This window comes from Astatotilapia calliptera, chromosome 1 (assembly GCF_964374335.1).
Source record: "Astatotilapia calliptera chromosome 1, fAstCal68.1, whole genome shotgun sequence".
Taxonomy (NCBI): domain Eukaryota; kingdom Metazoa; phylum Chordata; class Actinopteri; order Cichliformes; family Cichlidae; genus Astatotilapia; species Astatotilapia calliptera.
The window spans coordinates 16,543,620-16,687,798 of NC_137422.1; the positions used below are offsets into that span (position 1 = coordinate 16,543,620).

The 144,179-nt window shown below is 38.7% G+C and overlaps 2 protein-coding genes and 1 long non-coding RNA gene across 3 annotated transcripts; 1 reads left to right on the forward strand and 2 right to left on the reverse strand.

Annotated features, from left to right (window-relative positions):
• Nucleotides 1–7,450: 7,450 nt before the first annotated feature.
• LOC145420946 (uncharacterized) lies at nt 7,451–16,564 on the reverse strand. The gene is made up of 2 exons (XM_080290437.1): nt 16,444–16,564; nt 7,451–13,953 (listed from the first exon to the last, which is right to left on the reverse strand). Exon 2 carries the CDS (start codon nt 11,886–11,888, stop codon nt 11,193–11,195), a length of 696 nt encoding a protein of 231 aa, XP_080146563.1. The 5' UTR covers nt 11,889–13,953; nt 16,444–16,564; the 3' UTR covers nt 7,451–11,192.
• LOC145420963 (uncharacterized) lies at nt 15,782–65,256 on the forward strand. Its single transcript, XR_013902215.1, has 4 exons — nt 15,782–17,146; nt 59,932–60,092; nt 60,199–60,370; nt 63,407–65,256. It is a non-coding gene; the product is annotated as an uncharacterized LOC145420963 (long non-coding RNA).
• LOC145429841 (uncharacterized) lies at nt 42,403–49,479 on the reverse strand. The gene is made up of 3 exons (XM_080303999.1): nt 49,075–49,479; nt 47,181–48,828; nt 42,403–42,491 (listed from the first exon to the last, which is right to left on the reverse strand). Exons 1-3 carry the CDS (start codon nt 49,477–49,479, stop codon nt 42,403–42,405), a joined length of 2,142 nt encoding a protein of 713 aa, XP_080160125.1.
• Nucleotides 65,257–144,179: the final 78,923 nt, after the last annotated feature.

Here is a 144,179-nt window from a genome sequence, read left to right on the forward strand (position 1 = left end):
ACTGAGTCACATTTTGGTTATATTATAATTGGCGTTTTAATGCGGGGTTATGGAGCTCAAGTGATTTTTTTTCCTCCTATGTGAAGATGGATTTATGTAAATCTGTATAACCTGTGAAAGGTGCTCGTTATGCAGAACCCATTCAGATAAGATGGATCAGTCATTCTGCAGCTTTGAAACTCTTTACTTCCTTTGTTGCTCTCCCTATACGGCGTCTCAGAACTCTTTAAGACTGAGTTTTAAAACTCTTGCCAACCCCTGCAGCCAAAGGCAGCCATTTTCAGAAAATAGCTCAAGACAAATCAAGTGTACTCAAACTGCCCAGGTTGTCAGAAAACTGAAATAAATCCTCAGACAAGGACCCAGATATTTTCTCTCATAACTTCATGGCCCAAGCCAGAGTGTAGAAAATTGATATAATATTAGAAAAAAAGAAATCCTAAAATGAAGACATATCAGGGCTGTGGATGTGCTGCTTAGAGTTTCTTTGGATTTTTTTATTTTTAAAAAAAAATATTATTTGTTTTTTTGCACTCTGGTGACAGGTTCAGTGCAACTTGCATATTTATTTGGTTTGTGCAATGTTAACACCCCATGTGGGCAAATTCAGATGGAAGGCACGAGTCAATTCAAAAGCTGTATTTTATTTACACAAAATGAAAATGAAAACAACACCGACTCCGTCCCACCTCAAGAAATAATTCGGCTTCAAGATTCAATAAGAGAAATAAACACAGCCCACGGTCTCGCAGCAAACTGCCACATCCTCCCTGACTTCACACCAGTGTCTGCTGTCTTACGTGTCAACCTTTGCTGCCCTGGAATCCCACCATCTGCTTAAATAAGCACAGAGTGGAAGTAAACAGGTCCAAGTAAGAGACTAGCAATCAGATTATTGCCAAACATCTTCATTTAGCTGTGAACACGCTTGCAAACAGAAATGAGCACAGCAAACGCAACAGCGTGTCAGCTACTCTAACGTCTAATAGTTTTGCCCGCCGGCGACTTGGGAGCTTGTTTGTGAGCTTCCAAACTAGACTGTTGTTAATTTATCTGGACTGTAGCTGATTATTTAAAGCAGAAAAAAAGTGATGTGAAAATATGTTTCCTGACAGTATTTTCTAAAATTAAAGGGGAAGGAGCAGCCTTTTCAAAGTCTCCATGCGGATAAGGTCTGTTTGTCACAACACTGCAAAGATGAATGTAGCTTTCAGTGCGCGAGCCTCATTGGTAGTCCATTCGCTAAGTGATTTCCTGTCTTGTATTGATAACAAAGCAGGTACTTTATCTCCCGCACGTCCTCCTGTTTTAAAATGGCTTAGATTATTAAACAACTATATCAGACAAACCCAGAGGTCTTGTGGGAGCCTCCGAAGCCAGTTGGCATTCCTGGGAACACGCAAACTGTCTGCATTCGCAGCCTCATATCGATAGGGACTCCTGAGTGCTACTGGCACTGAGCGCAGACGGCTGAAAATGAGTTTCCAGCTGTTTCACCTTTTTTTCCTACACCACATCCTCTGTTTAAAATCTTTCTTGAACCTTCAAAAAACCCCAAAACAGCAGGGGGTGTAAAATTGCTTATTGGTAGGAAAAAAATTACAGGTAATTATTTTGTCTCATTAATAGCTATTACACATGAAAAGGCTTACACCCAGCCCAATCAAACACCACAATGGAGTCTACCACACACACACACACACACACACACACACACACACACACACACACACACACACACACACACACGTAGCCCACGCAGGGCTACATTTCTTTACATCTTAGCGCTATTGATCTGTCATGAAGGGCCCATTAACCACTTTGTTACACACACATATATTTCTAATTGTTCAAAAGTTTCTGAATGGTTCCCTGGCAACACAGCTGTGGTTTTTTTTTTTTTGATTTCTCCTTCAAAATCATGTTAGAATTATAGCTACACGGACATTATCATCCCCAAGGTCTGGGGCGTAAAACTGTTAGTGGGCATAAATAAAATACGAGTGCAATAATGGCATGTGTATCGCATGAGAGGGCATAGGATCTCTGAGTGCTTGTGTTTCCATCAGCAGAGCTGCAGCCTTGATTGATGAGGTGATTGCGGTTGGGGAGTTCGCTACAAATCAGCAGTGCTGTTATGTGGCTGGCTGCTAGCCTGCTATGCTCGGATCCCGACAATGTCTCTACTGCCCTGCCTCAGGACAGAGTTTTCACAGCGGCGCCTGACCTCTGCGGTCAAAGGACAGCCGAGAGATGTTTTTATTCTGATCACTCAGCTAGCTTGGTTAGTAACAAAGGCACCATACCATTTGCACACACATGCGGATGCGCACACACCCAGATTTATGACCCTTACCAGCAGTGCATCACCTTTTTCAGCCAAACCTCTTCCAAGTCATGCATTTCAAGCACACAGATGCACACCTCTACTCACCCACAACCCGAGTCTTCCTGCTGCCAATAAAAATATGAAGAATGAAGACAGTGAGATTGAGCTTCCTGCCATGGCACAGGGGGAGTTTGGGTAATATTCAGACAGCTTTGCCTCGAGCAATGAAATCAAACAGAAACTCCCTGCAGAGTTAGATGTCTGTTATTAAAGGCTGTTCTTTTGCTGTCAGGGTCAGCACAGACCCTGTTATACCCATTCCCACAAAAAAAGAAAAGGAAGAACAACTGGTAGATGCAGAAAAAAACAACAACAAAAAACCCCCCAGCAGCTCAGGTGTGTGTGCTTCAAACACACAGCCCACTTTCAGCGGTGCCCTGTGCACCCTGCCCTTGAACAAGGTGAAATGTATACATTTTAATATTTTATCACATTTTTGACTCCCTGAGTTATATACTGTGGGTTTAAAAGAAAAACTTGGCACACCTGTCAAGATATGTTACATAAAGCAGTACTTATACGTTACAGAAAAAGAAGACAGAGTAACTGAATTCTAACAAATTTAATATTGTAAATGTTATATTTTCCTTGGTCACACTGAGGAGATGATATCTTTTGCATTGTTATGTGAGGGGCACTCTCAGTAACAATGTAAACGTTAAATGCAATATCTAACACATATTGTAAAAAAAATGTGTTTCCTTTAAAGGTGCAGTCAGGTAAAAAAATCACATTTTTTAAATTGGCCTTGATGATTTTAAGGTTTTGTGATTTTTAGAGGCCTTTACTTACATGGATCAAATGATGTTTTTCCTTATGTGCTGTCCTTCTTTGTTCTGATGTGCTAATGGGGGTGGGGATGAATTGAGGCCTAGATTGAGAAAGTTTTTGAGTCTTTACTAATCTTACTGTAATACATGAAATCGCTGCCTGTCTCTCTGCATACTCCTATACGATACTCACAATACGATCAGGAGATGAGCAACCAAATGCAGCACACAGGTACATCTTAGGCTCCTGAAGGCTCTTATCTGCATCACATATTATAACATCATTATGTTGCCTAGCAACCACGTTCCAACAGGCGAAAGGTGACGCATGTGTAGAGTTTATGCACCTATGACACCTTGCAAATGTGTCATGTTAACTTCACAACAATGCCATTTAATTAATATTGCCAAAACTTGAAATATGCATGATATTGTATAACGACACCATGTTGTTTAACAACCACCTGACAATGGACTAAACCAACGTGACAATAATGTGGCATGGACATATGGGCATGTACTGGTGATTGAGAATGATATCTAGTGGCATTGTACTATGATTTTAACAACACATGATCAATTGGTAGAAAAATTAAAGGCAATGCCAACATAAAGTGAACATCTGCATTGCATCTACAAGCCTCTTGAGCTCTGCTTGAGGTACTGACATCCTACTGACATTTCCATGTTTGATATATTGATCACAATGACGATCACACAAAAGTCTTTCTATGGCATAGGAACCAGATAACTCATTTACTTCTCAAACAATTTCACCCCCATCAGAATAAAGATACTTCTTTATACGATAAAGGTGTTTGCTCAAAAGAAATCTTTGTAATGAGCTGCAGTGACCCATCCCTTTAGGGGGACAGGTAGACACCAACTATGCAAACCGCCCCACTCAACAAATTTACTTTTAATTATTTAATTGATATTTTTCTTAAAAAACAAACAAACACTGCTGCTCAATAATGGTATTACGGATTTTGTCACCATTTAAGTACAACAGAGCATGCTTATTGATATAATTGTTTTAAGTGATAAAGGACATAAAATGTATGTGCTTGCAGCAATATCTTAACTAAATATTATATACAGTATCATAACATATTCACCTGCATTAAAATATATTCACTTCAACATGACTCATTGAAGATTTGTCTCTACTGCGTCTCACTTCAACCACTAAATGATCAATCCATGAACACTTTTGAAGGAGATGTAAATTCGTCTTTTTCTGGTCTTTCAAACTTCCTCCAAAGAGCTTCATCGGGCTTATAATGTATTTTAAGACTACTGTTCAGTCTAGTGCATATTTTAAAGCCATCCCCAAGAGCATTACAGACAAATGTGGCAATACTACTGAAATACCTGTGTGTCACCGTCTATAGTTGACAATATAGACAAATATTTCCAAGCTTTGGTAGCGATGTTTAGCATTTATGTAATTTGTCAAAGACGGGGTTAGTTGTACTGGGCACATAGTTGTACCAGTGCTAATTAAAAATAAGACTATTCAAGTCACAGTCACTTTCATCTTTTGTACCTCCTTTGTGGGCATAGCTCATTCTGCATTCACGTTAGAATAACTGGAACAGCCTCGTATCTGCTTTAACGGCAGCTCAAATTCAAGTATTTGTTTTCTTTCAGTTCCATATAAAATGGAAATTTTTGTGTGTGACTAAACAAAACCAGTTTTATTTACCATTACCATAAAATGATAGTAAAATACAATGTGATGCACTCCTTGTGCACCTCTGGGTCATGCCACCTACAGAAATACTCTGATACTTCTGCCGAGGTTGGCTGTATCAGTGATGGGCAGGAGGAGCACAGAGCACTAGTGGAATGTGAATAAGACCAGGGAGATGGTGATCGACTTCAGAAGGAATAGCACAGCTACACTGCCCTTGTCTATCCTGGGACAGGATGTTGATGTGGTGGAGGGGCAGACATACCTGGGTGTTCAAAAAAGCTGAACTGGAAGACCAATGCAGAGGCTGTGTACAAAAAGGGAACCAACTGACTCTATTTCCCAAGGAAGCTGAGATCCTTCAGTGTGTGCAGGAAAGCAGTGGGGATTTTCTATCACTCAGTTGCAGTAAGTGCAGTGTACTTTGCTGTGGTCTACTGAGGCAGCAGGTCACACCAACTGAATAGACTCATCAGGAAAGCTGGCTCTGTGATTGGCTGCAAAATGGACACACATGCAGCTGTGGTGGAGAGGAGGTTACTGAACAAACTGTTATCCATCATGAATAATCCTCTCACTCTGAATTAATTATACACACCAGAAGACACATCCCTCTATCTGTACATGTAGATGCCACATACTCAGGTCACGCTCTTGGTGGGAGTTATAAACTACAAGCCTGATCCTTTCTCCCATAACGTTTGTGGCTCTGCACTGGGTTCCCATGGGAGCTTTGTTTAAATGTCACCCCCTATTCAAGCGTACCTAGAACTGTTCCAAAGGATGCACCAAATTTAGACCCAGTTTGTACAAATCACATAGAAAAAAAGTTCTTTATCTAGTAGTCTTTTGTTGTTGAACTTGCAACTGTGTTGCATGAAATGTTTGACAGAAATGGGGGCTGCTCAGTCAGCATCAAACCTGACAATAAATACAGAAAGAAAGTGGAATCTCGTAAAGGTTAGGTGATGATGTGAGCTTCATGAAGAGGTCAAAACTGTTGTGTGTGTAGTTTAGAAAAAAATGAAAGAGGTTTAAGGCATATAAGGATAGCATTTAATACATCTTTTTATGTCCCCTTGGTAAAGCTAGTTTTAAAATCTGAAAGTGTTTATCTGATAATGGCTATTAAACACTCAGCACGTTCAGGATGCCAGTGGAGCAGTTTGAGCTCTTGTTGGCAGAGTTTGGACCACATCTGAGGAGGCAGAGAAGTAATTTCCAAGACCTGGCTGACCCGGAGCGGCATCTAGCTGTGTGTCTGAGGTAAACAGTATTATTTAACTATATGTGTATCATTGTATATTCAGTGGAGATGCTCATTTTGAGCTTTGAGTGCATTGATGCCAAATCCAGTGATTTGATTGGTCAGATCTGTTTATTCAGATCTGAAAAATTAAACTTGGTCTAAAAAAAAATAAATGCTGCAAATTTATCCAGTGAAATTACATGGTCTGTATGAAGGGCTGCATTAAGAATAGGTGAGTCCAAAAAATATTTTTAATGCATTAAATATTCGCAGGGATTTTACATGTCTGGTATGTAAAGGCCTTATCACCTGTTTTGCCTTATTAATTAGGCATAACATTATGACCAGTGACAGGTGAAGTGAATAACACTAATTATCTCTTAATCATGGCACCTGCGAGTTGATGGGATATATTGGGGAGCAAGTGAAAAGTTTTTGCCTTAAAGTTATTGTGATGTGCAAAATGATCAAGCATAAGAGTTTGAGCGAGTTTAACAAGAGCCACATTATGGTGGCTAGATTCCTGGGTGAGAGCATCTGCAAAATTGCAGTATTTTGGGGGTTTTCTTGGTCTGCAGTGGTCAGTATCTATAAAAAGTGATCCAAGCAAGAAAGAGCGGTAAAGCAGTGACAGGATGACATGGGCAGCCACGGCTCGCTAATACACATGGGGAGTGCAGACTGGCCAGATCCAACACACGACAACTGTAGTTTAAATTGCTGAGGAAGTTAATGCTGGTTCTGATAGAAAGGTGTCAGAATACACAGTGGACTTTACTGTATAAAGAGCTAACATCTCCAAAATGTCAGGAGTAGTTAGTCATTGCAAGAAGTGTTTGTGAACTAAAAATCAAGAATGTGGGATACTGTTTGTCCGTGATTTGAAGAGCCCAGCGCTGCTTCCGACGAAGGGGAAACCAATTCTGCAGGGGAGACCTACCTCGGCACTTGTGCAGGTGAAGCCAAAGGGAAGATATGCTTCACCATATTTTCTAGTCTTTGGCTTGGAAGGAAGTTGGTTTGGAAACATATTCAGCGATGCTTCATCTCCTGCTTTGCGTTTGTGTGGGCGCCCCGTGCTAGCAGTGTCAAAGCGTTTTTTTTCCCCTGTTCATACTGCCCCCCCCCCCAGGGGGTAGGCCCCACACTTTGGGAAGCTCTGCACTATGGGAAGAAAGCAACCTGGCAGAAGCAGTGTGACGCTTTGGGCAAAGCTCTGCTGGGAAATCTCATTCCCCGCCATTTATGTTACGTTGACATGTACCACCTACCTCTGTCAGCAGGCGACCTACCAGAAAGCAAAAATGGTTGATTGATTGATTGAATCTTTATTTTGAACATGTTGAAAAAGTATAAAAAAAAAATAGAATTAAAAGAGACAAATGAACAAAGCAAACAAAAGGAAAACGAGCAACCACAACTCCAAATAACGTCCATGTTCAAAAAGGAGCAGGAAGAAGCATAAGCTTATTTAATCCCACCCCTTTTCCACTATCTAGTATCAATAGACTACAGAAATACCTCCTTGTAATTACATTATATGTTATGTGTAATTTTTATTTTTTATTTTTATTTTTTTAATATATACACATATATGTTTCTATCTATCCATACCTACGTATATACACACATACGCACATATACACATTTTCAATAACCCCATTAACACCTGAAGGATACACAACCTACAATTTTATATATATTTAATATATATATATACACACATACATACACACACATACACATATATATATATACATATATATATACATATATATATACATATATACATATACACATATATATATATATACATACATACATACATACACACACATATATATATACATACATACATATACATACATATACACATACATATATACCCATACCAACAAACCCGTGCATGCGCACACACATGAAAATATTAGACAAGAACACCCTATCAAATCTCTACCTTTTCCCTGTACCCTGTAAAAACCATATCCTTAAACCGCTTTTTAAACTGCGCCATGCTTGGACATTGCTTCATATCTTTACTTAGTCTGTTCCACAGCTTCACTCCACACACAGAGATGCAAAAACTTTTTAATGTTGTACGGATACGAGGATGTTTTAAATTTAATTCCCCCCTCAAATTGTATCCCCGTTCCCTTTTAGAAAACATTTTTAGAATATTGTCAGGAAGCAGGTTATTTATTGCTTTATATATAATTTGTGCTGTGAGAAAATGAACCAGATCTGTGAATTTTAGAATTTTTGATTTTAAGAATAGTGGATTTGTATGATCTCTGTAACCAGTTTTATGGATTATCCTTATGGCCCTTTTTTGTAATATAAAGATTGATGATAGCGAACATTTGTAAGTATTGCCCCAAACCTCTGCACAGTAATTCAAATACGGTGCAATCAGGGAACAATAGAGAATGTGGAGTGATTTGTGGTCCAGAATGTGTTTTACTTTACTCAAGATTGAGACACTTCTTGAAATTTTGTTATGTATATGATTTATATGAGACTTCCAGTTTAATTTATCATCTATAATCACACCAAGAAACTTATGTTCAAGTACTCTTTCAATTTCCACACCATCTACATGAATCTGCACTTGTGCATTTCTAAGGGAATTCCCAAATAAGATAATTTTAGTTTTACTTAGATTTAGCGATAGTTTGTTCCTGTTAAACCATTTTTTAATTTTGCACATTTCTGAAGTAATTGTATCCAGCAGCTCCTTTAGATTCCCCCCAGAACAAAAAATATTTGTGTCATCTGCAAATAATACTAATTTTAATATACCAGATGCCTTACAAATATCATTTATATAAATAATAAATAATTTTGGACCCAGTACAGAGCCTTGTGGAACACCACAAGCAATGTCCAAGCATGATGAGGAATGGACACCCAGCTTCACAAATTGTTTCCGGTCACTTAAATAATTTTTCACCCATTGCAGTACAACCCCCCTAATCCCATACCGTTCCAGTTTATTAATTAATATGTCATGATTGATTGTGTCGAATGCTTTCTTGAGATCCAGAAATACTCCAGCTGCATACTGTTTCTGATCTATAGCATTCGTAATCTCCTCAATTGATTCGATTAATGCCAGAGATGTTGATCTTTTTGATCTGAATCCATATTGACTGTCAGAGAGTAATTTATATTTATCTAAGAATTTGTCTAATCGTTTATTAAATAGGTTTTCTAGGATTTTGGAGAATTGTGGTAGTAAAGAAACAGGCCTGTAATTTGTGAAGTGGCGTCTATCCCCGGTTTTATACAGCGGCACAACTTTAGCTATTTTCATTTTGTTTGGCACTTTTCCCGTCTGAAATGATAAGTTGCAAATATATGTTAGAGGTCCTACAATTCCTTCAATGACCTTCTTGACGATTTTCATGTCAATATCATTACAATCAGTGGATGTTTTATATTTACACATGTGTACAATGTCAATTATTTCTTTTTCCTCCACTGATGTGAGGAACATTGAGTTAGGGTTCCTATCAATCAGGTTTTCACTACATTCTACTGATGGCAGTGACTCAGGAATTTGTTCTGCCAGTTTTGGTCCAATATTTACAAAATAATGATTAAAGCTGTTGACCTTATCAGCAGTGTTTTCCATAATATTGCCATTATCGATAAAGTATTGTGGATAACTTTGTTGTCCAGAATTATTTTTAATGATACCGTTTAAAACATCCCATATTCCTTTCATATTATGTTTATTGTTGTTCAATATTTTACTATAATACTCCTTTCTACATACACGTATAATATTGGTCAACTTATTTTTGTATTTTTTATATTTATTTTCAGCTTCTTTTGTTCTTTGTTTTAGGTATTCCCTATAGAGTGTATTTTTCTTTTTACATGCATTTTGTAAACCCTTAGTGAGCCATGGTCTATCTGAATATTTGTGCTTTCTGTTGTATTTTATTGTTGGACAGTTTTTATCGTACAACTCCATGAATATTCTTAAAAATATGCCATATGCAATATCAATATCAGCTTCTTTGTACACCTTGTCCCAGTCCTGATTTAATAGATCGTTCTTAAATGCAGTCATAGTTTCTTCTGTCCTTACACGTCTGTATCTCAGTTGTTCTTCATGCTGATTTTTCTTATAATTAGTGTCATAAACTGCAAAAACTGGTAGGTGATCACTGATGTCATTAATTAATATTCCGCTCACAATGTTGTTTTCCATATTGTTAGTGAAAATATTGTCAAGTAAGGTGGCACAATGTGGTGTAATTCTGCTAGGCCCGGTTATTTTAGGATGTAAACTCAAACTGTACATAGTGTTTAGGAATTCGTCGGTCATTTTATGCTTTTTTGGATTCAACAGGTCAATATTAAAATCACCACAGATAAACATAACTTTTTGATTTGTTTTAGAGAATATTTCCTCTATGAAGTCATTAAATACTTGAATACTAGAGCCAGGTGTTCTATATATACAGCTAATTATTACATTTTTTTCTTTTTCCTTATAAATTTCAATTGTTATACATTCTAGTAAATTATCAATTACAGTTGTCATACTTTCTACCACCTTGTAGTTTAGGTTTTTATCCACATACACAGCTACTCCCCCTCCACTCTTGTTCCTTCTATTTACAAAATTCACTTCATATCCCTCCAGTCCAAAGTCCATTCCTTTCTCCGCATTGATCCATGTTTCAGAAATGGCAATAATTCCAAATGGATTTGTCAACTCATTTAGATATTCCTTTATATTGTTGAAGTTGGCATACAGACTTCTGCTATTAAAATGGATTATTGATAATTTATTTTCTGTGTTGATGGTGTGCTTAAACTGTTCATCAGTGAAGTAGCAGCAGTTACAGCTGATGTTGTAGAAGAAATTATTTTCCGGGTCTATATCCTTTTCTAAGTCTAGAACATTATGGTCTGTGTATCGAAATGTTCTCAGTTCCAGATTATCATAAAGAGAATTCCAATGAGTCATGTTGATATTGTTGCCGGATGCAGATGAAGTTCTTTTGGACTGTGCCATGTGTTGTGTTGTGTGTCACGTCACATGTGTATTCATACCTCCAGAGTAAGTTGACCTCAGTATTTGTCCAGCTCTTCCATATTTCTGATGACCAACACTTTGGCTTGTTCCGGTGTTCCATTGAGTTTAATGAATACTTTGCAGTTGGTGGTCCATGTATTTTGAATTTTTCCCTGTTTCTTCAAGTAACGTGCTTTCCTGGCAATGTCCGCATTTCTTTTTATCAGATGTTCGTTCATGAAGACATCAGATCCTTTCAGTTTCCTTCCTTGTTTTAACAGTGCTGTTTTCTGTTTTCTGTTTGCAAATCTCACAATGATGGCTGGTTTGTTACTGTCATTTTTTCGGGGTAGAGGGTGGCAAGCCTCAATGTTGTTATAATCCACTTCCACACCTTTGGACCGTAGAAAGGTAACCACTTGATGCTCCGTGGAGTTGACATCTTCCTCTCCTGGCCCTCCTACATTGTCAGTGGCGACCGCCCGGGCGTATGACCGGGGTTTGATGCGAAGCCCCGTGATGATAACATCGTTCATCCGGGTGTACTGCTCCAAATCCGCCACTCTGTTCTCCAGGTACGCCAGCCGCCGATCCTTCTCGGCGTTCTGGATGCGGAGAGCCTTAACTTCCTCGACCAGGTCCAGGATGGCTTTCTGCTGCAGTTTGACAGTAGAAATCTCCTCTGTCATAAACTCCAGCGACTTCTTAATATCGTCTCCTTCCTCGGCTGACAGAACTTTTTTCGGGCCCATGCTGAGAGACGCTCTCGTAGCTTTGCCGTGACGACCGGCTAGCTACTTCCCAGAATCCTTTGCGGTATTTCAGTCTAAAAATAAGATTTTATCAAATGGTTCAGGAATAATTTGAGGAGAAAAGCAGTGAATTTGAGGTGTTGAGTTGGCCTCCATATTCCCCAGATCTCAATCCAACCAGGCATCTGTGGGATGTGCTGGACAAACAAGCATGATCCATGGAGACCTACATGCCAGATAATACAGCACACCTTCATTTATATACATAGTACCAATAATATAAATGGGTTATGGATTTTACCCTTAAAAAGGTGAATTTTCTTTGTTTGAGGCCAATTATAAATGTTCTATTGGAAAGCAGAAGCTTTATCTTAAGGGTATCCTGCTTTGCTTACTCAGCGATTTACATTAGCCATACTGATGAACCGACATGTTAACCCGTGGTTTAAGTGGGATTTGGAAGGTCGAAAAAACGCTAAAATCTGGTTTAGCAGTGCAGAAAAAAAAAGAAAACACGCTTCCTCAAAAAAGGTCTCAAATTGATTTGTACTACGAGCTCCAGTGGACTTGTTTTCTTTGCGGACAGGCTATGTGTTCAGCTGACCTGAAACTTACAAAACCCAGAGTCCACACCAAAGGGGAATTACTCTACCCACGGAAAAGACCTGAACTGTCTGAACTGCCCTGTTGGCTAACAAGTACTTTCTCCCCCTTATGAATCTGCATCACCACTTTACAAATTTGCATGAGGCCGGCATAATCACTAGTCTGGCATGCCCTCAAATAAACAATGAGAAGCTGCCTTGCTAAAGCCACTTCGGCTTACTGAAAATGTGTCAGTGCGCTGTTGGCTGCAGGAGCAAACGCAAGAAGATTTGTGCACTGCCTAACTCTGATGAACTTTTGATGACAATGTCTTCTTAACAGCAGGAAAATCTTTAGTGACAGCACATCATGCAGTTAATGTGCCTAACACGATTAAGTTAAAATAGTGAGGGAGAATCAAAAATCAAAGAAACTTAGGCCAGTTTGACACCACTAAACAAGGACTGGCTGTGAGTTTTTGTGTTTGGATGTCGTCTTTTGGATGATGAGTGTGTGCAAAACTCGCTTATCGCCAGCATTCACTCAGCTTGAACAGTAATTCTAGAAATGGTGCTAAATGGTATGGAATGGTAAAGATATATTTTTTATGTGTCCATAAAAAAACAATTTTTAATCATTTTGCTGTTGCAAGTTTGCCAGTTTCTTGATTGAAGCAAACAAACAAATAAACAAACAAAAGAAAAACGAATAAACTGTTGATTATTAGCTCATATAAATAGAAAAAAACAGAGGAAGGAAAAACAATAAGTGTGAATGTGTTGTGTTGCATCTCTGCAGGAAGCTCTGATGAATAAAACTGAAATCTGATGTGCCAAGACCACCATAGATCTGCAGCCCTCACTTCTGACTCTGTGGAAACACTTTCAGGGGAATTGTATACGTGTGAAACAACTATTTCAATATTTGCATGTGAAATTGACGCAACACTAAGGTAGCAGGAAGAATCTTCTCAGTTCCTGTTAAAGTGGAAATAGTCATAAGGAATCAGCTCAGCCTGAACATCCTGTCATATACTGCCAAGCCTAGTACTGCACCGGGACTCTGCCTTAGTCTAACCATTTCATGCACTGCATGGATGCAGAAGGTGAAGTTCAATAAATACTACTGACTAAAACCGCAAAGGTTCTGTGAGACTGAATATTTTTGGGGGTTCAGCTTGTGATCTTTGTCAGAGAAGACAATGCATTTCTTTTTCAGTACTTTCTTTTCTTTTGTTATTTTCCTGAATTCCAAGGAAAAGGGTACCAGAAAAATTGTCAAACAATATGTTTAAGGTAGGTAAAGACAAACAGATTTATAAGAAATTGTAAAAAATAAACACAACGCAGCTTTGAATAGATTTAATTTATACCCACCTCTTACCAAAGCTATAATTTTGTTTTTGGCCACTAGTCAAAGATAACAGCTGTGCACTTTGAAGGTTCAGTGAACTCTTCCAACCCCTGGCAGCCAGTTAGCCCTGTGGGAGAAGATCGTAATTAGAGATGTTATGGGTCATCGTGAGAAAAGAGCCTGCATTTGTAATGAATCAATGAATTAAGGTAGTGAGATGAGAAGAGAGGATAAAAGAAAGAAAGAAAGAAAGAAAGAAAGAAAGACTGATTAGTATAAACTGTCCTATTTCAGATACTTTTGTTATAGTAGCTCCATATAAAACATTATGTGTATTATGTGTTTAGAAGTGTAACGCATGCTGTTTGATAGGGCGGTACTGCCTGAACTCAAACATGGTAAATTATGTTCTTATTTTGAATGATTATAATAACACTTGGCTGTGTTTACCACATTATTTGCAGTTCTTGAACATTTGCCTTGGACCAAAGATTTATTTTCTACATGTAATACCAAATTATGCCACGACGTTAGTGCTTGACAAAGTCTGCCTCTTTAACTTTGTAGCCAAGACAGGGGCCATTGAGTGCAAATAGTCGACACAAACTAGTGTTAGTATGCCATATGGGCAGGGATAGCTCAGTAGGTAAAGTGGTCGCCCCATGATCGGAAGGTCGGCGGTTCGAATCCACTTAACGGCTACCCTGAGGTACCCCTGAGCAAGGTACCGTCCCTACACACTGCTCCCCGGGCGCCTGCTTAGTGGGCTGCCCACTGCTTCACTGAGTGAATGGGTCAAATGCAGAGAAAAACAAGTAATTTCCCCATGGGGATCAATAAAGTATCCATTATATGGCAGGAAGTACTGCAGACAGCGGTACTTCTGAATGCACCTAAACTTTTGCTTTCTTCACATACTTCTGCTCTTACATTTGCTATTTTGAGTGTGTGACCTGATAGTCGACTAAAGATGAAACCTCAGTTGTTATGTACAAATGCCTCCGGTTCTTAAACAGAGATAAGCCCAGAAGATTCAACACCACACTACCCTAAAGGAATGTATTCTTTACGCAGAAAGATAATTTGATAAATGTAAAGGCATGCAGGCATCACTTTTTACCATGTCATTGTCCTCATGAAGAACTGTGACTTGCAGCCTTAGGCCATGAGGACAGTAAGGCTATAACAATAAGTGTCACTCTTTTGCTCTCGTTTTCTCCTCCTGTCATTTTCGTGGTATTTTCAACATGGCCCCAGGTGATGTAATGGAGTGACCCATTATAAACTCACTTTATTCACTGAAGTAACACCATAACTTGCATCAGTAACTGCTAACGCCTGAGGCAGGTGCCACTGGTCTGCATCTTCAAGAGCGAGATACATGGGAGGGAATTCTGATAGGCCGGTGCTGTATCAATTTTAACAATTATAGTTGTTGTGCACTCTTTTTCACTGTCAAGAAGGGTGTGATATGAATTGGAAATGCAGACAAAACTACAACCATCACAAAACACTCACACACACAAGCACACAGACAAACAGAGCAAACCGGGAGTCATTAGCCCCGACCTAGGTGTGTTGAATTTAGCTCGACTCCCCTCACTGAGAAGCCTTTATTTCTAACCTATTTCAGCTCATTGTTTTTGTTTGTTTATTGCCTGCAGCTTGGTTGCTACACCAATCTTTTAAAGAGATCTCAGTGTTGTATTTACAGCTTGTTGCTACTATTCTACCACTTGCTTTAAGGTCTTACCCTCAAGAACGTGGGATATCTTGAGTCACTAGAGTGGCTTAGAATATTTGAGGTATATTGAGGCATTAAAGCCATATTTGTTTTACTTGTTTTTACTAAAAACCATGCCAAAAAGGTATTAGAATTTATCAGTACAATCAATTATAAATACCACAGAATATATATGTGAGTGTTTTTGCTGCAATCTGCAGTGTACTCTATGGTGTGACAAAATAAAATACTGTTCATCAGCACTTAAAAATTATTGACTTTGAGCATTTTACTGCCTTGTTTCTGACCCAGAAAAAAAGCAGCATTTACAGGAGAAGCTGAAAACACTGAGGCAATCAAATAAAAGGTTAACCCGGAGTTCTTGAGGAGGAAGCGTCCTTGTCTCAGGGAGGTCAGATCTGACAGATCATTATTCATAAATTTAAGTGTAATTCCAGTAAAAAGTACAGACTTTGTCTCCTGTTTATTGTCAAGAGAAACAAAGACATCATTTTTTCTGGAAATAAATGTTAGAGTTTACTTTTGTCATTTTTTTAATAGAACTAAATTAACCTCCACGGTTAAACAGCCAGATACCACGCTGCCCACTCACCAAGAGTTTATGTTTCTGTCAGTTTTCTTTCATTTGATATTAAATATTTATCTTTATTCAGTCATCGCATATTATCCAGACAGTGTAAAACAGTTCATATAAAATCCACAAACTATATTAGAAATAGTGAGTGAACAGGTTCAGGCTGAAGGCATGCGGTGTTGGGTGTAACGCATAACAAAGAATGTTACTGTAATCGCATTACTGTACATTTTTCATAACGCCATAAAGTAACGTGTTACTGTACTAATTCGGTAAGTTACAATAATGTTGTTACTTGCATTGCAAAGGTTCCTCAGTTATCCACACACCAGGCTTGTCTACAATCAGCTGTACCTGAATTCAGTTTGTGAACGGGAGAAGCAAAATGGTGTACAGGTGTTGAAAGATTTTGAGTTTTGCGTTATGTTTATTTGTAGCTTTATTTAAAGGAAGAAGAGCTTATGAGTTGTACAACTGCTGAATATAACCGTTAAACGCCTTTTTACTGTTTCAACAGATAAGCTCCTGTTTCAACAGATAAGCTAACGGTCTCTCCTTTTAAGGAGTTGTTGTTGAGTTCTGTACATGCCACACCTACCAGTTGTGAAAGTGTTTGAGTATAAATAAAGGATGTACGGACAGCCCCGCGCGATTCCTCTGTGTCACATCTGTTGTGCACACGGTGCAGAACAGATCGGACCGTGACGGGGCATCGTCCATGTACATGTAAAATCTTTGAGTCTGTGTTTCTTTGCCTCCTAATAATTTTCTCTTCACAACAGGGATACAGCTTTTATTTGTACTAATATAAGAGTGTGATGGTAAAGTGGAAATTGCATCCAGGACTGAAACCATCGCTTTATGCTGCTGGCAGAAATTTGGCTGTTTGCAAGCACCTGCACAGACAGCATGCTAACGTTAAGCTAGCTGAGAACCCAGAGTCACATTCAAGCTGAGTGAATGCTGACCGCTGCCCAGCAGGCAGACCCTGAACTTCAACAGGTAACATGTGTCTAAAATAGAGTCATCATGGCGATCACTTTGAAGTCTGTTTGAGCTTGTTTTTGTTTTTGCTTTATGTTGTCAGCTTTATGTTCAGACCTAAATTAAAGCTCCTTATTAGGATAGGTATTTGTGTTGGCATGTAGGACTGTAGCCTTTATGTTGTTAACTGGTAATTATAACACCATGCATTTCAGGTAATTTCAAAGGGCAACGAGTAATAAGTAGTTTAAAGATTTACTTTTTCTGGTGAGCAATTAAGTCATGCACTACATTATTTTTAAGGAAAATTACAAGTAATGTGTAATACATTACTTTTCTTCAATAACATTCTCAACATTCTTTATATATGCCTTGTATATGTTACCATTAAAGCTACTCAATGTTTCCAATAGAAGAAAAAGAACACAACAACAACAAACAAATATGCAACAACATTTTCACATATAACCCTCAAAATATAAATGTGGAATATTTAAATGACTGAAAAGTCCCAACAAACAATAATGCAATATACCAGACCAGCACATTATTATTATTGCTTTTAAATTATTATTAAATTTACTACACCCATCAAGTGTAGTGAACATTTACACAGTTGATACATTTCACACATGGGAGGTGCACAATGACTCCTCAGTGCCACCTAGAAATTTTTAGTCAGGTACACCTGAGATATTGTTTGAGTTAGTGAATTTTGCTCCACTTGTAAATAGTAATATGTCCAAAAAAGTTCAGGGGACCTTTTACCCAAGCCCACTGGGAAGTCATCGATTTTGAATTAAGATAAAATTTGGGTGGTTTTTTTTCGTCATATGAAATTTTGAATGTGGGTTCCACAGATTAGCAGGTGTTTTTAATATCACCTAGTGAGCACAGGAAGTGAAAGGTAACTTTTTTTGTGAAACACAATGATATTCCCAAATGCAAGATGACTGCAGGAAACCAAAAGCTTTTCTGCAAGTTGGTAATGCTGAGCTACTCAGTACTGCTGAGGCAACTCTGACAGGACGCTTTTTGTATATCAGGCCTGACCCCAGTTTGCAGCCTGCAGGCAACATGGCGTGGGTGTGAATGACTCTGATTACTGTCTATTGGCGAATAACAGTGAAACTGCCTGGCTAAAACTTGGCTCATTACTGCCCTGGAAAAAATAAAGCAAGAAAAAAAACACTTGTTTGACTGGTGGATCTGTTGTTTTGTCATCAACCTGAGCCAGAAAAATACAGGCCGAGGTAATGAAAATACTAATATTAATAATAAGTTATTTATTTAGTTACTTTTGCATATTAAAATACTGCTGTTACACTAGATGTCGAATATGTTCATGTTGCTATGCTTTATGCTTTAACTAGCGGCCTAGTAAGTAGGTTTTAAAGTGTCCAGCCACTGTCTAGAACAAACAGAAGAAAGCCTGCAGCTGGGCCTGGGGCATTAGAAGAGCTTTGAAATGCTTTTTTCCCCACCTCTAAGTCATATGGGTTGGTGGCATTTGGTCTGAATAAAGTCCAGTGCACAGATGTGTGTGATGTGTAGCCTTGTACTTTGGATCCGCTTCCAGTCTTGCCTGAAGTATGGCAGAAAGGTCGGCGATCTTCTCTCTGTGAACAAATGGGGTGGCACCCAGGCACCTTCTCAAAGGTGCTGTCCTCGTCATCGGACATCACATGATTTCATGTTCAGCTAAAAGAACAGCTTTAAACTATCACTTTTATTGTGTTCCATGCTTTGTTACGTGCTTGTACCCGGTACCAAAATAATAAAATATTACTCTTCCTTTTGACCACAGGTTGATTGTGGTAAAGTTAAGATGTAGAGAGTAAAATGCAACCAGGCTTTCCCTTTGCTACAGAGCAGTGGTTTAAACAGAAAATTGTCTGACTAGATCTTTTGCTTGTCCCTATGGTAACAAGAAGCAGGGCAAAGGTCTCTGTGTGTAATTATTATGTGTTACTCTATTGATCCCCTTATGGAAATTCTCTTTTTGCTTACCCTTGTGCAAAGGCAAATCAGACTGCTGGGTAAGCTTGAGAAGTGCACTCTTGAGCCTGGTATAGATTCATTGCTTTGCTCAAGGACACTTCAGTGAGATGAATACTTGTCATCACTGAGGCTTAAACCTGAACCCTTCATCTAAAGAAAGTGCTCCGTCCCTGCTTTGCGCCCTACCTTGTTTGCACATGTGTATACATATGTATGTGGTTTATTGTGAATGTATTGTTTCTCTGATTTTTGTTGTATATGTTGATGCTCTAAAGCCTTATAAAGCAGTTTACAATAACTGGCAAGAGCCTACATAAAAAGTTAAATTGAGTGGTTCATATATTGCGATCTAATGCTGTAATAGGCAATCAAATATGCAGTTCAAGGGCGCAGTTTGAGCATAATAGCCTATACTGTCTCCTAGTGTACTACTGAGCTACCACTTAAATTTCTCAAAGGTTTTCTTGTATGTCCTTTTGCAAATTTAGGTTCAACATCAGATTGGACATTTTGATATGTGATATGGTTTATGAAACAGGTAGCTGAGAGAGTTTGCCTCAGTATTGATTCTCCTCATTTATCCCAACAGCACTTCAGTCTGCACTTGAAGGAATCTCCAAAGTCAGCGTGACCATCTGTAGTAATTTTATACAGCAATGCGATATTATAATTTAAGTCCCACTCTCTACTCATAGTACAGTCAACAAGTATCCTACTCACCATATGTACACTCTGGAAATTTGGATGGCTCTTTCTATTCCTTTCTCTAACGCATAGGCACAAAATAGGTTGTTTGCCACTGATGGTTTTCGCTCATTTACAGATAATGCTGTGGAAGTGGGGTGTGTTTTTTGTATCTGTCTGGGTAAGAGACATCAGCGGCGGCACAGTGCTGCAGTCACAGCTGCAGGTAAATTGGTAATTAGTAATCTTGTCTATTTATCTCTCCTGCAGTGAGGCTAGAGTCTCTCTCCTGGTGATTGTGTACACCAGTGGCATGCTCTCTGAGCCTCAAGTTTTGAGCTGTTTTCTAGCAGCATGACTAGCACCTTGACTGTGTTGTTTATATTTCATAAAATCACAGCTATATGGTGGCTATTATCCTGTGGGCGCATGCTTCTGGAACACATATCGTAGGTACTACTTACTACAAGTACATCTCATTTTAAGTCCACTGTCCTTCTGTGACCTGTGCTGGTTGCTTGGGTCCAGCATCGTAAATGACATCTCAATACACTTAATTCTGCACAGAGGAGCAAGAGCACAGACACTTGAGGACTGAAAATGAATCCGTTTAGGTAATTCAGGTGGAAACATACCTTCATTGGAAATGTGCTAATGAGTGGACTGAGTGGTCTGATATTGCAGACTGCACTAAAGCCATGACATCACTGTTTAACATACAGGTTAGAAAGAAAACAAAGGCATCTTTCAAGTTAAACCTATTAGATGTAGAAAATACCCCACTGAACGTGATAGGACAGGCAGTACTTCTTGGTTTTTAAGTAGTTTTTAGACAAATTAGTGGTGTGCTTTGGGTGTAACCCTAACCTTTATTTTACTCGGTTTTGTTGCACAGCACTTTGTGGCTACATGTCTTTGAAAAGCACTGTGTAATTAAACTTTGCTTGCATTCTTACTTACTTTATCTTAATGCAGTTATAACCCCTTCTCCATGCAAACTGACTGCAGGCCAGTGGGTGTAGCATGTCTATTAGAAATGGAGTGATACTTCTCCTTGGTCAGTCTCTAATGTGTCTCTCATTACATACACTGTTCTGTCACTGCCATATATCTGGTGCTTGAATTCATCAGTAAATCTGACTTTTTTCAGTCCTCCATGCTGAAACGATGAAAGGCTGTCTCAGGCTACCTCACACCTCTGGCCTGAATTCCCCTGCTGCCAAATAATTGTTCTTCCCTTTTTGAAACATAAGTAGACAATCTTTTTCATTTCTTTTCTGTCTCTCTATGAAAAAGCTTTACAAAGCTTAAATTTACAATATTATTAAGACCTCACAAACAATATACGATATAGAAATATTACTTTCAGATTTATCAAGAGTACTTTTATGACCCTATAGTATTTTAACATGATATTCATGTAGCTGTTTAGACAAGGGTGTGGGCTGAGGTTATTTTAAGTTCAATACACGTTTTTTATTACTTTTAAGTAATTATATTATCAGCTCATCCTGTAATATTGAGCTCTATGAACAAAAGCTATTGTTCTGAAATGTCAATACAACATGGCCATTGGACAATTTCATTGATGAACATTTGGTGAATGGTGTACAAGAGCATTGTTGAACTGCTTGGGTATGCAAAACACATAAATTAACAGAGTTTAATTTTACCGAAATGCAGGTTTATTATAAGTGTCTTGTTCAAGAATGCTTTTGTAAAAGTAAAAAACACTTTTACTCATTAGAATTATAAATAAAGTGAATACACTGGATAAGTATTCTTCCATACTAGAGATGGCACGATACCACTTTTTTATGTCCGATACCGATATCATAAATTTGGATATCTGCCGATACCGATATGAATCCGATATAGTGTTTTTTAATCAACAAAGCTGTTTTTTAAATATCTTGCTGCATTTTGTATAAGTTCATACTCAAGTTTAAAACAACAACTACACTAAAGCTATTCTGTTATACCTGTATGCAAAAAAAAAAAAATTCATAGTTCAGCAATACTGATCAATCTAATAAACTTAAACCTACACCATCCTCCCTATTCTGGTATTTTAAAGAGTACTTAGCGTAAATATTAAGCAACCTAACTAATAGGGTTCCAACTCCCAGCAACAACAAAAATAAATAAATAAAAAATAGGGAACCACCCCTCACGCTCCACCTCATGATGCTTAATCGACGTAATCAACCTTAATTTGATGCAGTGTGAAAAAAAATGCACAGAAATCAATTATTTTTCAAGAAATATTAAATAGATTCAACATCTTTCTTCAACAAAATTGCAGACTGCACAGATGGTACCTTCCCAAAGGAAAAAGTACTATAGCTTACTAGGGTAGATATATTAGACTTAATAGTTACTATATACAGTAATTGACTTCTATTCATTTTACATCAAATTAAAACTTTGGGTGTCAGATAATTATTTATTAAAAGCTCGACATTTTAAATGAGAATAAGAAAGAAAAGTATGTCTTTGTGCCCCCTTTTCCCTGTTCATGCCCTATCGGCCCCCCTGGCTAAACTTTGCTAGATCCGCCCCTGCACAGTTACCAGCGTCAGCTACGTAGAAAAAGATCCTCCAGTAGAAAGTAAATAAATTCTAACAACAGCTTATCAAGCTTAAACGTGCTGCTGTTGTTTATCCGCTGGTTTCCTCTTTCTGGTGCAAAGTGGGCCAAAAACAAACAAGAGAGGCGACAGAAAAGCCGATCAGCTGATTATTAAGCAGTTTCATGATTGAAGTAGCAGCAAGAAGAGGCAGTCACTTGTTAAGCTTAACGCAGGAATGCTTTACAAACATTCAGAGATGGACTTACACACTTGCTTTACTTCTCTCGGGGATAACTTTGTCGGAGATGAAATGCCGGGTTGCTAGCGAAGCTCCACATGCTATCCAGACCACCACCGGTCCTGCATGCCACAGCCGCTCTATCACGTGATGCATACTGCTCCAACGTGCTAACGTTCTGAGGCGAGTTACGGCGTGTTGCAAGTTTTGTGAGGTGCTTTCGTGATATTTAATGGATCGGATTACATTTTTTATTTTTCTCCGATATCCGATCCAGTAATTTAGGTCAGTATCGGACTGATATCGGTATCGGTATAATTGCATTATAAACAAACTTCAAGGCAAAACAACATGTACCAAACAGCTGAAACAGCAAGCAGTTGTCCACTCATTATCAGACCTGGTACTTTCAGTGTTTCCAATAATGTATGTGGAAGTAAAAGATGTGGATAAATGCATCAGGTACAATACATTTAACGACACATCCTGTTTATTAATGTATCTTGCAAGTAGAAATAGTAAGACATTGTTTGGCCTTATATTACAATTCACTTACAGTGACACAATATTATTAGATTTTTAAAGTGGTATTTTTATGCTCCGGGAAAAAATGATCTTCATTCATTACTTGAAAAAAGATTTGAATCAACAATGAATCTGTTTGTCGAGTATTGATTCCTCTCAGTGTCCATCTTTAATTTTGTCTGATTGCTTGGAAAAATGTTAAAAATCAACCCAACAATTGATGAAAAAAAATATATAAATAAAATATTGTTCTCTGGTTTTGCTCTATTTGGTATTTTAGATTAAAATAAATGTAAAAAGTAGTTCTGGAGGAATATAATGTGTTTTAATGATGGAAAGCACTATCACACAGTTAGGGTGAATGTAAAAGCTGCGTTCTCCTGACTAAACGGTTAAGTTACAGATGTAAAGCTAGTCCACTGTTCGTCTATTTTGTTTTAAGCACTTCTTTATTGCAACATTAATTTGAATTGTGTGCCTACTCTGTTACAATCACTTTGGTGCCATTGTTATTGCTGTGCAAACAACCTATCCACTCTAGCAAACGACCTAGTAAATGCATTGAATGATCACTGTTGTGCAAGTTGAGATGTAATGAATTAATAAAGTAAAATGTCGTAACACTGGCTAAATTAAATCTGGCCTGTTATGTAACATTATTTGATGTAATCTACAGTTTTTATGGTGACCAGGTGTTAGGTGGATTAGTCACAGCGGGGCATTTGAAAAACGGCATTAAGCTTAGGTGTTTGACTTTTTTTTGTCTTAATATAATACCTTAGATTCTTGCAGTCTTAACTACAACATATTATTTTCTGGTATTAAGTAAGTTATCATCTCTAAACGTTTCAGATAGTCAGGAAACATATATTGGTTGTTTCATACCTTAGTATTTAATCAGAATATGTGATATTGTTATGATATTGGCTATTATTAGCACTGATCATGATTAGAATTTTAATTTGCCTTACCATGAGTCATGTAAGGCAGCGCTCCCCAACCTTTTTTGCGAGACGGACCGGTTTATGCTCGACAATATTTTCACGGACCGGCCTTTAAGGTGTCGCGGATAAATACAACAAAATAAAACCAGTACTGGTACCGAAAAAAAGAAAATTTATTCATAACACATGTGAAAAGACCCAGGAAAACCGAATAAACGATAAAAGCGATAACAAAATAACGCTGAAAACCGATAAAAACCCTGAAAACTATACATTTCACACCTGAGCCTCAACTCTCGCGGCCCGGTACCAAACGACCCACGGACCGGTACCGGTCCGAGGCCCGGGGGTTGGGGACCGCTGATGTAAGGCATGCTGATTATTATCTTGAAAACAAAGTAAAACAATGACACAGTGACATATAAGAAGGACCACGGGCAGTTAATAGCTGTCCAATGAGAAATGATGTGACTGTCCTGAAGGACACTGAGCTTCACACTGTGTTGTGCTATTGTTTATCATAATTTCATACCAAAATCTATTTTTTCATCTTGGAGGGTTGTTCTTGATTAAGACACAATGTCAAAATTTATGACCTCATCATCAGCTTTAATTACTTTTTAAAAATACAGATTTTCAGAACCACTGTCTTGTAATTGGTTTAAACTTGTAAAAGCTTGACATAAGCAACAACCTGATTTTACTTATAGCTCAACATCACTTCTTACCAAAGTAAAATGTGGTTTGCATGAGACATGCAGGTTAAGAGTTGAAAGGTGTTTGTGACTTGTGTGACTTACTCCCACGTGCGCAGTACACAATACAGTACATCATTATCACTCAGCTCTTTTGGAACAAATGTGTTATCTCACTAATATGTTATTTCCTGTTATCTCACGCTGTCTAAGATGGGAACTTTATATCTCTAGCATAATTCATACTGATTTTATGTTTGTACTTTCTATTGCAAAAGTGCTTTGCAAATAACCCTCTCATTTTAAAACTGCCACTACCACTTAACAACCATCTGCTTTAAGAACTATTGAGATGCTGTTGAGGTTAGAAACCACGCCATTTATTGTAGCTTTTAATCAGCGCAAGATCGAAACAGCAGCGTACAGTCGTGCTGTCCTTTAGCTCGAATTGCTTAAGCAAGCTCAGCCACTTCTTTTACACGTATCATTCATCTAGCAACATGAACTGAAATGATTAAACAAAAAGAAGAATACAGAACATTTCAGTCCCTTATTTGCATGAAAGTGCAATGAAGATTCCTTTTCCAAATTGCTCCTGAGAGAGAGGAGTAACTTTGATGAACAGGGTTCAGCCTTTGATTACAATCCCGTTAAGATCCATTAGTCACTCAACATAATCACCTCCCTTCGTTGTCTCCCCCCCCACCGCCCCCAAATATTGATGTCTACACATGCCTCCCCTCAAGAGTCTCTCTAACCTAAACAACTGCTCCCAATACACAGGCCAGTTCCCTCCTCGGTGCTCTCCAGACAACAATGAGTGGGAAGAATGCTTACTGGTAGGAAAGTTGACTCGAACAGGAAAAGAGAATGACACCAGGACTAAGGACCAACAACAGCACAACCAAGAGTAACCCACATTAATATATGATCAATATTTTTTTTTGGACATTTTCACCCCCTGGTGACAGTAAATATCTACAGCTTAAAGAAGTGAGTCTGTATAGTTCAGCTCAACACATATGAATTAAGCTTAATTTAGACTTCTGCATCTATGCGGAGGCTACTTAACCAGCATTTATAGCTGTGTGTCATGTACCTCTATATATGTACAATAGTTGGCAGTGGAGTTTCTATCTTCCAGTCGATCAGTTCTCTTCAGGCTAATTTGGAAAATTGGCAGCGGCAGTGCAAAAGTCTTTTTTTATTCCACCGTCATGTCTTTTTGCTAAAAAAGGGAAATAAATGCAGCACTTTACTGAAGCAAATGTTAACATAAATGGAAATGCAGTATATAAGGCAAAAGTTGAGAGAACTGACCAAAAAGAGTTTGGTAAGTTCTATGAGCTTGACATTTTTGGATAATATCTGGTGTGATCACCCTTTCAATATGACCTGAACTCTTTTAGTTAAGCTTTCTTGTCATTTCTTTATGTTTAGGCTTCATGAAGGACATTCAAAGCTCTTCTTTGGATGTTGGCCTTTTCTTCTGTTCTCTTTCAAGATGATCCCACACTGATTCACTGATGTTGAGTTCTGGACTCTGGGGAGGGCAAACCTTGACTGATAGTGTTACATTGTGTTTTGGGGATTGTTGTCATGCTGAAAAATGAAGCTGCTGCTTTGCTCAGATGCTTTCCAGATGATATTGCAAGCTGAGTCATAGTCTGATGGTACTTTCTGCATTTATGATTTCATCAACTTTCACAAGATTTCCTAACACAACTGGCCAAAATGAACCCAAATCACAGATGTATTTTTTCAACAGACTGCTTGCGTGACGAAAGATTGGTTAAAATTGCTAAGTTGTCTATTGTAGACACTCTCGAATTAGATGCTTTTATTTGAGCAACTCAGAGGCTACATGACTGTTGTGAACACTATTAATATAAAAGCTGAAGAAACTATATTTTCAATCATAGAAAAGAACTTCAGGTATAGTTATGTAAAGAATCTGCTGTGGGCTTTTTTTGTTTTAAATAAGATTGGGATCTTAGGTGCTACCAGTGCCCAATGACGACTATGCTTAAATGACACAACATGACACAAAAAATGCACAGATTATTTTTCTTTTGTTAGATAAAATTAGGTACATTGCGCGTACAAGAACTTGAATATAAAGTATGTAGCCATTTGCTGAAATGTGATTATATTTCATTATTCATCTCAGAATTAGAAAATGCAAAAATGGTTATTCAACTGTTTGTCAAGCCTCCCCTATCTTATTATGCATTTATATAGCAAATGTACACCAGCAAACTTGAGAAATGCTTTAATTCGCATCAGTCAAGCTGAACGGTAGCTCAAAAGTACAAATACCAAGATCATAAGTGGATAGTCTGGAATCTTGTCCATGCTTTACAGCCCAAAATGTACTGAATTCCCTTTCCTGGAAGATTCATTGGAGTTAGACTGCTACCCAAATCAAAAATCGATGCAGTTATTTTGGGAACATTCTCCATGGTGAGAATAGCCAAGAGGCATGCAACACCAAACAGCTTGCTGAACCAAATGCCTTCAATCGATAGGTTAGTGAATTATGCATGGTATCATGGTGCCGTACAACTCCGCAAAGCCACTTGTGCCTTTGATGCCTGTCTTGATGTGACATTTAATTTATATGCGCACAAATGTGTGTGTATTTTAGTATATTTCACTGATCACGGACATAGTGTTATTTCTTTTTCTTTGATTCTCTAGTGCTTTGTGTGTTACTACGCCTCATGACATGTGACCTCCCACTCTAAGGAAGAGGAGGATGTAGAACAAACATGGACCAGCAGACAACTGCCCACACACTTAAACACATACTTGCGCTGACACGCATGCATAGCTCGCTGGTCTATCAAGACTTTCTGGTCTTAAACTGTCAAGGGAGAGCAAGCCTGCATGAATGTGGCACTGGCTTGTTATCGCAACAATCTCTCAACAGCCTTTATTTCAAAAGATGACACATGGTGATGCCTTTTATAATTAAAACTCAAGTGGCTCTCTTTCATTTATTTATTCAGGCACGGCTGTTTCTTCCCTTCCACTTTCATGCTTGTTCAAATTGATTTAACTTTTAAAATTGTCAGTACAAAATAGGTTAGCTACTGCAATTACAAAAGTTCTAATTAAAAGCAGAATGCAAATATATTCATAATTGTGTTGCTGTCTTATCTGTTTCATGGCTGGTGTTACTTTAAAGCAGGCGGGGAGAAAATTAACCTGTGAGAGAGAGGTCGCGAGGTAGAGAGAGAGAGAGAAAGGGGGGAGAAAGAGGGATTTTCCACAAAGTTGTTTCAAATCTTAAACTATGCAATAATGAACATGATAAAAAAACAGCCATTAAATCCAGAGTCACAGAGTCCAAGTTAAGCACATTCATGCAAACCAAATGTTTTTATAGACTCCATCCATTTGTAAAACATGAAATAATTTTTATCCCGGTGGAGATAAAAATTACTTTTTTTAATCTCACCTTTGTGCCCCCCTCCCCCTGAGATCTGCAGCTTTTTCTTATGTATACCTCAAATTTGAGGTATACATAAGGACTGCTGTGTGCGGCATCCTGCAGTTAGAAACTCTTGCTATGAAACACGTCTCTGGAACAATTAAGCACAGGCTTTGTGGGGTGTACAAATATTGGTGCAGCTGCTGTGATGGGCTAAGAGAAAAAAGCAGATGCGCTCCTGAGCAAAAAGATCAATCTGATCATCATTTACTTGCAGTCCATAATGCTTTAAAAAATGCTACTGAACACAGTTATTCTCACATATGTATTAACTTCCAAGCAACAGAGTTAAATCAGAATTTAAAATAGCAGTATTTTGTTATGTGGAAATTTGACATTATTTCATATTAAATATTTCAAATTCAAATTTTTATTTGTCACGTACACAGTCATACACAGTACGATATGTAGTGAAATGCTTGGACAACTGCTCGTGACCTAAAGAAAACAAAAAAAGGAAAAGGCTATGAATAAGATAGGAAATAAATATGAAAAATTAAAAAGGGTAAATTTAACTAGGAAGGAATAAAATATAAATTAAGGTTAAAAATGAAATAACTGTACAACACAAATTAGAATGAAGGGTAAATTTAACTGGGAAGAATAAGATAAAATATATAAATTAAAGTTGAAAATAAAATAACTGTACAACAAAATACACAATATAGAACTATATAAGAATGTATGAAGAAATCTAAATATAAATAAATATATACACAATAACAGCAGCTGTACAAGTATTAACCGGAAATGAAGAATATAGTGACCAGTGTTGTGCAAAAACAAAGTCCAGAAAGTCCAGTGTGTGTGTAAGAACCATATGTGTGGGTCAGTACTGTGTGGTGGTGTGATTGAGAGACCGTATCGCCTGCGGGAAGAAGCTCCTCCTCAGTCTCTCTGTGTTGGTCTTCAGGGAGCGGAATCGCTTTCCTGACCTCAGCAGAGAGAACAGTCTGTTGTTGGGATGGCTGAGGTCCTTCACCATCTTCCTGGCCTTGGTCCAGCACCGCCTGCTGTAGATTGAGTGCAGGTCAGGGAGCTCGGAGCGGATACACAGCTGGCTAAATTGTGCTGTTTTGTTAAACTGAGGTTAGCATGGTGTTGTGATGATTAGCATCATAATCTCACAGGGAGAAGTCCTGGGTTTGAATCCTGTGGTCACCTGGGGCCTTTCTGTGTGGGTGCTCTCCAGGTACTCTGGCTTGGTCCCCCAGTCCGAATTGCAGAATGGCAGATAGAGACAAAATACTGTTAACCTGACTGTCTGCAGTTTTTACACGCTTACATACACACGCAGTTACTGTCCCTCCATTTACAAAGGCAGAGGTATCACGGTGTAATTATTTTATGTGTCATTGTTTTTTCCCCCCTGATTAATAATACAGGGAGTGCAGAATTATTAGGCAAGTTGTATTTTTGAGGAATAATTTTATTATTGAACAACAACCATGTTCTCAATGAACCCAAAAAACTCATTAATATCAAAGCTGAATGGTTTTGGAAGTAGTTTTTAGTTTGTTTTTAGTTTTAGCTATTTTAGGGGGATATCTGTGTGTGCAGGTGACTATTACTGTGCATAATTATTAGGCAACTTAACAAAAAACAAATATATACCCATTTCAAATATTTATTTTTACCAGTGAAACCAATATAACATCTCCACATTCACAAATATACATTTCTGACATTCAAAAACAAAACAAAAACAAATCAGCGACCAATATAGCCACCTTTCTTTGCAAGGACACTCAAAAGCCTGCCATCCATGGATCCTGTCAGTGTTTTGATCTGTTCACCATCAACATTGCGTGCAGCAGCAACCACAGCCTCCCAGACACTGTTCAGAGAGGTGTACTGTTTTCCCTCCTTGTAAATCTCACATTTGATGATGGACCACAGGTTCTCAATGGGGTTCAGATCAGGTGAACAAGGAGGCCATGTCATTAGTTTTTCTTCTTTTATACCCTTTCTTGCCAGCCACGCTGTGGAGTACTTGGACGCGTGTGATGGAGCATTGTCCTGCATGAAAATCATGTTTTTCTTGAAGGATGCAGACTTCTTCCTGTACCACTGCTTGAAGAAGGTGTCTTCCAGAAACTGGCAGTAGGACTGGGAGTTGAGCTTGACTCCATCCTCAACCCGAAAAGGCCCCACAAGCTCATCTTTGATGATACCAGCCCAAACCAGTACTCCACCTCCACCTTGCTGGCGTCTGAGTCGGACTGGAGCTCTCTGCCCTTTACCAATCCAGCCACGGGCCCATCCATCTGGCCCATCAAGACTCACTCTCATTTCATCAGTCCATAAAACCTCAGAAAAACCAGTCTTGAGATATTTCTTGGCCCAGTCTTGACGTTTCAGCTTGTGTGTCTTGTTCAGTGGTGGTCGTCTTTCAGCCTTTCTTACCTTGGCCATGTCTCTGAGTATTGCACACCTTGTGCTTTTGGGCACTCCAGTAATGTTGCAGCTCTGAAATATGGCCAAACTGGTGGCAAGTGGCATCTTGGCAGCTGCACGCTTGACTTTTCTCAGTTCCATCCATCCATTCGCTACCGCTTATCCTTTTCAGGGTCGCGGGGGGTGCTGGAGCCAATCCCAGCTGTCATAGGGCGAGAGGCGGGGTACACCCTGGACAGGTCGCCAGTCTGTCGCAAGGCTAACACACAAGGACAGACAACCATTCATACTCACATTCACTCACAGATTCACACCTAGTGGCAATTTGGATTATCCAATTAACCTATCCCCACAAGCTGCATGTCTTTGGACGGTGGGAGGAAGCCGGAGTACCCGGAGGGAACCCACGCAGACACGGGGAGAACATGCAAACTCCACACAGAAAGACCCTGGCCTGATGGTGGAATTGAACTCAGGACCTTCTTGCTGTGTGGCAACAGTGCTAACCACCGTGCCACCGTGCTGCCCATCTCCGGGTACTCCGGCTTTCTCCCACTGTCCAAAGACATGCACTTAGTGGGGATAGGTTAATTGGTTAATCCAAATTGCCCATAGGTGTGAATGTGCGAGTGAATGTGAGTGCAAATGGTTGTCTGTCTGTGTGTGTTGGCCCTGCGACAGACTGGCGACCTGTCCAGGGTGTACCCCGCCTCTCGCCCTATGACAGCTGGGATAGGCTCCAGCGCCGCCGCGACCCTGAAAAGGATAAGTGGACGCGAATGGATGGATGGATGGATGGATGTCATTAGACCACACCCCCTTCTCAGTACAGAGATGCACATCACCTAATATGCTTAATTGGTAGTAGGCTTTCGAGCCTATAAAGCTTGGGGTAAGACAACATGCATGAAGAGGATGATGTGGACAAAATACTCATTTGCCTAATAATTCTGCACTCCCTGTATTCAACATTGCTATCAATACATTTTTCAAAAAATGCTTCTCTGTGCAAAATGGGTTCAAAAACACAAACAGCTGTGGGACAATGTTTGTCCGTGATTTAGACAGGGGGAACAAATTGTGGCAGCATCAACCTGATATTATTTGTATCCCGCTGTAACTTTACTGTATGAAGAGCTAACATCTCCAAAATGTCAGGAGTGGTTAGTCATTATACGAAGTGTTTGTGAACTAAAAATCAAGAATGTGGGATTCAGTTTGTCCGTGATTTGGAGAGCCCAGCGCATGCACCCGATGCAGGGAAAACTAATTCTGTCGCAGAGACCTACCTTGACACTTGTGTAAATGAAGCCAAAGGGAAGATATGCTTCACCATATTTTCTAGTCTTTGGCTTGAAAGGTTGGTTTGGAAACATATTTGGCGATAATTCATCTCCTGCTTTGCGTTTGTGTGGGAGCTCTGTCAAAAACCTGTCAATTATGCTAGCAGTGTCCAAGCGTTCTTTTTTTTTTCTTTTCACCCCCCCCCCCGCAATGGCTCTGCGGCCCCCCTAGGGGGTGGGCCCCACACTTTGGGAACCTCTGCATTAGGCACTGAAGCGTTAGATCAAGACTTTTGCACAGTATTATATGTTCAAAACTGGAGTTACTGTTCACTTTGGTCTCAGTTTACTTACTTTACTGGCATTGATATATCAATGTTCTGCTTGCCACCCACTCCTAGATAGGACTCAGCCTTTTCATTTACAAAACAACAACAACAAAAAACGAGGCACAATCATAGCAACTCTGTGTTTAACACCATTACCAGCTGTTTCAGTCGATGTAAATTCCAGCCCTGCTCACACCCAAATTTTTTTAGATTTTTATATCATGGCCAGAGATGGGCAGTAACGCGTTACTTGTAATGCGTTACTGTAATCTGATTACTTTTTTCAAGTAACGAGTACATAAGGGATTACTATTGCAAAAACGGTAATTAGATTACTGTTACTTTCCCGTAGGAACGCTGCGTTACTGCGTTACTAAAACCGTGATTTTTGCAAGAATGTCTCATGACAGTGACGTAAGCGAGTGCGCCGCTAGTGACAACAGCTGTGTGCAGATCAACAATGGATCACATATCGATTGTGGGAGAGAGTATGAGCGTGCAGTGTTTAAAGCGTGGAAGTACTGACCTTACTTTGAGTTTGATTCCATAAAAAGTGACAAAAACATTAGCGTCCATCGTGCGTGGGAAGAAAACTTCTTTTTACAGCGAAAAAAAACCCTAAACTTCCAAGCAAGCACCGAGTGTGCAACGACGTAATGGGAAACTCACAGAGAAACTCGCGGATTCTTCAACTGACCGCTGCGGCACACCTGCACCAGGGTAACCCTCCGCCTACGCCACTCCTGCTTTACAGGTGAAAATAGAGCAACAGGACCGCTGAGTCTTTGACTTTATTTATTTTCTGCTGTGTTTTACTTGCATCTATTTGAAAGAGTGAGTGTAAACACAAAAAATATTTTATATTATGTGCTGGAATGTGCAGAAAATAGATTTAAATGTTAAACTAATTTATTCAAGTCAGAGTATGTTGCATATAATTAAATGTTTGCTTGATGCATAAAGTTAAAAGATTAAAACTAATGAAACAAGTTTTAAAAAGAGACTTTTCCATTTGATTACATTTTGTATGATGGATTATGTGGAAAAAGTAGAATTGGGCTGAAAGATCTATCGCTTTATCACCTCTTCAGGTTGTAAATCGTGTTTTTAAAAAGTAACTAAGTAACTAAGTAATTAATTACTTTTGAAAATAAGCAATCAGTAAAGTAACGGGATTACTTTTTTGGGGAAGTAATCAGTAATTAGTTACTGATTACTTTTTTCAAGTAACTTGACCAACACTGATCATGGCTGTATAAAAAGTGACACAATCCCCATTTAGAAGAAGGAATGGTGTACGTGCAAATCCAACTCAAGACTGGAAAAGAGAGGGATTGTTCTTGGCATGAAGTTCATGAGAGCGTCCAACTGTCCTGTTACAAAACCTCTGAATCACTGACCATGCCTTAGTGTGCACAGGTAAACAGATTACTCCTGAATCTGACAGCATGCTCAGTGGTTGCAGTATATACAGTCAGCACCTGCCCCCTGTCAAGCTTTAGGCTCTGAAGTCTGAAATCTCTGGCCCTTCTTAGCTTATCCAGCTGAAGGAGCGATCAGCTTATGGAATAGTGAAGCATCTGTCATTCATCCATCCTATCCTCTTACAATTCCTAATAACGTCATTTAAAACATCAAAAAGGGTCATCTCCCCATTCCCACAACTACAGCATAAATAGTAACACATTATAACACGCACTATTTTATAGTGATGGCCCCCAATGACCTCTTCACATTTGACAGACTGATTTTTTCTTTTGTGCATTTAAAAAGTTTCACTAGACAACCTCTCCTTCAGTCAGCATCATTATCAACAGAACTATGCTTCTCCTGTACAAAAATAACATCTAGCTTTTTATAAGAGCACAGTCTTTCATCGCTGGCTCACTTTAAGTTCAGGGCTGCCTATTCTTATATCACCCATAGCACAAAAGAGGGGGTGGTGAAACGGAACGAAAAAAGGAATGAAACTAAAGAAAAACAAAGTAAAATAACTACTAGACTTATTTAGCAACTGTTAACTGATTTTTAGGCTTTAGGACTATTTTGGGATCAAGGTCGTCTGGATCAGTGAAAGCTTTCTCCATTAAGCACACTGGATATTTCTGAAAACCACTGACAGAAACTGAACTGATGAAAAGCTTAAAATCAAGAATTAGGTCTTCAGTTATAACATTCAGTGCTTATTCTGTGTGACTAAAGATTTTTTTTAATACTAAAACAGCTGCTATTTCTGACAGCCCATAACTGAGAGGAAGCTGAAGAATCCAGCTTCATTCACTTTTCAAGTGGACTGCCACAGATACAACTTTTCTTTTCCTATTGTCTTTACAAAAGTTAGCTGTTACTATTTCACTTTCCTTGCCAACAAAAAGACGAGTATTTGTGCAGCTTCAGGATCAATGTGTGATTGTTGTATAACCTTGCCCTAGACTTGTATTCTGTTCTCATTTCTGTTTTGCCCCCTTTGATCTCAATGTTTTATGCTTTTTGTGTTGTTTTTGTTTTCTGTTTTTTATTCTGCTGTGCTCTTAGTGTTTCATTCTTTACTACGCATTGCAGCCTCAGTTACTTGTGGTTTCTGTGCCACAGGTTCACCTGTCATTGGCCTCAGGTTTCACTTGACAAGGATGGATGAGATGCTCCTTCACTGCACACCCAGTACATTTAATCTTGTCTGAAGATGCATAGTGTAATCAGAGTTATTTATACCAGACTGAATGTCTAGATTCACAACCTCAAATCCAAAAAAACATGTGCTGCTGTGTAAAAGGTAAATTTAAAACCCCCCAAAACAGAATGCAGTGATTTGCAAATCATGTTAACCCATATTTTATTTACAACAGAACACAGAATATAAGGGGAGAAAATTCACCATTTGAAGAAAAATGGTAGAGGTTCACAAATCTGAAAAAAGCATGTAAAATAAATCAAATAAAATGGCAAAGGAAAGATACCTTATCATATTCAGAACATAATATGATGAAAGGACTCAGAGAATCTGTAAAAATCTCTGTATGCAAGGGAGAAGGCCGATTCAATAAATACAGTATTAGATGCTCTCGATCAACAGACCCTGTTATAACTACATTAAAAACAGACATGGTTCTGTCATGGAAATCACTGTATGTGGTTCCAAAAATCATAAATGAATAAAGTCCATTGTGCCATCCACAAATGCAGGCTAAAGCTCTGTCATGCAAAGAAGGCGACATATCTGAACATCTGTGAAAATGCACTGAGGTAACGTGGAAAATTCCTCTGTGGTCAGTCGAGTCAAAATTAAAAATGTCTTTGCAAAACATGGATGCCACACTAAAGTGAAGAGCAGCTATCAACTTGTTATCAGCACTTAGTTCAAAAACCTTCATCTTCTTATGCATTGGGTTGTAGAAGTGTCTGTGCAAATGGCAGCTTGCACATCTGGAAAGGCACCATCACTGGTAAAAGATATGAATATGAAGACTTTAGAGTATTGTATGACAATGCTAAACCACATTCTGCATATATTACAACATCGTGGCTTCATAGTAGAAGAGTCCAGATGTTGAACGGGCCAACAGTCCAGACTTTGTACCAAGTGAAAACATTTGGAGCATCATGAAATATAAAATACATCAAAGAGGAGAGTTATAATGTTACATCGGAGAAGGAAGTAACAACATTACTCTCCCAAAGAACCAACAACTGGTCTCCTCAGTTCTCAGACATTTATGGATCTTTTCTTTTTGAAGTGGTAAACTTAGCTTCTCCTAACTCGCTAAGATGTGTTGCTGTGATCAAATTCAAAATGAGCTTCTGAGTTTCTTAACATTGTATAATTTTTTCAGTTTCAGTTTGATGTTTTCTATGTTGTGAATAAGGTATAACTGTAAATTGTTACAGCCTGCTTTTATTTAAATTTTACAAATTGTCCAGAATTTTTAAATTAAAAAACATGATTCTTGTACAGAAATGTACAAAAACAGGAATTAAATGCACTTAATTTACATTGTCTAAAAATAAAGTTCTTCAACTTTCTTTTAGCGAGACATTAAAAAAAAAAGCCTCTCTATTCAGCATGGAAAGGAGGGTATCATATTGGGCTCACTTGAATGCTCCCTGGTGGCTTGACAGTCTTGTAGGTATGTGATGAAAAAGCATCAGGAGCAGCAATAACATATACTGGATGAGAATAGTTTGACTGGATGCTCTGTACCAGGTATGAGTCTATAATAGACAGAAAAGAAAATGCAGAAGTTTGAGAAGCATAATTAAAAAAACAAAACAAACAAACATCAAAACAAAACAAAACAGAACAAAGGTCTTCTTATATTACTATATTTGTCTGTTTATCTGTTGGGTTTTTTGTGTATTCATAAAGGTTTTGTACTTAGCAGCTCTTCCATAGATGCTCATGACAGGCTCATTGGTCAATGCCATTAAAAAAATGGTTTAATGTAGATTAATCTACTCCCAGATGTCAAGATGTACATGCTGACTAAATATTAAACAACAACAACAACAACAACAACAAAAACTACTAGGGTACTCATTACCTAGAAACACATAGGTTTAGCTTGCAAGGGTCTGGTGGTTTATGAGAACAGGGTGGCCTGGGATGGGGTTAAATTCCCAGCCTAAATTACTGTTTTCAATCTGCTAATGCAGCAGGTTTAGAGACCAGCAATGGTCCTGTCAGTTCAGTTGGGTGTATTTTAAGGTGAAGTTGAGGGAAAGGATCTGCTTCATCAGAATATTTTAATATGCCAGTAAAATATTCAAGTCAAGTCAAGAAGCTAGTTTTAACAACAGCTGCTGACCTAAGTGCTATATATAATAAATCACCAAAACCATAAAGCATACAATAAAATTCTAAATTTCTAGACAGCAAAGTGAAAAAAGCTCAGTAAAAGAACACAAATGAAAGTACTTGGAACTCAGAGCTGAGACAGGATAAAAATTGGTTTTGAGAGCGTCATTGTTGGGGAGATCCTGATGTGAGAGAACTGTTTGATTCACAGTTTTGGACCAACTCCTGGAAAGGCCTGATTTTCCTATGCTTTAATCTGAACCTCGCGACAGCTACGAGCATTTGCTCAACACAACTCAGTGATCTAATGTGTGCAAACTTAAAAGATCAGAGAAGTAAGAAAGGGACAATCCATACAATGTCTTATGAGTTAAATCTTAAAAATTATTCTAAAACTGATTAGCAGACAGTATAGAGAAGCCAATATGGAGAATATGTGGTCTTGCCTTTGCATGTTAGTTATTAAATGCACCTCAGCATTTTGGACCAGCTATAGTCATCTAAGCAGTGACTGTCATGGTCCTGGGCCATGTGGGCCCAGTATTCTTAGTTTTCATGTATTTTTGTATTTTGTTCTTTATTTAGGCCATGCTTCCTGGGTTGATCTGTTACGTTGTTCCTTATGTGTTTTCCCTTCGTGACTCTTACCCCCTGTGTGCCCCTCTGTGTATTTATGAGCCCTCGTCTCTCTTTGTGCTTTATTCTATGTTTTCCCCAGCCCGTTATGTCTGCGTTCTCCCCGTGCTCTCTCTCCTCCTGTTTGAACCTCTGTGTACTTCCTGCTTTACTTTGCCCATCTCCCATCAGTGTTACGTTCACTCCTGCCGTGTCTTGTTATGATTATCAGTGTCACCTGTGTTCCCCGTGTGCATCCACTTCCCCTGATCATCCCTCATGTGTATTTAGTCTCTGTGTTTCGTACAGTCTGTGTCGCGTCGTCTGTGTTCTCACCTCCATGTTTTCACGGTCAGTCCTTGCAGTGATCATCATAGTCTGAGTTTTCTTAGTTTGTCGCAGTATTAGTTTTCCCAGTTTAGTTATAATCTAGTCACGCCATCCCTGCTTTGTTTGTGCACTTTGTCTTCAGCCATAATAAAGGCTCGCTTTCTGTTAAGTCCACTCCCGTCTACTCACTTGTGTATGCACCTGGGTCCATCACACACACCACCGCACGGCCTGTCTCTGCAGACCGTGACAGTGACAGACTGACACCTGAATAAAGACTATGTCAGTAGACAAGTTGAGACAAAATGAAGATATGGCTAGCTCTCTCAAACTCTCTGAAGAAGAAGAAAAAAGAAGCAAGGTTTAACAGGAATTGAATGTGTTTGTTAAGTTAGATAAGTCAAAAATCACGTGCAGTTTCCTAGAAAATTGTTTTTTTGGTTTGTTTGGTTTTTAAAAATAAATCTCAGGCGCACTAAATGCAGCGAGCTCTTTTTTTCTGTTCATTTAAGTTCATGCACATCTTTTGGACTGCTGAATGGTTTTTGTTTCCAATGAGCCTAGAGTGAGCATATGAATTGATCATGTATTCCCCAGCCTAACTGTAAAACGTCTATTGGTTAAATAAGATTTAAACCATTCCAGTGGAGTCTATTTGAAAGGTCTGGAGCTGAAGAAAGACAACTTTCTCAGGACTTTGTAAATAAAAGGAAAATCAGTCTGAAGTTGGGTAAAACTGTTGGATCCAGGCTTGCTGTTTAAGAATAGGCTCCGAAACAGCATGTTTAAAAAATAAGCAGGCACACACCTAGACTGAAGACTGCTTTTGTTAATCGACAGCTCACTCACAGTGTGTACTTCCACAGTGTCAAAACATCCTTCAGTTGGCGAGATGGAACAATATCCAGAGGATATCTCGTGGGTTTCAAGTGGCTGACTGCTTTATTCAGCAGTCAAAAAGATGTGCATGAAGTGGTCAAAAGCAACGTAGGTTGATGGGTCAGTGACAGGGGGGATAATATGAGACCTAATATAAGCAATTCTATCAACAAAGAATTTCAGTAAGTTCTGGCACATTGCTTTAGATGCTACAAGAGTTAATAATACCAAATGAAACACTGGGACTGTGACAATTGTTAGCCACAATCACAGAAATCTAATTTCTTTGCGTTGCTCTTACAACCTTCTGATAATTTAATAGAAATTCTCTAAATACATCAAAAGCCACCAGAAGTATATCCTTTTTTTAAAAATCCATTTTTGTTCAGCTTTTCTGTGCACCGTTCTGAGTATTCTGGTGGCATTATTCAATCAAGGCTGAGCTTCCAGATGTTGACTCCTAGTTGTGAGATGAGCAATGGAATAAAGAAATTCTCAACAGGTGGAATTAATCAGAGAGAGTGAGTGGTCAGTCATCAACTGAATTGACCTATCAAACAGTGAGGCATGATTACTACTATGATAAGCACAAGCACTTATTACAGGTATGCAGTTAAGCATTTTGTTGTGAGTGCAATTATTTTTTGACCAATTCCGATTTTTTGTTAACTCCATAACTGACACCATATATAAGCAAAAATCTACTTTTCTTGAATGCAAAATATTAATTTTATAATGAAAGACATTTTTCGACTCTCTATCTTAAACTGAAAATAAAGTGCTCCCCTTCCAGCCTACTAAACAAAAACAGGTGCGACAGATTTGCATGGCAAAACAAATGTCACTAATTTTCCAGTATCCTTTGCTCATACCGAGGCTCTTGCTGAGTTGGCATTTATGACATGTAAGCATGTGGGTGTCATGGCTAACGGATAGACTCAAGTGCAAACAGCGTTCTGGCAAGCAACAGGTGACAATTTATTTACAAAAAGTGAAACCACAGTATGATATGTATATATACAGTGAGTGGGGCAGGGGTCCAGGGGGTGGAGAGAAGAAAATCCACATTCGCTCTTCTCCACAGTACAATCTCCGCCGGTCCTCTTCCACACACACTCACTCCTCTTCATCCACTCTCGCTCCGATTTCCACTCACGCCGACACGCTCAGGGATCACAGCAAAGGGTCCACCACCAGTTCTCTCTATACACAGAGAGCTCGACTAGAACCAATAGGCAAAAATACACAGAGAGTCTTTTTGAGAGAAAGCTTAGAGCACGAACACGGGAGGTTCAACGTTCCAGCGACGACTGCTCTGTGCCGCAGCGTTAAATAGTCATAGAGAACACCAGCAGATCACTAACAGGCGGTGGCAATCACCGCAGGTGTGTGGGCCAAGAGCTCCGCCCAGGCAAGCAGGAGAGAGGGAGTGGGATAAAACAAAACAAAACCTGTGGCCATCATGAGCCAGCCGGAGAGGCACGGGGACCATGACAGTGGTACATGACTATCTGCCTGTGCCACACCGACTGGTCACCAGTCCAGTCTGAGCACGTTGAAAATTAACCAACACTGGTCCCTGAGCAGTCAATTGGCACATTTCCAACTTGAAAGCACCAGGTCTATTGCCAACCTAAACATATAAACATGAAGAGTTGGAGAGCGACACAAATGGATGCTCAACAAGTCATCAATCACGGTTCAGTCCTCCTGGTAACTTAGGAAGATAAACCTCCCACTGCAAAGATTTCATTCTTGGTATAGTTCACTTTTTTAGTTGAGACTTTTTCAGAGGTTTAAAATGAACTAATCTACCTTTTTGTTTTACAACTTTATGTTTTGTTTACTTCCAAAAAGAAAGAGACTTAGAAAAAAAATCCTTCAATCAGCGACACATTTATCACAATGGACCTGATGGTCACACACAGTGGCGGTCCTAGCCTGTTTGGCGCCCTGGGCGAACACTCCCTCTGGCGCCCCCCCAAAACATATTAAGGATTGTACATTAGCATAAAGCTGTTGTACACACACACACATATGAAGAAAGAGAGAGTATGCATAGTATGCAAACGGCTACCAAACAGCCATCATAATTCGTCATACAATGAGAACAGGACAAATCAACAATTGATAATAAAATCTGTAACATAATGTATTGTTTGGAGTTTAGTCTGTTACTGTTGCTATTTTTACCTTTTCTTCTTGGAGCAACTGTAACCCACATTATTTCCTTAGGGATTAATAAAGTATTCTGATTGTTTCAGGATGACCTGCCATTATCCAATGACACATCTGCTTACCTGTATCTTTTGCTCGTTTCTCCTCCTCTTCTTTTCTCTTTATTCTAAACTGAGCACCTGATGGTTTTGAACTTTTCTTGTCCATCTTCCATTGGTTTTAATTTTGCACTGCAGTACAAACACACATCCCTCAACCCAAGGCCACAGCATGATCTAACACACCTACTCCTTAGTTCACAGATTCACTTTGTCTAGGGTGCATTTCTGAGATTTCACACAACCCAGGATTCAAATCATGAATACATAATGGGCTTGGATTTACATCATTATAAATGAAATGCGCTCTATTTGGAAGCAGCCGGCCCCCCTCCCCTTTCGACGGGTTGTGTGTGAGACTTTGAATCATCAAACTGTAAATTTTAAATTGTTATTGATCCCTTTACCCCTAGTCCTAAAGTGTATATTTATTTTCTTACTCTTCTTATATATATTGTTTGTTTACTTGCACTGCTGTAACTGGAGCCTCGTCGTCTTGTCTCTCTATATACTGGACTGTAGCAGAGATGACAATAAAGTTTACTTTGACTTCAGCAGCGAGCAGGCGCACCGAGGGCTCTCGCACTCATTTTTCGCGTACAGAATTTTGAAAAAACATCGGTGCAAATTATAAGTCTGTATTATAATGTCTGGTGTTTTCGTGTTTGTTGGTTTGTTTTTATTTTGTTTTATTTTGCGAGTTGGTTATTAGATGCCGCTCCAGCCAGCCAGAGAAGCCCCCGCTGCCCCGCCCTCTCCTCCTTGCGCTGCAAGCAGCAGGCGCACCTCGCAAACGAAGGGCGCCCTTACTCCCAGCAAATGGGCGATAGAAAACGATCGGTGCCTATGCCATTCCCAAAATGCACTGGCTGACGTCGGGGCAGCATGAGTACGAGCATTTTTATTTTTTTTTGCCGATGCCCGTGATGCCGCCCCCCACCACGATGCAACCGCCCAGGGCAACTGCCCGTGTCGACCATATCTAAAACCGCTACTGGCCACAAAGCAAACTGGGACTTCAGACAAAAGTTTGTCTACGAGTTGTGAGTTCTTTGCTAAAGGATGCTATTTTCTGACAACAAAGTCAGAGCTACTCTCTTGGAGCCCGAGGCAAAAAGTTATTAAAGCTCTCAATAAAGACTTCTAAGTCATTTTCTCTTACTTCAGTCCAGAAAGCTTTATAAAACTAAGAGTACATATATCAAATGGGCCTTCCATCACTGCACGCTCTGCTGTGGTGTGCTGTCTACACCTAAGTCCATGACTGTGGGTAACTCACTGCAGAAGGAGTCAAAGGCCATGATCACTATTGTACAGATGACAGCAAAACCCACAGCTTAGATCAATCAAAAAACATTTGTCATTGTGAACTAATGTGTGCTATGTATCTTCCACATGCACTTCCCTCCAGATCAGTCAAACTAAGCGTTTCAATGAGAGCTTGATTGCATGGCTTGAGGCAGCATGAGGTTCAACATGATTCCTATGTACCTGATGATTTCCTGTGCAACTGAAATCTCCTGTCAGAAATAAATCTTCTCAGGCCCACATGGACCACACTAAGGTTACATTAAAGGATGCAGCCCCATTTCAGGGTCTTGGAACGGGCTGTCCAGAATAAGATAGGACTGGACAATCGACACCTAATAAATCCACAGCTTCCATTTGTATTTTGTACTCTATGAAAATACGACAGGGTTAACCTGGGTAAACAAGTGACAAGTAGACTGTTTTTAAATCGTCTTAGCGACTTTATTGGTGATGAACCTGGACCTGAGTAAAAATATGTTTTATTCAAATGATGATGTGATGATGGTGCAAAATGTCTTTTTCCATCATTTGTAATTATTTTGGGGATCACACATATACAGGGAGTGCAGAATTATTAGGCAAATGAGTATTTTGTCCACATCATCCTCTTCATGCATGTTGTCTTACTCCAAGCTGTATAGGCTCGAAAGCCTACTACCAATTAAGCATATTAGGTGATGTGCATCTCTGTAATGAGAAGGGGTGTGGTCTAATGACATCAACACCCTATATCAGGTGTGCATAATTATTAGGCAACGTCCTTTCCTTTGGCAAAATGGGTCAAAAGAAGGACTTGACAGGCTCAGAAAAGTCAAAAATAGTGAGATATCTTGCAGAGGGATGCAGCAGTCTCAAAATTGCAAAGCTTCTGAAGCGTGATCATCGAACAATCAAGCGTTTCATTCAAAATAGTCAACAGGGTCGCAAGAAGCATGTGGAAAAACCAAGGCGCAAAATAACTGCCCATGAACTGAGAAAAGTCAAGCGTGCAGCTGCCAAGATGCCACTTGCCACCAGTTTGGCCATATTTCAGAGCTGCAACATCACTGGAGTGCCCAAAAGCACAAGGTGTGCAATACTCAGAGACATGGCCAAGGTAAGAAAGGCTGAAAGACGACCACCACTGAACAAGACACACAAGCTGAAACGTCAAGACTGGGCCAAGAAATATCTCAAGACTGGTTTTTCTAAGGTTTTATGGACTGATGAAATGAGAGTGAGTCTTGATGGGCCAGATGGATGGGCCCGTGGCTGGATTGGTAAAGAGCAGAGAGCTCCAGTCTGACTCAGACGCCAGCAAGGTGGCTGGTTTGGGCTGGTATCATCAAAGATGAGCTTGTGGGGCCTTTTCGGGTTGAGGATGGAGTCAAGCTCAACTCCCAGTCCTACTGCCAGTTTCTGGAAGACACCTTCTTCAAGCAGTGGTACAGGAAGAAGTCTGCATCCTTCAAGAAAAACATGATTTTCATGCAGGACAATGCTCCATCACAAGCGTCCAAGTACTCCACAGCGTGGCTGGCAAGAAAGGGTATAAAAGAAGAAAAACTAATGACATGGCCTCCTTGTTCACCTGATCTGAACCCTATTGAGAACCTGTGGTCCATCATCAAATGTGAGATATACAAGGAGGGAAAACAGTACACCTCTCTGAACAGTGTCTGGGAGGCTGTGGTTGCTGCTGCACGCAATGTTGATGGTGAACAGATCAAAACACTGACAGAATCCATGGATGGCAGGCTTTTGAGTGTCCTTGCAAAGAAAGGTGGCTATATTGGTCTCTGATTTGTTTTTGTTTTGTTTTTGAATGTCAGAAATGTATATTTGTGAATGTGTAGATGTTATATTGGTGTCACTGGTAAAAATAAATAATTGAAATGGGTATATATTTGTTTTTTGTTAAGTTGCCTAATAATTATGCACAGTAATAGTCACCTGCACACACAGATATCCCCCTAAAGTAGCTAAAACTAAAAACAAACTAAAAACTACTTCCAAAAACATTCAGCTTTGATATTAATGAGTTTTTTGGGTTCATTGAGAACATGGTTGTTGTTCAATAATAAAATTATTCCTCAAAAATACAACTTGCCTAATAATTCTGCACTCCCTGTAATTATTTCAGGATGCTACACACAACCTGTCACAGGTCCTTACAGTGCCAATAAATCCCAAATAAACAGTAAAATATGAAATAGGAGTCTGCCTTCAATACCAGCGGATAACCCCCCCCCCTCCACACACACAAGCACACTCACACTTTCAGGATTGCAGCATATAAATCGAGTTCCAAATATCTGTAGAACTTGCTGGCAGTGAGGTCTTGCCCAGGGATATTTTCGTCTTTTTGAAAGTTTTTTTTTCCACGCCTGTCGGTTGGTGTCTGTACACAGGGTTCTTACCATGGCTTCTGTGAAAAAAAAAAAAAAGAAAAACAGTTTGAACAGGTCAAGTGGGCTGTAGCTACTGCTGGGATCCAGTATATGACCAGGGGTATCTTGCTAGCAGGAATATCTTTTGGTGAGTATTCACCTCTCTTCATCAAGAGTCACCTTCCTGGGGCCTATGGGGTGACCGCGAACGTGTTCTGCTCTTACCTCTCTGCCCACCAAGCCTTCCAAGACTAGACCGTGATCCTCTAGTTTGGGTTATAGCGAACGGTTGGATGTGTGATCCCCTACCACTTGGAGGAGGCGGATGACCATCAGAGCTGCTGCTGTGAAGCTGCAGCATAAGTGCTAGGAACATCACACTCTGCAGTGCCTAGTAGCACATCCCTACTTAATAGAATACAAAATATTACGAGGAAGGCAGTAAATGCTTTTTTTTTTTTTTTTTTTTTTTAAAAGGGGACTGCTTTCTGTCCACCTATCCCAGTCATATTTCAATAAGGAGAGATCATCTGAAAAAAGTTAACCTAATTTGTTGGAATATAGACATCCGTTTATTTGACAATAAGTTTCTGTTTGTTTGTTTGTACTTTATGACTCATCATAGCAGAACGGAAACCCAAATTGGAAGGCTTGGAAGCAATGTTCCCTCTAATTTTTCATGTGTCTGAGCGAACACACAAACTCCCTGAGCGGTCCCTTGGACCACTGTGAGCAACATTAGACGTGTGCACTGTGGTCACGCCGGCATCAAATCCATCCAAGTTACATGGTTTATTAAAATAATCAAATTACACCATTTACATTTATGTCGGACTACTTTTACTTAACTGCTTTATCCCACTTACAATGAAAATTAAAAAAAATCTTGTTCATGACCTGTGTAGTATGTTAACACTATTGGAAGTAAAAATAACTTGAACTCTAATTTTGAAAACACAACTTTATTTATTTTTTATTTATTTAATAAAGCTCTGACTTGTATTATGAGTATGAGTCTGTGGTCTGGGAGAGAGTCCTGTAACTCTGTCTGCAAAATACAGTATATAATGACCAATATTGGGCAATTTACCATATTTTCCGGACTACAAAGCGCACCTGAATATTAGCCGCACAAGCTAAAATCAGGGGAAAATCCTGTTTTGTACATACTATAGCCGCACCTGACTAAAAGCCGCAGGTGTTTCAATGTTGACTTATCATATGTAAGAGAATATGCACAAAGGGAATTGTCAGGAAAGAGATGGCTGTTTGGAGACACACCCCTTTTATTAATATTTTGAAAAACAAGTTAGGGGTACATATTTGCATAACTTCTTAGGGTATATGTACAAGTACCGGTAATTACAAGTACGAAACATGTACTGTGCTTCATAAACGAGTAACAAATGTGGTACATAACAATAACCTACAGCACACCAGAAAAATAGATTCGGCCTACCTTTTAGGCTCAGGTGCAGTGACACGGCTTTAACAAGAAGAAAAGTCAGTCATTCACCACCATCTTTCTCTTCTCCCTGCGCACTAAAACCACCAAAGTCCTCTTCTTGTCACGGCTGGCGGAGTGAGCCGTGTGGAGTGGAGGAAAAGGAGGACCCAAAATGCAGCAAACTGATGATACGAGTGAAGTTTATTTACACGGTGGCAGTGGCAAAAACAGGCAATGAAGCATGAGTAATGACAAACCTAAACTGGGAGAAACTAAAGAGCAAACCTGAAATCTTACAAAACGGAGAGCGGAGCAGAGAGACGCAGACCAAGGACCAGGATACCAAGAAACACAGACGAGCCGACAACGAACACAGACCGACACCCACTATATACACACACACACACACACACACACACACACACACACACACACACACACACACACAAGGTAATCGGGTAATCGCACACAGGAGGGAAGAACAGCTGATCTGAATACACATGATGACTGGAGGACACAAGCTGAACACAATGACAACAGACACAGACTTTCAGAACAAAACAGGAAATCTAGAACCCGAACCGGACACAAGGGGGGAGGACACAGAATAACTAGAACAGAGGGAAATAATCACAAAACACAAAACGCTGGGTCAACGACCCAGGACCATGACAGTACCCCCCCTCCAAGGGCTGGCTCCAGACAGCCCAAAACAAAAACAGACGACCAACCCAGGGCGGGCGGCGGGGGCCCAGGACGGAGGGACCAACACAAGCTCCAGCGAACCGAGAGAATTGTCCAAAACAAAAACACACATGCTGGAGCACGAGAACAAAACACAGTTCAGGAGGCCGGCCCGGAGGCTGACAACTCAGAAGTCCAGGACAGTTCATCTTCTGAGGCCGGCCACGTCGGCGACGTAGATCCATAAGCCGACCGAGCGGAAGGCAGCGGTGGCGGAGTGGAGGCAGTTCAGGGGGCCGACCGTGCGGACAGCAACGGCGGCGACGAGGAAACCGTTCAGGCGGCCGACCGTGCGGACAGCAATGGCGACGATGACACAAGTCTGGAGGCCGACCGCGCGGAAGGCAGCGGCGGCGTCTAGGAGGTCGTCCATATTGACGATGACGCTCCACCAGCGGCCTGGTAGATGACCGCCGATGTCGAGGCGGCAGTTCGGGACCCGAAGGTGGCGTGGCCGTCGCAGCACCAGACGAGACCGAAGCAGCGGCTGGTCCAGGCGCGGCTGAAGCTGAAGCGGAGGCCGGACCAGGCGCGGCTGAAGCTGAAGCAGAGGCCGGACCAGACGCGGCTGAAGCAGAGGCCGGACCAGACGAGGCTGAAGCTGAAGCGGAGGCCGGACCAGGCGAGGCTGAAGCTGAAGCGGAGGCCGGACCAGGCGAGGCTGAAGCTGAAGCAGAGGCCGGACCAGACGAGGCTGAAGCAGAGGCCGGACCAGACGAGGCTGAAGCAGAGGCCGGACCAGACGAGGCTGAAGCAGAGGCCGGACCAGACGAGGCAGATGACGATGCTGCAGCCGGGCCAGGCGAGGCAGATGACGATGCTGCACCGGGCGAGGATGAAGGCTCGGAGGCTGCAGCTGGCGAGGATGATGAGGCTGCAGCAGGCGACGGCGTGGAAGCCGGAGACTGTAGCGCTGCAGGCGTGGAAGAAGCTGCTGCTGCCCGTGGCGTGGATGAAGCTGCAGCTGGCGAGGATGATGAGGCTGCAGTTGGCAGCTGGACGGGCTCCTCGGGCCCTCCAGCTGACGAGGCAGGAGGCTGGCTAGGTTCTCCTGAACCTCCAGCTGACGAGTCTTGAGGCTGGACGGGCTCCTCGGGCCCCCCAGCTGACGAGTCTTGAGGCTGGACGGGCTCCTCGGGCCCCCCAGCTGACGAGACAGGAGGCTGGCTAGGTTCTCCTGAACCTCCAGCCGATGAGTCTTGAGGCTGGACGGGCTCCTCGGGCCACCCAGCTGGCGAGACAGGAAGCTGGGCGGGCTCCTCGGGCCCCCCAGCTGACGAGGCAGGAGGCTGGACGGGCTCCTCGGGCCCCCCAGCAGGCAAAGCAGGAGGCTGGACGGGCTCCTCGGGCCCCCCAGCGAAAACAGTCTCTGGACCAGTGGGCACCGGGGCCCCTGGAACACACAGGTCAGAACCAGTAGGCGCACGGGCCTCTGGCAGGTACGGGTCAGAACCAGCAGGCACACGGGCCTCTGGCAAACACAAGGCAGACTGCAGCTGCACAGAGCATTGACCCAGCTCGGGCAGCGACAGCCGGATACAGTCCTCAGCTGGCTTCTTAATCTCCAGGGGTCCAGAGCCGGCCGGGGGCTGGGACCCAGCCTCTGGGGAGGCCCTGGAGTGTGTCACAGTCTCTGGGCTGGCCAGCTTTTGAGGACTGATTACAATATTATGTGGTGTGTCTCTCTGCTTGACATGAACAGGTGAAAAATAGTTCTTTCCGGGTTGGATGGACTTAACTTGTTGTGCAGGAGGAGTTGGTGACAACGATGGCTGAATAGGTGATAATAAGGTGGATGAGTCTCTTGTCAACTGAGCTATTGACTGAGCTATGGATTGTAACCAAGTGTCTAATAGGTCTGGCTGTGACTGTAATGGGGGTGACGGTTGAGTGGCTAACTGAGCTAGTGGCTGCTGGGGAGCTAACTGAGCTACCGGCAGGGCAGCCGACTCAAAAAACACAGCCCCGGAATAAACAGACACACAGTCCAAAACAGAAAAAGGGTCCTTTTCACTCACCACAGCTGGCAGTTCCAAAGTCCTAGTCTTCGGCTGTGGGGTGATGCGCCGACGGCGCGATCGTCGCTTCCTCCCGGGCAAAACCTCCGGCGGGCCGGGCAAAACCTCCGGCGGGCCGGGCAAAACCTCCGGCGGGCCGGGCAAAATCTTCGCCGCCGGGCTGAGTTGGGAAGCGTTAGCGGCTGGTGGGTGAAGGTGCAGTTCGTTGAGTATGAAGTCCTGTGCGAGCGGGTGAAGAGAGTCCAGCAGCCAGGAGTGAGCAGAGATGAGCTGCTGTAGCCTGGCTTCTACAGCGCGGAGACACTCTTCCCCCTCATGCTCGAGCCATAGGTTAACCAACCTGGAAACAGAGTCAATTAGTTCCTCCCGAAGCTCCTCGGGAGGTGCGGATGCCGCTGGGTCCATGTTTGGTCGGCTCGTACTGTCACGGCTGGCGGAGTGAGCCGTGTGGAGTGGAGGAAAAGGAGGACCCAAAATGCAGCAAACTGATGATACGAGTGAAGTTTATTTACACGGTGGCAGTGGCAAAAACAGGCAATGAAGCATGAGTAATGACAAACCTAAACTGGGAGAAACTAAAGAGCAAACCTGAAATCTTACAAAACGGAGAGCGGAGCAGAGAGACGCAGACCAAGGACCAGGATACCAAGAAACACAGACGAGCCGACAACGAACACAGACCGACACCCACTATATATATACACACACACACACAAGGTAATCGGGTAATCGCACACAGGAGGGAAGAACAGCTGATCTGAATACACATGATGACTGGAGGACACAAGCTGAACACAATGACAACAGACACAGACTTTCAGAACAAAACAGGAAATCTAGAACCCGAACCGGACACAAGGGGGGAGGACACAGAATAACTAGAACAGAGGGAAATAATCACAAAACACAAAACGCTGGGTCAACGACCCAGGACCATGACACTTCTCCAGTGTCGGATACAAACAGGCTCAGGATGGCTTCGTCATCCACTCTCAGCTTCTCTCCTTTGTTGTCACTTTCAAAACCAAAGAAATCCTCATTGTCAGTGTCAGAGTCGAACACCCTCAGAAGGGCTGTGGCGGTGTCCTCCTCTCCATCATGCAGCAGTCCAGCCCTTCGAAATCCGTCGGTGATCATGGATGTTTTCACACTTTTCCACACTGTCAGAATCCACTGGTGTAGTTGGGCATAACTTGCTTTTCGCAAGTTTATCGCCGCTCATCATCCACGCCTCCCACTGAACGCGTAGCGCTACTTTGAAGTTTGTTTTTCGCGCTACTTCGTACGGCACTACGTTGCCTGGCAGACGGACATGTGACCAACATACCACTCTTGAACCCCGATGCTGTGTGTCTGATCACATGCCCTTCCGCCAGGCAATGTAGTGCCGCACAACAGCCTTCCAAAACAAATCGTCTTACGATATCACAAAAATCATGGACAATCCATAGAAAAGCCGCAAATTTGAAATTATTTGTGCCACTCCAAAAAATAATTTCTGTCCACTATGAGATAAAGTAGAACAACAGCCTGATACCTGCAGGCCTGACAACAGGAGATGTATCACTCCTGTAACACCTGTAACATTCAGTAGTCATTCATTGTTCTGACACACACAACAAAACTATTGACTACACAAGATTTGCGCTAAACGTCGCAAATCTCTCACATCTCAAAACACCGCCGTCACTCCTAAAACTTCCCCCTCCCTAAACATCTAAATGCCATGTTGCCATATTGTTTTTTGATTTCACATGGTAATTTTTTCGACGAATAGGAATGGGTGGGTTTTTTTAAATTTTTGCTCACAGGCGGAGAGTGCTTTAGAGTGTTTTCCTTATAAAACGCCGTTTTTACCGTTTCTTCCTGCATTATGTGAGAGATACACATATTGACGGGGCCGGGTTATGTTAAAAAGTATAAATTGTTATACTTTGTTCATTGGTTCAAAGGTACCCCACACTTCTTTTTTTGTTTGCTTGTTTGTTCTGGTGTATTTTTCATTTGAACTGTTATTCTGCCAGAGTACTCATATTTACAAGATGGCAGTGAACGCCCCATTGGTGTGTCAGGAAAACTCTTTTGTACGTATGTTCCTTGAAGGGGATTGGAGTCGTTCTTTTTCCACCGCAGCGAAGGGCTAGGAGTTGGAGAGGAGCTGCTGTATGTTTTTGTTATCGATCTGATTGTGAAATAAAGCATATGCAGTGAGAAAGCAACTCTCGGAGTCATCCCTGCCTAAAAGCTGCAACAATTAAATATACACAACGATAGTATTTAGGAAAAAAACAGACATTGCATATATTTTTTATCACAACTCTGGTTTTATGTGGCCTATCAACACAATTTAAAAACTGGTATAAAGTCCGCACTTTTTTCGTCAATTGTTCCATCTGTCCTGCTCACATCTCCAATGGGTGTGCTAAAACACCGGTGTCGGCACATAAAGACGCTGTCATTGCCTGTCAACGACTTTGATTAGCTGCGTATATACGAATGTGAATCGCATTATTGGCTGGACTATGGGATAAGGTGGCATCGTTGTAATCCCTTACGGGAGCAGCCAGTCACTCACTGACTAACACTGCAAAACAGAATTGTTAAAGTATTAATTTTAATTTCAATTCAGGTTAGATTTTTTTGTGCGCAATGCAGATTTTCTGTGCGCAGAGACCGTGCCTGCAGTGCGCAATTGTGCACGCGCGCAGCTTAGAGGGAACATTGCTTGGAAGGAACTTTGAATGACTTGGGTGAGATAGAGATGGGGGGGAGGTGGGTGAATGAATGAAAATCTGAAAGGGAGCACTATAGAGAGCAGAGATTGAAACCATGCAGAGTGGAAGTTGATTGGCTCACAGAAGGCAGACAAGAAGATGATTGGATGTGAGTAAGATTGACACAGTGGGAAAATAGTAGTTATGTAAAGACTGGCAGGTGAACACCCAGGAAAGCAAGTAGATGATTACAGGTTTTCCTGATTGAGCTTATGCGTTAGCTTAATTTCTAATGTTGAATGTATCTTGGTGAAAAAATGTTTTTTTCTGAAAAATGCCAAAAAGCATTTACTCACTCATGCACAAAGGTCCTTCTACCTAAATTTTATACCTTCAGAAAGAGCTTTTAAGCTTTTTGAAGGGTCAGTTTGAATTTTGAGAAACTTCTTACAAACCTTTCACTTCATTTCATTTTATTACACACTACTAGTGGAGACTAATGAATTAATGCCAGACAAGACGTTCATGCCTTTCTGAAAACAGTAGTAGAGAGCAATACATCACACAGGTCAGCTCCCAAATGCTTTCAAAAAGGCTTATAAATATCTGCAGGCAAACCACAAACTCCAAGCGGAGCCATTTGGCCCAGAGTAGCAGCAAACTCTTTATAGGAAGCGGTTTCATTTCATTTATTTATTTATAAAGCACGTTTAATAACAACAGGGAGCTGACCAAAGTGCTGTACAGAGTAACAGTTAAACAATGACATTGACAACAACGACAGGTAAGAAAATTAAAAGAAAATTAGGATAAAAGAATTGGTAACTCTCATACAGTTTCGAAAGCCAGAGTAAAAAAATATTTTTTAAGATGCGATTTAAAAAGAGTAACAGTTGGGGCCTTTCTAATGTGGAGAGGTAGATCATTCCACATTTTCGGTGCCACAACCGCAAATGCACGATCTCCTCTATGAACCATCCTAGACTTATGTAAGGTAAGGAGCAGGTGATCGCTTGATCGAAGGGCCCTAGAGGGTGTATAAAGCTGCAATAGGTCAGACAAATAGTCCGGTGCCTGGCCAATTAGCACTTTAGAAGTCAAAAGTAAGAGTTTGAATTTAATTCTAAAACGCACTGGAAGCCAATGAAGGGAAGCAAGCACCGGAGTAATATGTTGGTGTTTCTTCACACGAGTCAAAAGGCGAGCTGCAGCATTCTGTACAAGTTGGAGCCGGGCCAAGCTGGACTGACTGACACCCACATATAGTGAATTGCAGTAATCCAGTTGAGATAAAACAAACGCATGAATTGGTCGTTCCAAATTTCTAAAAGATAAAAAAGATCTCACTTTGGATAGGAGCCTGAATTTAAAAAAGGACCGCTGGACAACTGAATTAATTTGTTTCTCGAATGTAAGTTTGCTATCCAAGAAAACCCCCAGGTTTTTTACATGCGTTTTAACAGCACATGTTAGGTTGCATAAGTCCAAATCTGGGGCATTGAAATTACAGCTCGGTCCAAAAATAATTACCTCAGTTTGAGGCCATCCAGGTTTTAACTTCCTTAAGACATTTGACTAGCGATTCCATGGGCGTGGAGGTGTTTCTATTAAACCGAAGATAAATCCGGGTGTCGTCGGCGTATGAGTGAAAGCAGATGTTATGCTTCCTAAAGATTAGGCCTAGGGGCAACATGTAGATTGAAAAAAGAATTGGGCCTAATACAGAACCCTGCGGGACACCACAAGTAAAAGGAGCTGGGGAAGAAATAAAATCATCAAGGCTCACGGAAAAAGTCCTCTCGGAGAGGTACGACCTAAACCATTCCAAGGGGATACCTTTGAAACCACATTGCTCCAAACGGGAGATCAGAATGCTGTGGTCAACAGTATCAAAGGCTGCAGTTAAGTCTAGGAGCAGGAGAACAGCTGGGTCTCCTGAGTCAGTGATTAATAAAATATCATTAAGTATTTTTTAGGAGGGCAGTTTCTGTGCTGTGGTGGGTTTTGAAGCCTGACTGGAACTTCTCAAAAATATTATGACTATTTAGAAAGGTTTGTAGCTGCTCAAATACAATCCTTTCTAAAAATTTTGACAGAAACGGAAGCTTGGAAACAGGTCTAAAGTTAGCAAGAATAGAAGAATCAAGGTTCGGTTTTTTAAGCACTGGCTGCACTACAGCGTGCTTGTATCCAGTTGGTACTACTCCAGAGCTGAGAATACTATTAAAAATAGTTAAAATGTTGGGACTGACTACCTTAATAATCTTTTTTAGAAAATGGGTGAGGAGTCCATCTGAAGGGTAGGATGATGTCTTTTTGGTGTTGCAAAGATCTTCCACCTGGTTAAGACATACAGCCTCAAACTGGTCAAAAGCAGTTGAGGAGGTATATGTTAATTAAACATTATACAGAGATAGGGTAGATGTAGATCGAAGCCTTTCTGTCTTATTAATAAAAAACTGCAAGAACCTATTGCAAGTTTCAATGGAGCTATCTATATGGAAAGCGGGGGAGGTATTCAAGACCGAATCCATAACTGAGAAAAGAGTTCGGGGGTTATTAGAGTTGTTCTCAATAATGCTTGCAAGAAACTTGGATTTTCAGCTTTTACAATGACTTAATATCTAGATAGGCTCTCTCTCAGCAGCAGGAAAGAGACTTGTAATTTGTCTTTTTTCCATTTTCGTTCAGCCTTCCTGCACTATCGCCTAGCTGATCGAGTTGAGTCGTTTATCCACGGGTCTGAGTAAGCTGTCGATTTAAATGGAGCGATCACATCAAGAATAGTCTTGCATTTATTATTAAAATTCGAATCCATCTGGTCAATACCATCACCAAGGGAAGAATTCGACAGGCTTTCAAAGGCAGTGGAAAACTGTTCTGTGGCCGTTGGTTTAAAAACACGATAACGTCGTGTTGAGGATGTAGGTTTAAGATGGCAATGAGATAAAAGTATATTAAAGACTAATGGACAGTGGTCAGAAAAGATTGCATCACTTATTTCCAAATTAACAACTGGTAATCCAAAAGACAACACAAGGTCCAACGTGTGGCCCTGTATGTGTGTTGGATCCAATACAAGCTGGATGAGGCTAAAAGAGTCAATCAAATTTAAAAAGTCTTTAGCCAGCTGGTTGTGGAGGTAGCATACATGGATATTAAAATCACCTACTATTAAAATTTGATCATAACTCAGGATGATTCCTGCTAAAAAAGTAGAAAAATCTCGAATAAAATCTTTGTTATATTTTGGAGGTCTGTATATTACTCCAACAAGTGTTGGGCGTGGGTTCCCCAATTCAAAAAGTAGGATTTCGAAGCTTGAGTAAAAGTCTGTTGAAAGTTGTTTATATGTTAGTCTCTTCCTGAGGACAAGTCAGAAGGTAGGAGTTCAGTAAAGAAATTGAGCTCACCTGGTCTCAGCCAAGTTTCCATTAGGAGCATGAGATCCAAATCGCGGTAAGTAAAAAAAGTCCTTTAAAATAAAGGTTTAATAGCTAACAAGCGGACATTAGCAAGGCTAATCCTTAGTGAAGTCGAAGGCTTAGTAGTGCAAATAGGAGCCCGTTGAAGCGTCCGTAGGTTCTGGAAGTTTACTCCTCTCCGACGATGTCGCGGAGGTCGCAGGCGTGGGTTTATTGTAGTAATCCCAGCGACAGGAACCAAACAGAGGTAGATCATGGTCAGGGAGGTCCGGTGTTTAACGTAGTCAAATCTGACCGCCTCAAAGTATTGATCATTCCCGGGACGTGAGAAGGAAGCCTTCAGTCTCACCAGTTGACCGCTTCGTCTTCCCCGGCGCCAGCGGCGCCCGGTTGATTGGGGTAGCTTTGAGGCAAAGCAGAGGCAGGCTGGGACAGGAACGGCGGGCAGAAACGGTGGAGGGAGAAATTTCTGCTTTCCGTGGTTCCAGTAAGATTCACGTCTCAAGCAAGGTAATCTTAAATCTAAAAGCGTTTGGCGATCGTAAACACACAGAGCGTTAGCGTCTTTTGAAGCGAGTAAACACTGGCGCCGTGAACACTGGCGCCATCTTGTCATGGCGCCAGTGTTCAAGCTTTTTGCGTCATGGTTCGTGACGCAAGCTTTTTGTGTCATGGACAATACTGGGCCTCATTTATTGACTAAAATCTCTGCGAAAATCACACGTATGAATGTTTCATGCACAAATCAATGATTTGTTAATATTTTCATACCTGAATTTGTTTGTACTATAAGTACTTGTCTTCTTTTTTTTATTAAATATCAACCTTAATGTCCAAACTTTACCCTGAGCCACAGTGAGTGTGTCAGGGCATCATTTTTTATTTATTTATTTAAATAGCCGTCACTCCACTTGAAACACGTTGGAAACCTACCCCTTTTCCTGCTTCCTCCTCGGACTTTGCATTTGATTGTTTTGGTTTTTTCAATCTGACTTTCTCCTTCTTCATTTCTCTCTCCACTTCACCTCCCGCTAAAGACGTTTCCTTATATAATGGAATAAATGGGGTGTGGCTGCATGAAGCATGCAGATTGCAGGCAACAAGGACAAGTTTGTCCATTTAGAATAAGCAAAATGAGTAACATTAGCAGTAAGAACAAAATTAGCCAGTGTGCATGTGTGTTAAGCTTGGTGGTGATTTTGCATGCATCTTTTTATTTATTTTTCTTAAGCAATGCATCTTTTTATTTATTTTTCTTAAGCAAATAAGACTTATATGATTTTTTGGGCAGAAGGCGCTTTTTTAATCAACACCACAGCCTTGCTGCAGGGTAAAGATGCTTTTAATGTATTTTTCAGCATCTGGAAAATATTTTAAGTTAAAATTAACTGCTTGTTATTTCATTCTCCATAAAAATGCGCTTAGTAACCCCTCATCTCTACACCAGCAGCCCAACTCTAGTGCGATTCAGCTGCCAACCTTTTCCCACTGCTCTCCCCACTCCGCCCACTAACTTTCTTCACTCTTTGTCTTTATTCTGTTGTGACACTAAGGACAGCCAAGCTGTCATCAATTACTGGCTCTCTTTCTGAATCATCTGCCCGTTATCTTTCCCTCCTGCCTCAGGCTGAGGCATGGACGGCCATGGACACGGTGGATGTATAGTTGTTCTTGTTATATCACTTTCTAGCCCACTTTGAGTTTACTTGGAAGAAGCATGCACAATCGGTTTCAAACTGCTATCAAAAGAGTCATTTTTAAGCAATATTTGACCAGCGAATTCTGCCTTAACATTACTATAAGGCAGAATAGCCATACATATAAACAAACAATCTTTTACCAAATGCAGTGAGGCATTTATGATTATTTGATACCGTTTATGAGCCATTTACGATTATTTGTATGTTTATTAGAATAATATTTATTAGAATAATATTATTCTTTAATTAATTGGCAGAATTAAATTAACTACAATATCTTACTTTTCAAAAAAGAAAAAATTATCACCAACAAAAGAGAACAACTGCTAACACTGTACCATGTTCAGGCCCACTTTGAAATACAGTAACTATGAAGCTCGATAATAAATTAAATAGATACATTTTATTTTTTTGTATTACTTTATTTGTTTATAATGAGCACTGGAGTAAAGGACTAAGTGTAAAAGCTGTATACGGCTCCACAGGCTCGAGAGCAGAAAGCTCCACATAGACCCACTGATCCCCCCCCCCCCCCCCCCCCATAATTAAATATAAATAAATACATTGATATTTGGATTCTTACATGTTCTTAACATAAAAACCCCCAAAACAAAACAAAAAAAACAGCCTCTCAACCTCTTCTTTTCTTACCAGGAAGTGGAAGTATTGAGATCAATAATCTTTTTCTGTGGTGGTTTCCATGTCTCAGATTGGCAGATTTAACCTTGGAAGCTTTTTGATCGTGAGAGAAACGAGAGTTACTGGAAGCTCAAACATAAGGTGAACATGCAAATTCTACACAGAAACATCTGTGTTGGACATTTAAACAAACGAGTGCCTCAGTTTTGAAAGGCTGAACATGCTCCACCATTTCACAGACCAAAAATCTCCAAAAGCTTCAACTGGGAATAAATAGAAATATCAGACCTGGGCAAAAGGCAGAGCAGGCAGGGAAACCTGGAGATAAATGCCATTCAGAAAGACACCACTCACTATTAACCATAAAAAGCTCCTCTTTTAGAACAACAACCACACCACTATTAATCCTGGAAGCACAGGGCAGATTGGCATGCACCACACAGTCTCCCACAGCTAGGAGAACCATCTCTACTAGAACAGATTGGCCAAGCTGAACTCACACTCCAGACAGGGATAGCATCTCAGAGGACGCCATCTCAGCCAAAAAACACAGCTTACTGTTTGCAAAACTACTACGCAACACACACCAACTTACATTTCCAATGCCACGGGCAACTACAAGACAAGCATGCAATAATGTACTGTAGATAAAACAAAAGCTTTCAGCCAGACTCACCATGCCCTCCACCACCTAGCATCCACGGAGATAGAGAGGGAGAAAGAAAGAGAGAAATAGATAAGGTATAGAGATAATATTTGCTAAGTGAAATCTGCAACAAGTCCTCCACCTAAGCAGTTTTTGTTTCTACCACCTTTTACCACCCAAATAATTCAATTCAATTCAATTCAATTTTATTTATATAGCGCCAAATCACAACAAAAGTCGCCTCAAGCATTTTTGAGATGATGTATGAGTGTTTCCACTTCTAAAGACCAGCAAAGTCTGCATCAAGGGAATGTGCCACAATGAGTCTTGCCTGGGAACTATTTTTAGTTTCCAGACTTGCAGTTTACTCTTGTTTTCCACTAGGCCTATGCAACAAACAATTTTCTGAGTTTCATGTACAAAAAACAAATTACTTGGTGTTTCAAAAACACAAGCATATGAATTAATGTAAAATAAAGTCAGTTTTCTGATGTAAAGGAATTAACATTAAAGCATGATTTATAGTTCTCACACTTGTCTGCAGAGCTGCTGGAGGTCACTTAACTTTAAAACAGAGACCATAAAATGTCAAAGTTTTGATGATCAAGTTAGGAAATCAACATATGCCTGAAGGCTAATGCATCATATAAAGCTTTTAGTTGTTTCAGTGGATGTTCGTAATTGTCATTTCAGTGGTGGTTATATGTTTTCAACCATTAATGATGAAGCTGTTTTAATTCTTGACAACAGCCCAAAGTTAAGGTTGAGTCTGCTGCTGTATGACAAGGCTCATCCTTTACTAATTTCCCACAGTATGACATGAAGTCGGGCCAAATGTACAGTACAGCATTCTTTCCTTGCTGTGCTTGGGCTTCACATAAAACTACTGGCTCGTGGACTGCACTTAGACATTCTTGCAAGCCATAATAACAGCTTGCAAAAATTACCCAAATTGTTGTTTTCTGGGGAAGACAGTTTTAAAATGTGCACTCAAATTAAATAGCAAACTGTTGAAAAGTATATAATAGGTACAAACAAAACAGTACATTCGGACTCTTGTAATTTAGAAGTGCCTGAGTGTGCAGTGTGACTCCAAAAGAAATACTAACACATGGCAGCTGGTGGGGCAGCCACATACAGGGTGAGAAAGAGAGGAAGAGGAGCAGGGAAATAAGAGAGAAAAAGGCCTACAGTGTGATCTAATTAGCTGTCTCCCACAGATGACACTGTATTCTGACATGTTCCCTGTCTCAGCATCAATTAACTGACTGGAACAATTTTTACCACAGCTGCAGCACCCCTATCACTCTCTTTTTCTCACACACACACACACGCACACACACACACGCACGCACGCACGCACGCACGCACGCACGCACGCACGCACACACGCACACACACACTATCACAAGAGAGGTCATTCTGACATCTACTGTTTTAACACTGTTCTTAGTTTGGCAGCACTGTATGTCACTATACATGTATTGACAATGATACATTAATTAACACCCTCTGACATTTTGATCTAATGAAGCTGATGACTATAAGTGGAAGTACAGATTAATGGCAGTTATTTGATTTTATCTAAAGAATCTAGAGGACATATAGTGTAATACCTTCAGTGTAAATGTAAATACATTTATCCTTCCATCTATTCTCATCTTTTAATATGAAAACACATTAGGTACAAACAGGGTATTCCACACACTCTTTTATACATCAATGTCTTCCAGTTCCTACTTGGGGGTCTGGTGCTCTCCCAGACCAGGTCTTCTTCCAAGGCAAGGTGGCCTGGAAGCTGTCAACGGGAAGGAGAATCAACAGGTCTACCTCAAAGTCCTCCCAGATGCCAAAGCTCTAAGTTTAAGCACGACCACGCTATGGAGGAACATTGGTAAGGGTTCACATTTGGGTATAGGTGTCTCTTGTTGTGACCTCACCAGTTGACCTTTCTATGGCTCATCCACAAGACCATAAAACATACATTAATTCCTTCCCAGTGTGGAAACAATGCACAATTTTCCAGCAGAGAATCATTGCCTTCAATTTGGAGGTGAGTCCACTTCGCACTTGGCTGTAAAGCAAGAGAACAGCACCAAGAGAACCACATCATCTGCAGAGCGGTGGTAGCTCATAGCACTGTGTAAATGTGCCTAACCATGAGGAAAAAAGGTAAAAATGCTTTATGATACTTTTGTGTGCTTGTAATATTTAGATAATAATACTGGATATTACACATTACATTCTCACCCATCCATCCATTCACTCATTTTCTTAACCGCTAATTTAATTCAGTGTCACATTTGGGCTAAAGCTTGACCCAGTGAAAGGTGAGGTACACCCTGGACAGGAGTGAATGTGAATATTAATATTTGGCTGTTTCTATCAGTTGAGACAAGATAGTTTCTATTAAAGTACGCTGACCCAGTGACAACGACTGAATCAATTTGCTCATTTATTTTCACTTTTTTAAGGTTCAGTCAGCAACTTTATTTAAGACGCTAGGCTGTTTGGTATGACACTTGTTGGTAAGCTTTCATTACACTTAGGGCAACATAACATGTTCTTGTCAATGTGATTAAATATTTTTTTCACTTTAGCCGCTGATTGTCAGCTCCATACTATGGTGTAAGGAGGAAAAAAGGGAGAAACTACTGTAAATGACAGCTGTTTACAGCCTAACGAGTCTCGCTTTGATTCAAGATGCACCAATGCATGTAAATATATGAATAATACAAATATGTTATTTAGTTGTTCACTGTATTTATCCTTAATCTATTATTTTATTAATAAATACCAAATATTCAGTCAATTTATACTTATTGCAATTTATTTTACAAACTTAGGAAAGCTCTTTAAGCTGAGCCTTATTTTTAATTATGCATAAAGAATGATTCCCAGTCTGTCCTCATATTGAAGATACAGATTATTAATTCAACACTGGTATCAGATCAGTACTCAGTATTGGCAGATACCCACAGCCAAAGTACTGGTATCAGATCGGAACTGAAAGCTGGTGGATCGGATCATGCATATTTGTTGGATTATTCCTTAAGTTATTATTACAGTGTGGACTGTAATACTTTCTAAGCTGTTCCTGTTTAATCTATTTGCCTTTATTTAATGCATGACCTACATCCTCTAACTTCAGAATATACAGTTTCAGATTCTCACTTTTACTGATAACAGTCATAAATCCAAAACACCACTGCCCTAGAAACCAGATTCACGCTGCTTACTCCTCCATCTCTTAATAAAACACATGTACAGTAATAAGCTAACATGCTAAAATCATCACGTACTTAATGTTTTTAGCAGTTAAGCATGCAACGCTTCAGGGGACATAATTTTACAAACAAGAATGTTGCCAATCTTTCATGCAAGTTTAAACACTCTGCGCTTAAATAACTTGAACAGCAAATGTGATTCCTACAGTTTAACTTAACATGCTAAACAAAACACAATATTCTAATAATATTACATTAAATATTTCAATAGGGCCTATGCATGTTCAGAGTCAGGGCCTTAATGGCATGTCTTATTTTTGTTCAAATACAATAGTAGTAATAAAATTGTGAGAGGAAATATGATACTAGTAGCCACTAGGCAATATGATGTCACCCACTGGTTTCTCAACTACTTTAATGAAACATCAGCATTAGACAAAACAAAACAAAAAACAATCTAAATGTTGTCGATGTGCTGTCACACATTCCTGATATTTTCTTGCATTGCAAAGGTCTGATTGGCCTCCCACTCCTACCTACCTCTGTAACAGAGGGCTGGACAGTAGATAAATTGCAACAGGGTGACTTATTCCAACACTTATAGCAAAACAGCAGGGAAAAAATGCAGAAAATGGCATGTTTCATGGCAACCTCAGTTCTCCGGCTTCTGGTAAAATTAGGCTGTTGGAAATATTGAACCAAATGGTCAGGCGGTCTGGCAGCTCTTGTTGGAAAATGTTTGAGAAAATATCTCATGAATTTAAAAGGAGAGTGAATAGGGAGATGATAACCCCTGGGAGGAAGCCACAGGAGGTTTGCCTCAGTGCTGGAAGTCATCTGGTGAGGGACAAGCAGTGGGAAACTTTTTAGGATATTTGTGGAATCATACTGAAGATGGATGAGCTGTGGGTAGAAATTTAGCATATGACTTTCTCCAGATGTAGTGGAGGATATATACGTATGTATTTGTCATAAGATTATCAAGCAAATTTTAATGTTGACACAGTTATTAAATGATTTAATAAAAGCTGGATTGGAGGGTTTTCCATCATGAACAGCCAGTTTAAGGTCATGCCAAAGCATCTTAATGAGGTTAAGTCTGGACTTTGGCTAGATCACGCCAATAGGTTAATTTTTGTCAGATAGTTGGTTTCCGATTATTCTCATCCTGCATAAACAAAGTATGCTTGAGCTTCAGCACAGAAATTTCTTCAGGATTTTAGAGAGATGAATTCACGGTTCCAATATTTGCATGAATCAACTGTTCCAAGTTTTCTGTAGATAATGATTCTCACTGTACTTTTCTGGAGTCCCAGATCCTTAAAAATGTTTTCGGAAGGCTTAGTTGAAGAGGCAATTTTTTTTCACAGCACTGTCTAATAAAAGCTTACCAACAAGTGTTACACCCAAAGTCTAGCTTCTTAGATAAAGTGTCTGACCGAAGAAAACGAGTGAAAGATAATGAATGAGCGATAGAGGAAAAAGCATTATTGTCAGATCTCTGTAACCACAGTTTGCAGTTAGAAAAAATTGAAGCTGTTGGTTTAACATAACAGCATAAAATGCCTCCAAACTGCTCGCATTCAGCTGGTAGATTTTGCCATACAACTGTGCAATGAAGTGCTGCTATCATAACTGAACTGAAAGGTTTGGAGCTTGGCTCGTTGCCACTGATATTAGAACCGGCGTTTTGAGTTGGTATCGGTCCAGTATCTGATCCAAATATCAGATAAACACATTCCTGCTAAAAATTAACTTGTAAAAACTTATCTCAAGTGATAGAGACAGAAAATCATTCACGCTCACATTCACACCTCTCCAGGGTGTACCACACCTTTTGTTGGGCTAGGCACCAGCCCACCCGTGATCCTGAAATGCATAAGCATTTAAGAAAATGGATGGATTACCTTTTTCACATAGGGCCATGTAGAGTTGAATAGCTTTGTTTCCCTTAATAAAGGAAATCATCATTTAAAAACAGAATTTTGTCCATCCATCCATCTTCATCCGCTTTATCCGAGGCCGGGTCGCGGGGGCAGCAGCCTAAGCAGAGAGGCCCAGACCTCCCTCTCCCCAGCCACCTCCTCCAGCTTATCCGGGGAACACCAAGGCGTTCCCAGGCCAGCCGAGAGATATAATCTCTCCAGCGTGTCCTGGGTCTGCCCCGGGGCCTCCTCCCGGTGGGACATGCCCGGAACACCTCACCTAGGAGAATTTTGTATTTGATTAATTTACCTTTGTCTAAAATAAGAATTTGTTTCATGATCTGAAACATGTAAGTGCAACAAATATGGAAAAATAAGTAAGATTTCAGGAAGAGGGCAAATACTTTTCACAGCATTGAGTTCCTGTATGTGAACACATTATAGTTTAGTCAGACATCAGCAGCAGGGTTTCTCAGTTGCTATATTGTTCCACTACATTAGTCCTTTGTCTTAACTGTGCTAAATTCAGAAACAACCCTCTCTGCGACTTCTACCAGGGAGGGGATCTCAGACACTTTAAAACTCAGCCAGAATCTTTGTAATACTTTGGTTTCATCTGCAAGGTAATCCTCGACGTATTTAATCAGTAAAACTATTATTTTAGAGGTTTTCTGGTCTTTTACTGTCTTATATCCCCCTTCAGTTGAAGTAAATGAAACACAGAGAGAGGGAACTGGATACTGAATATGCAGTTAAAACAAATGGAAGACAGCATAGCTGGACTGGCCATCGGGCATACCGGGCATTTGCCCGGTGGGCCGCTGGCGATTTTTTGTTTTTATGGGCCGATCGATTTTTTTTTTTTTTGGAAGGGTATAAATAATGAAAGGTGTTGGATTGGCCAGTTGGTCATGATCGACTCTGGGCTGGACCGATTACAGCCGAGGAGGTCGGATGCACCCTCCCCCTTGTTTAGCAATCTTATAGACGAACTAAAGAAAATGGAGAACAAAAAAAGGAAAGAAGGTGCAGAAAAAATTAGGACCAAAAAGAAACGAGCCCTTCAGGCAGACGCTGCCAAATGTGTAAAAAATAACTGAATTGTTTGGCGGTAGCTATGGCATAGCTTCCACAGATTTAGCAACATCAGCAAGTGGTGGAGGCCAGCAGGTGGATAAGGGAAAGGGGAGGCAAGAGGAGGAGAGACCGAGGCGGCCGCCGGTCATAGTGGCAGAGGAACTGAACTTCAGGCAAGAAGTTATGACCTGCTGTCTGTGTCAGATATAAACCAAGTTTAGTTGTAGTTTGTTTTCGTTGTGCTGACTTTTTACAGGCGCTTAGAATAACTGGTACTGCGTACTAGCTAGCATGATGGAGTTTATATACTGCTGGGCGGGTGCTATGAAGTTACTGATAGTAAATTTTATTTTATGCTTTAGGTTAGTTTCTCAAACTCCTCAAAATCTTAACAAATTGTGCCAATCCTTACATGTTGCACCAGGCTGATTTATCATCTAAAGTGGAGAAGTCTGTGACAGGAGACAGGAGAGCAGCAGAGAGAGATGGAGAGATGACTTCATGTCATCCATGAGGGATGCATTTGACATATGTTTCACATATTATAGCCCAACAAGTTACTCATAGCAATTTAAATACCAGCAATCAGTTTTTGGCAGACTTTTTGGCACAACACCGGCTATTGCAGTTAATAATACAACAGCTTCTTGCCATTTTTTGTGTTTCTTTTTATCGCTGTGTAACTGAGCTCAATTGAAAGCCTGCATGCGCTAGTACCTCTTGCCACAAGTTCCCAGAATCCTTTGCGGTTTTACCCCTGAATGACGTCACATTTTTGGTGGGCCGGTCTCTAGTCAAAATGCCCGGGCCGATTTTTTGTCCCAGTCCAGCCCTGGAAGACAGTACCTAAGTACTGTCTTATATATATATATATATATATATATATATATATATATATATATACAAAAAGTTTTAGTATTTCCATTTGATGCTACTTTTTATTTGTTTACAGACATATAGAGACATATAGTGAAATGCATACATTTAGCAGCTTTAATGACTATGTTTGATGTAAAGCTTTTAAACAGTGAATGATACAGAATAAGCAAATATATAAAATAAAAAAAATGTAACTAGTGGTTGAATTCAAAAAGCTATTTATACCCAGGGTCAGGTCTTAATGATGACTGGGAGTTGTTAGCGCCATGAAAAGTAATTTTCTCTTTTCTGACTTTTCAGATCATCTTGTATCTCACCAAAATTCAGATGCAAGGAAACTGGAAGCAGATTTGTCTTCTTCCCCTATTAATCATCGTACGAAAACGTTTTTGGCGTCCCTGTATATTAAATTGCATATAAAATAGCTCATGCTAGCCTCACCTTCAGCAGCAGTACCCTGTTCCTTGATTCTTCAGCATTACAAATGCAATAAGTCAGTCTTTTCATTCTAACATTTTAACTATATTTAACTTCTCTGTATTTACTTACATTAAGAAAGATTTGCAACACCTTTAGTTGAAATAGAATAATCATGCATTGTTGGATTTTAACCGAAGTACAAGATTCGAAAGCTTCTTCCCCCTGTGGTTTTAGAATTGGTAACTGTCTGCAATATTTGCTGATGACTCATATAAACTAAATAATCCAAGGTGACGTATGATGAAAAGTGAAAAAAATAAAGAGATTTGCTATGTCAGCAATGTAATTGTTCTTTCCTGACAGCATGACAGGGTAGTTGCAAATGATTCCTATAATGACGGTTTACCTTTTGATCAATGAATGCATTAAGTGGCATAACACATGCACCTCACCGATACGTCAAAATGTGTTTGTAAATGAATCATCAAGGTCAGAATTTATATAGGAAGTCATAATGATCTTTTAAACGTTAGAAGAAGTTCTGGAAAAGTGCTTGCAAATTAACCGTAGCAGATAGCTGAATCACTCTTTTGTTACAGTTTCAAGTTCAGAAGTTTAGTATTTTTTGTTAATAAATTTAAAACATGATATTACATATTTCCTCAATAAAACATAAAGCTTTGCAAATCAAGTGATCAGTTTGTGGAGTCTAGGTTGCTATTGGCTGATGTCACCCTGTAACCTTACATTTTAATAATGATGATGCTTGCAGAGGAGATTTACTGTTATGGATATGTAGGTGAAAAAACTGTAGATGTATCATGCCTTTTTCTTTATGCATTTTCCAAAAATACTTTTTGGTCAGCAGTTCCATAACAGTTCAGCCAATAAAGGATTGCTTTATATTCAATAACACAATGCTGCTGCTTGGATTGAATGAAGAGCATCAGGTGTAATATCCAGCCAGAATTATACTTTATACAAAAACACTAAAATGATATCTTTGATGACTTCTAACCATACAGGCACTGCCATGTTGGTTTTTTGAATCAGAATACACTTTGTATGGATGAAAATGCAGAATGCAAAGTTATTAACTAAAGGAGTCTGCACACACAGACACACATAGTTTTGTAGCTGATGACTTCTTGCCAGCAGATGTTCAAACTGCCGAAGTAAACCTCCAATGTATTTACTTACTCTGTCATATGCAGATTTAGGGTTGTTATGCAAGAAGAGTTTTGTGTTGTTATTTATACTTTTCTTGAAAGTAATGCAGTACATTACTTACTTGCGTAAGAAAGTAATTAGTTATGCTATTTGTTACATTACTATCTTTTTACCCTGCAAAATGACTGAAATCACCGACTCATAATTACAGTTTAACAATATAAACCTATAGGCTACAGTCCCACACACCAAAACAAATTCCTATCCTAATAAGGACAGACATACAATTTTTCTTTTAGTATTAGGTGTGAACACAAAGCTGACAAGACAAAGCAAAGATGAAACCTCGCACAAAGAGACTTTAAAACCATTGCTGTAGTGATTGTACTTTAGAAACATGAACAGCTAGAAATGGAAGCTGCAAGCCTGAGTATCCATCGCTGCTTTTGTTAGCTGATGAAGTTCTGGGTCTGGCTGCTGGGCTGGGGTCGACAAAACACTAAGCTTTAGCATCACTCTGGGTTCTTGGCTAGCATGCTGTCTGTGAAGTTGTGTTAACAGTACAATGTAGTTGTTTCTGTCCTGGATGCAATTTACTTTAGCATTATGCTCTTGTCCTTCTGTGCAATAAAAATAAATGACTTGATTTAGCTGAATGTAGCACATGTGCACAGGAAGAAAATGTTTTTATCCGACCAGCGTTCAGATAACTAAAAAACCTTTGTAACGCAAATGACGATATAGTTGTAACTGTAATATAATGACAGAATTTAGTAAAGTAATATGTCACATTACTGAAAACTGTGATGTGATTGCTTTGTAACACATTACTTAAATCCAACACTGGTCACTTGAGTTTCTGTATCTTGCCCAAAGATACTTTGGCATGCAGACTGGACCAGCTAGTGATTGAAATACCAACCCATCAGTTAGTGGATGACCTGCAGACATACCTACACGTGACCATACCTATGGTGATCTACTAACAGTCAAATGATTTACAGTATTAACACAGGCACAGCCAGTTCATTTCATTACTGCCCAGCATTATACCACAAGCAGCACAAACTAGAGAAATTGCCACATATTTTAATGCAAAGCTTTGGCATTTTGTTTATGGCAACTTTGCACTGTATCAACTATTAGATAGCAATTTGTGCCTTTTATAAAAGACAGATATATCATCATTTGGACATGTAGTGGTATTTTTTTTAACTGACTATATTATCTTAGGGTCTCTACGCTTTATATTCATGTTGGAATTAGGTCTGATACTAATAAACTCATTAAGCCTCAGACTTTTAAGGCTTAGGCTTATAAAGAAACTATTTGTGCACCATTACCAGTTTGCTTCATTTCGTTTACATTTCAAGAAAGTCACTGTTTTTCTGGTAGTTTGAAGTGACATGAGCTGCAGGGGCAATGGATAACCAAAAATGAGAGTTAGAAGTCATGTGATCTGAAAGAATAGTCACGACTCAGAATGTGATTTTGTAGGTTTGGTGCCTGTAATCAGTTGCCTGTGGGGGAATGTCGGCCTACCTACTTTATAGTCGATACACACCTAGCCACACTTCCCAGAGAACACTTGCTCACCATTACTCCACTTGTTGTTTTGATAGCTTTGGATTCTTGCCCACTTTTAACTCATTTCAATAATTTAAATTCAAAACTGTCCAACACAAAATTAACATGAGCTCAACAGTAAGTAGTTGTCCTAGTTATCTTTAGTTTTGATCAAGATCTTTGCATGATGATGTTCTTTGTTAAAAAACGGCACTGAGTGTCTACATCTTCCGAGTTTAATAATAATAATAATAATAATAATAACAAATCAAGCATCATTTTTCAAACTACACAAAACAAAGGAGAATTTAAAATGTTGTGAAAATGTTAAAATGGAAGGAGAGATGATGCTCTGCTATTCAGATGTGTTGCATTAGAGAGAGTTATCGCATGTGGCATGAGAGATTGCCTATATTTGTCCTTGTGGCAGAAGAGCTGAATCAATCTGTTAGAGAAAGTACTCTGTTGCCTGTCCAGTAAGTGGTGCAGAGGGTGGTCAGGATTATCCGTGATGGATAACAGTTTGTTCAGTGACCTCCTCTTCACCACGGCTTCAAATGTGTCCAGTTTGCAGCCAATCACAGAGCCAGTCTCCTTAGTCAGTTTATTCAGTCACCAGCTCGGATCCTAGTCCCCCAGCAGAGCAGAGCAAAGTACACTTCACCCATCATAACAGACTGCTGCACACATTGAAGGATCTCAGCTTCCTTAGGAAATAGAGCCTGCTCATCCCCTCTTGTATATAGCCTCTGTGCTGGTCCTCCCTGGGACTTGTACTCCTCCACCACATCAACATCCCATCCGAGGCTAGACACAGGCTATGTAGCTGAACCTTTCCTTTGGTTTTATTTACATAAGGAAGATTTCTTCCAGCCTACTCCACCAAGTCATCTACTAGTTCTCTCTACTCCTCGTCCTGCATATCACTTATAGATTTGCTGCAGAATCATCACATCGTCAGAGTACTTCTTTAGGTGGCAACACCTGAAGTTGTAGTGAAAGTCTAAGGTGTAGCAGCTCCCAAAGCGCACATCACAGAAGATGTCCAGTTTCACATACTGTGGCCTGGCTGTCAGGTAGTCAGTATCCACAAGCTGGCAACTTCAGATGAGATGAGAGTAACCTTTCTGCAGCATATAAATGATAATGTCATCCATTCACAATATGCAAAATGAAGAGACTCATAAGATGTTTTCACCATAGGTGAAAACTAACACACATATAATAACACAATAACACACATATGTCAATAATCCCTGTGCAGAAACAATTACATCTCTTTCTTTACAGGCCTGCACCTACAGCCAACACTGTTTACACTTCAGACATTCGAGGTAGAGTCAGAAAAAATAGAATTATGTATGAAGACCTGTGGGCTTACTGGACCAAAAATGTATTCCCTTGCAAATTATTAGTGTTTTTTTTTTTAAAGCAGCAAGATTCACTGGGACCCTGGAGTTAGAGTTTCATTAGAAAATATTTCCCTTTAGGTTGGTGATTGTTTAGAAACTGAATGCAGAAACTATACCACTTGTCTAAGCAGATGCTCAGGGAGCCTAATTCTGAGTTTATTAAGGCTGACATTATGAACACAGTATTAAATGATTTTCTGTCTCTGGCTGTGGATGCATACTTGTTTACTGGTCTTTCTGAATATAGAATTATTATATTTTGAAACCTAAGGATTAATTTGTCCCACATGTCATGTACCTACAGTTTAACTTTCACGTTAATGATGCCATACTTAAGTCTTAGAAGATTAATAGAAAAAAATATTGACAAATGAAAGGAGTAGAAATGGAGACAGATTGAGACTGTTGGGATTTTTTTAAAGAGCTCATTATTTGGACTGATGGATTCTAACCACAGGCTGCTTTAAGATGAAGAAAACTAGACTTTCATGCAATTTGAGAAACACTAACCTTTTCTTTCCTTGCTTTCAAGCATTCGGCTAAGGGAGAGGAGAGAGCACGCTTTTGTCTTCCTTTTTTCTGTGACTCACGTTACCTCGCTTCCATCCTTCTTTTCTTTCTTACCTTTCAATCACTTTGGTCCTCATCTATCTACTTCTTCCCTCCTTCCCTCAGTAATGACTCATTGAACGTGCCCTGACTGTGAATTGCCCTCCATCTATAAACATGGCATTTTCTGGGCAGGAGGTAAAAAAAGATGGCTGCGATAACAGAGGAATAGGTAGGTTCCAGACCATCAATGAGCGAAAAGTGATCTGGGGATCATGCAAAACTAAAACAGGCATCGAAACAGTCCCTTGATAGTAAGCTTCATAAAACTGAATTTTATCCCCTCATCCTACTTACTTAAATTCTGATGTGTGGTGATGTAAACAACTACCGATGTTAGTACAAATCACTAAAACGAAAAATGGTGGCAAACGTACTATTACCCATTCATTATGTTGTTGCTGATTATTTTTCCAGTTACTGTCATGTAAAATCATTTAATGGCTTTCTCCTCTTTGCACAGGACAAGCCAGCTTCAATGCAAGCTGTCATATAAGATGGTCTTTGGGTTATGGGCAGTTTTTCAGCATCCCTTCAAGTAAAACAGAAATCCTCTGTGAAAATGTGATTTTTATGTTTCATGTTGAAGAGCAAATGATGCGTTTTGTTGTTTGGTTGTGACCCCCCTCCTTCTTCTTACTACTTGTAACTGCTTCACTGGCTTGTCTGTTGTGCCATCTCCCTATGTACTCAAAAGCACATCTCATTATTTCACAACACATTTTTTTTTAAAATGGATGTTTTAAGGTCACCCAGCATGGGATGAAAATGACTGTAGCCTGGGCCGATTATTCTTCGCTTCTTCTGAGCGGCAAATAGTGTGTTTGTTGACTTCTTCGTCTGGAATTTCTTGGTGTTTGAACTTGCAGTCCATTTTCCTTCCAGCCATCAATCCCAATTGTCCTTACGTCACTGTTCATCCCCTGCCTTCACAAATGTCCAGTTGTTGTAAAAAATCTAAAATAATGATTCAATTACTTGCCGTGGTCATTAAAACAATGAAAATGCCAGAGTCAAAAGTGTCTGTCCAAATCAGGATGAAGGCAGTGAGGATGCAAAAACAGCTTGTACAGACACAACACTAAAGCGCATCCTCCACACAGGCTACAAGATAGGTCACAGCCACCTTTCCACTGTGTGAACTTGGGTCAGATATAACATTGTGTGAATAATTATGGGAGTGGATCCCTGAATCAGCCCTTTCAGCCTTTCTGTTTCTATTGAAATGTAGCATTTACCTGGACCACAAGGTGACGTGATTATTGTGCAAATCTTTTATCGTGATTGCAATCCAACACAGTCATTGCAACTGTGGACCTGCAAGACCGAAACAACTGAGATGACGTTTGAAATATTCTGATAGGTGGCTGGGTTTTTCAAAAACCCCGCAGCAGGTACTTTTTCCTCCCTCACCCAAAAAAACTACATTGTTGCCTCCTCAATGGTGTGGTGGAAAATGGCATATATATTACAGAAGTGCTTTCTGGCCCAATAAGTTTACAGGAAGCAAAAAGAAATAGCATCGCAGCTTATTTCAGAGTAGATGCATTTTCTCCAAAACAAACAAAATGAGATTTTATTTTGGTAAATGCCAAATATAGGCAGTGTTTGGTCATTTGCAATCCCAAATCATTCAGCTATATTCAGATCTGTGGTGGTGAAGGTGGAGTGTTTGTTTGTTCCTTTCTATTTGCTGAACTCCTTCTCCAAAGTAATAGAAATAATGTTTATACAGTGTTTTTACTTTTACCTCTTTGTCTGTGATGTGGTTTACTCTGCATCCTCTGTAATAATTTAAGCAAAGCGAAACAACATGGAAGAGCAGTAGGTAAGGACTAAATACAAAGATATTTGGTCATTTCCAAGAGGTAACCTCGTCTTTGTACTAAAATGCGTGACTCGGTGTAGGAAAAGTGGGAAATATTTTACCCTTTAAAGTTTGAACCATGAAATCATAGCCAGAAAATTCAATTTTTTAAATGGAGCGTTTATTTTACCTTCTGACAAGTTAAGAAAAAATCAGTAATAATTAATTTCTGTCACATTTGCTACATCTGGCATTTCTTTTGCAATTTATTGATTAACACTATTGCTTAAAAATGTATTGTGCAATTTATTTTGTTTTTTCGAGGGGGGAAAAACACTGTATGTTATTTTGTGCAATTTTGGGTTAAATGTTAATATTTTGGGTGTTGTATTATTTTGCTGTATGTCTGTGTATCTTAGACAGAACTACTGCCAGCTTGTACTGTCTTCATACATCATTACCGCCTGAAACTGAGTAATGACCATTGCAGAAGCCTATCCAGACTCCGCCCGCTTATACTGTATTTTTCTTACTCATTGCATTCAACCTGTTCCATCCTTTATCCAGATTGTGCTGTGCAGTGCTGTGTCAGGACTCTGGTTGCACCTTTGGTTTTACATAACTTCATAAATAACTCACGTTCCTGAAGTCAAACTGTACCTTACTGTCGACTCTTTCCATTTCTTACTGTGTACCTTTCACATTTGTCTCATTTATTGGGGCTCTTTGGTGAATAAAATAATAAATTGTAAAATGTGTTGCAGTTCTTAACAAAATGCATGACTGAGCATAAAGCTGTGTTTAATGATTTTCATCTTTATTACAGATTTTAGCTTTTCCACCAATATACCATCATTAGAGGCTAATTAGCTTTTACAGACAGAAAAACAGTTTCCTAAGGTTATTATGCATAGGATAAATTAGTTTTTGAGCTATTGGGTTATCTGCATGACTTGCAATCTGCAACCAGGTTTCTGTAAAACAGAATAATTCAATCTATTGATAAAGTACTAACTTGTTTATGAACGGACGCTTACAAGAGACACAGCTAATATTTACTAGAGATGGCACGATACCACTTTTTTATGTCCGATACCGATACCGATATCATAAATTTGGATATCTGCCGATACCGATATGAATCCGATATAATGTGTTTTAATCAACAAAACTGTTTTTTTAAATATCTTGCTGCATTTTGTATAAGTTCATACTCAAGTTTAAAACAACAACTACACTAAAGCTATTTTGTTATACCTGTATGCAAAATAAAAATTTTCATAGTTCAGCAATACTAATCAATCTAATAAACTTAAACCTACACCATCCTCCCTATTCTGGTATTTTAAAGAGTACTTAGCGTAAATATTAAGCAACCTAACTAATAGGGTTCCAACTCCCAGCAACAACAAAAATAAATAAATAAAAAATAGGGAACCACCCCTCACGCTCCACCTCATGATGCTTAATCGACGTAATCAACCTTAATTTGATGCAGTGTGAAAAAAAAATGCACAGAAATCAATTATTTTTCAATATATTAAAATATTAAATAGATTCAACATCTTTCTTCAACAAAATTGCAGACTGCGCAGATGGTACCTTCCCAAAGGAAAAAGTACTATAGCTTACTAGGGTAGATATATTAGACTTAATAGTTACAATATACAGTAATTGACTTCTATTCATTTTGCATCAAATTAAAACTTTGGGTGTCAGATAATTATTTATTAAAAGCTAGACATTTTAAATGAGAATAAGAAAGAAAAGTATGTCTTTGTGCCCCCTTTTCCCTGTTAATGCCCTATCGGCCCCCCTGGCTAAATTTTGCTAGATCCGCCCCTGCACAGTTACCAGCGTCAGCTGCATTTTCATTGAATGTTTGTCCTTACAATAGATATATTTTGAGATTCTTTATAATAGTAATAATAATAATGTATACTTTATTGATCCCCGTGGGGAAATTACTTTGTCTGGATTTAACCCATTCACTCAGTGAAGCAGTGGGCAGCTGCAAATAAGGCGCCCGGGGAGCGGTGTGTAGGGATGGTACCTTGCTCAGGGGTACCCCTGGGTAGCCGTTCAGTGGATTCGAACCCCCGACCTTCCGATCATGGGGCGACCACGCTAATGCACCGCTGTTATATTTAAAGCCATGATGATCCTTGTATTATTTCTATAGAATGAAGTTTAATTATATTTGAATAAATCCAATAGAATAAATACTAATGTGACATAGTTGTTCTACTGAATTGCTTAAATGCTGGTTACAGAAGAAATTGTCTCACAAAGTCTGCTAGATGTTCCTCGTGGATCTTGGAAAAACAATACACTGAGAGAGAATAAAGTTGTCTGGAGAATGTACGAAGGCCAAGAAAGATATTGTTCCCTATGGCTAAATGCCATACTTCACTTCAGGGCCACAGTCAGGAACATGTTTCTTTGAGCATTTTTGTTTTCTTTTCCTTTTTTCCCATGTCTGCGTGGTGATGTCTCTTCTTTGCTGTTGAGGCCTGCTCTTCCCATTTTCTTGTAGCCTTTCAGTGACAGAACAGCAGCGAGGTACCACAGATGTATTCGGTCGATCTGATTAGTCTCATTGTCTGGTCTGAAGAATGGGGAAGAACTGTTTACTTAGGTGATCAATAAAGTTTTTTCTTTAATCCGAACCTTGGAGTTCTGCTGTGGCACAGTCGCTCACGTCCTTTGCTGAATTCTGCCTTGAGTTTTTCAATGTGGACCTTGTTTGTTCTATTTGAGTCTGCATGGATTTCCTTCTCCAGTTTAGACATAAGCAGGTTTAGCCAAGCTTAGAAAACAAGACTTTAAGGAATCTGTAAACCACTGAACTGCTCTACCTACACAATTTCTCCTGTATGGTGCCACTGTTGTGTTCACACTACAAACATAATCATACAAATGCACTGATTACACGAATTTCTTTTATCCCAGTTGTCGTCTTGAACAAGAAATGAAATTTCACAATACATGCCACAAGGCAAATTATTTCAAAGGGTGATTTTGTTGATATTGCACTTCCTTTCAGATATGATTTCTCCCATTGCGTTCATTGATTGTCACGCACTATCACTGTTTATTAGGGTTTGTCTGGGAGCGCCTCAAAGAAGTGGCAATAATTTCCAGCATCCCTGAGAGTAACAGGAACACTAGCACACTAGCCTTCCACAGTGGGTAAACAATTATGGATTCTCTGACCTAAAAAAATTCACCAAGGGCAGATTTTGGGCATGGCCTCAGGTTTTTGTCTTAAAGCTCAAACTTTTGCTTAGGACAGGAAAACTGCTATTAAAGTCCTGTAGATGTGAATGTGATTGTGTATGGCACAACATTGCTGTTGACCCTGTCTGTCCACTACTTACAAACACCATATTAGGATAGGGTTGATCCCCCATTGACCCTGAACAAGATAAGTAGGTTAGATAATGAATGGATGGATTGACTGTTGAAGTCGACAAGAGCAATCCACAAAAAAGAAAGAAAGAGAAGAAATTCTTCTTACAGGACATAGACTGCCGCGGGTCACTGTCTTATCTTAAATCACTATAAATGATTCAACTGAGCTGAACATGTCTGGAAAAACTGTTCACTGATTGCACACATTATCTTGTTTGCCAGCTTATCTATTGTTTACTGGGTCACTTTTGTACAGCCGTAACCCCTACATTAATTTCTGCTTTATTTAATAAGTACTCAGACCAGTAGGGTCACAAAGTCACACACTCCTCACATCAGATAACTGATATATTAGAATTTGTTTTTCAAGAAATTAATTTACCATTTTTAAAAGGTTGGGACACTGCTGATGTAAATGAAAATGTTACTGCCATTTTCCCTAACCTCACATTTTCTCTGAGTAACCCTTGTCTCATGATCTGTGTTGGACTATAACATGTGACTTGGGATGATTCTCACTGTGAGAAAAGAAGTTGAGGACCACCATGAAAAATGTTCTTAACATCAAACCTAATATTATGCTTGCATCACCCTTATGCAAGGAAAGCTAATGAAGGAAAGTGGTTAAAAGCAAAGCTAATCAGAGCTCAGATCCAGTTAAGAAGCCAGCAGCCTTGGTATGAGCAAAGGACAAAGTTGTAGGAATAAGTGACAAATTTTGAGGGAAATTGTGTTTAATAAGTTTAAGTTTAATAACTTATTATGAAAACAATATTTTGCATTGAAGGAAAATTTTTTTTTATTACATGCTATCAGTTATAGTCCTTAGTAAACATAGAAAATGGGAATCAGCAAAAAAGTCACAATCAGTTCTTTGTTGTTGTTGTTGTTTTAACCCATTCAGGTGACAAAGGAAAAAGCAACTACATTTGACTGTAAAATAATGTCAACAGAAATCTTATGTAAAAACAGAAGATCTGATGAAGAATTAAAACTGTCTCTGCAGCTCCTACGTCTTGTGGTGGCCGAAAGTATGATGTCTAATTATGCAGCTTTCAAAAAGCTTATACAAGTTATATTTTATAGGCTGCCTTTAAAACTAACTGCTGTCACTGGTTGGAATGTAATATGTTCATTTGTGTGTCAGTAAGAATGATTGGCAGGGCACAGCAGTGAAAGTCTATTCAACAGAATAGGGGCAGAGTTGGGGCAAGCTGTGACACAGAATATTGTGAGAGACAACAATAGCACAACCATTCTGCTCAGCTTTTTAATATTAGACAAGTGCAGAAGATCGCAGACAAAGAAAAGGACCAAAGACAAAGGGCGGAGATAAACAGCTAAAGTATCTGTCAAACAGAAAGGCAGTCAAAGGCTTAAGAGGCAAGGAAGCACAGGAGGGTAGAGGGTAGGAAAAGACATTTTGTTGCAAATTGAGAAATAAAATGTGTGAATTAGTAACTTCTAAATTTCCTGGTTGAGGATTTGAATTCACAAGTGCACATAATCACTTTACGTGATAGTGAACCTGAGCTTTCTCCTCGAAATCATGTTTATGTACTCTCTGTGCCATTAAATATATTTGCATACACTATATTTTCCAATAAGATCATGATCGTCAAGCACTCATATAGTGTATTTGGCAAGTTGATATATAAATTGGTATAAGATCATGAGATATATTAGCATTGAATAAATAATACTTATTTAAAACAGCAGCATGTTAACAGCCAGACTATGAAACTACTAACTTAAAATGGACATGAAACGCTACATGTATAGAGGCTAATTTACACTATGGAGCCTTGGTCTCAAAAACAGACATACATTTAACTCTGTCTGTCTAGCTTAATTTAAGAAATAAGTATTTAAAGTTACAGTTTTAAAATCGTGTATAGCGCCATCTTGTGCCTGAAAATGATAACTGTGTCTGTTCGAGTCAGGAGGCAGGTGGTTCAACAGACCAGCAAGCTGGAGTCCGACACTCCAGCTGTTCCTCGCCAGGTAGGATGTACCGAGCCAGATACAAAAATAAATATTAAAGTACAGATACCAATAAAGTACAGTAATTATACTGTGCTTAAGTAGAATACTTAAATACTTACTTAAGTAAAATACTTATACTAACTTATACTGGTTATGTTTAGGCACTTCGTTGGAAGTAGGAGAAGACTTATGTCTATATGTATGTCTATGTAGCTTTAACAGTTACATTTTGACCCATTTTTATTTAAAAGCACATTTCTTTCACCAAATTTTACTGAAAAGCTTTAGTTGGCTGAATGTTTGTTCAGCATTGTCGATCCACAATTGCAACTTGTAGCCTTCAAAAAAGATGTTACTTCTGAATATGTTAATCTTTTTTGTTAAAATATGCAGGAAATTTCTGTTCAGCCATGGTTAAAAGAAAACAAAGTCGACTTACTAAAGTCAGCACTGAGCCATCAACCACACCTTCATCTCTGTGTGATAATGCCATTCTACTTGAACTTTTGCTTCTGAGGAAAAACAGCAATTTATTGTATTCCAAGAATAGCTGGAATTCCACCAGAAGGTTAAATGGCATGTAGATCTTTTTAAGTCTTCGAATAAGCAACCACTGCTATTTTACTGAGTTCAGAGTACATATCAAAAATGCTTAACAGCCCCACTATCATTTTGGGTGCCAGCATATTTTTCAGTAAAAGCCTTTTTGTCTTTGTACAAATTAAACTTTATTCCCCCAAGTTTGAATAACACTGCACATTAACCTGACCTAAAGATGATAAAAAAAACAAAAACCAACAACAATGCAAATGTCGGTGTAAAGGGTTGAAAACTGAGTGTGGGCAAAACCAAAGGGGCACTCTCTTCTGCCATTTAATGGGCTGCTTTTGAGGCAAAAGAAAGCTCCTGTCTCTGCTCACCATGGCAACTGATGATAGGAATGTTTGACTCATCTCAGTGTTCCTATTTGACACTTTTTCTTTTCTTCTCTGAAGATAAGCATGCATTTCATGCCATTATCCTCTGTATTAAGGCTTGAAAAACAAAGAAAATTGAATATCTATAGGTAAATGCTTTTGGATGATTAGATGCATTTTAAAAGATAAAAATACATGTAAAATGCCATGTTTCATAAGAAGAACAAAGGGCATCCAAGAAGTTGTACAAAGGGCATCCTTGTGTTTACTTTCACTTCTGGCAAGTCTGTGGCAGACTTGTTTGTGCTTGTTAAAGGAATACCTCACCAAGATGGTCCAAATTTAAGCCAAGCATCACTGAATATATATTTAACTTGCATTTTGATAGTTAATTATATGAGTTTTTAGTTGATGTGAATTATGTCTTGAACTACACTTCCTCATTTTGAAAATTTTGAAGCCTGATATGTGATTCCAAGTTAAAAAAAGTGAAAAAAAGATGCTTATGTGCTACAGGACATAAACTGCTCTGTATACTGTGGCTGTGTCATTAAGGCCATCACGTTTCCTTGGGGATTTTGAAACGTCAACCCAGTATACTATTAAAGTGTGACTGCCTTCTGTGTAATGAACAGAGATGGGCAGTAACACGTTACTGTAATCTGATTACTTTTTTCAAGTAACGAGTAAAGTAAGGGATTACTATTGCAAAAACGGTAATTAGATTACCGTTACTTTCCCGTAGGAACGCTGCGTTACTGCGTTACTAAAACCGAGAATGTCTCATGACAGTGACGGAAGCGAGTGCGCCGTTAGTGACAACAGCTGTGTGCAGATCAACAATGGATCACATATCGATTGTGGGAGAGAGTATGAGCGTGCAGCGTTTAAAGCGTGGAAGTACTGACCTTACTTTGAGTTTGATTCCATAAAAAGTGACAAAAACATTAGCGTCCATCGTGCGTGGGAAGAAAACTTCTTTTTACAGCAAAAAAACCCCCCTAAACTTCCAAGCAAGCACCGAGTGCGCAACGACGTAATGGGAAATTCACAGAGAAACTTGCGGATTCTTCAACTGACCGCTGCGGCACACCTGCACCAGGGTAAACCTCCGCCTGCCCTACTCCTGCTTTACAGGTGAAAATGAGCAACAGGACTGCTGAGTCTTTGACTTTATTTATTTTCTGCTGTGTTTTACTTGCATCTATTTGAAAGAGTGAGTGTAAACACAATTTTTTATTTTATTTTATGTGCTGGAATGTGCAGAAAATAGGTTTAAATGTTAAACCAATTTATTCAAGTCAGAGAATGTTGCATATAATTAAATTTTTGCTTGATGCATAAAGTTAAAAGATTAAAACTGATAAAACAAGTTAAAAAAAAGAGACTTTTCCATTTGATTACATTTTGTATGATGGATTATGTAGAAAAAGTAGAATTGGGCTGAAAGATCTATCGCTTTATCACCTCTTCAGGTTGTAAATCGTGTTTTTAAAAAGTAACTAAGTAATTAATTACTTTTGAAAATAAGTAATCAGTAAAGTAACGGGATTACTTTTTTGGGGAAGTAATCAGTAATTAGTTACCGATTACTTCTTTCAAGTAACTTGACCAACACTGGTAATGAAAACATGCAACAGATTCATAAATAAAAGATGTAGAGGCCATAAAATCCTTTCATTTTCTACAAGCATGATGTTTTTTCCAGCACACATGAATAGAAAGAAAGAAAAGAAAAGAAAGAAAGTGTGTACTTTATTGTACTTTATTGAGCCCCGTGGGGAAATTGCTCTCTGCATTTAACCCATTCACTCAGTGAAGCAGTGGGCAGCCATTGGGCGCCCGGGGAGCAGTGTGTAGGGACGGTACCTTGCTCAGGGGTACCTCAGGGTAGCTGTTAAGGGGAATCGAACCCCCGACCTTCCGATCATGGGGCAACCACTCTACCTACTGAGCTATCCCTGCCCCTAGTACTAGTACTCAGTGTTGGGGAGTAACGGAATACATGTACCGCCGTTACGTATTTAAAATACAAAATATGAGTAACTGTATTCCGTTACAGTTACCGTTTAAAAAGGTGGTATTCAGAATACAGTTACTTTGTTGAAATAAATGGATTACACTGCGGTACTTTCCTGTTTCATATTGTCGCGGGTCAGGACTGTTTGGGTTTTGTTTGACAGCTACGTTCTGTTGTTCCAGGCGGCAGCGTTACGGTTGCCAAGGTTACAGGGTGACGCTCTCTCTCTCTCTCTCTGCGACTGTGTGTTTCCTGGGTGAGAGAGCGCCTTTTCGCTGTTGTTGTTGTTGTGCTAAGCTAACAGGCAGAATGCTACAAGCTCTAAAGAATGTAGCATCATGGGCAGTGTAGTCCGTGTTGCAGGGAGAATGGACTGTCATACACGTTGTGGGTCTGTGAGCGCGAGGAGGGAGAAAAAGGGGAGTGGAAAGGTACGAGTTGTCATCGAGGAAAAACGGGAGCTGGAAGCATGTAAATATAATAATAACCACTGCAGCCAAGAAGAGTGCCTGACGAGCCTAGTTGTAAGTAAGCTATTAAGACTCGACTGTACACCGTGTTCGTGTTTTCCTCCGAAAACAATAAGTTCCGTTGGAGCAGCCTTTCAACGCCTCTCTCTGTCTCTCGCAAGAAAAGTTGACCCACACAACAAAGTAAAGCTAGTTTTCGGCTACGAGCCGACAGGGACCCCGCCGTATTAGTCAGAGGTCCCTTTACTACAGTTCGGAGTCGCGGACCTTCAGTAATAGTAATAAATCACACGGCAATAGTACATTCACGTTGTTGTAGAAAGCATGATAGTATATTAAGTAATCCAAAGTATTCAGAATACGTTACTGTCATTGAGTAACGTAACGGAATACGTTACAGAATACATTTTGGGGCATGTATTCTGTATTCTGTAATGGAATACATTTTAAAAGTAACCTTCCCAACACTGATAGTACTATTACATTGTACCCCAATGCTACACTCACAAGCCACATTGTCAGATGCACCTTGCTAGTGTGGCGAGACGAGGTTGGGATATAAAGTAAATACTCTTCAGTTTTAAAGAACGACAACGCCACCCTGGGAATTTCACCCAGAGAATACTGGAAATGACACTAAATCACCAAAAAGGCACTTAGGTTCGCTATACTCAATCCAGAGACGAGGTTCAATAATAAACAAATTGACAATTTATTGGTAATTATTTAAAACACCGAATAAAAACATAATCATGAATATTCAAATACAAATATGCTTAAAAAGGTATTCAGAGCTGAGGCTTACCAGTGGAGGCGCAGGGATGCCACACACAACTAAAGAAAGAAAACACACCAAAACACAAGTGCAACACACTATCACACACTCACACTAATAAACTAGACAAGGCAGGTGTGTACACTCAAGGGATCCCACCACCAAGGCACCCTAGTCTCCTCCACGTCGGCACTCCGCATCTGAATAAAAGAAACAAAGAAAATGTTAATATATTACAACAAACTAATGTGTAGCACCGGGGGATAACCCAACTGCAGGACCACACTGGTGATCTACAGCTAGAAAAAGGGCCTCCCACCAGTGGTGTAACAGAAAATCCAAACTACAAATCAAAAAGCAATAAAACAACATACAATCTGAATAAAACTCTAAAATCTGGAGCAAACGGAATCACCGTACTGCTCCAACTTGCCGTCCACATGACGATAAGTTAACAGTCAATCAATATGCACGCCAGCTGACTCCGATAACCGGCATGCATATGGCCGTTGTCCACGCCGACGTCCACTGTAAAAGCTGACAGCAGCAGGGAAAGAATTCTCACAACGGGAACAGACGGTAAAAGCACAGCAAGGCAAAACAGCAGCACTTCAGTTCGCGTAGCTTGGCGCAAAACTAAGGCCCACACTTCCAAATAAGCCGGGTCACAGAACGTAAGCAGAATAGCTCAGAGGAGGCTTCTATAGCTACGACCAGCCGCGATGGAGGCTTCAGAAGAATAACCCGCAAATGATCTCCACCACACCGAGGGGAAGTCAGGTGACCAAAAAGGAGATCACAGGCAAGCGACGCAGAGACACTCAAATGGCCACTATTTATACCAGCGCCCCCTAATGGGCCAGGCTGAAAGTGGGTTGGACCGAAGGACAACATTCATCCTGCCACACTAGCACAGAGCCGGATCCCCGTTTGCCGTCAGAATTGCAGTAATTTCTTCAGTTCAACAAAGATGCTGAGTACATTCCTCAGAGATTTTGGTCCATGTTGATATGACAGCATCACACAGCTACTGCGGATTTGTCAATTGCACATCCATGATGTGAATCTCGTCTTCCACCACATCCGAAAGGTGCTCTATTGAGAGCTGGTGACCATTTGAACTCATTCATGTTCAAGAAACCAGTTTGAGATGATTTGTAACATGACTTGTTATCCTGCTGGAAGCAGCTATCAGAAGATGGATAATTGTGCTCATACAGGAATAGACATGGTCGGCAACAATACTGAAGAAGGTTTTGACATTTTCACAAAGTACAATTAGTACTAAGGGGTCCAAAGTTTGCTGACTATAGCTCGCACACCATTACATGACCACTACCAGTGATAGCAGGCTGGATGACACTGTGTGAAGTGTAGCCTCAGTTTCCTGTTGCAAGCTGACAGGAATGGTATCCAGTGTGATCCTCAGCTTTTTTGGTCCATCTAATTCACAATTCAAGGTGTGTGTTTAGAGTTGGTTAACATATGCAACACTTATGTATTTTAACAATTAATACTGTTTACAACTTTATGATTACTATGAGTACTGGATCACTTTAAACATTTTCTTGAGTTGCATTAAAAAACAATGTTTATGTAAAGATTGTAAGTGAAATTGTTTGTCAGTTTGCCTTTTTTATGAAGCTGCTAATATAAAACAGATATATATCAATGTCAATGGTGTGCGGTGAATTGTGGTGACGGAAGAAGACAAGCGTTCTCTGCACTGATCTGTTAATTAACTAAATGTTGTGTCTGCAATTATTTTCACCATAATCACTTTGAGAAATTGATGTAGCCTCTTAAAGCAAACTGTGACCATACAGGAACCTGACAATCTACCAGTTCAGTCAGCTGAGCAATTCAGAAGTGATGGGCTTTTTTAAAGTGAGACTGATGCAGCTGCTCAGATGGATACAGCTACAGTACCTATGATAGAATAGAATAATCCTTTAATTGTCCCACAAGGGGAAATTTGGTTGTTACAGCAGCCAAAAAGACACATATACAAACAAAGAGTACACAGGACACAGACCAGAAAAATACAGAAACTATTTTTCTTACATATTTACATTAAGGACAATGGTTACTATATACAGAGAGTACTGTACAGTTTTATTAAATTAAATAAAAATTAAATAAAAATAACTACAGATAAGAGGCAGACCAGGTTGTAGTGCGAATCGGTTAATTAACTTATTGCAGTTACATTGCAGATGTAAACATCTATGTTTGTTGGGAGCAGTTCTGATTGTACAGTCTGACCTGCGGAAACGCTCTTTTATGCATCTAGGATGCAGCAGTCTGTCACTGAAGGAGCTCTGCAGTTCAGCAACATTTACATGCATGGGGTGGGAGACTCTGTCCATCAGAGATGTTATTTCGGCCAGAGTCCTTCTGTCTCCCACCACCTGCACTGGGTCCAGGGTGCATCCCAGAACAGAGCTGGCCTTCCTGATGAGTTTATCCAACCTCTTCCTCTCAGCTGCCGATAAACCGCTGCTCCAACATACAACACTGTATGACAAAAAATGACAGATGCCACCACAGAGTCATGGAAGGTCTTTAAAAGCGCTCCCTGTACTCCAAATGACCTCAGCCGCCTCAGCAGGTAGAGTCTGCTCTGGCCCTTCCTGTAAAGAGCATCAGTGTTGTGGCTCCAGTCCAGTTTATTATTCAGGTGAACACCCAGGTACCTATAAGAGTCCACTATCTCAATGTCCACTCCCTGGATGTTCACCGATGATACCATGGCAAGCACATGTACATGAGCAGGTAGTTATGGATCATGTTAATGAGTCTGAAATCTTTATGGATTTAGATAACAAAGTATAGATTAGCTAATGCTAAGTTGAAAACTTTTGCCATAACACAATAGTTTGATCAATACAATTACTTCTATCAGCTTTTGAAAGATGGCAGAGCTCTTTACAACAAATTTTCTCCCTCTCAAGGGAGCAGAGGAGCAGCGGCACCAACAATTTTGCTCAGTCTCCCACTCTGGTGTCCGTGATTATCTTCATTTTGATGAAGTGATGATGATAGAACAGAGTTTGACAGTGTGGGAAAGCAGAAGTGCTATAAAGAACAGATCACCAGGCCAAATATTTGGGAATCCAGGCCCATGAGATCTTCTTTGTTAAACTTGCATAACCTTCAGTTACGTTCTACGTCTTTTCATTCACTGATTGGTTTTATTCCCACTTGTTTTTTTAACCTTTACTGTCAATTGTTGGTAAGGTTGATCCATCAGAAATCTGGTGACCTGGTTAGGCTTTGGCTTTGGAAAAAGTGGAGGCATCATTAAAAAACCCAGTTGTCAAGGGATTTGACCCTGGGGCGCCTCTGTCAGTGCGCCCCAGGGTGGCTGTGGCTACAATGTAGCTTGCCATCACCAGTGTGTGAATGTGTGCGTGAATGTGCGCGTGAATGTGTGCGTGAATGGGTGGATGACTGGTTGTGTAAAGTGCTTTGGGGTCCTCAGGGACTAGAAAAGCGCTATACAAATACAGGCCATTTACCATTTTTTAACAAGCATCCATAACTGAGAGATTAGACAGATATCACTGTTGCCATAACCTCATGCACCAGGGATATGACACTTAGCAGTATTTGACTCTGTGAGAATAGCATTGGGTTGACTGTATTTATAAAGCAATGAGAATATTTTAGATGTCAGGTACTTTTAAATGTACTGTCCCTTGAATTAATCCTGGGAGGAACATTGTTTCAAGTAAAATCCAAACATGACTCTATCAAATGAAAACTGCCCTCTTCCCTCAGGCAACTGTCCTAACTGTCCTCTAATGAGCGTAAAAATAGACAATTTTGTCAAACGTGGGTCTCTTTTAAAAAGGAAACCATTTTCACTGGACTTTATTTCTCTAACAGTGTCATTGGATGAGTCTGCCTTTGTAAATAACGGACAAATTACTCGAGTAACATATTGTCATCTTTATGCTTGTCTGCTAGCAGAATCTTTTTGTCCTGCAGCAAACATAAAGCACACCCCCATTAGAGACACAGACCACACTGTAATGAGCCATTTTCTTGTGCTCTTAATAGATGTCTCTGGTGTTTCACAAACATTCAAGAGCTGACAGGTGATAAATCAGATCTTACTGAATTCGACTTTTCTTCTGTTTTAATGCAGTTTAAAACACACATAGGATTCATCCTTTTAACTTTCAATAACATTTCTTCTGCATGTTTGTGTGTGTGTTTTGTTTGGCATAGTAGTGGTTAGACCAAAAAGACTAATGAGTTAGAATTAATGACTGAGTTAATCACCATGCCCATGTTGAGAGTGGTGGTTTTTATAGTATTATCATAGATTAATGAGCATGGCATTAGCCTCGGCTCCCTTGCTAATAGTGCTAATAGTGTAGCACTATTTTGTGATGCTGATTAGAGTTCAACCCTCAGTTGTCCGTTAGTGATATTTTCTTTACACTCAAACATTTTTACATTATAATGCCTTCGCTGGGACATATTCAACATATTTTATCTTTATTTCTTTCATTGATTCAACATGTTTGAGCTGTTTTAATACCAGGTTATACCCATGAGTCCTCGGGGATGAGGTGATTTGAAGTAAGTCTGAAATCCAAACAATTATAAGGGGCTCATACAGGTGGTTAGAATTTTGGTCGTGTTCAGAAGGCAAGCTGTTTTTATAGACATTGGGCTCCTTTTTCCTGCAGGGCTGGTGTATTTTTGATATAATTTGCTGCAGGCACAGTTCTACGGGTTTTACATGTGAGCTGGTAGTTTATTGGCACAACACTAACATGTTGAGATGGCAGGAGTGGTATGATGTCCATAGGAATACTGGTGGGCTAGTATATGAATGTGGTGACCCATCAGCACTGACGGCTTTGATGAGTAAGAAATCTATAATGTTGTTGCGTCTTTCTGTGAAGGCTGTAGTCATCACACAATAGTAGGTTTCATTTGTGTGTCATGAGTTGCTGGCGATTTAATGTTTTTTTTCTTTCTTCTCTCCCAATGATGTTGAAAATATGAGCTGTTTGCTTTTAACTTCAGTATGTGAAAAGCAGATTGTATGGTTGAACTGCAGTTGTCTTTACATCACTTCGAGATACAGCTGGCAATGTAACACATGAACTATGCTCAGAAATGGTGGAACAAGCTGTAAACCTGAGGATTCGTGTTTAAGTGGGTTGAACTGTGCAGTCTGCGTATAAATGATGACACTGGACGCAGCGCGTTCGGGTGATGTTTTCCAACTTTACTCATAACCCGGAAGCTCTCCCCACACAGCCTTATGGGAACAGTAGTCTACCGCTACACCTCCTCCTTTTAGCTAAAGACATACTTCATAACGACTCAAACAGCTCACTAGAACAGAAATGCGGAGCATCATGAAACGTGACGTGAAAATTATACACATCCCTCATTTGTTCACTTACATTTAAACGAAACATATTATTGTAAACATCTCTAACAGCGTAACCCATCTTTGAATAGAGCATGAATGGATAACTTCAGAGAATTACACATCCAGTCTTTCAGGAGGTCTCACCACTCGACCAGATCTGGTAATAGTTCCTGTTGGTCTGAGGTGGCTCCTATTTCTCTTCAGAAAACCCCTGTCTGTCTCAGTCTGACATATGCAAGAAGAGAGAAGGTAACCAAGTAGGGTCTCACTGATCAGTTTTGACACTAAGTATGTCCATGTGCTGTATGAGCAGTTATTTATCCATAATTAAGAGTTCCTGTTAACGAAAGATATTGGAGCTTAGCCTGCTGTAATTTCAGCGGTAAAACATTCTCAAGCTGCAGACACAGGACATTATTGAACATAAGCCAAGAAAGAAATAAAAAACAAACAAACAAAACAAACAAACAAAAAAAACAAGGTCCTGTGGAATAAGCCACAGAGAAAAGGGGGACAGGGGAAAACGTAGTAAGCCAATTCTGCTATCTAGAAACCATATTCTAGACACATCTGCAGTCTGTAATAGTGATTGACTGTTTTACATCTGTGTCAATATCCTACTGCCACAAAAAGACCAGTAACAATAGAGTGCTTGAATCCATGTGATTCTGAAAAGCAAAAACAATAAATATGTTAATAAACAAACAAACAAATAAATAAATAGGTAACTGTGAAACGTGTGACTTGGAACCGCAGAGCATTTTCTGCCTTGGCAAAAACAGGGTCAGTTACCTTGACTCTTCTGAAATGACTTTGGGAAAGCTAAGTGAAAATAAAAGAGTTATACAGATGCTGTTGGATGTGATATTGTATGTGAAGCACTGGGATTGTGTTTAAAAGAACACCAAAGTCAAGGTTTGCAGGAGCACTTGATGACAAAAAGCTCTAAGATAACAGACCACAGATCAAGGTTAAATTTAAACTGTTGGGTTATTTATAGATAAAAATTGAAGACATACACAAATATTGGTACTAGATGCCATCATTAGTCATCATTTCAGGTGTCAGGTCCCTATTCTTCGATACCCAACATCCACAATGACGGCGAAACAACTAGTAGCTCAGTGTTCCAACATTCGAAAGAAGGGGCTGCTCTCACAGCTAGAGATTGACGAGGTACAACACAAATGCTACGGCAAGGAGGAGTCAGGACGCCAGGTCAGGGGGATATCATCACCCCCACCCGAGATTGGGTACATAGCCCCAAGTGCGATAGGAGAAGGATCGTTGAGTGCGAGAGGAACTGACCTGAAAGATAGGATCATGGCCAAGCTTGAAACCTGGATCCCCCGTAGCCGGTTACCAAGATTACGTGAAGTACCCTCAGAAGGTCTGCTAGATGATGTTAATGCAGCACTACGGACAATACCTACAACCACGATTACCGACACTAACAAGCTGATCTACAATACGGCAGCAGTGATCAGTGAGATGCTTGGCTACAAGTTGAACAGCCACAAGGGGCAGTACCCTCCATGGAGAAGGAGGCTAGAGCGCAAGATCAAAGTAGCACGGAGGGAGGTTAGCCAACTAACGGAGTTGCAGAAAGGTGCGACAAAGAAGGTGCATAAGAAATACTGCTAGTTAACGAGAGACACCCGGAATGGCTAACCGAAGGTCGGACGGTCCTGATCCCCAAGGACCCCAAGAAGGGACCGGTCCCCTCCAACTACCGACCAATAACATGCCTCAGTACTACATGGAAGCTCCTGTCAGGCATCATATCGGCTAAGATGAACAGGCACATGGGTCAATACATGAGTGGGACACAGAAAGGAATTGGCAAGAATACCAGAGGCGCAAAACACCAGCTACTGGTAGACAGAACAGTCAGCCGAGACTGCAAGACCAGACTGACCAACCTGTGCACTGCCTGTGAAGGCCTATGACTCAATGCCCCACAGCTGGATACTGGAATGCCTAGAATTGTACAAGATCAATGGGACCCTAAGAGCCTTCATCAGGAACTCAATGGGGATGTGGCGCACAACACTAGAGGCCAACTCCAAGCCTATAGCACAAGTCACCATCAAGTGCGGGATCGACCAAGTAGATTCTCTGTCCCCACTGCTGTTCTGCATAGGCCTGAACCCCCTCAGTGAGATCATTAACGAGACTGGCTACGGATACCGACTACGGAACGGAGCAGTTGTCCGCCACCTCCTGTACATGGATGACATCAAGCTGTATGCCAAGAGTGAACGAGACATCGATTCACTGATCCACACTACCAGGCTATACAGCAATGACATTGGAATGTCGTTCGGACTGGAGAAGTGTAGTCGGATGGTAACAAAGAGAGGGAAGGTAGTCAGAACTGAGGGGATTGAACTACCAGAAGGCAACATTGCAGACATAGAGGACAGTTACAAGTACCTGGGGATCCCGCAGGCGAATGGGAACCATGAAGAGGCCGCTAGAAAAGCTGCAACCACCAAGTACCTGCAGAGGGTCAGGCAAGTCCTGAGGAGTCAGCTGAATGGTAAGAACAAGATCCGGGCCATCAACACGTACGCCCTGCCCGTGATCAGGTACCCTGCTGGGGTAATAGGCTGGCCAAAGGAGGAGATAGAAGCCACTGACATAAAGACAAGAAAGCTCCTTACCATGCATGGAGGGTTTCACCCCAAGTCCAGCGCCCTGAGGCTGTACGCTAAGCGGAAGGAAGGGGGCCGGGGACTGGTGAGTGTCAGCACCACAGTTCAGGATGAGACAACGAACATCCAAGAATACATTGGGAAGATGGCCCCAACTGACCGAGTGCTCAGTGAATACCTCAGGCAGCAGAAACCCAAGAAAGAGGAGGGAGACGAGGAACCATCATGAAAGGACAGGCCCCTGCACGGTATGTACCACCGGCAGATAGAGGGGGTGGCTGATATCCAGAAATCCTACCAGTGGCTGGACAAAGCTGGACTGAAAGACAGCACAGAGGCACTAATCATGGCAGCACAAGAACAAGCTCTGAGCACAAGATCCATAGAGGCTGGGGTCTATCACACCAGGCAAGACCCCAGGTGCAGGCTGTGTAAAGATGCCCCAGAGACAATCCAGCACATAACAGCAGGGTGCAAGATGCTAGCAGGCAAGGCATACATGGAACGCCATAACCAAGTGGCCGACATAGTGTACAGGAACATCTGTGCCGAGTATAACCTGGAAGTCCCGAGGTCAAAATGGGAGATGCCCCCAAGGGTGGTGGAGAATGACCGAGCTAAGATCCTGTGGGACTTCCAGATACAGACGGACAAAATGGTGGTGGCTAACCAACCGGACATAGTGGTGGTAGATAAACAGAAGAAGACGGCCGTAGTGATCGATGTAGCGGTTCCGAATGACAGCAATATCAGGAAGAAGGAACACGAGAAGCTGGAGAAATACCAAGGGCTCAGAGAAGAGCTCGAGAGGATGTGGAGGGTGAAGGTAACGGTGGTCCCCGTGGTAATCGGAGCACTAGGTGCGGTGACTCCCAAGCTAGGCGAATGGCTCCAGCAGATCCCGGGAACAACATCGGAGATCTCTGTCCAGAAGAGCGCAGTCCTGGGAACAGCTAAGATACTGCGCAGGACCCTCAAGCTCCCAGGCCTCTGGTAGAGGACCCGAGCTTGAAGGATAAACCGCCCGCAGGGGCGTGCTGGGTGTTTTTTTTATATATATCTATCTATATATCTATATCTATATATTTATATATCTATATATATATATCTATATATATCTCATAATAATCTGACAATACTATAATATTGGCCATATTATATTTACATTGCCACAGTGAGTTGACTTTAGTCTCATGAACAACATTAACTAATTGTTATTTACTAACTAATGTTAAATGACTGTTCAGCACAGAAATGAAGCCCAACAATCATGTTTTACAGTCCCGTGGTCTCAGCCTCAGATACTCAACTAATCAAAGTGATGTCATGACAAAAATGAATGACCAACAAAACATTTTTCTCCTTCATTTCTGTCACACAAAGCTGTATGTAACGCGTCTCGCGGTTAGTATCATGGTTGCTAGGCAACCTGAACAGCGCGACGAAGCGTATACCGTCCCATTTCACAAACCTCTCACTTCCGCACTTCTCGTACATATAGTACGCACCGTACGTAGTACGCGTAGTACGCGAAGTGCGCGTACTTCAAGCATGCAGTCTCTTAATTGGGACACAGCCTATGTCCACGTCCTCCCCCATGGTTGTGTACCTCTCCGTGTTTCCCCAAGTGTGTTATTTTTAGAATTTTTAAACCCAGTTTAGTTTTGTATCACCTTTTCCCTTACAGCGAATAAAGCTGCATTTTGAGTTCAAGTTTTGTTTCCCGTGAGTTTGCATTTGGGTCCTCTCCTGCTGGCTCATAAGAAAGGGAGCAAATGGGTTGAACCACTCTGGAAGCACCGAATCCATACAATCCAACTGGACAGCTCTAGGTGGGGCGTGGAGGTTAGTGAATAAAAAAAACAAAACAAAAAAACCCCACACACATGTGCAGGGCCAGTGACTGAGCAGTGTGACAATCAGTGTTTTGGGGACATAGCAATACAGTTTTTAATCTTCACTAGCCAACCTACTCACCAGATTTTGCTTTCAGCCACCTCCCAAAATGAAGTTCCAGTTAGAGAGTCACCATTTTGTCACCCTGGAGGAGATGCACACATGCACAAGTGCAAGGGGTAAAAATGGGAGTTTTGTAAAAAAAATAGCAGCCAAATTAGAAGTACTTCCAATTTGTCTAAGGAGACTTCATCCCAGGGGAAGCAGTCAGTTTAAATCAGGTGTTTTCTTTCACTTTCATGGAAAACATTTAAAGCTTTGATTGAATCTCAGACATGACCGTAGATCGGGATGATGATTCACTTATCAGCAGGGAGCATAAAGTAAAGACACACTGGAATGGCTCAGGGAGTTAATGGAGCCTTAATGGGTACAGCTTGTTCCAGCTCATCCCATAGATCAAAGGTGTCGAACTCCAGGCCTCGAGGGCAGGTGTCCTGCAGGTTTTAGATGTGTCCTTGATCCAACACAGCTGATTCAAATGGCTAAATGACCTCCTCAGCATGTCTCGAAGTTCTCCAGAAGCCTGGTAATGAACTAATCATTTGATTCAGGTGTGTTGACCCAGGGTGAGATCTAAACTAGAGATGGCACGATACCACTTTTTTATGTCCGATACCGATACCAATATCATAAATTTGGATATCTGCCGATACCGATATGAATCCGATATAATGTGTTTTAATCAACAAAACTGTTTTTTTTGTTTTTTTTAAATATCTTGCTGCATTTTGTATAAGTTCATACTCAAGTTTAAAACAACAACTACACTAAAGCTATTCTGTTATACCTGTATGCAAAAAAATATATTTCATAGTTCAGCAATACTGATCAATCTAATAAACTTAAACCTACACCATCCTCCCTATTCTGGTATTTTAAAGAGTACTTAGCGTAAATATTAAGCAACCTAACTAATAGGGTTCCAACTCCCAGCAACAACAAAAATAAATAAATAAAAAATGGGGAACCACCCCTCACGCTCCACCTCATGATGCTTAATCGACGTAATCAACCTTAATTTGATGCAGTGTGAAAAAAAATGCACAGAAATCAATTATTTTTCAAGAAATATTAAATAGATTCAACATCTTTCTTCAACAAAATTGCAGACTGCACAGATGGTACCTTCCCAAAGGAAAAAGTACTATAGCTTACTAGGGTATATATATTAGACTTAATAGTCACTATATACAGTAATTGACTTCTATTCATTTTACATCAAATTAAAACTTTGGGTGTCAGATAATTATTTATTAAAAGCTAGACATTTTAAATGAGAATAAGAAAGAAAAGTATGTCTTTGTGCCCCCTTTTCCCTGTTAATGCCCTATCGGCCCCCCTGGCTAAACTTTGCTAGATCCGCCCCTGCACAGTTACCAGCCGTCAGCTACGTAGAAAAAGATCCTGGAGTAGAAAGTAATATTAAATAAGTTCTAACAACAGCTTATCAAGCTTAAACGTGCTGCTGTTGTTCAGCCACTGGTTTCCTCTTTCTGGTGCAAAGTGGGCCAAAAAAAAACAAGAGAGACGGACTGTGACAGAAAAGCCGATCAGCTGATCATTAAGCAGTTTCATGATTGAAGTAGCAGCAAGAAGAGGCAGTCGCTTGTTAAGCTTAACGCAGGAATGCTTTACAAACATTCAGAGATGGACTTACACACTTGCTTTACTTCTCTCGGGATAACTTTGTCAGAGATGAAATGCCGGGTTGCTAGCGAAGCTCCAAATGCTATCCAGACCACCGACAGGTCCCGCATGCCACAGCCGCTCTATCACGTGATGCATACTGCTCCGACGTGCTAACGTTCTGAGGTGAGTTACGGCGTGTTGCAAGTTTTGTGAGGTTATTTCGTGATATTTAATGGATCGGATTACATTTTTTATTTTTCTCCGATATCCGATCCAGTAGTTTAGGTCAGTATCGGACCGATACGTAATATCGGATCGGTCCATCTCTAATCTAAACCCTGCAGGACATCAGCCCTCGAGGCCTGGAGTGCGACACCCCTGCCATAGATGCTTGATCAAAAGTGGATCTGGGAAGTCTGGAGGTCAGTTCAATTCCTTTGAGTTCCCCCTGTGTTGTTGTCGCACCATCACTGAGTTTTAAAGGAAATCAAGGAAATTGTGACGATATTTCAGTTTGTCAGTTTGCGCATATATCTATATATCGATATATTCTCACATTTTAATATAAAGAGGCAAAAATAATCTAAATATACTATTTAGAATAGATAGATAGATGGATAGATGGATGGATAAAAATGATTTAAATAATATATATATTTTTTTCCTTGTGAAACACTGAGAGGTCTCACACCAATGCTATGTCCTAATTCAGGGGGCTGCATCAGTCAAATAAAACAACCTAGACTTTTTATCTATTTTGTCTGACCTTAATGCAGGGGTAGGGAACTCCAGGCCTCGAGAGCCAGTGTCTTAAAGGTTTTAGATGTCCTTAATCCAACACAGCTGATTTAAATGGATAATTACCACCTCAACATGTCTTGAAGTTCACCAGAGGCCTGGTAATGAACTAATCATTTGATTCAGGTGTAACCCTGGGTGAGATCTAAAACCTTCAGGACACTGGCTCTCGAGGCCTGGAGTTCCTTACCCCTGCCTTAGTGTATAAATCTCAGATTTCTCAAGACAAGAGAAGGCCCTGGCCACGTAAAAACAAGATTTCTTAGCCTATGCCCCTTTAGCCAAAAGTAATGTAAACACTATGTATGTAAACAGTTAGCTAATGTAGTCCATGAAACTAGTATCATTTCAGGTTGACACTTGGGTCTATAATAAATATATTATTTATTTATATACATGAAATATATTTCATCATAAAAGACTACTGGTTTAACTCAGTCAACTCAAACACTCTGCTTTGATGTAGCTTGTAACAATGTATATGACAAATAATGTTCCTTTGTTCTTGCTGTTATATTCTTCTCATTGCCATTGTCTGTTTGCCTCATGCTCATACAATTTCATAACTGTCTTATGTGAAATGTCAAAGGAACACCTTTTAATTAGAGTATAGCATGAAGTCAATTAAACTTCTGGGATATTGATCTCCTCAGTTAAATACCCAAGGATGTTGTTAATAAGTTTCAGCTGTTTTGATGTTAATGAAATTAACAACAGGTGCACTAAGGGCGACAATTAGACAACCCTCCCAAAACAACGTTTTTGCAGGTGGAGGCCACTGATATATTTTTCCTCATCGTTTCTGTTTTTTTCCACAAGATTAGGGTCAGTGTCATACTGACAGTATAAAGGGATACCTCGACCCTACTGAGGCTCCACAGGTAGTCCAACTCCTCCAGCAGGTATCACTACCAGAAGGTTTGCTATGTCCCCAGCACAATCTCGAGAGCATGGAGGAGATTTCCAAGAGGCAGGCAGTTAACTTAGGAGGGTTGGACAGGTCCTTAACCCATCAGCAGGACTGGTATCTGCTCCTTTGTGAAAGGAGGAAGAGCTGAGCACTGGCAGAACTTTACAAAATGACCTCCAGGGAGCATCTGGTATGAATGTCTCTTACCAAACAGTGTGAAAGAGACTAGTAATGAGAGTAGCCTGAGGGCTCAGCATCCTCACGTAAATCTTGTACCCACTGCCCAACACCTTGGAACCAGATTGGTATTTACTAGGATGCCTTTAGTTGTCTGCCCGAAACCGGAAGTGATGTCATTTTGGCGGAAATGTAGTTTTTTCTCTACCTTCAGGGCCTATACAAGCAAATACTGGTGTTTTTAAAGGTTATGTTTGACTTTATGACTTTCTGTGTTGTTTCTGGGATGCTTAGAAGTCAAATTGCACTGCTGGAAATAGTTTATTTTGATACACATGCTGTTTTCTTTGGAAATTTGCATTATAATATTTATTTTCGTTTTTCCTGCAGTGTATAAAAATTGGTGTATTTAAAAAAAATAAAACTATGAAGACACTCAAAATAAATTTCCTGTGGTGGGAAACTATTTTGTGCAACTTTTTTGTATTTACAGTTTTGAGGGATAAGCCTCTTAAATTTCTCTAACTAGAAATATATGTTAAAAAAAACAAAAACGATTTTCAATTTTTTTGTAGTTTTTGCAATCTATGTAATTACTATGCACTTAATGCATACATATTATTAAAATTTGGGCTATAATGGTTGTATTGATGTATAGCAACTTAAAATGCTCCCAAAAATACAGCATGTAAAAATATAATATAAGCTCTCTCTGCAGGATTGCTCTCCCCCCGCTTCAGGACACCTACACCAGGAGATGCCGGACTAGAGCAGCGCAGACACTGAAGGACCCGTCCCATCCTGGCAACAAACTGTTCCAACTTCTGCAATCTGGTAGAAGGTTCCACATCATCCGGGCAAGGACAGAGAGACTCAAGAGGAGCTTCTATCCCCAAGCCATCCGGGCCCTAAACACACACACCCGCCCTCTCACATCATCTATAATTGACTGAGACAGGACTCTCTTCCAGACACTCTAAACCCAGGCACAATGTACATTCCAAATTCCTTTAATTTTAAATATTGTCTATTCTGTAAAATAGTCAGATGTCTATTCATATTAATGTACAGAATTCACCTGCTTGCTGCTACTACTGCACATTCACCCAATGTATATATTATATATTATATATATTATATATATATATAATGTTCTTCCTCTACCCCCCCCCCCCCCCCCATTTTTGCACATGTCGAGGAGCGTGTCAGGCTACATTTCACTGTGTTATACTTGTATAACTATGCACGTGACAAATAAAGAACCTTGAACCTTGAACTTAAAGGGTTAATGTTTAATCCCATGTACACAACTAACAAGTCAAATACTCAAGCCTTTTAATTCAGCTCTGATTTTTTTATATTGATATATTCAATACATACTTTTTGAAATCAAAATGTTGGCCTGTGTTTCTGTCCTCACAGGAAACACACTTCAAATGTATGATTTTATAGAATATGATACATTACTGTAGATCATGAATATGAAGTGTTTAAAATAATCTCAGCACTAAACATCTGAAGGAGTAATATTAACCCATTTAACGCCACATTTAACAGTGTCAGCTAATATCAAATAGTTAGATAACTACAGAAATATTGAAATGTTAATTTTAATACTATTTTAATAGTATAGTTATTAAATATTTTAATAGTTTATTAAAATATTTAATTCTTCAAATCTTTGTCTCTTCTTCCTATTTGCTTCCTTCTGGTACCAGGTTGCTGAGGGAATGTCGGCATGGTCAAAACAAAGGTTAGTTTTGTTTTTGTAAATGTTTCACTGGTTGAAGCCAGAAATTCTGTAGTTAATGTTTGCTGATGTTTGCTGAAAAGTCAACAGCAGTATTAGAATGTCTCATGTAATTTATCAATTTTAAACTGGTTTGTAGTTAAGGATCTATCTTTATCGAATGGGGTTTGACAGCTCTTAGCTGGGCTTGCCGTTTGTTTCCTATGTCTGGCGCTTTGTATTGTCTTGCATGTCCCTGATAGGTGGAGTTCATTAGTGCAGTTGGGATCACGTGGACAGTCTGCTGGGAGAATTTAAGTGCTTGTTGTTTCAGTCTTCTCTTACTGTTCATGCACACAGCACTATGCTATTTCTTTGGTTGGCCTGGGTATTTTACATTTTACACTTCACAACACTATACAACAAATATTGAAATACTTATCCAACTAATATGAACACATCTTCTAGAGCAGCGGTCCCCAACCTTTTTTGCGCCATGGACCGGTTTATGCCCGACATTATTTTCACGGACCGGCCTTTAAGGTGTCGCCGATAAATACAACAAAATAAATCTAGTACCGGTACCGAAAAAAAGAAGATTTATTCATAACACACGTGAAAAGGAAAACCAAGTTAACGATTAAAAACGATAACAAAATAACGCTGAAAACCGATAAAAACCCTGAAAACCATACATTTCACACCTGAGCCTCAACTCTCGCGGCCCGGTACCAAACGACTCACGGACCGGTACCGGTCCGAGGCCCGGGGACCTGGGGACTGCTGTTCTAGAGCTACTTTTTTGCTCCTTTTAGTTAATACACTGCTGAATTTTATTTAAAGCAATGTATCTCCTATTATTTTTCATGGCACATGAGCTGGGCTGTGACACTGGCCCTTCATTTTTCATCTTTGAAACCAAAGAATTCAAAGATTTTCAATAGACAATCTGTAAAATCTGAACAACACAGTAGCATTGAAACATGACTTGATTTAGGTGGACTTAGACTCAATGTTCATTTTTGGTTAAGGTAAATGATCAGCTTAACAATGCTCATAATTTTCTTGTTCAGTTAAAGAAGGTAGGAGGCAGCAGCGTGGAGAGGGACAAAAGAATAAAGACGTGAGGCGGTAGCAGCTGTATGCACTGCTGTGTTACAGTCATTACTTATGTGCAAATGTGGTGAACAAATTTCAGGGTCAAGACTACACAAACGGGGGAAAAAAGAAAGCCGAGGTGGACAAACAGCAAGCTGGAAAACTGCATGCTGTCTCAATTTCCTCTCTTTTCCCTTACTTTTATTTTCGCCACAGTTCCTTTGATAACTGACACAATATAATGTGTGCTGTGACCCCCCCCAATATATTTAAAAGATTTAAAACATTTACAAGTTCATGTTTTCTTTATGAGCAGCCAGATCTCTAACAAAGCCATTAGCAGTTTTCTTGTGACACTTTGTCCAATAAAAGCAGGTCAATATACCGTTTACATCGTGTTATCAGAGACTGTTATTCAACATCATGTTATTTTGTGTGCCAGCGCCTCACTTTCTACACTTAATCATGCTTTGCATAAGGTCTGGGGAATTAATACCTGTGGATATTTATTTAAAGACAGACTTGGACCATCTAAATGTCCCCTTACTGTTTTCATAAATTAAGCTTCTATTATTACTGCTGCATATGTATCCATCACGGCCAGTCCCAAAATAACCTGAGCCTAATTATTCTGCCACCAGTGACGGATGTTCGCTGTGAAGAAAACCTTTTCTACAAGCTATAATCCTGTTGTACTATCTAAACCACAATGTTTGGAGGAGGGAGTAGAGACACTACAATGAGCTTGGAAAAGGACTCTTTTCTTGATGGTAGCTGTTTATAGCAACTACACTACCTGAACTTTTCCCAACTAGCTAGTTAATATAGTAGAAAGTTTAGAACATTTAGTTTGCTATTACCCTCAGGATGTAGATCCAAACAAAGCTGCAATTTTTATGTGGAGGGGTCCAAATATCCCAAAAGGACAAATCGGCAACACAAAACATTACTCAGGTTGGAAATAATGCATTAATGCGTAGGCTACAATTACTGATCTACAGAAATAACGGTGCTGTTAACAGAAATTTGTTTCTAAAACTGTTAGAATTAAAAATAGAAAACCAACACAGTGTTGCATTGCTGACTTCAATAGAATATAGCTTTTGATGCCTTGCATACTTTAATTCCAGCCCACACAAAGAATGCAAAAAAGAGGTGTTCAAAGAACTGCACAGTGCCAGACCTCCTGGCATCCACATCTCGCCCGAGTATTTGAAACACAAGAACATCTTGTAAATATAAATCATCACATAACTCTAATTTCACTCGGTGACAAAGCCTACTTTATTGTCTGCAGCATCACAGCCATTTGCCAGCCCAGTGAAACAGAAAGAAGCTGATCTCTAACTACAAGAAGGAACATGCCTTTCAAGTCAAATGTAAGTCTTACTTGTGAGAAAGTCATCAGATATGGCACAAGCCTAAAGAATTCCACCGATAACCTTCACACTGTAATGCCCCTGAATAAATGTCAAATACTATCTGCTGTTAGCTCAGTGAAACCATTGCATTCAATCTGTCCAAATGGAAGTGAAGAGCGGTGAGAAATAAATCCTTAAATCACACTGCGTCAAGTTTCTAAAAAACAGACAAGACAAAACATTGGTAAATTCTTTCATGTTCAGTGGATCCAGCAGAGGAAGTGTATAAATGGTATAAATTGTACTGCAGTCTGTGTGCAAAAAAACCCCCCAAAAATAAAAATGTCAGTTTGCTATTGGCTTCCTATGTCTGTGTAAAAACAACCACAATAAAAGAGAGAGAAATAAAAGCTATGCTGTTATTCATATATACATGTAACCACTCGCTCAAGGACACACACTTGCATCAGGTCTTTGAATATTCAAATAATGCAAGCTTCACTTGTCTCTTTCTTCCTATGAAAGACTGCAGTAGCTTATAATCAATCCAAAGTAATACTTCTGCTTTTATAAGAGCCAGAGTCATTAATGTGTTTAAGGTAATGTATAGGGACTGGAGATCAAATCATAGAGGTCTGCCCTTTGGGTTGATAGTACAATTTTGATTGATGTAGTCCTTTTACATTCAGGTGATGGGAGTCAAATGGCTTTTATATAAATGTGCATACATCCCCCGTCCCCCATACATACACATCCTTGCAATATCCTTCGCTCTGATAGTTTAGACATTCACAAATTGCAGCTGAGTTAATTCAGTTTGGTTGCTTCCAATGCAACCACCCAAAGAGATTCTCTGTTTTCAGTTTTTGAGCTTCACCATACTTGTTGCTTTGAGGTCCAACTTTCAGACAGTACATGCACTGAAGTGGAAATCTTGTAATTGTTTTTGAGATATTAACTTTCTGTTATACTCTCCCATCTTATCAAATTTCTATGTAAAAAAAAAAAAAAAATTCAAACAATTATTTCAATGTTGATTTAATTGATTGACAAAACCTTATATGGACCTACATTTAAAATTACAAATCCCAGAAAACATTCATGTTGTCATTGGATGATAACTTTAGCTTAAACAAACTTTAATGCATTGTAATGTTTTGTCATCCCCACTATAATGTACAAAAAAACTTTTACTTCAGTTTTCTTTGACTTTTCAATTTGCGTTGAATAAATTTGATAAAGGTCAAGCGCTTGTAGGTAAGAAACGACCCAAGACTTTGGAATGAATATACAGTGCGTACCAACTAAACAAGCAATCCATAATTCCAATATTGATTTAAATGTAGAGTCCACCTCAGTTGGTAGAATGTTGTTTCAGAAGGGCTACACACATATCACCTATACTCACATAAACCCATATAAACGTAGATGTTGTTAAGGAGTGCATTTGATACTCAGCAGGGGAGATATAAAGGGAGTTGATGAGATAAAGGTCTCAGGTGTAGTAGTACTGCAGCACTTCGCTCCTTGCTAACCCACATTGCTTTAACTTTTTAACAGTATTGTGTCACAGTGGATTCTGGACCTAAGGTGGGGGATTTCTCTCAAACACGGCCTTGTGCAACCTTTGGTTTAAAATGATAACCTTCAGGTTTGTACACTACTATGTACTAAGAGTGAAAAATCTGTTTGGTGAGTTAGCATTCATAGTCACCAAAAAACACATACCTGACAGATTTCTTTAGCATTTTAAACAAACAACTGGGCTGTGTTTGGTTTATATGCCATTCTTGTTTTTCCCATGCTCATGTATTATATTCTTTATGAACGTAATGGAAGTAAATGGTAATATTTTTTTAATGTTTGTACCCAGCAGGGTTTTAATAGTTTTGCAATTTTCATTAGTTTCTATTTTTATTTAGTTTTGGCTTCAGATTTTCAATTTTTTTATCAATTTTAATTAGTGTGAATGCTTGAAAAGCATTCACAGTATTGTTCTTCTAATCTTTATTATTAGTGTGAATGCTTGAAAAGCATTCACAGTATTGTTCTTCGAATCTTTATTATTAGTGTGAATGCTTGAAAAGCATTCACAGTATTGTTCTTCTAATCTTTATTCTATTTTATTCTGTATTCCGTACGTTTTTTGTACTCCTACTCCTTCAAAACCGTTCAACTTAGAAAAACCATTCAAACACCATTAGATTCCTCTTCTTTTGGACATGACTGCTTCTATTTTTCTCATTTTTAACATTTATATTTTTAATTTTATTCAACTTTATTCAACAAAAATTTCCCAAAATTTCCCATGTATTTCAATGGGGAGACCCTTCAAATTCTCATTCAACTTATTCATTTTTAAACTCTTACTACTTCCACATACATTGACATAGAGCCACCATTCAAACTTTAAAACGAAGACAAGACATTCAACTATTCAACTTGTATTTATCTTTTCAATATCTATTATACTTTTTCTTCAGTTCCAGTTTAAGTTTCATGATGTTTTTTCACCCGTTTCAGAGTTTATAATGGGTGTGTATGGGACGGAATGTTGGGGCTAGAGTGAGACAGCTCAACTGCTAGAGTGAGAGGAGCAAAAAAATTAATCTTAAAATCTTTTTTAAAACTGCTGCTGTGTCCGCAGCGTTTGCTCTACAGGTATGATTTTACCCTCAAAACGTAGCCATGGCTGTCCTCTTTCATCCAATGTGTTTACTATTGTACTAGGTGTTACGGTTCTTTCATAAATGTCACCAATGCACAGCCTCCTCCCTCCAACTCTTCCATAGACTCTAATGTTAAAATGGCTCAGAAGGTTCGTTTGAAAATCAGAAGAGCATGGTGTCTTTCCACTGTCACCACGTCCATATAATAAACTCCACAGACATGAAAACTGAGAATTTGGTAGACTAGAAGCTGCTGTCGCTCACGGTGAAAGAATTTCGTCAATACGACTTTTACTTTTCATTTGGGAACGATTTGTTTCGGCCTGACTTTTCTGTTCATTTTAAGCAGCAAAAGTGAGGTGCATGTCTGTGTCCGTGTGTATGGAGCCATTGGGTGCAGTCACTATAGCAACCAGGCTCACACCTGCCTGCTTAACGAGCTCTCTCTCTCTCTCTCTCTCTCTCTCTGCCAAGATTTATCTTAAACACTTCTCTTTCAACTGCTGCTGTGTCCACAGTGTCACAGCCATCATTTTACCCTCAAAACGTCGCCATTGTTGTTCTTTTTCCAACATCTTGTCTTTCAAAGCTCAGAGATGTAAACTTTTTAAACTGTGTGGGTCCAAGTGGAGGGATCACATTTTAGTCATTCAGTGATTCAAAGAATATGACCTTTTAATATTCTTTCAGATGTTTTCTGACTCTAAATGTTCTCTTCTAAATTCTTAGGGTTTTCTAATTTACAATTAAAACATTTTCAGCTTTTTTCCAACTTCTTCTTCTGTGTAACGTTCAGCTTTTAGCAGTTCAGCACCTTTGTTTTCAGGTTAAATTCGGGTTTTTTTGGGGTTTTTTTTAATCTCATTCAATATTTTTAACTCAAAATTCAGCAATTAATTCATTTCAGTGCATACATTCAGATTCAAGCATTCACACTGCAGTTTCTTCAGAAAATGCACTTTCTAGTTATATTTAGTGTGAATGCTTGAAAAGCATTCACAGTATTGTTCTTCTAATCTTTATTATTAGTGTGAATGCTTGAAAAGCATTCACAGTATTGTTATTCTAATCTTTATTATTATTATTAGTGTGAATGCTTGAAAAGCATTCACAGTATTGTTATTCGAATCTTTATTATTATTATTCTATTTTATTATTATCTATTCCGTACGTTTTTTGAAAGCCTACTCCTTCAAAACCGTTCAACTTAGAAAAACCATTCAAACACCGTTAGATTCCTATTCTTTTGGACAACATTGCTTCTATTTTTCTCATTTTTAACATTTATATTTTTAATTTTATTCAACTTTTTTCAACAAAAATTTATAATGTATTTCAATGGGGAGACCCTTCAAATTCTCATTCAACTTCCTCCTCTTTAAACTGTATCTACTTCCACATACATTGACATAGAGCCACCATTCAAACTTTAAAACGAAGACAAGACATTCAACTATTGAACTTGTATTTATCTTTTCAATATCTATTATACTTTTTCTTCAGTTCCAGTTTAACTTTCATGATGTTTTTTCACCCGTTTCAGAGTTTATAATGGGTGTGTATGGGACGGAATGTTGGGGCTAGAGTGAGGCAGCTCAACTGCTAGAGTGAGAGGAGCAAAAAAATTAATCTTAAAATCTTTTTTAAAACTGCTGCTGTGTCCGCAGCGTTTGCTCTACAGGTATGATTTTACCCTCAAAACGTAGCCATCGCTGTCCTCTTTCATCCAATGTGTTTACTATTGTCCTAGGTGTTATGGTTCTTTCGTAAATGTCACCAATGCACAGCCTCCTCCCTCCAACTCTTCCATAGACTCTAATGTTAAAATGGCTCAGAAGGTTCGTTTGAAAATCAGAAGAGCATTGGGTCTTTCCACTGTCACCACGTCCATATAATAAACTCCACAGACATGAAAACTGAGAATTAGGTAGACTAGAAGCTGCTGTCGCTCACGGTGAAAGAATTTTGTCAATACGACTTTTACTTTTCATTTGGGAACGATTTGTTTCGGCCTGACTTTTCTGTTCATTTTAAGCAGCAAAAGTGAGGCGCATGTCTGTGTACGTGTGTATGGAGCCATTGGGTGCGGTCACTATAGCAACCAGGCTCACACCTGCCTGCTTAACGAGCTCTCTCTCTCACTCTGCCAAGATTCATCTTAAGCACTTCTCTTTCAACTGCTGCTGTGTCCACAGTGTTACAGCCATCATTTTACCCTCAAATTGTCGCCATTATTGTTCTCTTTCCAACACCGTATCTTTCAAAGCTCAGGCATTTAAACTTTTTAAACTGTGTGGATCAAAGTGGAGGGATCACATTTGAGTCATTCAGTGATTCAAAGAATATGACCTTTTAATATTCATTCAGATGTTTTCTGACTCTAAATGTTCTTTTCTCATTTCTTAGGGTTTTCTAATTTACATTTAAAACATTTTCAGTTTTTTTCCAACTCCTTCTTCTGTGTAACCTTCAGCTTTTAGCAGTTCAGCACTTTTGTTTTCAGGTTAAATTCATTTTTTTTTTTTTTGTTTTTTTTTTAATCTCATTCAATATTTTTAACTCAAAATTCAGCAATTAATTCATTTCAGTGCATACATTCAGATTCAAGCATTCACACTGCAGTTTCTTCAGAAAATGCACTTTCTAGTTAGTGTGAATGCTTGAAAAGCATTCACAGTATTGTTATTCTAATCTTTATTATTATTATATTTTATTATTTTTCCGTACGTTTTTTGAAAGCCTACTCCTTCAAAACCGTTCAACTTAGAAAAACCATTCAAACATCGTTAGATTCCTATTCTTTTGGACAACATTGCTTCTATTTTTCTTATTTTTAACATTTATATTTTTAATTTTATTCAACTTTATTCAACAAAAATTTCCCATGTATTTCAATGGGGAGACCCTTCAAATTCTCATTCAACTTACTCATTTTTAAACTCTTACTACTTCCACATACATTGACATAGAGCCACCATTCAAACTTTAAAACGAAGACAAGACATTCAACTATTCAACTTGTATTTATCTTTTCAATATCTATTATACTTTTTCTTCAGTTCCAGTTTAAGTTTCATGATGTTTTTTCACCCGTTTCAGAGTTTATAATGGGTGTGTATGGGACGGAATGTTGGGGCTAGAGTGAGGCAGCTCAACTGCTAGAGTGAGAGGAGCAAAAAAATTAATCTTAAAATCTTTTTTAAAACTGCTGTTGTGTCTGCAGCGTTTGCTCTACAGGTATGATTTTACCCTCAAAACGTAGCCATGGCTGTCCTCTTTCATCCAATGTGTTTACTATTGTCCTAGGTGTTACGGTTCTTTCATAAATGTCACCAATGCACAGCCTCCTCCCTCCAACTCTTCCATAGACTCTAATGTTAAAATGGCTCAGAAGGTTCGTTTGAAAATCAGAAGAGCATGGTGTCTTTCCACTGTCACCACGTCCATATAATAAACTCCACAGGCATGAAAACTGAGAATTAGGTAGACTAGACATTGCTGTCGCTCACGGTGAAAGAATTTTGTCAATACGACTTTTACTTTTCATTTGGGAGCGATTTGTTTCGGCCTGACTTTTCTGTTCATTTTAAGCAGCAAAAGTGAGGTGCATGTCTGTGTGCGTGTGTATGGAGCCATTGGGTGCGGTCACTATAGCAACCAGGCTCACACCTGCCTGCTTAACGAGCTCTGCCTGCCACTCTGCCAAGATTCATCTTAAGCACTTCTCTTTCAACTGCTGCTGTGTCCACAGTGTTAAAGCCATCATTTTACCCTCAAAACGTCGCCATCGTTGTTCTTTTTCCAACATCTTGTCTTTCAAAGCTCAGAGATGTCAACTTTTTAAACTGTGTGGGTCCAAGTGGAGGGATCACATTTTAGTCATTCAGTGATTCAAAGAATATGACTTTTTAATATTCTTTCAGATGTTTTCTGACTCTAAATGTTCTTTTCTCATTTCTTAGGTTTTTCTAATTTACAATTAAAACATTTTCAGCTTTTTTCCAACTTCTTCTTCTGTGTAACCTTCAGCTTTTAGCAGTTCAGCACTTTTGTTTTCAGGTTAAATTCGGGTTTTTTTTTTATCTCATTCAAGATTTTTAACTCAAAATTCAGCAATTAATTCATTTCAGTGCATACATTCAGATTCAAGCATTCACACTGCAGTTTCTTCAGAAAATGCACTTTCTAGTTATATTTTATTTTTCCGTACGTTTTTTGAAAGCCTACTCCTTCAAAACCGTTCAACTTAGAAAAACCATTCAAACATCGTTAGATTCCTATTATTTTGGACAACATTGCTTCTATTTTTCTCATTTTTAACATTTATATTTTTAATTTTATTCAACTTTATTCAACAAAAATTTCCCATGTATTTCAATGGGGAGACCCTTCAAATTCTCATTCAACTTACTCATTTTTAAACTCTTACTACTTCAACATACGTTCACATAGAGCCACCATTCAAACTTTAAAACGAAGACAAGACATTCAACTATTCAACTTGTATTTATCTTTTCAATATCTATTATACTTTTTCTTCAGTTCCAGTTTAAGTTTCATGATGTTTTTTCACCCGTTTCAGAGTTTATAATGGGTGTGTATGGGACGGAATGTTGGGGCTAGAGTGAGGCAGCTCAACTGCTAGAGTGAGAGGAGCAAAAAAATTAATCTTAAAATCTTTTTTAAAACTGCTGCTGTGTCCTCAGCGTTTGCTCTACAGGTATGATTTTACCCTCAAAACGTAGCCATGGCTGTCCTCTTTCATCCAATGTGTTTACTATTGTACTAGGTGTTACGGTTCTTTCATAAATGTCACCAATGCACAGCCTCCTCCTTCCAACTCTTCCATAGACTCTAATGTTAAAATGGCTCAGAAGGTTCGTTTGAAAATCAGAAGAGCATGGTGTCTTTCCACTGTCACCACGTCCATATAATAAACTCCACAGGCATGAAAACTGAGAATTTGGTAGACTAGACATGGCTGTCGCTCACGGTGAAAGAATTTTGTCAGTACGACATGTACTTTTCATTTGGGAACGATTTGTTTCGGCCTGACTTTTCTGTTCATTTTAAGGAGCAAAAGTGAGGCGCATGTCTGTGTACGTGTGTATGGAGCCATTGGGTGCGGTCACTATAGCAACCAGGCTCACACCTGCCTGCTTAACGAGCTCTGCCTGCCACTCTGCCAAGATTCATCTTAAACACTTCTCTTTCAACTGCTGCTGTGTCCACAGTGTTAAAGCCATCATTTTACCCTCAAAACGTCGCCATCGTTGTTCTCTTTCCAACATCTTGTCTTTCAAAGCTCAGACATTTAAACTTTTTAAACTGTGTGGATCCAAGTGGAGGGATCACATTTTAGTCATTCAGTGATTCAAAGAATATGACCTTTTAATATTCTTTCAGATGTTTTCTGACTCTAAATGTTCTTTTCTCATTTCTTAGGTTTTTCTAATTTACAATTAAAACATTTTCAGCTTTTTTCCAACTTCTTCTTCTGTGTAACCTTCAGCTTTTAGCAGTTCAGCACTTTTGTTTTCAGGTTAAATTCGGGTTTGTTTTTTTTTATCTCATTCAAGATTTTTAACTTAAATTCAGTAATTAATTCATTTCAGTGCATACATTCAGATTCAAGCATTCACACTGCAGTTTCTTCAGAAAATGCACTTTCTAGTTATATTTTATTATTATTATCTATTCCGTACGTTTTTTGAAAGCCAACTCCTTCAAAACCGTTCAACTTAGAAAAACCATTCAAACACCGTTAGATTCCTATTCTTTTGGACAACATTGCTTCTATTTTTCTCATTTTTAACATTTATATTTTTAATTTTATTCAACTTTTTTCAACAAAAATTTATAATGTATTTCAATGGGGAGACCCTTCAAATTCTCATTCAACTTCATCCTCTTTAAACTGTATCTACTTCCACATACATTGACATAGAGCCACCATTCAAACTTTAAAACGAAGACAAGACATTCAACTATTCAACTTGTATTTATCTTTTCAATATCTATTATACTTTTTCTTCAGTTCCAGTTTAAGTTTCATGATGTTTTTTCACCCGTTTCAGAGTTTATAATGGGTGTGTATGGGACGGAATGTTGGGGCTAGAGTGAGGCAGCTCAACTGCTAGAGTGAGAGGAGCAAAAAAATTAATCTTAAAATCTTTTTTAAAACTGCTGCTGTGTCCGCAGCGTTTGCTCTACAGGTATGATTTTACCCTCAAAATGTAGCCATCGCTGTCCTCTTTCATCCAATGTGTTTACTATTGTACTAGGTGTTATGGTTCTTTCATAAATGTCACCAATGCACAGCCTCCTCCCTCCAACTCTTCCATAGACTCTAATGTTAAAATCGCTCAGAAGGTTGGTTTGAAAATCAGAAGAGCATGGTGTCTTTCCACTGTCACCATGTCCATATAATAAACTCCACAGGCATGAAAACTGAGAATTCAGTAGACTAGAAGCTGCTGTCGCTCACGGTGAAAGAATTTTGTCAATACGACTTTTACTTTTCATTTGGGAACGATTTGTTTCGGCCTGACTTTTCTGTTCATTTTAAGCAGCAAAAGTGAGGCGCATGTCTGTGTACGTGTGTATGGAGCCATTGGGTGCGGTCACTATAGCAACCAGGCTCACACCTGCCTGCTTAACGAGCTCTGCCTGCCACTGTGCCAAGATTCATCTTAAACACTTCTCTTTCAACTGTTGCTGTGTCCACAGTGTTACAGCCATCATTTTACCCTCAAATTGTCGCCATTATTGTTCTCTTTCCAACACCGTGTCTTTCAAAGCTCAGGCATTTAAACTTTTTAAACCGTGTGGATCAAAGTGGAGGGATCACATTTTCTTCATTCAGTGATTCAAAGAATATGACCTTTTAATATTCATTCAGATGTTTTCTGACTCTAAATGTTCTTTTCTCATTTCTTAGGGTTTTCTAATTTACATTTAAAACATTTTCAGCTTTTTTCCAACTTCTTCTTCTGTGTAACCTTCAGCTTTTAGCAGTTCAGCACCTTTGTTTTCAGGTTAAATTTGATTTTTTGATTTTTTTTTTAATTTCATTCAATATTTTTAACTCAAAATTCAGCAATTAATTCATTTCAGTGCATACATTCAGATTCAAGCATTCACACTGCAGTTTCTTCAGAAAATGCACTTTCTAGTTTATTAGTGTGAATGCTTGAAAAGCATTCACAGTATTGTTATTCGAATCTTTATTAGTGTGAATGCTTGAAAAGCATTCACAGTATTGTTATTCGAATCTTTATTATTATTATTATTATATTTTATCTATTCCGTACGTTTTTTGTAATCCTACTCCTTCAAAACCGTTCAACTTAGAAAAACCATTCAAACACCGTTAGATTCCTATTCTTTTGGACAACACTGCTTCTATTTTTCATATTTTTAACATTTATATTTTTAATTTTATTCAACTTTATTCAACAAAAATTTCCCAAAATTTCCCATGTATTTCAATGGGGAGACCCTTAAAATTCTCATTCAACTTATTCATTTTTAAACTCTTACTACTTCCACATACATTGACATAGAGCCACCATTCAAACTTTAAAACGAAGACAAGACATTCAACTATTCAACTTGTATTTATCTTTTCAATATCTATTATACTTTTTCTTCAGTTCCAGTTTAAGTTTCATGATGTTTTTTCACCCGTTTCAGAGTTTATAATGGGTGTGTATGGGACGGAATGTTGGGGCTAGAGTGAGGCAGCTCAACTGCTAGAGTGAGAGGAGCAAAAAAATTAATCTTAAAATCTTTTTTAAAACTGCTGCTGTGTCCACAGCGTTTGCTCTACAGGTATGATTTTACCCTCAAAACGTAGCCATGGCTGTCCTCTTTCATCCAATGTGTTTACTATTGTACTAGGTGTTATGGTTCTTTCATAAATGTCACCAATGCACAGCCTCCTCCCTCCAACTCTTCCATAGACTCCAATGTTAAAATGTCTCAGAAGGTTGGTTTGAAAATCAGAAGAGCATGGTGTCTTTACACTGTCACCACGTCCATATAATAAACTCCACAGGCATGAAAACTGAGAATTCAGCAGACTAGACATTGCTGTCACTCACGGTGAAAGAATTTTGTCAATACGACTTTTACTTTTCATTTGGGAACGATTTGTTTGGGCCTGACTTTTCTGTTCATTTTAAGCAGCAAAAGTGAGGCGCATGTCTGTGTACGTGTGTATGGAGCCATTGGGTGCGGTCACTATAGCAACCAGGCTCACACCTGCCTGCTTAACGAGCTCTGCCTGCCACTGTACCAAGATTCATCTTAAGCACTTCTCTTTCAACTGCTGCTGTGTCCACAGTGTTACAGCCATCATTTTACCCTCAAATTGTCGCCATTATTGTTCTCTTTCCAACACCGTATCTTTCAAAGCTCAGGCATTCAAACTTTTTAAACTGTGTGGATCCAAGTGGAGGGATCACATTTGAGTCATTCAGTGATTCAAAGAATATGACCTTTTAATATTCATTCAGATGTTTTCTGACTCTAAATGTTCTTTTCTCATTTCTTAGGGTTTTCTAATTTACATTTAAAACATTTTCAGTTTTTTTCCAACTCCTCCTTCTGTGTAACCTTCAGCTTTTAGCAGTTCAGCACCTTTGTTTTCAAGTTAAATTCGGTTTTTTTTTTGTTTTTTTTTAATCTCATTCAATATTTTTAACTCAAAATTCAGCAATTAATTCATTTCAGTGCATACATTCAGATTCAAGCATTCACACTGCAGTTTCTTCAGAAAATGCACTTTCTAGTTATTATTATTATTATATTTTATCTATTCCGTACGTTTTTTGTAATTCTACTCCTTCAAAACCGTTCAACTTAGAAAAACCATTCAAACACCGTTAGATTCCTATTCTTTTGGACAACACTGCTTCTATTTTTCATATTTTTAACATTTATATTTTTAATTTTATTCAACTTTATTCAACAAAAATTTATAATGTATTTCAATGGGGAGACCCTTCAAATCCTCATTCAACTTACTCATTTTTAAACTCTTACTACTTCCACATACATTGACATAGAGCCACCATTCAAACTTTAAAACGAAGACAAGACATTCAACTATTCAACTTGTATTTATCTTTTCAATATCTATTATACTTTTTCTTCAGTTCCAGTTTAAGTTTCATGATGTTTTTTCACCCGTTTCAGAGTTTATAATGGGTGTGTATGGGACGGAATGTTGGGGCTAGAGTGAGACAGCTCAACTGCTAGAGTGAGAGGAGCAAAAAAATTAATCTTAAAATCTTTTTTAAAACTGCTGCTGTGTCCACAGCGTTTGCTCTACAGGTATGATTTTACCCTCAAAACGTAGCCATGGCTGTCCTCTTTCATCCAATGTGTTTACTATTGTACTAGGTGTTATGGTTCTTTCATAAATGTCACCAATGCACAGCCTCCTCCCTCCAACTCTTCCATAGACTCTAATGTTAAAATGGCTCAGAAGGTTCGTTTGAAAATCAGAAGAGCATGGTGTCTTTCCACTGTCACCACGTCCATATAATAAACTCCACAGGCATGAAAACTGAGAATTCAGTAGACTAGAAGCTGCTGTCGCTCACGGTGAAAGAATTTTGTCAATACGACTTTTACTTTTCATTTGGGAACGATTTGTTTCGGCCTGACTTTTCTGTTCATTTTAAGCAGCAAAAGTGAGGTGCATGTCTGTGTACGTGTGTATGGAGCCATTGGGTGCGGTCACTATAGCAACCAGGCTCACACCTGCCTGCTTAACGAGCTCTGCCTGCCACTGTACCAAGATTCATCTTAAACACTTCTCTTTCAACTGCTGCTGTGTCCACAGTGTTACAGCCATCATTTTACCCTCAAATTGTCGCCATTATTGTTCTCTTTCCAACACCGTATCTTTCAAAGCTCAGGCATTTAAACTTTTTAAACTGTGTGGATCAAAGTGGAGGGATCACATTTGAGTCATTCAGTGATTCAAAGAATATGACCTTTTAATATTCATTCAGATGTTTTCTGACTCTAAATGTTCTTTTCTCATTTCTTAGGGTTTTCTAATTTACATTTAAAACATTTTCAGTTTTTTTCCAACTCCTTCTTCTGTGTAACCTTCAGCTTTTAGCAGTTCAGCACCTTTGTTTTCAGGTTAAATTCGTTTTTTTTTTTTTGTTTTTTTTTAATCTCATTCAATATTTTTAACTCAAAATTCAGCTATTAATTCATTTCAGTGCATACATTCAGATTCAAGCATTCACACTGCAGTTTCTTCAGAAAATGCACTTTCTAGTTATTATTATCTATTCCGTACGTTTTTTGAAAGCCCACTCCTTCAAAACCGTTCAACTTAGAAAAACCATTCAAACACCGTTAGATTCCTATTCTTTTGGACAACATTGCTTCTATTTTTCTCATTTTTAACATTTATATTTTTAATTTTATTCAACTTTTTTCAACAAAAATTTATAATGTATTTCAATGGGGAGACCCTTCAAATTCTCATTCAACTTCCTCCTCTTTAAACTGTATCTACTTCCACATACATTGACATAGAGCCACCATTCAAACTTTAAAACGAAGACAAGACATTCAACTATTCAACTTGTATTTATCTTTTCAATATCTATTATACTTTTTCTTCAGTTCCAGTTTAAGTTTCATGATGTTTTTTCACCCGTTTCAGAGTTTATAATGGGTGTGTATGGGACGGAATGTTGGGGCTAGAGTGAGACAGCTCAACTGCTAGAGTGAGAGGAGCAAAAAAATTAATCTTAAAATCTTTTTTAAAACTGCTGCTGTGTCCGCAGCGTTTGCTCTACAGGTATGATTTTACCCTCAAAACGTAGCCATCGCTGTCCTCTTTCATCCAATGTGTTTACTATTGTCCTAGGTGTTATGGTTCTTTCATAAGTGTCACCAATGCACAGCCTCCTCCCTCCAACTGTTCCATAGACTCTAATGTTAAAATGGCTCAGAAGGTTCGTTTGAAAATCAGAAGAGTATGGTGTCTTTCCACTGTCACCACGTCCATATAATAAACTCCACAGACATGAAAACTGAGAATTTGGTAGACTAGACATTGCTGTCGCTCACGGTGAAAGAATTTTGTCAATACGACTTTTACTTTTCATTTGGGAACGATTTGTTTCGGCCTGACTTTTCTGTTCATTTTAAGCAGCAAAAGTGAGGTGCATGTCTGTGTGCGTGTGTATGGAGCCATTGGGTGCGGTCACTATAGCAACCAGGCTCACACCTGCCTGCTTAACGAGCTCTGCCTGCCACTGTACCAAGATTCATCTTAAACACTTCTCTTTCAACTGCTGCTGTGTCCACAGTGTTAAAGCCATCATTTTACCCTCAAAACGTCGCCATCGTTGTTCTTTTTCCAACATCTTGTCTTTCAAAGCTCAGAGATGTAAACTTTTTAAACTGTGTGGGTCCAAGTGGAGGGATCACATTTTAGTCATTCAGTGATTCAAAGAATATGACCTTTTAATATTCTTTCAGATGTTTTCTGACTCTAAATGTTCTTTTCTCATTTCTTAGGTTTTTCTAATTTACAATTAAAACATTTTCAGCTTTTTTCCAACTTCTTCTTCTGTGTAACCTTCAGCTTTTAGCAGTTCAGCACTGTTGTTTTCAGGTTAAATTCGGGTTGTTTTTTTTTTTTATCTCATTCAAAAATTTTAACTCAAAATTCAGCAATTAATTCATTTCAGTCCATACATTCAGATTCAAGCATTCACACTGCAGTTTCTTCAGAAAATGCACTTTCTAGTTAGTGTGAATGCTTGAAAAGCATTCACAGTATTGTTATTCGAATCTTTATTATTAGTGTGAATGCTTGAAAAGCATTCACAGTATTGTTATTCGAATCTTTATTATTAGTGTGAATGCTTGAAAAGCATTCACAGTATTGTTATTCGAATCTTTATTATTAGTGTGAATGCTTGAAAAGCATTCACAGTATTGTTCTTCAAATCTTTATTAGTGTGAATGCTTGAAAAGCATTCACAGTATTGTTCTTCTAATCTTTATTATTATATCATCTTCCGTACGTTTTTTGGCATCTAACTCCTTCAAAACCGTTCAACTTAGAAAAACCATTCAAACACCATTAGATTCCTATTCTTTTGGACATGACTGCTTCTACTTTTCTCATTTTTAACATTTATATTTTTAATTTTATTCAACTTTATTTATCAAAAATTTATAATGTATTTCAATGGAGAGACCCTTCAAATTCTCATTCAAATTCCTCCTCTTTAAACTGTATCTACTTCAACATACGTTCACATAGAGCCTCCATTCAAACTTTAAAACGAAGACAAGACATTCAACTATTCAACTTGTATTTATCTTTTCAATATCTATTATACTTTTTCTTTAGTTCCAGTTTAAGTTTCATGATGTTTTTTCACCCGTTTCAAAGTTTATAATGGGTGTGTATGGGACGGAATGTTGGGGCTAGAGTGAGGCAGCTCAACTGCTAGAGTGAGAGGAGCAAAAAAATTAATCTTAAAATCTTTTTTAAAACTGCTGCTGTGTCCGCAGCGTTTGCTCTACAGGTATGATTTTACCCTCAAAACGTAGCCATCGCTGTCCTCTTTCATCCAATGTGTTTACTATTGTCCTAGGTGTTATGGTTCTTTCGTAAATGTCACCAATGCACAGCCTCCTCCCTCCAACTCTTCCATAGACTCTAATGTTAAAATGGCTCAGAAGGTTCGTTTGAAAATCAGAAGAGCATGGTGTCTTTCCACTGTCACCACGTCCATATAATAAACTCCACAGGCATGAAAACTGAGAATTAGGTAGACTAGACATTGCTGTCACTCACGGTGAAAGAATTTTGTCAATACGACCTATACTTTTCATTTGGGAACGATTTGTTTGGGCCTGACTTTTCTGTTCATTTTAAGCAGCAAAAGTGAGGCGCATGTCTGTGTACGTGTGTATGGAGCCATTGGGTGCGGTCACTATAGCAACCAGGCTCACACCTGCCTGCTTAACGAGCTCTGCCTGCCACTGTACCAAGATTCATCTTAAGCACTTCTCTTTCAACTGCTGCTGTGTCCACAGTGTTACAGCCATCATTTTACCCTCAAATTGTCGCCATTATTGTTCTCTTTCCAACACCGTATCTTTCAAAGCTCAGGCATTTAAACTTTTTAAACTGTGTGGATCAAAGTGGAGGGATCACATTTTAGTCATTCAGTGATTCAAAGAATATGACCTTTTAATATTCATTCAGATGTTTTCTGACTCTAAATGTTCTTTTCTCATTTCTTAGGGTTTTCTAATTTACATTTAAAACATTTTCAGTTTTTTTCCAACTCCTTCTTCTGTGTAACCTTCAGCTTTTAGCAGTTCAGCACCTTTGTTTTCAGGTTAAATTCGTTTTTTTTTTTGTTTTTTTTTATCTCATTCAATATTTTTAACTCAAAATTCAGCAATTAATTCATTTCAGTGCATACATTCAGATTCAAGCATTCACACTGCAGTTTCTTCAGAAAATGCACTTTCTAGTTATTATTCCATATTCCGTACGTTTTTTGGCATCTAACTCCTTCAAAACCGTTCAACTTAGAAAAACCATTCAAACATCGTTAGATTCCTATTATTTTGGACATGACTGCTTCTATTTTTCTCATTTTTAACATTTATATTTTTAATTTTATTCAACTTTATTCAACAAAAATTTCCCATGTATTTCAATGGGGAGACCCTTCAAATTCTCATTCAACTTACTCATTTTTAAACTCTTACTACTTCCACATACATTGACATAGAGCCACCATTCAAACTTTAAAACGAAGACAAGACATTCAACTATTCAACTTGTATTTATCTTTTCAATATCTATTATACTTTTTCTTCAGTTCCAGTTTAAGTTTCATGATGTTTTTTCACCCGTTTCAGAGTTTATAATGGGTGTGTATGGGACGGAATGTTGGGGCTAGAGTGAGGCAGCTCAACTGCTAGAGTGAGAGGAGCAAAAAAATTAATCTTAAAATCTTTTTTAAAACTGCTGCTGTGTCCGCAGCGTTTGCTCTACAGGTATGATTTTACCCTCAAAACGTAGCCATCGCTGTCCTCTTTCATCCAATGTGTTTACTATTGTCCTAGGTGTTATGGTTCTTTCGTAAATGTCACCAATGCACAGCCTCCTCCCTCCAACTCTTCCATAGACTCTAATGTTAAAATGGCTCAGAAGGTTCGTTTGAAAATCAGAAGAGCATGGTGTCTTTCCACTGTCACCACGTCCATATAATAAGCTCCACAGGCATGAAAACTGAGAATTAGGTAGACTAGACATTGCTGTCGCTCACGGTGAAAGAATTTTGTCAATACGACCTATACTTTTCATTTGGGAGCGATTTGTTTCGGCCTGACTTTTCTGTTCATTTTAAGCAGCAAAAGTGAGGCGCATGTCTGTGTACGTGTGTATGGAGCCATTGGGTGCGGTCACTATAGCAACCAGGCTCACACCTGCCTGCTTAACGAGCTCTGCCTGCCACTGTACCAAGATTCATCTTAAGCACTTCTCTTTCAACTGCTGCTGTGTCCACAGTGTTACAGCCATCATTTTACCCTCAAAACGTCGCCATTATTGTTCTCTTTCCAACACCGTATCTTTCAAAGCTCAGTCATTTAAACTTTTTAAACTGTGTGGATCAAAGTGGAGGGATCACATTTGAGTCATTCAGTGATTCAAAGAATATGACCTTTTAATATTCATTCAGATGTTTTCTGACTCTAAATGTTCTTTTCTCATTTCTTAGGGTTTTCTAATTTACATTTAAAACATTTTCAGTTTTTTTCCAACTCCTTCTTCTGTGTAACCTTCAGCTTTTAGCAGTTCAGCACCTTTGTTTTCAGGTTAAATTCGTTGTTTTTTTTTTTGTTTTTTTTTATCTCATTCAATATTTTTAACTCAAAATTCAGCAATTAATTCATTTCAGTGCATACATTCAGATTCAAGCATTCACACTGCAGTTTCTTCAGAAAATGCACTTTCTAGTTATTAGTGTGAATGCTTGAAAAGCATTCACAGTATTGTTATTCGAATCTTTATTATTATTATTAGTGTGAATGCTTGAAAAGCATTCACAGTATTGTTATTCGAATCTTTATTATTATTATATATTCCGTACGTTTTTTGGCATCTAACTCCTTCAAAACCGTTCAACTTAGAAAAACCATTCAAACACCGTTAGATTCCTATTATTTTGGACATGACTGCTTCTATTTTTCATATTTTTAACATTTATATTTTTAATTTTATTCAACTTTATTCAACAAAAATTTCCCATGTATTTCAATGGGGAGACCCTTCAAATTCTCATTCAACTTACTCATTTTTAAACTCTTACTACTTCCACATACATTGACATAGAGCCACCATTCAAACTTTAAAACGAAGACAAGACATTCAACTATTCAACTTGTATTTATCTTTTCAATATCTATTATACTTTTTCTTCAGTTCCAGTTTAAGTTTCATGATGTTTTTTCACCCGTTTCAGAGTTTATAATGGGTGTGTATGGGACGGAATGTTGGGGCTAGAGTGAGGCAGCTCAACTGCTAGAGTGAGAGGAGCAAAAAAATTAATCTTAAAATCTTTTTTAAAACTGCTGCTGTGTCCGCAGCGTTTGCTCTACAGGTATGATTTTACCCTCAAAACGTAGCCATCGCTGTCCTCTTTCATCCAATGTGTTTACTATTGTCCTAGGTGTTATGGTTCTTTCGTAAATGTCACCAATGCACAGCCTCCTCCCTCCAACTCTTCCATAGACTCTAATGTTAAAATGGCTCAGAAGGTTCGTTTGAAAATCAGAAGAGCATGGTGTCTTTCCACTGTCACCACGTCCATATAATAAACTCCACAGGCATGAAAACTGAGAATTCAGTAGACTAGACATTGCTGTCACTCACGGTGAAAGAATTTTGTCAATACGACCTATACTTTTCATTTGGGAACGATTTGTTTGGGCCTGACTTTTCTGTTCATTTTAAGCAGCAAAAGTGAGGCGCATGTCTGTGTACGTGTGTATGGAGCCATTGGGTGCGGTCACTATAGCAACCAGGCTCACACCTGCCTGCTTAACGAGCTCTGCCTGCCACTGTACCAAGATTCATCTTAAGCACTTCTCTTTCAACTGCTGCTGTGTCCACAGTGTTACAGCCATCATTTTACCCTCAAATTGTCGTCATTATTGTTCTCTTTCCAACACCGTATCTTTCAAAGCTCAGGCATTTAAACTTTTTAAACTGTGTGGATCAAAGTGGAGGGATCACATTTTAGTCATTCAGTGATTCAAAGAATATGACCTTTTAATATTCATTCAGATGTTTTCTGACTCTAAATGTTCTTTTCTCATTTCTTAGGGTTTTCTAATTTACATTTAAAACATTTTCAGTTTTTTTTCCAACTCCTTCTTCTGTGTAACCTTCAGCTTTTAGCAGTTCAGCACCTTTGTTTTCAGGTTAAATTCGTTTTTTTTTTTGTTTTTTTTTTATCTCATTCAATATTTTTAACTCAAAATTCAGCAATTAATTCATTTCAGTGCATACATTCAGATTCAAGCATTCACACTGCAGTTTCTTCAGAAAATGCACTTTCTAGTTATATTTTATTATTCTTCCGTACGTTTTTTGTAATCCTACTCCTTCAAAACCGTTCAACTTAGAAAAACCATTCAAACACCGTTAGATTCCTATTCTTTTGGACAACACTGCTTCTATTTTTCATATTTTTAACATTTATATTTTTAATTTTATTCAACTTTATTCAAGAAAAATTTATAATGTATTTCAATGGGGAGACCCTTCAAATCCTCATTCAACTTACTCATTTTTAAACTCTTACTACTTCCACATACATTGACATAGAGCCACCATTCAAACTTTAAAACGAAGACAAGACATTCAACTATTCAACTTGTATTTATCTTTTCAATATCTATTATACTTTTTCTTCAGTTCCAGTTTAAGTTTCATGATGTTTTTTCACCCGTTTCAGAGTTTATAATGGGTGTGTATGGGACGGAATGTTGGGGCTAGAGTGAGGCAGCTCAACTGCTAGAGTGAGAGGAGCAAAAAAATTAATCTTAAAATATTTTTTAAAACTGCTGCTGTGTCCGCAGCGTTTGCTCTACAGGTATGATTTTACCCTCAAAACGTAGCCATGGCTGTCCTCTTTCATCCAATGTGTTTACTATTGTACTAGGTGTTATGGTTCTTTCATAAATGTCACCAATGCACAGCCTCCTCCCTCCAACTCTTCCATAGACTCTAATGTTAAAATGGCTCAGAAGGTTCGTTTGAAAATCAGAAGAGCATGGTGTCTTTCCACTGTCACCACGTCCATATAATAAGCTCCACAGGCATGAAAACTGAGAATTAGGTAGACTAGACATTGCTGTCGCTCACGGTGAAAGAATTTTGTCAATACGACTTTTACTTTTCATTTGGGAGCGATTTGTTTCGGCCTGACTTTTCTGTTCATTTTAAGCAGCAAAAGTGAGGCGCATGTCTGTGTACGTGTGTATGGAGCCATTGGGTGCGGTCACTATAGCAACCAGGCTCACACCTGCCTGCTTAACGAGCTCTGCCTGCCACTGTACCAAGATTCATCTTAAGCACTTCTCTTTCAACTGCTGCTGTGTCCACAGTGTTACAGCCATCATTTTACCCTCAAATTGTCGCCATTATTGTTCTCTTTCCAACACCGTATCTTTGAAAGCTCAGGCATTTAAACTTTTTAAACTGTGTGGATCAAAGTGGAGGGATCACATTTTAGTCATTCAGTGATTCAAAGAATATGACCTTTTAATATTCATTCAGATGTTTTCTGACTCTAAATGTTCTTTTCTCATTTCTTAGGGTTTTCTAATTTACATTTAAAACATTTTCAGTTTTTTTCCAACTTCTTCTTCTGTGTAACCTTCAGCTTTTAGCAGTTCAGCACCTTTGTTTTCAGGTTAAATTCGGTTTTTTTTTTTTGTTTTGTTTTTTATCTCATTCAATATTTTTAACTCAAAATTCAGCAATTAATTCATTTCAGTGCATACATTCAGATTCAAGCATTCACACTGCAGTTTCTTCAGAAAATGCACTTTCTAGTTAGTGTGAATGCTTGAAAAGCATTCACAGTATTGTTCTTCTAATCTTTATTATTATTATATTTTATTATTTTTCCGTACGTTTTTTGAAAGCCTACTCCTTCAAAACCGTTCAACTTAGAAAAACCATTCAAACATCGTTAGATTCCTATTCTTTTGGACAACATTGCTTCTATTTTTCTTATTTTTAACATTTATATTTTTAATTTTATTCAACTTTATTCAACAAAAATTTATAATGTATTTCAATGGGGAGACCCTTCAAATTCTCATTCAACTTACTCATTTTTAAACTCTTACTACTTCCACATACATTGACATAGAGCCACCATTCAAACTTTAAAACGAAGACAAGACATTCAACTATTCAACTTGTATTTATCTTTTCAATATCTATTATACTTTTTCTTCAGTTCCAGTTTAAGTTTCATGATGTTTTTTCACCCGTTTCAGAGTTTATAATGGGTGTGTATGGGACGGAATGTTGGGGCTAGAGTGAGGCAGCTCAACTGCTAGAGTGAGAGGAGCAAAAAAATTAATCTTAAAATCTTTTTTAAAACTGCTGCTGTGTCCACAGCGTTTGCTCTACAGGTATGATTTTACCCTCAAAACGTAGCCATGGCTGTCCTCTTTCATCCAATGTGTTTACTATTGTCCTAGGTGTTACGGTTCTTTCATAAATGTCACCAATGCACAGCCTCCTCCTTCCAACTCTTCCATAGACTCTAATGTTAAAATGGCTCAGAAGGTTCGTTTGAAAATCAGAAGAGCATGGTGTCTTTCCACTGTCACCACGTCCATATAATAAACTCCACAGGCATGAAAACTGAGAATTAGGTAGACTAGACATTGCTGTCGCTCACGGTGAAAGAATTTTGTCAATACGACTTTTACTTTTCATTTGGGAGCGATTTGTTTCGGCCTGACTTTTCTGTTCATTTTAAGCAGCAAAAGTGAGGCGCATGTCTGTGTACGTGTGTATGGAGCCATTGGGTGCGGTCACTATAGCAACCAGGCTCACACCTGCCTGCTTAACGAGCTGTGCCTGCCACTGTGCCAAGATTCATCTTAAGCACTTCTCTTTCAACTGCTGCTGTGTCCACAGTGTTACAGCCATCATTTTACCCTCAAATTGTCGCCATTATTGTTCTCTTTCCAACACCGTATCTTTGAAAGCTCAGGCATTTAAACTTTTTAAACTGTGTGGATCAAAGTGGAGGGATCACATTTGAGTCATTCAGTGATTCAAAGAATATGACCTTTTAATATTCTTTCAGATGTTTTCTGACTCTAAATGTTCTTTTCTCATTTCTTAGGGTTTTCTAATTTACATTTAAAACATTTTCAGCTTTTTTCCAACTTCTGCTTCTGTGTAACCTTCAGCTTTTAGCAGTTCAGCACCTTTGTTTTCAGGTTAAATTTGGTTGGGTTTTTTTTGTTTTTTTTTTAATTTCATTCAATATTTTTAACTCAAAATTCAGCAATTAATTCATTTCAGTGCATACATTCAGATTCAAGCATTCACACTGCAGTTTCTTCAGAAAATGCACTTTCTAGTTATTATATTTTATCTATTCCGTACGTTTTTTGTACTCCTACTCCTTCAAAACCGTTCAACTTAGAAAAACCATTCAAACACCATTAGATTCCTATTCTTTTGGACATGGCTGCTTCTACTTTTCTCATTTTTAACATTTATATTTTTAATTTTATTCAACTTTATTCAACAAAAATTTCCCATGTATTTCAATGGGGAGACCCTTCAAATTCTCATTCAACTTACTCATTTTTAAACTCTTACTACTTCCACATACATTGACATAGAGCCACCATTCAAACTTTAAAACGAAGACAAGACATTCAACTATTCAACTTGTATTTATCTTTTCAATATCTATTATACTTTTTCTTCAGTTCCAGTTTAAGTTTCATGATGTTTTTTCACCCGTTTCAGAGTTTATAATGGGTGTGTATGGGACGGAATGTTGGGGCTAGAGTGAGGCAGCTCAACTGCTAGAGTGAGAGGAGCAAAAAAATTAATCTTAAAATCTTTTTTAAAACTGCTGCTGTGTCCGCAGCGTTTGCTCTACAGGTATGATTTTACCCTCAAAACGTAGCCATCGCTGTCCTCTTTCATCCAATGTGTTTACTATTGTCCTAGGTGTTATGGTTCTTTCGTAAATGTCACCAATGCACAGCCTCCTCCCTCCAACTCTTCCATAGACTCTAATGTTAAAATGGCTCAGAAGGTTCGTTTGAAAATCAGAAGAGCATGGTGTCTTTCCACTGTCACCACGTCCATATAATAAACTCCACAGGCATGAAAACTGAGAATTCAGTAGACTAGACATTGCTGTCACTCACGGTGAAATAATTTTGTCAATACGACCTATACTTTTCATTTGGGAACGATTTGTTTGGGCCTGACTTTTCTGTTCATTTTAAGCAGCAAAAGTGAGGCGCATGTCTGTGTACGTGTGTATGGAGCCATTGGGTGCGGTCACTATAGCAACCAGGCTCACACCTGCCTGCTTAAGCTCTGCCTGCCACTGTACCAAGATTCATCTTAAGCACTTCTCTTTCAACTGCTGCTGTGTCCACAGTGTTACAGCCATCATTTTACCCTCAAATTGTCGCCATTATTGTTCTCTTTCCAACACCGTATCTTTCAAAGCTCAGGCATTTAAACTTTTTAAACTGTGTGGATCAAAGTGGAGGGATCACATTTTAGTCATTCAGTGATCCAAAGAATATGACCTTTTAATATTCATTCAGATGTTTTCTGACTCTAAATGTTCTTTTCTCATTTCTTAGGGTTTTCTAATTTACATTTAAAACATTTTCAGTTTTTTTCCAACTCCTTCTTCTGTGTAACCTTCAGCTTTTAGCAGTTCAGCACCTTTGTTTTCAGGTTAAATTCGGGGGTTTTTTGTTTGTTTTTTTAAAATTTCATTTAATATTTTTAACTCAAAATTCAGCAATTAATTCATTTCAGTGCATACATTCAGATTCAAGCATTCACACTGCAGTTTCTTCAGAAAATGCACTTTCTAGTTATTATTATTATTATATTTTATCTATTCCGTACGTTTTTTGTAATCCTATAACTTCAAAACCGTTCAACTTAGAAAAACCATTCAAACACCGTTAGATTCCTATTCTTTTGGACAACACTGCTTCTATTTTTCATATTTTTAACATTTATATTTTTAATTTTATTCAACTTTATTTAACAAAAATTTATAATGTATTCCAATGGGGAGACCCTTCAAATCCTCATTCAACTTACTCATTTTTAAACTCTTACTACTTCCACATACATTGACATAGAGCCACCATTCAAACTTTAAAACGAAGACAAGACATTCAACTATTCAACTTGTATTTATCTTTTCAATATCTATTATACTTTTTCTTCAGTTCCAGTTTAAGTTTCATGATGTTTTTTCACCCGTTTCAGAGTTTATAATGGGTGTGTATGGGACGGAATGTTGGGGCTAGAGTGAGGCAGCTCAACTGCTAGAGTGAGAGGAGCAAAAAAATTAATCTTAAAATCTTTTTTAAAACTGCTGCTGTGTCTGCAGCGTTTGCTCTACAGGTATGATTTTACCCTCAAAACGTAGCCATCGCTGTCCTCTTTCATCCAATGTGTTTACTATTGTCCTAGGTGTTATGGTTCTTTCATAAATGTCACCAATGCACAGCCTCCTCCCTCCAACTCTTCCATAGACTCTAATGTTAAAATGGCTCAGAAGGTTCGTTTGAAAATCAGAAGAGCATGGTGTCTTTCCACTGTCACCACGTCCATATAATAAGCTCCACAGGCATGAAAACTGAGAATTAGGTAGACTAGACATTGCTGTCGCTCACGGTGAAAGAATTTCGTCAATACGACTTTTACTTTTCATTTGGGAACGATTTGTTTGGGCCTGACTTTTCTGTTCATTTTAAGCAGCAAAAGTGAGGCGCATGTCTGTGTACGTGTGTATGGAGCCATTGGGTGCGGTCACTATAGCAACCAGGCTCACACCTGCCTGCTTAACGAGCTCTGCCTGCCACTGTGCCAAGATTCATCTTAAGCACTTCTCTTTCAACTGCTGCTGTGTCCACAGTGTTACAGCCATCATTTTACCCTCAAAATGTCGCCATTATTGTTCTCTTTCCAACACAGTGTCTTTCAAAGCTCAGACATTTAAACTTTTTAAACTGTGTGGATCAAAGTGGAGGGATCACATTTGAGTCATTCAGTGATTCAAAGAATATGACCTTTTAATATTCATTCAGATGTTTTCTGACTCTAAATGTTCTTTTCTCATTTCTTAGGTTTTTCTAATTTACATTTAAAACATTTTCAGCTTTTTTCCAACTCCTTCTTCTGTGTAACCTTCAGCTTTTAGCAGTTCAGCACCTTTGTTTTCAGGTTAAATTCGTTTTTTTTTTTGTTTTTTTTTTAATCTCATTCAATATTTTTAACTCAAAATTCAGCAATTAATTCATTTCAGTGCATACATTCAGATTCAAGCATTCACACTGCAGTTTCTTCAGAAAATGCACTTTCTAGTTATTCTATTTTATTATTATTATCTATTCCGTACGTTTTTTGAAAGCCTACTCCTTCAAAACCGTTCAACTTAGAAAAACCATTCAAACACCGTTAGATTCCTATTCTTTTGGACAACACTGCTTCTATTTTTCATATTTTTAACATTTATATTTTTAATTTTATTCAACTTTATTCAACAAAAATTTATAATGTATTTCAATGGGGAGACCCTTCAAATCCTCATTCAACTTACTCATTTTTAAACTCTTACTACTTCCACATACATTGACATAGAGCCACCATTCAAACTTTAAAACGAAGACAAGACATTCAACTATTCAACTTGTATTTATCTTTTCAATATCTATTATACTTTTTCTTCAGTTCCAGTTTAAGTTTCATGATGTTTTTTCACCCGTTTCAGAGTTTATAATGGGTGTGTATGGGACGGAATGTTGGGGCTAGAGTGAGAGAGCTCAACTGCTAGAGTGAGAGGAGCAAAAAAATTTATCTTAAAATATTTTTTAAAACTGCTGCTGTGTCCACAGCGTTTGCTCTACAGCCACCATTTTACCCTCAAAACGTAGCCATCGCTGTCCTCTTTCATCCAATGTGTTTACTATTGTCCTAGGTGTTATGGTTCTTTCATAAATGTCACCAATGCACAGCCTCCTCCCTCCAACTCTTCCATAGACTCTAATGTTAAAATGGCTCAGAAGGTTCGTTTGAAAATCAGAAGAGCATGGTGTCTTTACACTGTCACCACGTCCATATAATAAACTCCACAGGCATGAAAACTGAGAATTCAGTAGACTAGACATTGCTGTCGCTCACGGTGAAAGAATTTTGTCAATACGACTTGTACTTTTCATATGGGAACGATTTGTTTCGGCCTGACTTTTCTGTTCATTTTAAGCAGCAAAAGTGAGGTGCATGTCTGTGTCCGTGTGTATGGAGCCATTGGGTGCGGTCACTATAGCAACCAGGCTCACACCTGCCTGCTTAACGAGCTCTCTCTCTCACTCTGCCAAGATTCAACTTAAACACTTCTCTTTCAACTGCTGCTGTCTCCACAGTGTTACAGCCATCATTTTACCCTCAAAACGTCGCCATCGTTGTTCTTTTTCCAACATCTTGTCTTTCAAAGCTCAGAGATGTAAACTTTTTAAACTGTGTGGATCCAAGTGGAGGGATCACATTTGAGTCATTCAGTGATTCAAAGAATATGACCTTTTAATATTCTTTCAGATGTTTTCTGACTCTAAATGTTCTTTTCTCATTTCTTAGGTTTTTCTAATTTACAATTAAAACATTTTCAGCTTTTTTCCAACTTCTTCTTCTGTGTAACCTTCAGCAGTTCAGCACTTTTGTTTTCAGGTTAAATTCAGGTTGTTTTTTTTTTATCTCATTCAATATTTTTAACTCAAAATTCAGCAATTAATTCATTTCAGTCCATACATTCAGATTCAAGCATTCACACTGCAGTTTCTTCAGAAAATGCACTTTCTAGTTAGTGTGAATGCTTGAAAAGCATTCACAGTATTGTTATTCTAATCTTTATTATTATATTTTATTCTGTATTCCGTACGTTTTTTGAAAGCCTACTCCTTCAAAACCGTTCAACTTAGAAAAACCATTCAAACATCGTTAGATTCCTATTATTTTGGACAACATTGCTTCTATTTTTCTCATTTTTAACATTTATATTTTTAATTTTATTCAACTTTATTCAACAAAAATTTCCCATGTATTTCAATGGGGAGACCCTTCAAATTCTCATTCAACTTACTCATTTTTAAACTCTTACTACTTCAACATACGTTGACATAGAGCCACCATTCAAACTTTAAAACGAAGACAAGACATTCAACTATTCAACTTGTATTTATCTTTTCAATATCTATTATACTTTTTCTTCAGTTCCAGTTTAAGTTTCATGATGTTTTTTCACCCGTTTCAAAGTTTATAATGGGTGTGTATGGGACGGAATGTTGGGGCTAGAGTGAGGCAGCTCAACTGCTAGAGTGAGAGGAGCAAAAAAATTAATCTTAAAATCTTTTTTAAAACTGCTGCTGTGTCCGCAGCGTTTGCTCTACAGGTATGATTTTACCCTCAAAACGTAGCCATCGCTGTCCTCTTTCATCCAATGTGTTTACTATTGTCCTAGGTGTTATGGTTCTTTCGTAAATGTCACCAATGCACAGCCTCCTCCCTCCAACTCTTCCATAGACTCTAATGTTAAAATGGCTCAGAAGGTTGGTTTGAAAATCAGAAGAGCATGGTGTCTTTCCACTGTCACCACGTCCATATAATAAACTCCACAGGCATGAAAACTGAGAATTCAGTAGACTAGAAGCTGCTGTCGCTCACGGTGAAAGAATTTTGTCAATACGACTTTTACTTTTCATTTGGGAACGATTTGTTTCGGCCTGACTTTTCTGTTCATTTTAAGGAGCAAAAGTGAGGCGCATGTCTGTGTACGTGTGTATGGAGCCATTGGGTGCGGTCACTATAGCAACCAGGCTCACACCTGCCTGCTTAACGAGCTCTCTCTGCCACTCTGCCAAAATTCATCTTAAACACTTCTCTTTCAACTGCTGCTGTGTCCACAGTGTTAAAGCCATCATTTTACCCTCAAAACGTCGCCATCGTTGTTCTTTTTCCAACATCTTGTCTTTCAAAGCTCAGAGATGTAAACTTTTTAAACTGTGTGGGTCCAAGTGGAGGGATCACATTTTAGTCATTCAGTGATTCAAAGAATATGACCTTTTAATATTCATTCAGATGTTTTCTGACTCTAAATGTTCTTTTCTCATTTCTTAGGTTTTTCTAATTTACAATTAAAACATTTTCAGCTTTTTTCCAACTTCTTCTTCTGTGTAACCTTCAGCTTTTAGCAGTTCAGCACTGTTGTTTTCAGGTTAAATTCAGGTTGTTTTTTTTTTTTTTTTATCTCATTCAAAATTTTTAACTCAAAATTCAGCAATTAATTCATTTCAGTCCATACATTCAGATTCAAGCATTCACACTGCAGTTTCTTCAGAAAATGCACTTTCTAGTTAGTGTGAATGCTTGAAAAGCATTCACAGTATTGTTGTTGTAATCTTTATTATTAGTGTGAATGCTTGAAAAGCATTCACAGTATTGTTATTCTAATCTTTATTATTAGTGTGAATGCTTGAAAAGCATTCACAGTATTGTTCTTCTAATCTTTATTATTCCGTTTTATCTATTCCGTACGTTTTTTGTACTCCTACTCCTTCAAAACCGTTCAACTTAGAAAAACCATTCAAACACCATTAGATTCCTCTTCTTTTGGACATGACTGCTTCTACTTTTCTCATTTTTAACATTTATATTTTTAATTTTATTCAACTTTATTCAACAAAAATTTCCCATGTATTTCAATGGGGAGACCCTTCAAATTCTCATTCAACTTACTTATTTTTAAACTCCTACTACTTCCACATACGTTGACATAGAGCCACCATTCAAACTTTAAAACGAAGACAAGACATTCAACTATTCAACTTGTATTTATCTTTTCAATATCTATTATACTTTTTCTTCAGTTCCAGTTTAAGTTTCATGATGTTTTTTCACCCGTTTCAGAGTTTATAATGGGTGTGTATGGGACGGAATGTTGGGGCTAGAGTGAGACAGCTCAACTGCTAGAGTGAGAGGAGCAAAAAAATTAATCTTAAAATCTTTTTTAAAACTGCTGCTGTGTCCACAGCGTTTGCTCTACAGCCATCATTTTACCCTCAAAACGTAGCCATCGTTGTCCTCTTTCATCCAATGTGTTTACTATTGTAATATGTGTTATGGTTCTTTCGTAAATGTCACCAATGCACAGCCTCCTCCCTCCAACTCTTCCATAGACTCTAATGTTAAAACGGCTCAGAAGGTTCGTTTGAAAATCAGAAGAGCATGGTGTCTTTCCACTGTCACCACGTCCATATAATAAGCTCCACAGGCATGAAAACTGAGAATTAGGTAGACTAGACATTGCTGTCGCTCACGGTGAAAGAATTTTGTCAATACGACTTTTACTTTTCATTTGGGAGCGATTTGTTTCGGCCTGACTTTTCTGTTCATTTTAAGCAGCAAAAGTGAGGCGCATGTCTGTGTACGTGTGTATGGAGCCATTGGGTGCGGTCACTATAGCAACCAGGCTCACACCTGCCTGCTTAACGAGCTCTGCCTGCCACTGTACCAAGATCCATCTTAAGCACTTCTCTTTCAACTGCTGCTGTGTCCACAGTGTTACAGCCATCATTTTACCCTCAAATTGTCGCCATTATTGTTCTCTTTCCAACACCGTGTCTTTCAAAGCTCAGGCATTTAAACTTTTTAAACTGTGTGGATCAAAGTGGAGGGATCACATTTGAGTCATTCAGTGATTCAAAGAATATGACCTTTTAATATTCATTCAGATGTTTTCTGACTCTAAATGTTCTTTTCTCATTTCTTAGGGTTTTCTAATTTACATTTAAAACATTTTCAGTTTTTTTCCAACTCCTTCTTCTGTGTAACCTTCAGCTTTTAGCAGTTCAGCACCTTTGTTTTCAGGTTAAATTCGTTTTTTTTTTTGTTTTTTTTATCTCATTCAATATTTTTAACTCAAAATTCAGCAATTAATTCATTTCAGTGCATACATTCAGATTCAAGCATTCACACTGCAGTTTCTTCAGAAAATGCACTTTCTAGTTATTATTATATTTTATTTTTCCGTACGTTTTTTCAAAGCCTACTCCTTCAAAACCGTTCAACTTAGAAAAACCATTCAAACACCGTTAGATTCCTATTCTTTTGGACAACACTGCTTCTATTTTTCATATTTTTAACATTTATATTTTTAATTTTATTCAACTTTATTCAACAAAAATTTATAATGTATTTCAATGGGGAGACCCTTCAAATCCTCATTCAACTTACTCATTTTTAAACTCTTACTACTTCCACATACATTGACATAGAGCCACCATTCAAACTTTAAAACGAAGACAAGACATTCAACTATTGAACTTGTATTTATCTTTTCAATATCTATTATACTTTTTCTTCAGTTCCAGTTTAACTTTCATGATGTTTTTTCACCCGTTTCAGAGTTTATAATGGGTGTGTATGGGACGGAATGTTGGGGCTAGAGTGAGACAGCTCAACTGCTAGAGTGAGAGGAGCAAAAAAATTAATCTTAAAATCTTTTTTAAAACTGCTGCTGTGTCCACAGCGTTTGCTCTACAGGTATGATTTTACCCTCAAAACGTAGCCATGGCTGTCCTCTTTCATCCAATGTGTTTACTATTGTACTAGGTGTTATGGTTCTTTCATAAATGTCACCAATGCACAGCCTCCTCCCTCCAACTCTTCCATAGACTCTAATGTTAAAATGGCTCAGAAGGTTCGTTTGAAAATTAGAAGAGCATGGTGTCTTTACACTGTCACCACGTCCATATAATAAACTCCACAGGCATGAAAACTGAGAATTAGGTAGACTAGACATGGCTGTCGCTCACGGTGAAAGAATTTTGTCAATACGACATGTACTTTTCATTTGGGAAGAATTTGTTTGGGCCTGACTTTTCTGTTCATTTTAAGCAGCAAAAGTGAGGTGCATGTCTGTGTACGTGTGTATGGAGCCATTGGGTGCAGTCACTATAGCAACCAGGCTCACACCTGCCTGCTTAACGAGCTCTGCCTGCCACTGTGCCAAGATTCATCTTAAGCACTTCTCTTTCAACTGCTGCTGTGTCCACAGTGTTACAGCCATCATTTTACCCTCAAATTGTCGCCATTATTGTTCTCTTTCCAACACCGTATCTTTCAAAGCTCAGGCATTTAAATTTTTTAAACTGTGTGGATCAAAGTGGAGGGATCACATTTGAGTCATTCAGTGATTCAAAGAATATGACCTTTTGATATTCATTCAGATGTTTTCTGACTCTAAATGTTCTTTTCTCATTTCTTAGGGTTTTCTAATTGACATTTAAAACATTTTCAGTTTTTTTTCCAACTCCTTCTTCTGTGTAACCTTCAGCTTTTAGCAGTTCAGCACCTTTGTTTTCAGGTTAAATTCGGGTTTTTTTTGTTTTTTTTTAATCTCATTCAATATTTTTAACTCAAAATTCAGCAATTAATTCATTTCAGTGCATACATTCAGATTCAAGCATTCACACTGCAGTTTCTTCAGAAAATGCACTTTCTAGTTAGTGTGAATGCTTGAAAAGCATTCACAGTATTGTTATTCGAATCTTTATTATTATTATTAGTGTGAATGCTTGAAAAGCATTCACAGTATTGTTGTTGTAATCTTTATTATTATATTTTATTTTTCCGTACGTTTTTTGAAAGCCTACTCCTTCAAAACCGTTCAACTTAGAAAAACCATTCAAACATCGTTAGATTCCTATTATTTTGGACAACATTGCTTCTATTTTTCTCATTTTTAACATTTATATTTTTAATTTTATTCAACTTTATTCAACAAAAATTTCCCATGTATTTCAATGGGGAGACCCTTCAAATTCTCATTCAACTTACTCATTTTTAAACTCTTACTACTTCAACATACGTTCACATAGAGCCACCATTCAAACTTTAAAACGAAGACAAGACATTCAACTATTCAACTTGTATTTATCTTTTCAATATCTATTATACTTTTTCTTCAGTTCCAGTTTAACTTTCATGATGTTTTTTCACCCGTTTCAGAGTTTATAATGGGTGTGTATGGGACGGAATGTTGGGGCTAGAGTGAGACAGCTCAACTGCTAGAGTGAGAGGAGCAAAAAAATTAATCTTAAAATCTTTTTTAAAACTGCTGCTGTGTCCACAGCGTTTGCTCTACAGGTATGATTTTACCCTCAAAACGTAGCCATGGCTGTCCTCTTTCATCCAATGTGTTTACTATTGTACTAGGTGTTATGGTTCTTTCATAAATGTCACCAATGCACAGCCTCCTCCCTCCAACTCTTCCATAGACTCTAATGTTAAAATGGCTCAGAAGGTTCGTTTGAAAATTAGAAGAGCATGGTGTCTTTACACTGTCACCACGTCCATATAATAAACTCCACAGGCATGAAAACTGAGAATTTGGTAGACTAGACATGGCTGTCGCTCACGGTGAAAGAATTTTGTCAATACGACATGTACTTTTAATTTGGGAAGAATTTGTTTGGGCCTGACTTTTCTGTTCATTTTAAGCAGCAAAAGTGAGGTGCATGTCTGTGTACGTGTGTATGGAGCCATTGGGTGCAGTCACTATAGCAACCAGGCTCACACCTGCCTGCTTAACGAGCTCTGCCTGCCACTGTGCCAAGATTCATCTTAAGCACTTCTCTTTCAACTGCTGCTGTGTCCACAGTGTTACAGCCATCATTTTACCCTCAAATTGTCGCCATTATTGTTCTCTTTCCAACACCGTGTCTTTCAAAGCTCAGGCATTTAAACTTTTTAAACTGTGTGGATCAAAGAGGAGGGATCACATTTGAGTCATTCAGTGATTCAAAGAATATGACCTTTTGATATTCATTCAGATGTTTTCTGACTCTAAATGTTCTTTTCTCATTTCTTAGGGTTTTCTAATTGACATTTAAAACATTTTCAGTTTTTTTTCCAACTCCTTCTTCTGTGTAACCTTCAGCTTTTAGCAGTTCAGCACCTTTGTTTTCAGGTTAAATTCGGGTTTTTTTTGTTTTTTTTAAATCTCATTCAATATTTTTAACTCAAAATTCAGCAATTAATTCATTTCAGTGCATACATTCAGATTCAAGCATTCACACTGCAGTTTCTTCAGAAAATGCACTTTCTAGTTATATTTTATTCTGTATTCCGTACGTTTTTTGAAAGCCTACTCCTTCAAAACCGTTCAACTTAGAAAAACCATTCAAACATCGTTAGATTCCTATTATTTTGGACAACATTGCTTCTATTTTTCTCATTTTTAACATTTATATTTTTAATTTTATTCAACTTTATTCAACAAAAATTTCCCATGTATTTCAATGGGGAGACCCTTCAAATTCTCATTCAACTTACTCATTTTTAAACTCTTACTACTTCAACATACGTTCACATAGAGCCACCATTCAAACTTTAAAACGAAGACAAGACATTCAACTATTCAACTTGTATTTATCTTTTCAATATCTATTATACTTTTTCTTCAGTTCCAGTTTAAGTTTCATGATGTTTTTTCACCCGTTTCAGAGTTTATAATGGGTGTGTATGGGACGGAATGTTGGGGCTAGAGTGAGGCAGCTCAACTGCTAGAGTGAGAGGAGCAAAAAAATTGATCTTAAAATCTTTTTTAAAACTGCTGCTGTGTCCTCAGCGTTTGCTCTACAGGTATGATTTTACCCTCAAAACGTAGCCATGGCTGTCCTCTTTCATCCAATGTGTTTACTATTGTCCTAGGTGTTACGGTTCTTTCATAAATGTCACCAATGCACAGCCTCCTCCTTCCAACTCTTCCATAGACTCTAATGTTAAAATGGCTCAGAAGGTTCGTTTGAAAATCAGAAGAGCATGGTGTCTTTCCACTGTCACCACGTCCATATAATAAACTCCACAGGCATGAAAACTGAGAATTCAGTAGACTAGACATTGCTGTCACTCACGGTGAAAGAATTTTGTCAATACGACTTTTACTTTTCATTTGGGAACGATTTGTTTCGGCCTGACTTTTCTGTTCATTTTAAGCAGCAAAAGTGAGGTGCATGTCTGTGTACGTGTGTATGGAGCCATTGGGTGCGGTCACTATAGCAACCAGGCTCACACCTGCCTGCTTAACGAGCTCTGCCTGCCACTGTACCAAGATTCATCTTAAGCACTTCTCTTTCAACTGCTGCTGTGTCCACAGTGTTACAGCCATCATTTTACCCTCAAAACGTCGCCATCGTTGTTCTTTTTCCAACATCTTGTCTTTCAAAGCTCAGAGATGTAAACTTTTTAAACTGTGTGGGTCCAAGTGGAGGGATCACATTTTAGTCATTCAGTGATTCAAAGAATATGACCTTTCAATATTCTTTCAGATGTTTTCTGACTCTAAATGTTCTTTTCTCATTTCTTAGGGTTTTCTAATTTACATTTAAAACATTTTCAGCTTTTTTCCAACTTCTGCTTCTGTGTAACCTTCAGCTTTTAGCAGTTCAGCACCTTTGTTTTCAGGTTAAATTTGGGTTTTTTTTGTTTTGTTTTTATTTCATTCAATATTTTTAACTCAAAATTCAGCAATTAATTCATTTCAGTGCATACATTCAGATTCAAGCATTCACACTGCAGTTTCTTCAGAAAATGCACTTTCTAGTTATTAGTGTGAATGCTTGAAAAGCATTCACAGTATTGTTATTCTAATCTTTATTATTAGTGTGAATGCTTGAAAAGCATTCACAGTATTGTTATTCGAATCTTTATTATTATTATTATTATTATATTTTATCTATTCCGTACGTTTTTTGTAAGCCTACTCCTTCAAAACCGTTCAACTTAGAAAAACCATTCAAACACCGTTAGATTCCTATTCTTTTGGACAACACTGCTTCTATTTTTCATATTTTTAACATTTATATTTTTAATTTTATTCAACTTTATTCAACAAAAATTTATAATGTATTTCAATGGGGAGACCCTTCAAATCCTCATTCAACTTACTCATTTTTAAACTCTTACTACTTCCACATACATTGACATAGAGCCACCATTCAAACTTTAAAACGAAGACAAGACATTCAACTATTCAACTTGTATTTATCTTTTCAATATCTATTATACTTTTTCTTCAGTTCCAGTTTAAGTTTCATGATGTTTTTTCACCCGTTTCAGAGTTTATAATGGGTGTGTATGGGACGGAATGTTGGGGCTAGAGTGAGGCAGCTCAACTGCTAGAGTGAGAAGAGCAAAAAAATTAATCTTAAAATCTTTTTTAAAACTGCTGCTGTGTCCACAGCGTTTGCTCTACAGGTATGATTTTACCCTCAAAACGTAGCCATGGCTGTCCTCTTTCATCCAATGTGTTTACTATTGTACTAGGTGTTATGGTTCTTTCGTAAATGTCACCAATGCACAGCCTCCTCCCTCCAACTCTTCCATAGACTCTAATGTTAAAATGGCTCAGAAGGTTCGTTTGAAAATCAGAAGAGCATGGTGTCTTTCCACTGTCACCACGTCCATATAATAAGCTCCACAGGCATGAAAACTGAGAATTAGGTAGACTAGACATTGCTGTCGCTCACGGTGAAAGAATTTTGTCAATACGACTTTTACTTTTCATTTGGGAGCGATTTGTTTGGGCCTGACTTTTCTGTTCATTTTAAGCAGCAAAAGTGAGGCGCATGTCTGTGTACGTGTGTATGGAGCCATTGGGTGCGGTCACTATAGCAACCAGGCTCACACCTGCCTGCTTAACGAGCTCTGCCTGCCACTGTACCAAGATTCATCTTAAGCACTTCTCTTTCAACTGCTGCTGTGTCCACAGTGTTACAGCCATCATTTTACCCTCAAATTGTCGCCATTATTGTTCTCTTTCCAACACCGTATCTTTCAAAGCTCAGGCATTTAAACTTTTTAAACTGTGTGGATCAAAGTGGAGGGATCACATTTTAGTCATTCAGTGATTCAAAGAATATGACCTTTTAAAATTCATTCAGATGTTTTCTCACTCTAAATGTTCTTTTCTCATTTCTTAGGGTTTTCTAATTTACATTTAAAACATTTTCAGTTTTTTTCCAACTTCTTCTTCTGTGTAACCTTCAGCTTTTAGCAGTTCAGCACCTTTGTTTTCAGGTTAAATTCGTTTTTTTTGTTTTTTTTTTAATCTCATTCAACATTTTTAACTCAAAATTCAGCAATTAATTCATTTCAGTGCATACATTCAGATTCAAGCATTCACACTGCAGTTTCTTCAGAAAATGCACTTTCTAGTTGTGTGGATGCTTTAAGCATCCACACTATTGAGTTCCTGTTTCTCTTTATTCTTTATTATTCTAGTTGCCAATTTTTGTACTTCTTTGGCACTTAACTAGTCCCACAATTTTCAGCCGATTTTCGCCGTTCAAATTTTAAACTATTCTACTATTTCTGCTAATGCGGGCTATGACTTTTGCTATTTTTTGCTATTATACTTTTTAAAATATTAAGCTTTTTTCCTTTAATTTGTCCCATTGAAATGAATGGAAAACTTCCGCAATTCTGCTAAATTTTGCTTGTTTTTGAAACTTAACTACTTCCTCATACTTTCGCCTAGAAAAACCATTCAAACTTTAAAATGTTCACAGATTATTGGGCTATTCATGTATGATTCAGCTTTTTCAAATATTTTACCGTTTTACTTTTATGCCTCTTAAAGTTTTGAGTTGCACAATTGTGATTTTTCACAAAATACATGCGTTGTTATGGTTGCTATGCTCTTGGCTTCCAGTGTGCCACTGAAGCTTTTGCAGTCTTCTCTTCATGTCCGAACAACTTCTTGCTACTTGCTCAATTTTCACTCAATTTCCACAAATTATACATCAAAATGTAGGTATTTTTGCTGGCTTTCAGAAAATGTAACTATCATTGTTGTGGGATTTATAGAATTTTTGCAAATCTCCTCAGACTAACACAAGGTCAGAAAACTCTCCATATAAAGTGAATGGAGAGTTTGTTCAAAATCACCGCTGGATTTCTGTAATGAGAGGCATATTCGAATCGTCATATCTCCTTAACGAAGCAAAGTTAAGACATGAGGCTTGTCCCCGAATATCTTCAGACACCCCTGACGCTCACAATTCAAGAATTTCTTTCTCACCTATTACCGTTCTGAAATGAGTTGGACTTGTTTGAGGGTAGGAAATTCGTCCTTCGCTCAGATTTCTTCAGATTTCAAACTGTGGAAATGAACCACTTTTTTCTCTCGTCATAACTTTTTGTTGGATTTCCACAGAGACCTGAAAATTTCCATGATTGTTCACCAAAGCCTGCTGTCTCTTACGGTGAAAGAATGATATCGATACTCCAAATAGATTTCGAGTTAGAAAGCGTTGTTTGAGGGCAAGTCAAGGCAGTTTTTGCTTCGCTCTACTCAGTTATGGTGCATTAGAAGTCAAATATCTTTAATAATTCATATTTTAATGATAAATTGTAAACACTGGAAGATTCCCCCATCTCTTCTGAACAAAACGGTGTAAGAATGACCGCTCTAGCCCCTACGGTTTGGGAATTATGGTCATTTGTTTGAGGGGAGTCCTCACTATGAGAAATAGGCTGCAATAATCCTGTGCCTCTCTGTGCTGCGTGTGTAAAAAGAGGCACATGTTTTGGCGGGAAAAAGTACACAGGCGCTCTGATTGGTGGATTCAAATTCAGCAGCTCCCAGGCTGACCTAGAAACTTACTTCTCTCTCCCTGTGCATTTTTTTTGCTGATTTTTTCATTTAACAAGTATATTTGAGGGACCCTCAGCATGTTCAGCATTTTTTCAGCTGTCCATTTTGCTTTTCCAATTTTTCTGTTTAACTGATTACTATTGTGCTAAATCATACTATTTCTGCTATTTTATAAGATTTGTGCCTAATATAGTATTTCTGCTAAATTACAGTATTTCTGCTTTTTATACTATTTGTGCTAAAACATAGTATTTCTACTAAATGTAGTATTTATGCTTAATCATACTATTTCTGCTTTTTATGGGATTTGTGCCTAATATAGTATTTCTGCTTTTTATAGGATTTTTGCTCAAACATAATATTTCTACTAAATGTAGTGTTTATAATTAATCATCCTATTTCTGCTTTTTATAGGATTTGTGCTTAATATAGTATTTCTGCTAAATTATAGTATTTCTGCTTTTTATAGTATTTGTGCTAAAACATAGTATTTCTACTAAATGTAGTATTTATGCTTAATCATAGTATTTCTATATATTTCTGCCAGGTCCCCAGGCAGCCAATCCTCTGTGAGGACTTAGACATTCAAATTTTCAAATCAGGGCCTGCACGGTTTCCCAGCCAATCATATATGTGTCCTGAGGCATTCAAATTTGCATATTGGGGCCTTCATGGCTTCTAAGCCAGCCAATCATATCTGAGGGCTGAGGAATTCAAATCCACAAATCAGGGCCTGCACGGCTTCCCAGCCAGCCAATCATGTATGTGGGCTCCAGGTATTCAAATTTGCATATTGGGGAATTCGTGGCTTCTAAGTCAACAAGTCATCCATGTCATATATCTCTAAAAATTCATATTTTAATGATAAATTGTCAACACTTGAAGATTCCCCCATCTCTTCTGAACAAAACGGTGTAAGAATGACCGCTCTAGCCCCTATGGTTAGGAAATTATGGTCATTTGTTTGAGGGGAATCCTCACTATGTGAAATAAACTGAAAGAAGCAGGTCTATGTCTCTGTGCTGCGTGTGTAAAAAGATGCACCTGTTTTGGCGGGAAAACGTAAACAGCCTCTCTGATTGGTGGATTCAAATTCGGCAGCTCCCAGGCTGACCTAGAAACTTTGTCCTCTCTCCCTGTGTGTGTGTGTGTGTGTGTGTGTGTGTGTGTGTGTGTGTGTGTGTGTGTGTGTGTGTGTGTGTGTGTTTAGTGGGAGAGAGAGGACCCTGCCCTTATTTGGCAGCATGTCATTGTAGGATTTAAATTGAACATAGTTAGACTGGTTGACTGGATTAGAGCCTGTGTTTGTGTGTCCCTCTGTGCATTTGTGTTTCAATAAGTTATTACTATTCTGCTAAATCATACTATTTCTGCTTTTCATAGGATTTATGCCTAATATAGTATTTCTGCTAAATTATAGTATTTCTGCTTTTTATAGGATTTGTGCCTAACATAGTATTTCTGCTAAATTATAGTATTTCTGCTTTTTATAGGATTTGTGCCTAACATAGTATTTCTGCTAAATTATAGTATTTCTGCTTTTTATACTATTTGTTCTAAATTATAGTATTTCTGCTTTTTATAGGATTTGTGCTTAATATAGTATTTCTGCTAAATTATAGTTTTTCTTCTTTTTATAGTATTTGTGCTAAAACATAGTATTTCTACTAAATGTAGTATTTATGCTTAATAATAGTATTTCTATATATTTCTGCCAGGTCCCCAGGCAGCCAATCCTCTGTGAGGACTGAGACATTCAAATTTTCAAATCAGGGCCTGCACAGTTTCCCAGCCAATCAAATAAGTGTCCTGAGGCATTCAAATTTGCATATTGGGGCCTTCGTGGCTTCTAAGCCAGCCAATCATATCTGAGGGCTGAGGAATTCAAATCCACAAATCAGGGCCTGCACGGCTTCCCAGCCAGCCAATCACATATGTGGTCTCAGGCATTCAAATTTGCATATTGGGGAATTCGTGGCTTCTAAGTCAACAAGTCATCCATGTCATATATCTCTAAAAATTCATATTTTAATATTAAATTGTCAACACTTGAAGATTCCCCCATCTCTTCTGAACAAAACGGTGTAAGAATGACCGTTCTAGCCCCTACGGTTAGGAAATTACGGTCATTTGTTTGAGGGGAGTCGTCACTATGAGAAATAGACTGCAAAAATCCTGTGTCTCTCTGTGCTGCGTGTGTAAACAGATGCACCTGTTTTGGTGGGGAAAAGTGCACAGCCTCTCTGATTGGTGGATTCAAATTCAGCAGCTCCCAGGCTGACCTAGAAACTTACTTCTCTCTCCCTGTGTGTGTGTGTGTGTGTGTGTGACAGAGAGAGAGAGAGAGAGAGAGAGAGAGAGAGAGAGAAAGGCTTTTAATGGGATGATCTCATTCTAAGATTTAAATTCAATATATTTAGACTGGTTGACTGAATTGGATCTTGTGTGTGGGTCTCTATGTGCATGTGTGTTTCCTCATGTGTACATATTTGTGATTGTGTGGCTGTAATAAATTTTTTTGCAGATTTTTGTCATTTAACAAGTATATTTGAGGGACCCTCAGCATGTTCAGCATTTTTTCAGCTGTCCATTTTGCTTTTCCAATTTTTCTGTTTAACTTATTACTATTGTGCTAAATCATAGCATTTCTGCTATTTTATAAGATTTGTGCTTAATATACTATTTCTGCTTTTATAGGATTTGTGCTTAATATAGTATTTCTGCTAAATTATAGTATTTCTGCTTTTTATACTATTTGTTCTAAATTATAGTATTTCTGCTTTTTATAGGATTTGTGCTTAATATAGTATTTCTGCTAAATTATAGTTTTTCTGCTTTTTATGGGATTTGTGCTAAAACAAAGTATTTCTACTAAATGTAGTATTTGTGCTTCATCATACCATTTCTGCTTTTTATAGGATTTGTGCTTAATATAGTATTTCTGCTAAATTATAGTATTTCTGCCAAATTATAATATTTGTGCTAAAACATAGTCTCAATTTAAAATTGCAATATTCATAGTTCATCACAGTGTCTCTGGTAAATCACAATATTTCTGCTCTGTTGTACTATTTTTCTAAATCATAGTGTTTCTGTAATGTTTAAGTATTTTTGGCTAAATATATTCTTTCTGTTATCTTATACTATTTCTCCTAAATTCTTGTATTTTTGAGAAGTTATCATGTTTCTGGTAAGTTACAATATTTCTGCTAAATTCTGCTATGCTATTGTATTTCTGCCAAGTATTATGTTTCCTCTAAGATATTGCAGTTCTGCTAAGTTATTCCATTTTAGCAAACTTCTTTTGCTTCTGGAAAGTTTTTACAATTTCTGCAACTTTTCAGCTTTTTCAGCTACTTTTTGCATACAGCTTCAGCTTTAAGCATCCACACTGCATTTTCGCAGGAAATGCAAATTTTTCTAGTTATATTTTATTATTCTTCCGTACGTTTTTTGTAATCCTACTCCTTCAAAACCGTTCAACTTAGAAAAACCATTCAAACACCGTTAGATTCCTATTCTTTTGGACAACACTGCTTCTATTTTTCATATTTTTAACATTTATATTTTTAATTTTATTCAACTTTATTCAAGAAAAATTTATAATGTATTTCAATGGGGAGACCCTTCAAATCCTCATTCAACTTACTCATTTTTAAACTCTTACTACTTCCACATACATTGACATAGAGCCACCATTCAAACTTTAAAACGAAGACAAGACATTCAACTATTCAACTTGTATTTATCTTTTCAATATCTATTATACTTTTTCTTCAGTTCCAGTTTAAGTTTCATGATGTTTTTTCACCCGTTTCAGAGTTTATAATGGGTGTGTATGGGACGGAATGTTGGGGCTAGAGTGAGGCAGCTCAACTGCTAGAGTGAGAGGAGCAAAAAAATTAATCTTAAAATATTTTTTAAAACTGCTGCTGTGTCCGCAGCGTTTGCTCTACAGGTATGATTTTACCCTCAAAACGTAGCCATGGCTGTCCTCTTTCATCCAATGTGTTTACTATTGTACTAGGTGTTATGGTTCTTTCATAAATGTCACCAATGCACAGCCTCCTCCCTCCAACTCTTCCATAGACTCTAATGTTAAAATGGCTCAGAAGGTTCGTTTGAAAATCAGAAGAGCATGGTGTCTTTCCACTGTCACCACGTCCATATAATAAGCTCCACAGGCATGAAAACTGAGAATTAGGTAGACTAGACATTGCTGTCGCTCACGGTGAAAGAATTTTGTCAATACGACTTTTACTTTTCATTTGGGAGCGATTTGTTTCGGCCTGACTTTTCTGTTCATTTTAAGCAGCAAAAGTGAGGCGCATGTCTGTGTACGTGTGTATGGAGCCATTGGGTGCGGTCACTATAGCAACCAGGCTCACACCTGCCTGCTTAACGAGCTCTGCCTGCCACTGTGCCAAGATTCATCTTAAGCACTTCTCTTTCAACTGCTGCTGTGTCCACAGTGTTACAGCCATCATTTTACCCTCAAATTGTCGCCATTATTGTTCTCTTTCCAACACCGTATCTTTGAAAGCTCAGGCATTTAAACTTTTTAAACTGTGTGGATCAAAGTGGAGGGATCACATTTTAGTCATTCAGTGATTCAAAGAATATGACCTTTTAATATTCATTCAGATGTTTTCTGACTCTAAATGTTCTTTTCTCATTTCTTAGGGTTTTCTAATTTACATTTAAAACATTTTCAGTTTTTTTCCAACTTCTTCTTCTGTGTAACCTTCAGCTTTTAGCAGTTCAGCACCTTTGTTTTCAGGTTAAATTCGGTTTTTTTTTTGTTTTGTTTTTTATCTCATTCAATATTTTTAACTCAAAATTCAGCAATTAATTCATTTCAGTGCATACATTCAGATTCAAGCATTCACACTGCAGTTTCTTCAGAAAATGCACTTTCTAGTTATTATTATTATATTTTATTCTGTATTCCGTACGTTTTTTGTAATACTATAACTTCAAAACCGTTCAACTTAGAAAAACCATTCAAACACCGTTAGATTCCTATTCTTTTGGACAACACTGCTTCTATTTTTCATATTTTTAACATTTATATTTTTAATTTTATTCAACTTTATTCAACAAAAATTTATAATGTATTTCAATGGGGAGACCCTTCAAATCTTCATTCAACTTACTCATTTTTAAACTCTTACTACTTCCACATACATTGACATAGAGCCACCATTCAAACTTTAAAACGAAGACAAGACATTCAACTATTCAACTTGTATTTATCTTTTCAATATCTATTATACTTTTTCTTCAGTTCCAGTTTAAGTTTCATGATGTTTTTTCAGCCGTTTCAGAGTTTATAATGGGTGTGTATGGGACGGAATGTTGGGGCTAGAGTGAGGCAGCTCAACTGCTAGAGTGAGAGGAGCAAAAAAATTAATCTTAAAATCTTTTTTAAAACTGCTGCTGTGTCCACAGCGTTTGCTCTACAGGTATGATTTTACCCTCAAAACGTAGCCATCGCTGTCCTCTTTCATCCAATGTGTTTACTATTGTACTAGGTGTTATGGTTTTTTCATAAATGTCACCAATGCACAGCCTCCTCCCTCCAACTCTTCCATAGACTCTAATGTTAAAATGGCTCAGAAGGTTCGTTTGAAAATCAGAAGAGCATGGTGTCTTTCCACTGTCACCACGTCCATATAATAAACTCCACAGGCATGAAAACTGAGAATTCAGTAGACTAGAAGCTGCTGTCGCTCACGGTGAAAGAATTTTGTCAATACGACTTTTACTTTTCATTTGGGAACGATTTGTTTCGGCCTGATTTTTCTGTTCATTTTAAGGAGCAAAAGTGAGGCGCATGTCTGTGTACGTGTGTATGGAGCCATTGGGTGCGGTCACTATAGCAACCAGGCTCACACCTGCCTGCTTAACGAGCTCTGCCTGCCACTGTACCAAGATTCATCTTAAGCACTTCTCTTTCAACTGCTGCTGTGTCCACAGTGTTACAGCCATCATTTTACCCTCAAATTGTCGCCATTACTGTTCTCTTTCCAACACCGTATCTTTCAAAGCTCAGGCATTTAAACTTTTTAAACTGTGTGGATCAAAGTGGAGGGATCACATTTTAGTCATTCAGTGATTCAAAGAATATGACCTTTTAATATTCATTCAGATGTTTTCTGACTCTAAATGTTCTTTTCTCATTTCTTAGGGTTTTCTAATTTACATTTAAAACATTTTCAGCTTTTTTCCAACTTCTTCTTCTGTGTAACCTTCAGCTTTTAGCAGTTCAGCACTTTTGTTTTCAGGTTAAATTCGTTTTTTTTTTTTTTATCTCATTCAAAATTTTTAACTTAAATTCAGTAATTATTTCATTTCAATGCATACATTCAGATTCAAGCATTCACACTGCAGTTTCTTCAGAAAATGCACTTTCTCGCTGTCCTCTTTCATCCAATGTGTTTACTATTGTCCTAGGTGTTATGGTTCTTTCGTAAATGTCACCAATGCACAGCCTCCTCCCTCCAACTCTTCCATAGACTCTAATGTTAAAATGGCTCAGAAGGTTCGTTTGAAAATCAGAAGAGCATTGGGTCTTTCCACTGTCACCACGTCCATATAATAAACTCCACAGACATGAAAACTGAGAATTAGGTAGACTAGAAGCTGCTGTCGCTCACGGTGAAAGAATTTTGTCAATACGACTTTTACTTTTCATTTGGGAACGATTTGTTTCGGCCTGACTTTTCTGTTCATTTTAAGCAGCAAAAGTGAGGCGCATGTCTGTGTACGTGTGTATGGAGCCATTGGGTGCGGTCACTATAGCAACCAGGCTCACACCTGCCTGCTTAACGAGCTCTCTCTCTCACTCTGCCAAGATTCATCTTAAGCA

What these genes read in the sequence shown, in the direction of transcription:
- LOC145420946 (XM_080290437.1), bottom strand. Translation starts at nt 11,888, where the DNA reads ATGGGCCCGAAAAAAGTTCTGTCAGCCGAGGAAGGAGACGATATTAAG.
- LOC145429841 (XM_080303999.1), bottom strand. Translation starts at nt 49,479, where the DNA reads ATGGACCCAGCGGCATCCGCACCTCCCGAGGAGCTTCGGGAGGAACTA. An exon ending in CTTTGGAACTGCCAGCTGTG is followed by an intron (nt 48,829 to 49,074) that starts GTGAGTGAAAAG and finishes TCACCTATTCAG; the next exon opens with CCATCGTTGTCACCAACTCC. An exon ending in CTGTCCTGGACTTCTGAGTT is followed by an intron (nt 42,492 to 47,180) that starts GTCAGCCTCCGG and finishes TCTGTACAATAG; the next exon opens with TGATCATGGCCTTTGACTCC.